This window comes from Apodemus sylvaticus, chromosome 5 (assembly GCF_947179515.1).
Source record: "Apodemus sylvaticus chromosome 5, mApoSyl1.1, whole genome shotgun sequence".
NCBI classification, from domain to species: Eukaryota; Metazoa; Chordata; class Mammalia; order Rodentia; family Muridae; genus Apodemus; species Apodemus sylvaticus.
The window spans coordinates 126,824,301-126,968,479 of NC_067476.1; the positions used below are offsets into that span (position 1 = coordinate 126,824,301).

A 144,179-nucleotide genomic window follows, 5' to 3' on the forward strand; every position below is an offset into this window, starting at 1 on the left:
TTACTTGTTTGTTGTTATGATCAAATATCCTGACAAAAAGCAATCTGAGAAAGGACGTTTACTTCAGGTTACAGTCCCAGAAGGGAGACAGTGTATCATGGCAGGGGATGCATGACAGCAGGAGGGAGAGGCTCTCCTGGCAGTCAGGAAGGAGACTAATCACATTCCATCACCACACAGGAAGCAGAGAGAGAATTGGAAGTGAGACTATGATATGAATGTCAAAGTTCACCTTCACTTATTGTACTTCCTCCAGTGAGGCCCCGCCCCCTAAAGGGTCCACAATCTCCCCAAAAAACACACTAGCTGGAGATCAAGAGTTCACATGTATGACCCTGTGGGGGTAATTTTATATTCCAACCATAAGTTCCTACCCCTGGTCCCATAGTCTTGAGGCCATCTCATAATACAAAATACATTTAGTCCAATTTCAAAAGTCCTATAGTCTTTAAAAGTCACAACACTGTTCAAATGCCCAAAGTCTTTCTGAGACTCAAGGTAAACCCTTACTGTAAACTGTAAAACCAAAAGATAAATTATAAACTTCTGATCTATAAAATATACATACATACCCAATCCGAAAAGGAGGAATGGTGACACAGTGGGGAACTATTGAGCAAAAACTAGACTGAAGCCAGCAAGATAAATACCAAAACCTGTAGCTCTGGGTCTGGCACCCGGAGCCTCAGTTTCAAAGAGCTTAGGCAGCTCCACCCTTTAACTTTGCTGCCTGGCGTCTCTCTGTCTTTTAGGCTTGTACCACTCCCTGTTTGCAGCCCTCCATGGCAGGTTATCTACAACATCTTTGCATCTCCATCACAACCGAGGCTTCAACTTCACAGCTTTTCAGAATAGCCTCTCAGGACCTCACAGGGACTCCAAGCCTCCAAGTTTAACACACATTGCCTAGCCTCAGTAGCTCCCTGAAACCACAGAGAAAGAGTCATGCCTCCACTCAGACAGTGAAGAGCATTGCCAGGTTCCGCTACCAGCCTGCGGTGAACCCTATTTCTTTGAACCACAGTTGTAGTGCTTACATCTGCTCACTGACACTGGTAACAAATTTTTCCCTAGGTATTTGCTTTCTAGAACCAGGAAACCTCTGAGTCTTTCTCCTTTCATAAGGAGGATCTTGCCTTCAGGGACACTTTCCTGATATTTCGGTGTAGAGCAGGAGGCTTTGTAATGGCAGGAAACCCTTTAACAGAAGTCTCTGTTTCAGCATTTGCCTTGGCTGAACCTTAAGCTTCCTCATGATCCTTTCCTCCCCATTGTGCATACTTAATCAGGAAGAACTATTCCACAGAATGTTATTCTGTCTTAAAGTTTCCTCCACTGAAGACATTGGACTATTACTTTTTAATTCAGCCTCAGGCAAGTTCTCAGGACACAGGCAGAATGCAGTCAGATTCTTTGATGAAATGTCATGTGAATGGCCTCTATCCCAGTCGCTAATAAAATCCTTAAACGTCATGAGCTAGGTCTCTACTGTTCATTGCACTCTCAGCCCTTCTGTTTTCTAAGCCCCTACAAGAATGGCCCATTAATTTTTGTCCACAGCACTTAATAGCTTTCTAGCCTGAAGCTCCAAAGTCTTCTAGTCTCCTCCAAAAGACAGTGTTAACAGGCTTATTACAAACTCACTTCTCTGAAGCCAATTTTCGCATTAGTTAATTTTCTATTGCTGAAATAAAATACTCTCACAAAGAGCCAGTTGGGTATGGGGGCGTTGTTTTGGCTCACATTTCCAGAGGAAATCCAGTCGATCTCTGTGAAGGCATGGAGGAGCGTGAAGGCAGCTTGGAAGTCAGGAAACAGACTGGTCATATCTCTCCTCACACAGGAGGCAGAGATAAGTAACAGGAAATGGATCCATTATAGAAAGCCTCAAAGCACACCTTTCAGTGACATACTTCCTCCAGTGACACTCTGCCTCCTTAAGGGTTCCATAACGCTTTCAAGCAGTACCACCAGCTGAGAACCAAGTGTGCAAATATGAGCCTAGAGGGCACATTTTTATAGTCACAATAATGATATTTCTAATGATGATGATAAGAATGCATTAGCATGTTTACTGCTAGCTAAGCACGTCCATGAATTGTTTTTTAATCTATGAAAGATCTCTCCAAGGTAAATCTTAGCCCCATTTCAAAGATGACAAAGTCAAAACTCAGAGATATTGTGTTATTTGATGAAATCCACATCAGTGTTACTGTGTCTGGCACTTGAATAGAACTGGATCTGCTGGTCTCAATGCCTGTGTTCATCCCAACTCTGTAGATCACTTTTATTCCTCAGATCTTTCTCAGAGGAGTAGAAAGAGAAGGCATCATGCCCATGAGTGACAGGTGACTAGACACACTCCTACATCATTGTTCAGTAGTAACTCTCAGCCCATAAATTATACATGTGACCAGGGGAGAAAAAAGAGAAAATTTCCTTTTAGAATACATGCATCCTAACTCAAGAGGTTTTTTATGATTTGGTTTTCGTTGGTTGGTTGGTTGGTTGGTTGGTTGGTTTGGTTGGTTGGTTGGTTGGTTTGGTTGGTTAGTTTGGTTGGTTGGTTGGTTGGTTGGTTTGGGGGTTAGGTTTTGGGGGGAGGTAGGGGGCTTGGATGGTTGGCTTTTATTTGTTTGGGGGGGGTAGGCTTAGTTTTGCTTTTTTGTCTTTCACTACAAAGCCTTAGGATGGCCCTATGTAGGATGGCTGGCACAGCCCCAATAATAGTAGCACAGCCTTAGTATGTATAATGCAAAGATGCCAGCAGAAGGTACTTAATGATAATTCTACCTTATAAGTCTAGCATCCCAGGATAGTTATAAAAAGCATTTACTACTAGCCTAAGCATACCACATCCATGAGCTTCTTTGAGACCTGCCCTTTTCTCATCTCCAGTTGCTCAAGAAGGAAATAAGCACAGAGAGGTCAAGCAACCTGCCTAAAGTCATACTGCTCATTATTGTGGTAGTTGGGAGTCAAACTCTGCTCTTTGGCTCCAAATACCTTCATTTATAACCGTGGCCCTGTGTAGTTGCAGGGCCATTGCTCCATATAAGCACAAGTAAGCTAAGATTCTATAGCACAGCAGAGCTGGTTAAGAACTTTTCAGTTGCCCCTTGTGTTCTACAGTGATTTCTGAGGTCAAAATCAAATTTTCTGATAAATAAATAAACCATAACTTTACCCTAGCAATGACTCCTGAGCACAGAATAGGCTTCGGCTCAAGAGCAAAACACAGAACTCCCGCCGAGGGAATTGATGCCTCTGGCTTTCCAGAAAGGCACGTTCTGGAGAGACAAGCATCGGCTCCCAGCTGGCAACACCTCACTAGAAACCGCCAGCTTTCTCCTAATGGCTTTTCTTGCCTAGTCGTGCACCTCCTATTTCCGTGCTGGAGTGTGCTCTCCTAATCCGTGGTTCTCCGTGCCCTGTTAAATAATCATCGCTTTTCCTCCCCGGGGCCAGCTTCATTTCAGAGGAGATGCGTTAGAAATGTCAGGATTTCTACAAATCTCTTTTACATCGCTGCAGCGATGAGCCATCCATCTCCCAGTCACTAAGCCCCTTACCGCTGACATTTATCCGGAAACATTATCCGTGGGCCCAGAGCTCTAATTGGCTTCACTCCTCTGCAGTACGACTGGGGGCAGCTGTCTCTCCACGAAGGAAGTGATGCAGCCCTCCTTCGCACAAAAAGGCAAAGCCAGGCAAGGCAGAGAGTTCAGGATAAGCACTGCCGCCCTCCACAAAGCCCCCCCACCCCGATTCCCACGAACCTCCTGCACCATTCCAGCAGGGAACATCTATTCCTGGGCAGCTTTGAAAAACACAGTAGCAGGCATTAATTAACCTTCCACTCTTGTGTTATGTTTCCACAGGAATTGACTATCTCCACCCAGACTTGGCCTACAACTATGTAAGTACAAGTTGATTTTAAGGTGTGAGGAATGTGGGCTTTTAACCAACTCTGCCACATCCAATTACTGAGTGCTCTAATACACGCAATATGCGGCATGCGTGCAAAGATCAAGTATGCCCAAATGCAGGAACCATCTCTCTCTCCCTTCCTCCCTCCCTCTTTCTATCCCCCACCTCACACACAAACACACACACACACACACACACACTCACATACACACGTGTGTGTGCTACTCAGATGTTCATGTGCACACAGAATAACAACCACATACTCACACTTGGTGCACACTTGGGTGCTTGTACATACTGACTCAGCCCATCTTGTTAGAGCCACTCTTCAGATACGGGAGCTGTCACGCGCCAAATGGGTGGCTGGTTGAGAAGAAGGATGGCAAGCTGAGGTTTGGAGGAACAGACTACCAAGAAAATAGACAGAGAGAGAGGCAGAGCGAGCATTGGTGTGGGCATTGAAAGTTGCCCCAGCCGAGTTACGCTTTCCCGTAAGCTTGAACTTTTAAGTTAAAAGACATGACCTTAGTGACTGAGGACGTCCGTGTAAAACAAAGGCTTAAGTAAAATGGACAGTTAATAAGCAATGCTGTTCACAAGTCAGTTCTCTGGACGCTTTGCTAGATGTGTCTGTCTCTACTGCATAAAAGTCAAGGGGCTGCCTTGTGTTTTGTGCACTGGGTACCAGGAAACAGGAAAATAAACCTTTTGTTGTTTGTTGCACAGGACTTGGCAGTCTAGAAGTATAAAAGTAGAGCTAAACATCTTCTCTAACACTATATATATATGTGTATATATATATGTATATATATATATGTGTATATATATGTGTGTGTATGTATTTTTATATATATGTATGTGTTGCATATAAAATATATTATTAGATAATTATGTTATTATATACTATAACTATATTAGATATTAATATATTACCTAATACTAATATATGTATACATAATACATTATATATTGTGTTATTATATACGTGTATGTTGTATCATATTATACATTAAATATATTAGTATTAGAGAAGAAATAATAGGAAAAAATATATAAAATGCATCATGGATCATCCAGTCACTGTGGCCACCAAGGGAAATGACAGAAAAATAAACCAAAGTTTTATTGCAGGTGATAATGACTCATAGCTGTGGAGAAGACATTCATGGGCTGCCTGCACATGACAGTCTACACCACTGACTCTGTGGGTCATGTCTAGGGAACCCTTCAGCTTGTCCCTGAAGCCACCCGCCCCACTGCCAGCTCACATGTCTGTAGCTGTTCATTTACTTTCTTGAAATGGCCTGAACTCCTCACCTTGGACAACTCTTCTCTGCATCTTTTTCTGTGTCCTCCAGCAACACAGAGCCCTGAGATGTCACTGACAGGGAGACTGTGCTCTGGTATCCCAGGGCCTTCCCTCTTAGAAGTATGTTTCCATCAGGGATGCTATCCTGCAGCTTAGGAGAACTGTCTACACTTACTGAGGCACTGGTACTTCCCATAATTTTCTTCAGCCCCAGGGCCCAGGACATCAGAAGCAGCCATATACGGGTTTCGCTGCCTTGTCTCCTGGAGGACCTCAAAATGGGTGTATCCTTCTTGTCTGAAAGACTAATGACACCTACCCTCCTTACTGTGCACAGATTTTAGCTCCTCAAAAGCCTAAACCAAAAAGCAATTCTCAACCTTTAGGTCACAACCCCTTCAGCAAAAACCTCTATCTCCAAAAATATTTATATTGTAATTCATAACAGTAGCAAGATTGCAGTTATAAAGTAGCAACAAAAAGATTTTATAGTTGGGGAGCACACCACAACATGAGGAACTGTATTAAAAGGCCATAGTGTTAGGAAGGTTGGGAGCCCTCTGGCAAACCCACAGCTGAATCTGGAAAGTGTTAGCTGTGCTCAGACCAGCGATATTAGAAGCACCTGGAGACTCCAAGGCCTGTGAAAGCTAAGCTTTTCCCCGTTTATTCCTTTTCCAAAGATGTGAATAAAGGCATGACTTATTTAGAAAGGCATAAAACAGATTCCAAACCAGCCATAACACCATGAACCTGACTGTCTGGGGCTTTGGCTCTATATGTCTTTATTTCATCAAATCTGCATTCTGACTGCATATTATATTCCCACATCTTCATATGTTACGAACATTTTTACATTTTTATGTGTCTTCATTATTATGAGGGCTATGTGGAATCGCTTCACACTGCAATTTAAGCACCACAACTTATTGTTGGACAACTGGGAGCCTGTTTCCAGTGGTTACACTCATGTAAGAGGGAGCATGACAGGCAGTGACATGCTTCATAGAGGGGCCGGACAAACCCATTACTCAGCTCCTTTCCAGAGAAGACTTTTTCCAAAGAATTCTGGGAAAAAAGAAGATGTAAGAGGCACATCTTTCCAATTACTTTCATGTGTACTGTGGAATGAAATATTCTACATCTCCCATAATTTCTCTCAAGTAAATAGCCACCAATGGGTTGGTAGCAGCAACGGTAGATTTTCAGTTGACCTCACAGGTGAACTGTCTCATGACTGAGGCTAGTAAGTACATAGGAATGCTAAGTTCTCCATACCTGAAACACAGACCTGGGTTATGGCCACTGGGAGGGGATTCTGAAAGAGAAGGTACGGACTAACTTTAATCTAGATCAGTGGTTCTCAACCTTCCTAATGCTGGGACCCTTTAATACAGTTTCTCTAAACATAAAATACAGTGACCCAAGAACATAAAATTATTTTAATTGCTATTTCATAACTGTAATTTTGCTCTTGTGATGAATTGTAATGTAAGTATTGTCCAGTGGTCTTAGACAACTCCTGTGAAAGAGTCATTCGACCCCCCAAAAGGGTTGAGAACCACTGATCTAGATAATATCTAATAAATGAGTAAAAATGTAAATTATGTTTAAAGATTTACATGTTGATAATTTCATCTAGATCAAGGTTCAAACAAACACTCATTAATGGACCTGGAACCTTCCCAAGACTGAGTATACACCTCTGTTTGTCTATGAAACTCCTGGCTCTTTGGCGTGTTGAAAAAAAAGCTAAACATCCAACTATCTCACTCATAATCCCTCAACATAGAACCCTAAAAGACCAGTTCTCCCAAATCATGGTGTCTTTTGGTCTACATAGACCTGAGACAGAACCTAACAATACAATTTGTCTTCTTTATTTTTGACTAAAAATGTTTACACAATCATTAGGCATAAGCAGAGTCAACCTGCTGAGGAGAGCAGTGAAGTCAGTGGATGAGGATAGGCTCAAGCACTGAGTGAGAAAAAAATTAACCAACCTCATCTTCACATTACTAAGTAATGTAATGGCTTAGATGTGATGAGCTCACTCCAGTGCTCTTCTAGGAAAAGATACTTTGGGGAGGTACTTATTCAGGTTTTCCCAGAAACAAATCCCTGAGACAATAGTTTCAGTAGAACTACTTCCTTTCTGCATTGTGCCAGAAAGCAGAAATGGAGGAGAGAATGTAGCCATGATAGGTACATTCTCAAACATGTGACCACTTCAGGCAATTGGAAATTAACCCCAATAGGACAATCTGACAGATAAATAAAAGCACCAGAGTACCAGAGCCATCTCACCTGGCATGGGACACCTGGGGACTCTGGGTATTCAACCCAACTTCAACAGTAGCAGTCCTTGGTTTAGGGCTGATCCCAGAGGATCCTTATACTGCCTCTTGAGCCTGGAGGACAGCCGCCATCCATGTTTAAACAGTAGATGCTCGCCAGGAACATGCAGGTGTCAGCCAAAGAGATGCTACCAGTAGCATCTGGTAGCACCTGCTACCAGTGTCTGCCATGGAAATCTCTTGTACTGGCTGGTTTTGTGTCAACTTAACACAAGCTGGAGTTATCACAAAGAAATGAGCTTCAGGTGAGGAAATGCCTCCAGGAGATCCAGTTGTAAGGCATTTTCTCAATTAGTGATCAAGGTGGGAGGGTCCCTTGTGGTAGTCTTTCCTGGGCTGGTAGTCTTCAGTTCTGTAAGAAAGCAAGCTGAGTAAGCCAGTGGACCAAGTCAGTAAGAAGCATCCCTCTATGGCCTCTGCATCAGCTCCTGCTTCCTGATCTGCTTGAGTTCCAGTCTTGACTTCCTTTAGTGATGAACAGCAATGTGGAAATGTAAGCTGAATTAACCCTTTCCTCCCCAACTTGCTTCTTGGTCATGATGTTTTGTCCAGGAATAGAGACCCTAAGACAAATTGGTACCAGAAGTGGGGTATTCCTGTGACAACCTGATCATGTTTTGGGGAGAACTATGGAAGGACTTTGGACTAGAAGATACATTACATGTTAATAGCTCTGTGAGATGTTGTATAGGAACTTGGAAGATAATGTTGAGAGCAGTGCAGAATATGGAGGCCTGACTTATAAAATTTCGGAGGAAAGATTAAAGACTCTTATCAGGGCCATTGCTATTTTGATTGTGACAGTTCTGTGGTTTTGGTTATCTGGGGCTGGAGAATCAGCTGTGATTAACAAGAAATCAGAACTACTAAAGTGAAAACTCTGCATTACTGGGACTATTGATGCTAGTTTGTTGGAGCCAAGACATTATTGGTGATTAAGACGAGACCAGCATCATTTAGGTGAAATCTTCTGAGAAGTGTTTTCTGAGAGCACAGACGCTGTGTTCCAGAGATAGCCAAGGCTGTACCTTGTGCTGTGGCTGGGCTTGGTAATGTGTAAGAGTCACCCAAGTGGTACTGGTTTTGAAGGCATGAAGGGGGTCCTGAAGAGCAGCTGAGGCTCAGCACTGTGAGAGATCATGGAAGGCCATTGGTGAAGGTGCGGTCTCAGTTGTAATTGGTGACCCAGGACTTGAAGGGGTCATGCAAAGAAGTTGAGACTTGGCACCATGAAGAGAGCCTACAAGAGGCTATTGGTGAAGCCTAGTTACAGAGGAAGACAGCAGTGTTTTGGAGATGCCAGTACCTTGAATGACTACCAAGAACAGCAGCAGCAGTGGAGTACAGGCATCTGGAACCTAGAAGACAGATGTGTACTACAAAGGGCAGAGCCGGAAAAGTGATGCAAGCCTTTGGAGGAGATCATGGTGTCCAGACATTGGACAGTTGGTGTTTGATTTCGCTTTTGATTGTGACTGTGGCCTGATATTTTTCCCTCTTGAAGGAAGAAAGTATTTTAGTGGAGCCCACAGTTAAAAGACTTTTAATTGTAAAAAAAGACTTTGAATTTTAAAAGAGATTGGATATTTTAAAGGGATTGAAATTTTAAGAATTTGGAAAGACTGTGGGACTTTTATAGTTATTTAGATCTTGGGAGTGAATAAGTAAGGGTTGAGGCTTAATAGTGATGTGTTTGTGTGTCAAGTTGACAAGGGGTCAATTGTACTGGCTGATTTTGTGTCAACACAAGCTGGACTTACCACAGAGAAAGGAGCTTCAGGTGAGGAAATGCCTCCATGAGATCCAGATGTAAAGCATTTTCTCATTTAGTGATGGGGGGGGGGGGAGCACACTGTGGGTGGTGCCATATCTGGGCTGGTAGTCTTCAGTTCTGTAAGAAAGCAAGCTGAGCAAGCCAGGGGAGCAAGTCAGTAAGAAACATCTCTCAGTGGCCTCTGCATCAGCTCCTGCTTCCTGACCTGCTTGAGTTCGAGTCTTGACTTCCTTTAGTGATGAACAGCAATATGGAAATGTAAGCTGAATAAAACCTTTCCTCTCCAACTTGCTTCTTAGTCATGATGTTTTGTCCAGGAATAGAAACCCTGACTAAGACATCTCTTAAAGGTCAAAATAAATTAAAATTGTCTATATTGTGGGAACTAACTTCTCATCTTCTTTATTAATTTAATTTCAATAAGAAGTGAAAATTCTACCCAAAGAAAAGTATGTTATATTATACCCAAAGGAAAGTTGTTTATTATAAAGGAATGGCTTTGTTATTCTGTGCAGCCAAAGAGAGAAAAAAAAAGAAAGTGTGCTGGGTAGTTCAAGGCTCTTTCCACTAAACTAAGAATCAAAATACTTTGAAAATTGCAAATCAATATATAAATGTAAGTCTTTAGTGTTAATTTAATTCAACAAATCAACACTGAGCCTGTTGAGTGGAGAGCAAAGGACAATAGCAGCCACTTCTATGATTATTCTATTGTTCAAAGGTTGGATTGAATCTCGGGGTCTAACCCATTTGTAAGAGCTTATTATTCCAAATAATTAAAACTTTCCTTTTTCCATTCCAATTGCAATAACCATGAAATGAGTACTGTTCAAGAGAGTATTTTGGACCAAGTTAGAGCCTCATTTCTTCGTTTTTTCTGTGCTGCAACAATCTGAACCATTTCCCTAACTCAGAACAGTTGCCTTGTGTTAAGTCACATGCAAGACTGGGGAAAGAGATGCCAGAAAGGTGCAGGTACAGGGTGAATAAAGGTGCAGGCTGGGGGTGTCTCACAGCATGACTTAGGAGCACGCACACAGATGGGGAAGTGACTCTGTTCCGTGGCTCTTAGCCCATGACAATTCCAGACTTGGGTCTATAGCACTGGCCCAGGGCTGAGGCTGTACTCAGTCTGCAGCAGGAGGACTACTCCTTTAGGAATGTGTGGCTTGTTGAAGAGGTGACGGTTTTCAGAGCTTGGGAGCAGGTAGGGCAGAATCTCATCTTTGCATCATAGGTCGGCCTTCCTGAAGTCACAAGTCACACAAGGCTGGTGGGCCTGTAAAACTCAAAGAGGATTTGAATTCTCTAGCTGTGTTGGAGTTTCTCAGGCACTGGTATTAAGACAAAGATTTGAGGCTCTCTATCTGTGAATTCCAGCTGAGTATATCCAAAGACTTTTTTACTTTATTATTGCCCTACTCAACAAATTGTCAGATAACAAGTACAGCATTCCTATTGTTTTAATTTACTGTATGTCTTGCAGAAATGGGCTCAGGTTTGCCCCATCTGCGGTATAGCCCAGGATGGCTTCCCTTTCTCCTTACCTACACTTAGTTTGAATGATAATTCTAAGAGTCTTTGAGATTATTTCTGGTCTTCTCTACTCTTCCCTCTTAACTTTCCTAGCCTCACAACCTTGTACTTGGCCTGGAACAGCTGACCTCTTCGTCAGATACCTCTGAGCTCACTGGGAATCGGACTGAGCAGTTGCACTTGCTTCCTGAGTCCATTAGCTTAACCTGACTTGTGCAGAGCTATCGTCTTGGCTCTTTTGAGAGGAAAATGAAATTTTACTGAGCAACTAGCCTGTGTCTGTCCTAACACGCATATCATGCCCCTTTCACTAACAAAGAAGTAAACACACATAGTGTGCCCCTTTCACTAACAAAGAAGTAAAAATTCAAAGTCTAAGGTTATTAAAGAGTAGTGTCTCTTTAGACACTCCTCCAAGACTCTGGTCGCCAGCCTGGTCATTTATGTTGGCATTCACTCGTCCTTCCAACAATGTGATTTACCTAAAATGTATGACTACATCTCCATTAGATCAAGAACCTGTGCATGCATTATGTGTATGTTTATATCTCTCTTAATATTTAGCATTGTGGTTCTCAGGCATTTTATAAACACACACATGGGGTTGAATATTTACTATTGTAAATGAAACCAAAAGCTAAGTCAAACAATGCCCCTCTATTAATGACAATTATAAACTCTCTAATGCCCAGTCCCCAACCATCTCACAGGCAGATGTTGGATTCCGTGCATAGTACCAACATCAGAAACAGGGAACCCTAACTGAGGTCCCACAGACACAGGCTTGAAGAAAAGATTGTTATTTAGGTAAGGTGATCTGCACTCAGGCAGCCTCAAGCCACTTCTTGTCAATAACACCCCTCCCTTGGCCAGAAGGGGTGGAAATATTATTAGATGATAATACAATTTAGTTCCCAGGTTTGAGGATGATAGATTAGGCTTTGTTCCAGTTCAAGCGTCCAACTATTATGGATTCTGCAGTGCTGTTATTCAGATGACAGAAGTGCTTTAAAGAGAAAACAAGGCTACCCTTGAGGACCTGCACTTCTACCCTCTTCGGATGGGGCCTGACAGATCGATGTCTCTGAGAAGGAAGCTGTGGATAGCTCTGAAGTTCTGCCCCGGGCTGAGCTGAAAGGCAGCAGCCCTGGGCTTGGCAGCAGTGTGCACACCAGGTGGCACAGGGCTACCATGATGAAAGAGAGATGGCTGGAGACAGGCACTGTCCTCAGCCCTGGGTGACTCATATGTCATGCAGTATTGATCACATACATTGCTCCAGGTTTTTAGGCTTATTAATATTTAAATGAATGCATTAATAATGCATGTGAAATTGAGGCTTAAATACTTTTTGTATCTTATTGAAAGGGAAGTGAGCTATTCTCAGCACTGTGTGAGTGTGTGTGTGTGTGTGTGTGTGTGTGTGTGTGTGTGTGTGTGACCAGTTCACAGGAGACTTCATCACCAGAAAGCCAGAATGAATAAATAGAACTGTCTAAATGATCCCTTGGATAGACCCTGGGACAAATGACTATAATCTTATCCAATTGGTGGATTAGAGAAAATGGTCCATTTTTAAAAGGACATACTTGGTATGAAAGTGGAGAAAATAAGCCTCGTTTGATTAAATGGATCTCCTTCCTTGGTCTCCATGTTTACAGCAAAATTACAACTAAAAGCAGAGGAAAGAATCTGGTTAATGAACTTTTACAAATTTCTTACTGGACTAGACTCTACTCTACTAAACCTAGTCGATTTTCGAGATATCTGCACCATTCTCTAAGGTACTGCTCTAAGGGCCAAGATTGTAAAAATATAGGGGTAAAATATCCCTGCCTGCCCCTGGTGGTTTCCATGTAGTTATAGAATTACACTGCAGTGTGTTCAATATTCTCTTGGAAGACAAACTATTATACATTTGAGAGCCCAGCAAAATCTACAAGACACACAGAGCAAAGAGTAGAGTAACAGACAAACTTCAAGAGTAGCAATTTGCACACTAAGGATATGCTTGCTTTCTTGAGAGAGCATTTGGCAACTTACCTAGAAATCCTGTCAGTGGATTCCTGGCATGTCAGTGATTCAACGTTCATCAGGAGATCTGCTCATATCCAGAAGTCTACACTGAAAGTGACCCACAAAAATCACTTCCTTGCTCCAAAATTCCCTAAAAGTGCTTGACATAATTTCATTTCATACACTAAGTTTAAGTCACTTACAAACTTCAGTCACTTACTGTTCTTTCACTCATGAAAGACTCACCCAGAGGTCTCATTCCCTAGGGAGATCATTAACTGAAACTATCTGTGTGTGTGTGTGTGTGTGTGTGTGTGTGTGTGTGTGTGTGTGTGTGCACATGTATGTGTTGGTATATCTGTGTTTTCTATAAATAAATATTAAATTATAGAAGAATGGATGGATGGATGGATGGATGGATAGATGGATGGGTGGATGGACGAAAATGGATGAACCATCAGAACCACAGTTTCCATTGCAATCCAATGCCTATTCTTCCCTTTAAAAAAAATCTCAGTCATTTTCCCTTGAAGACAAGTGTCTGGGTTATTCATAATTCTAGAATAATCCCCTTGCTTTCTCTCCTGGTAAAACACTAATTCCCCTTGAATCTGGGGAGGAGCTATAAATGAGACCTGGTGTCATTCCCTTAATTAGCTTGAATTTCAAAATCAATTAAAATGCCTTATCAGTTGAATTTTTGATAATCAAAGAGAAGATGTTCCCATGTGGGCCAGAACTTAACAGGTGTACACTTTGAAAGAAGATTTGAAGGTCAGACAACAAATAAGCCAAAAGAATTTTAAGTATCATGATTCACCTGTTGACCTTGAAGAGTCACCTGCCATCACACAAAGATTGTCTACAATGTTCTTTATACTCTATGGTTATTATTTTGCCAACAGGGCACTTGAGGGATAAAGAGTGGGCTGTCTAGGAACTGAAAGCATGAATCTTACAACCTTGAACCACTAAATTCTGTCAACAGTCAGCAAACTTGAAGAGTGCCTTCAAGTTTTAGATCAGATCTCCACCTCTGCTTGTTTTCGGGTATGGAAAAATAGTCCAGGTTACCCACGTCTAGAAACCTTGACACAATAATTTATATTATTTAGCAAATTTGTAGTAGTTTTCTATATAGGAATAGAAAAGTCATGCAAGTCTCCATGGATGCTATGTGCTATATCCAAACACAGCATTTCATGACAGCCTTCCCAATCCTCCATCTCCAAAATTACTCCTGCCCTCTCTTATGTGGTGCTCCCTGACTTTGAAGCATTTATATATAGATATTCCAGTTAAAACTCTGTTCATTGGTCATTTATTCTGCACACTTTGACCTCATTAACCACCACCGTCTACAGAAAGGAGCTCCACTACCCCAGATAGAAAGCCTATTAGTCTATGGGTATGAACATACATATCATACATTTTTAGAAGTCAGCTTGATATGTTCAGTTGGGAATGATGGTATTAGGTTCTTCTCTTGGGTTAATGTTCTACCAAGAACATACTTTTGATCTAGGTGCCAGTCTCAGGTTGTTGTCCCCTCCAAAAGAACAGGTCTCAACTATAATAACAGAGCGGTTTGTTATCTCCAGAATAGTCGTGCCACTATTGTCCCATGGGCACATCTTGCTTGGTGGATCTGTATCATGGCATATATAGTCTAAAGATGTGTGAGATCACTGAAGTTTCTTTCCCAGCAGCCTATATGGTACCTTCCACACCATGCATGGTAGTCAGCTGGAAGCAAATTTCCAGCTCAGTAGCACATTGATTTCTCAGTGTCCTATAACCTGAGAGCTGCCCTTGGCTATAAGCTCTTACCATCTAGTTCTGGTAGGCAACCAAGAGTAATGCCAATAGCCTGTATTCTTCCATAGGCCTCTGGGACATCTCTGTACTGACTTAACTGTTTTTCTTTTTTTTTAATTGGATATTTTATTTGTTTACATTTCAAATGTTGTCCCCATTCCTGATTTCCCTTCCTCAAACCCCCTATCCCATCCCATTCCCCCTGCTTCTATGAGAGTGCTCCCACTCCCACCTCACAGTCCTGGCATTCCCCTACACTGGGGCATTGAGCCTTCACAGGACCAAGGACCTCTCCTCCCAATGATGCCAAATAAAGCCACCCTCTGCTGCACATGCAGCTGGAGCCATGGGTCCCTCCATGTATACTCTTTGGTTGGTGGTGTAGTCCCTGGAAGCTCTGGGCCGTCTGGTTGTTTGATAGTGTTGTTCTTCCTATGGGGTTGTAAACCCCTTCAGCTCCTTCAGTTCTTTCTCTAACTCCTCCGTTGGAGTCCCTGTGCTCAGTGCAATGGTTGGCTGTGAGCATCTGCCTCTGTATATGTCAGGCTCTGGCAGAGCCTCTCAGGAGATAACTGTATCAGGCTTCTGACAGCAAGCACTTCTTGGCATCCACAATAGTGTCTGGGTTTGCTGTCTGTATATGGGATGGATCCCCAGGTGGGGCAGTCTCTGAATAGCTTTTCCTTCAGTCTCTGCTCCACACTTTGTCCCCACGTTTCCCTTAGACAGGAGCAATTCTGGGTTAAAAATTTGGAGATGGGTGGGTGGCCCCACAGGTTCTCCCTCCCCTTTGTTAGACATTTCAGCTAATGTCATCCCTATTGGGTCCTGGGAGACTCTTGATTTCCTGGTACCTGGGACTTTCTGGTGGCTAGCCCCAGTTCCACATCCTCCATTGCTACACACCTCTGTTCAGTTTCCTGACCGTCTTATATCATCCCCAACTCCTCCCACACCTAATTCTACCTCCCTTTCCTCTCCCCCTTCTCTCTTCCTCCCAAGTCCCTCCTACCCTCTATCTAAAATCATATCACTTTTCAGTTTTTACATGTTTTAATGTGTTTGCATACTTTTAAGGTTTTCTATTTACTTATCTTTGCCTTTAACAATTCCATACATACATAGTGATCTGTGTTCATGTCTATGATCATTTGGAGAGAGGGTGGGCACCATGTGTCAGTCTCCATACCCTCAAAGCTCTGCCCATGACTTGAAACTTAGCAGTTATACATTGCCATTTAGTTTTCTACATGACTCAACAGAGTCCAGAGGCTTGACTACGGAGAAGGAGTGTATCTCAAGCAAGGAAATAAAGGAAGGCACAGAACAAGATGGTTGTGCTGTCCACAGAATAACAGTCTTAAGAATGTCCATGTCTGATCCCTACAATAGGAGACAGAGGTCCTGTGGCGGTAAGGAAGGGTACTTTGCCAGTGGACTTAAAATCAACTCAAAACAGGGAGATTCTCCAACGGTTAGTTTGTTCTTGGTGATATGACCAAAATACAGGAGAACCACAATTAATGGGAAAGTGTTTAGTTTGCTTCACAGACTCAGTGAGTGCAGTACACGATCACTTGGTCCCAAGCGCTTGAACAGAGTGTCATGGCAGTGTGGACATTAAGTTGAGAATAACTCATTTCATGGATGAGCAAGAAACAGAGAGTAAAACAGGAACAGGAAGTAGCTGGAATCCCCAGGATCCCACTTCCTCCAGCCAGATCTCATCACCCAGTTTCAAAATCTCCCACAATGCCATTATCCAAGAGGCAGGCATTCAACTCTTGAGCCTATGATGAGTGCTACGTCTACCATTAAGCCAGCTGTGCCAAATGCATAGATGCTTTAAATCAAGAAAGGAAAGTAGACACCAGATTAAAAAGAGGTATGAAGATTAATGAAGGTCAGAAGTGATTTAGAAAATGAGGACTCAACCCATTTTTCTGACCCTGAAGGTAGAAAGTGGGATTGTGGGGAGCATAGGTCAAGAAGTAGGTAATGGTAGAGTGAGGGGCATTACTGCCTTGTCACTACCCCAGCAGTTCATGGGAATACTAGTAAGCCAGTTAGTTCTGAAGCCAACAGTGACCTGCCTGACCCCGCGCCCCAATCTATTTCTCACGGAAATCTGGTAGATTACATCCTTGGGAGGCACAGGCAGCCAGATCGCATGGACACTGAGATGATCTGTGAGACCAAAATCCACACCATGGGCCTCCTTGGGCCTCATTCTGTAGATAGGAGAGTCTGTGTCCTCCCCATTTCTCCAGCAGGAGTGTTCTCAAAGCTGAAACTGCTCCTGACCTAGGTGTGAGTTTAAGGATATTTGGGGAAATTGGTAGAGAAATGTTTTACTTTTTTTTTTTTCTAAGCACATTCAGACATGTTTCCATTAGAGATAGGATGTCTTTTTTTTTTTTTTAAGATTTTATTTATTTTATGCATGTGAGTACACTGTCGCTATCTTCAGACACACCAGAAGAGGGCATCGGATCTCATTACAGATGGTTGTGAGCCATCATGTGGTTGCTGGGAATTGAACTCAGGACCTCTGGAAGAGCAGCCAGGGCTCTTTAACCCCTGAGCCATCTCTCCAGCCCCAGAATGTTTTGCCTTAAAAGGCTGAGTTCCAGGGCTGACCTTGAACTTGGGTCCTCCTGGGCACCAGTGTTCTAAGGATACACCAGTAATTCACAGCTAGCAAAATCATCTCCTTTCAAGGCCCTCAAGTTATATGATTAAAACAAATGTCCTGCAAATGTGTGGACAGACAGGGCTCTCTGAGCTGAAGCCAAGGTTGTAAGCAGTAGAAGATTTCTGAGAGGTCCTAGCCCAGATTCTCACTCTACAGAGAGAGAGACTGAGGCCTGGGTGGTCAGTGAACTATCAGAGGTCAGGGCAAAAGTTAGAGCAAAGCTAATCCTGGAACTCAGCTCTCCAGTGTGTCTCAGGAGCTGCAGGTATCACTCTCACAACTGAAGAATGAATTTGGATATTCTGAAGTGCCTTTGAGCCATTTTCTGTGCCTTCCCTGTTGCCTTGGATTGTTTTTTTACTCCAATTCCAATTCCAGCATTTACTCTTTTTTTTTTTTTTTTTTTTTTTTTTTGGAAAATTGCCACAGAGATGTTAAAGCCTCCATTACCCTCCAGGTATAGAGATCTCTCTCGTAGGCTTGGGATTTCCCATCCCCTCTTGGCTGCTACTGAGTTGTGAGTCCCCACGCGAGGCTGAACAATGTGTACATCTTCTAGCGCCCCCTTCAGGACTTTGCCTGAATTTACATCCAGACTTGGCTTGCTTCCCTGCCCAGACTTCTTAATCAATCCTCTCCCGGGCAGCTCCTGAAGAACAGGAGGATGCTGACTTATAGTTGAACAGTCTGGAGATTTGGGCTAAGCAAAATTTTCCATCCTATGTGGCCAAGCCAAAAAAAATCTCTGACGCAAAAATAAGATTAGCTTCTCCCACATGGTAACCTTGCTAGTTCCCAACCTACAGGAAATTATTTTTCACAGAGAAAGAACCCTTAATTACCAACCAATAATTAAAACCTGAAGCCAAGTACAGGAAGCCAGGGCTGATCTCTCAGCAGTGTTCTTTAATACAGTCCTGGGTATCGCGGTGAGGACTTGGCTTTCTGTGTACCCTGTACACACCCTGTCCACAATACAGAATCTGCTGGGTAGAATAATAAGATGTATTTCAGTGTGTGGGAGATGTTTTTATTAAACTATGGAGAGAGAGTTTTATAGCATTTGCATTTTATAGACCTAACATTGCCAAGTTTTTAAGTAAGAGGTTTGGTGTACAACTAAGATATTCAGAATGTTTGAGGACTCCCATTGAATTGCTGCTAGGGAGAAAAAGGAAATCACTGTTTAATGGTCCTCAGTTTTCCCATGTCTCAAACAGTGATGATTGTCTTTCCCAAGAAGACTATAACTATCTTCATAGTCATAGGAGAGAATAATTATATATATTGCAGATATGAACATCAGGGTTTGGTTGATCTATCAAAAAGTACACACCAGTTGAAGTATGGTGGCTCGCACCTGTAATCTCAGCATGAAGGGGATTGGTATAAGTTCAAGGCCAGCCTGAAACATAAAGTAAAATCATACCTCAAAAAAAAATGGGAAACCAGTGGAAGAATCTCACAAATCCAGATTATGGGGCCAAAACCAGGTTGAAAATGCCATGAAAGTTAGGCCATCCTTGACCTCATATGGGGAGGAGAGAGATGTAATTCTAAGGGCAGGGGAGCCATCAGGAGGCATTGAAGCGGGGACATGGCATTTTTGCTTTCAGGCAGAAAAGCAGAGAATGACTCCGCAGAGTGTTAAAGGTATCAAGCTGTTCTGGTCTAGGTGCTGGGTCTACCTTTCATCTCCTTGTCCTCGTCCTCGTCCACCTCCTCCTCCTCATCCTCATCCTCATCCTCCTTTTCCTCCTTCTCCTCTTTCACCATACCTCCTCCTCTTCTTCTTTCTTCTTCCTCTTCCTATCTCTCTCTCCCTCCCTCCTCTGTTCCCTCCATCCTTCCCTCCCTTCTTTAGAGGTTCAGTGCAGAGCCCACAGTCACTGCATAAGTGTCTGCAATAGTGGCCAGATGATCCTGAACCACGTGACCCAGAAAGTCCCTTGCTGAGATCCTTACAAAGAACAAATGTCCTCTGTAGATAACAACGTGGTTCAGGATCACTCACAAGCAGGCATGATTATCCAGTACTCCATGACAGTTTGGTTGGAGAGTTCTTTACCTCACAACCCCATCTCCTTTCATGTGGAGAGTTGATTATGAGTTAACAGAATTTGAGGTCCGTGTTGTGTTTGCATCTCTGCTGTCTCCCTTCCTTTGCCTTCTGAAATTTTTGCCCCTAGTGCTTGATCCCTTTTGTTTCTGTTGATTCACCCTGACCAGTAAGGATGCAGTGTGGTTATTTACAGTGTCCCTGGCCCTGTATGCTATATGAATTATTACATCTACACTGTATCTTATACCAAATACATACATGGTTTGTACAGTCAAACGCTCTGCCCACTGAGCTGTACCTCTGGCCTGGGCACTTTCTCATCACCTGTCACAAACAGAAAACTGAAGATCAGAGTGACTAGAGGCATACACAGCCAGGGAACAGAAAGAGGTGAAGCTCACCATCTATCACCATGTCACTCAACCATCCTCAGTCATCCTCTGCAAATGCCACTGCCAAAAACAGTGACAACCCTCCCAAATACTGACTCTCTCCCTCCTCCCTTCCCCCAGCCTGCCATCCCACTCTCTCCTCTGCATAGACACTACTCTGGTCCTATCATAAATATCCTGGACCAGGCCAACGTCACTCACATCCACAAAGCATCTTGCTTCCACTCTTTGAACATATTCTCCCTCAAACAAGCAGAAACTAAAGAGAGACTTGTCACTTCCCTGCTTGGACCTACTTGAGAGTCCCCTGTCCTTAGAATTCTATCCTTCTCCTTCTTTGTAAGACAAAAGATGGCCTGCCTTCCGTGGGCCTTTTCAACCATTTTTCTGCCCCAACATCTGAGACATGTTCAACTCTTCCTCTGGTCCCCCAGCCCCACCCCCACTGTCAGGGCCATTTCAGTTTAAGGACTGTCCCCTGTCTGGTCACTTCCTGGTTCTTCATAGTCTATAGCTGTGTGTATGCTTTTTGGGAGGGGGTTGGAGGGTGACGTGGAGTGCCTGCCCACTGGAGTGCCAGCCATCTTGGCTGTCAAGTTTACTTTGCTCTCCTGCACATAGCAGGTGGCCAGGGCCGTACAAGCAATTAATCATCACCTATCACATGGCAGGGGTATGAATCTTTTAGTCAAAACCTCTTTGTTAGCCTGTACCCTGTTGTTTCTGTTGACCATGTGAGGTGATATGAATGATAATGGCCCCCGTAGGTTCATAGATTTCTATACTTGGTCCTCAGCTAGTAGAACTGTTTGGGAAGCCCTGGGGGGTGTGGCCTTGTTGGAGGAGGTGTGTCACTGGAGACAGGTTTTGATCTTTAGTAGCCTCCTGCCTGAATGCTCACTATGTGGGCACTCAGCAGCTGCAGCCACTGCCGCCTGCTCCCCCCTCCCACATCACATGTTCTTATCCCTGTGCACCTGTAAGTAAGCCCCAGAAGAAACCCTTCCTTCTATGAGTCGCCTTAGTCAGGCGCCTCATCTCAGCAATAGAAGAGTCACTAAGACTCTCCGGGCTTTCTCCCCACAACTCCTCCCTTTGTTGTGGTGAGGATGGGAATGATTTATTTATACCTGAATCGCCACCAGCATTTCACTATAAAAGAAAAGCTGTCAAAGACTCAGTGAAACAGTATTTGGCAAAACCAGAACGGGGAACTGGGAAGGGGTGGGAGGGAGGACAGGGGAAGAGAAGGGGGCTTACGGGACTTTCGGGGAGTGGGGGGGGGCTAGAAAAGGGGAAATCATTTGAAATGTAAATAAATTATATCAAATAAAAAAAAAAAAATACAAAAAAAAAAAAAAAAAAAAAAAAAAAAAAAGAAAAGCTGTCTGTCCCACCCAGATTCATGTGATCCAGAAATGGGTGTGTTTTCATGTTTCCTGGCTGGGGCAGAACTGTTGTATTTCTTCAGAGCCTGCAGCTGAGGAAACGTAGGTCCCTCTGTGCAAGACTGCCCTGTCCAGTCCCAAAGAAAACAAGTGAGAGGATCCAGGGAAGGGCGTGGGAGCGGCTTTCGCACTGCTTTTAACTCTTTGTGTGCAGCTAGCTGCAGTTTGATTTCCAGGGCACATCTTCTCAAGCTGAAAAATAACCAGGGTTTCTTCTGTAGTAGGGATCAGTTTTCAAAAGATTTTGAAAACTAATAAGAAAAAGTATATGAAAATGTTTGAAAAATAAAAATAATATATGTATTTATATATTATATAATAATGTTTATATAATTATACAGATTATATATTATATTAATATAATATAATATATTATATAATAATGTATATATTATATATTAATTTATATATGATATAATATAGTTAATTATATCATATATAATTATATTATATATTAATTTATAATTAATATATATGGATTTGTTCTTAGCTAATAGGCTTTGTTTGATCATTATTCCAATAGAAAGGAATTCCCAAATATGGAAACTCACAGGACTCAGCAGAAATAGGTTATTGTAGTGTCCTCACTATTAACATGGAACTCCACGCACCATATTTACAAATCTTTCCACAGGAAAACAAACCTGCCTTGGAAAGAATGTTTATAATTACAATCATGGATGTTATCGGTTCCTCAGAGGGAGAGCTTAAAATATCAATTTAAATGCAAATGAGTGTTATCACTCCAAATTAGACTCACCCCATTATGTTGAAATTAATATAAAAATAATATTGAATGCCAAATTGCAAGTAATTAATATTGACATAGTGAAAAATACACAGTTTCCTTTTGGCATTGGAGGGCTGGGGGGAGGCTTGTCTGCATGTGCCACGGCATGTCACATCCGTGTCCTCCGTGCAGGGCAGCGTAGTCTGCTGATTAACTTGAAAGGAAGACAAATGGCACTGAGACATGGCAGAGTCCAACAAGCAGTCCTTTGGGTCTAAAGAAAAAAGCACTGAAACCTGTATTTAACTGGCAAAATAGCGCTTAAAATTTTATTTCCTATTTGCACAAGTATAAAGTAATAACACTAAACAGAAAAGAACCTTTTTTGTACTCGCTGATTTAAAAAAAAAAAAGTAAAATTGTACTAGGAACAGCCATCCTCTTGTATTAGGAACAGCCACACTCGTTGACTTCCTTTGATTTTTAGAGCTGAGCATCACACACTAAGCCAAGTGCTCTGCCACTGAGCCCTAGGCATACGGGCTTTTTTACTTATTGGTGGTGGCCGCACTCACGCTATAAAGGCAAATTATGACACAGGCCATGGGGCCAGCAAAGCCTGAGACTTCGGCTGTGTGAACTTTTAAGGGAAAGTCTGCTGAAGCCTGTTGATTTGACCAATCACGATCAAGACAAAGACACAGCTTTGTTGAAAATACAAATCCAAAGAGTAAAGCGTGAGTCCAGTCCTGGCTGGAGCATTTTCCAGCTGGGTGGCATCTGGTGGGACACCACACATCTCCAGGACAGAACTCTCAGTTGTAAGCTGGGAGGATTGGACTCTTGTTGTAACCCGGAAACCATAGAAAACTCTCCTCCTTTCCAATAAAATCCTTGATTAAGAAGGAAAAGCTGTGTTGCTTTTGTGAGGAAATGATCATCTAGTACTTTAGATCTGTGTAGATACAATAATATGCTCTTGAGAGTGGCAAACACTTCTTAGTACTCGCCAAAGTAGCTAAGTGACTTCAAAAAAGGGGGTTGGTTTTTTTTTCTTTTTTCTTTTGCTGTTTTTTGGTTTTCATTTTTGGGTGGTTTGGGGGGGGGTGTTTTATTGTTGTTTTATTTAGTTTTGCTTATTTTTTGGATTGTTTGTTTGTTTGTTCAAAACAAGGTTTCTCTGTGTAGCCCTGGCTGTCCTGAAACTAGCTCTGAAGACTAAGCTGGCCTCGAACTCACAGTGATCACTTGCCTCTACCTCCCAAATTCTGGGATTAAAGGCGTGAGCTACCACTGCCCAATTGGATTCAGAAAGGTTTGTGTTTAGAGGCCACCATCATTTCAAGTCCCCAGAGCCAGCAGAGTCACTCCAGGACTTTGTCCCGGGAAGCATGGTGGAGGGCTAAAGGACTGAACAGGGAAGGCGGCCCGCACAGGCTAACACGGGAGCCTCGCTGTGGGCAGCCGCAGCCCACCTCTACCCTACATTCCGAGGGCGTAACTTAGAATGGATGAGACACAGCTGTGTGTGTTTATACGCCCACACCCTCTGCCATCTGTCTGACAAGTGACAGGATAGAAGAGGAATAAGGACCAGCTCTCTGAGCTGCTACAATCAGAGGCAGCTGGGGCTTCAGAGGCCCAGAGAGGTCCAGTTTCATGTGAGTCAGAGTGCACTCACATGCTAAAAACAAGAAGTTATAAAGGGATGTCCAACAGCGCCTGCCACACTGGCAAAATCAACACACTCAATTATCTGCGGACTCTCTCAGAAACTACATGGTTATTTTTTTTAAGATTTATTTATTTATTATTTTATGTGTATGAGTACACTGTAGCTGTACAGTTGGTTGTGAGCCATCATGTGGTTGCTGGGAGTTGAATTCAGGACCTCTGCTTGCTCCGGCCCTGCTCTCTCCAGCCCAAAGATTTATTTATTGTTATATGTAAATACACTGTAGCTGTCTTTAGACACACCAGAAGAGGGCATCAGATCCCATTATGGATGGTTGTGAGCCACCATGTGGTTGCTGGGATTTGAACTCAGGACCTTTGGAAGAGCAGTCAGTGCTCTTACCTGATGGCCCATCTCACCAGCCCACATGGTCATTTTTTATATAGGATACGTATTGCCACAGTAATCACTTACTGTACATATCATAAAAGAAAGACAATCCTAAAAGATGAGGTAACATAAATATTTAGAAGGTTAAAATGCATACCTGTGTCATAAGAACCAAGAACCAAGTCGAAGAATCAACCAAAAGGTTGGTGGACTGGGAACACAGGTGCCAAGGCAGCATTACAGTGGGACAACAGAGAACTCTAAGTGGGATGGGATCCTGAGAGGGCACAGCATGGATGAATGCTGAGTGAGATCAGTCACAAAAGGCACACCTCCCACTTCCATGAAATGTCTGGAGTAGCCAGATGCAGGAGTAGCCTCCAGGAGGTGTATAATAGGCTCACAGACTCAGGTTGGCCAGACCAAATGTTCTGGAGATTGTTTACATAGTAATGTATTTTACATTTTTTTCTTTTTTATTATTCAATATATTTTTTATTTACATTTCAAATGATTTCCCCTTTTCTGGTCCCCCACTCCCCAAAAGTCACATAAGCCCCCTCCCTCCCCCTGTTCTCCCACCCACCCCTTCCCACTTCCCTGTTCTGGTTTTGCCTTATACTGCTATACTGAGTCTTTCCAGAACCAGGGGCCACTCCTCCTTTCTTCTTGTACCTCATTTGGATTATGTGGATTATGTTTTGGGTATTACAATTTTCCAGGTTAATATCCACTTATTAGTGAGTGCATACCATGATTGATCTTTTGAGACTGGGTTACCTCACTTAGTATGATGTTCTCCAGCTCCATCTATTTGTCTAAGAATTTCATGAATTCATTGTTTCTAATGGCTGAATAGTACTCCATTGTGTATATATACCACATTTTTTGCATCCATTCTTCTGTTGAGGGATACCTGGGTTCTTTCCAGCTTCTGGCTATTATAAATAGGGCTGCTATGAACATAGTGGAGCATATATCCTTATTACATGCTGGGGAATCCTCTGGGTATATGCCCAGGAGTGGTATAGCAGGATCCTCAGGAAGTGAGGTGCCCAGTTTTCTGAGGAAAGATTTGATTTTTCAGACTGATTTCCAGAGTGGTTGTACCAATTTGCAACCCCACCAGCAGTGGAGGAGTGTTCCTCTTTCTCCACATCCTCGTCAACACCTGCTGTCTCCTAAGGTTTTTTTTTCTTTTTTAATTTGTGTGGATGGGTGTTTCTCCTGCTTGTGTGTCAGTACATCGAGTGAACGGCAGTGCCTTTGGAGTCCAGAAGAGGGCATCAGATCCCTGGGATGAGTTACAAGCAGCTGTAAACTTCCATGTGGGTGCAGGGAATCCAACCCAGTTCTTCTGCAAGCACGGCCACTGCTCTCCCCCACTGAACCATCTCTCCAGACCCACACTGAAATATTTAAAAACTACTGAATCCGCGCTAAAAACAGTTGAGAAAGTACAGTATACATCACATTTTTACAATGGTTTAAATAAAGTACCTAAAACTTTTAACCAAACTCAAAAGAAGTTCTAATATGTATCCCTCAGACCTTGCACTAACAGAGTGCTTGTGTGGCCCTGTTCTCAATGTAGCCAGGAAAGAGAAAGTTTCTTTGCCAGAGAACTATTAGGATTCATACATAGAAAATTATAAACCTCTTCCTCTTAAAAAAAAAATTACCAGGCAGTAGTGATACACACCCAACTCTTAGGAGGACAGCCTGGTCAACAGAGTGAGTTTTAGGAAAGCCAAGGCTACACAGTGAAACCCTGTCTTTAAAAGGTTAATAAAATAAAATCTCTAGGAACACTCAGCACTTGAGATGAGATACTAAAAATAGGCACAGTATCTCTAAGACAAGACAATAAAGATGCTGTCCAATAGTGCAGGTCTCATTAGGGTTCCTGGCCATCTGAGCACTAGGTCCTGAAGGGGTCTCCTCACTGGGGAACAGACTCAGGGTGAAAAGCACATGAGATGCCTCCCTCAATATCAGTAGGACCTGGGCTGGTCCAGAGAGAGCTTTGAGTAGCATTTATGATCTTAATCAGAAAGAATGCAGTGCTGATCTGGAAACTAACTGGATGCTAGAATCCTCCACACATCATAGAGTGTCAGGAATTACAAAGATCTTGGTTAGAGTATATTTAGCAACAGTGACATTGATGTTGTATCCCAAGCAGGGATCTATATGTACCTGGGGGCTCATTATAGTCTAGGTGACAGCAGGCACCTAGCAAAATCTCTTTTGATGGTGATCATCAGCCAAGTCACTCAGAGTATCTTTAGTGGCTAATGAGAAATTGTACCAGAGTTGAGGTTTTTCTAAACATGAAATCAAACGTGGATTTTGTAACCCAACGTGCATCTACTTATTTAATAATTTTCACTTAGCGTGCAATGCTACCTTAACAGGTCATTCGAAAGTGAACTGTATGTTACCTTCATAGCTGGCAGCATCACTTGCCATACGAATAGGGTGGTGGATGTATGCTCGGGTTTGGGGCTATGATGGTTTTAATAAGAATGCCCCGATAGGTTCATTTTTTTGACTGTTTGGTTCCATTGGTGGAACTGCGTGGGAGGGGTTGGTGGTTTTGTCAGGGGAGATGTGTCTCTGGGGGTGGGATCTGAGGTTTTGAAAACCCTTGCCATTCCCTCTCTCCATGGTTGTTGTCTCAGTGTGTAATCTCTGCCTCTGCCCCAGCACCATTTTTCTGCCTAATGCCAGCTTCCCACCATGATGGTCACAGACTCTAACTTTCTGGACCATGAGTCCCCAGATTGAATGCTTTCTTGTTTAAGTTTGCCTTGGTCATGGTGTTTTGTTGTGGAAATAAAAATCTAAGTACCCAAGGACTTCTTAGACTTTGCTACTCCAGGGACCACAAGCAGAAAAAGACTTGTCTTCTGGACTGGACTTGTAGGGGGCAATGTATCTTCTGTGTCTAAGATTTAAGGAGAGATGGAGGCTAGAATGGGTAAGGGGGTACTCAGCGCAAGCTTGCCTGCTAATGAAAGTGTCCCATGATCTTTCCTCTGAGACCAAATGCCTGTAGGCATGCATAGGGGTGGGTATTTAAAATAGCCAAACCTGTTTGCTACCTCAAACCTCTATGGTGCAAATACCCATGCTGCAGTGACCCCAAAAGGGTTTAGCAGCTTCCTATCAACTCTTACACACACACACACACACACACACACACACACACACACACATACACACACACTTTTCACTTAGCCAGTAAAACACACAACTCCTGCCAGTAAGAGAAATGGAGAGTAAGGAGAGACCAAGGTCTGACCATTGTTTCTGGGTTCTTAGGAAAGCATCCTTGTTGCCTTTTTCTCTGTATTTGCCTTTTAACATAGACTTTAATGCATGTTTGTTGTGATTCATACTCACAGAAGAACTAGAGACAAAGACTTGCAATTCCACTCTTCTCTACCTCTTCTTCCTCCATATCCCACTCACTTTCCAATTTGGTTGCTGAGAAGTTCTGTGTGAATCCTTATAGATTTTTCTCCTTCGAAAACCAGAGTCTTACAGTAAGTACATCATATCATCATGCCAAGTTCCTCTTCTATTTAACAACATATCCTTGCCTGCAGTGCAGATACACTATAATTTGTCTAACCAACGTATAATGACTGATGTCTTGGTTTTCCTCTAAATCTTTACTGTTAGAAATGACAGGGTGACTTGCATGCCTGATTGGAGGATCTTTGCATGCTTGTAGGATTATCCCATTAGAATAAATTCCTGGAAGGGAAATGGCTGCATCAAAGAGCATATGCAATTTTAATTATGCAGTTATGCAGTTTTATTGTGCAATCTTTATTTTAATTCCCTCCTCAAAATATATCCTAGTCGTCTCAAGAGAGTCCTTTCCCATTTTGACCTCAAAGAGAAGAGAAATAAAGTCAGGAGAAGCAATGGGAATGAGAACCTGCCCAGCGTCCTTGAGAGAACAGTGGCGCTAAGACCAGTGTGGCCTTAATTTCTGGCTGCCAATTTGAATTTTCCATAATGAGAAATAAAACATGATTTTTTAAGCCTCTTAAACAGTAACATTGATGAAAGCTGAGAGGATATGACTTGAACACATGCGAGTTAATAGATTTAAGGATGGAAACGGTTTTGTGTCAATTGTTGTAATTAGCCAGGGATGAAGATGAATTGATGGGACCCTCCTTTGCCAGACAAGCCTCAACTTTAATTCTGGCTAATGAGCTCCTGGGGAGGGACAGAGACAAGAGCTGAGCTGGGAGAACCACACAGCTCTGAACATCAGGACTGCATGCCATGCCGCCTCTCAGAGCCACAGGCTCCGCCCTGCAGAGCACCCAGCTCAGCTCACACACCTGATCCTCCAGGAAATAAGACATTTTCTCTCTGAGTTTGCCTACAGTTCCAAGGCTTTATTTCCCTTAAGAAGAGTTAAGTTCTTTCTTAACCTCAGAGAGCCCGACCATGAAACAAAGGGAGGTGTCTGTTCCCATGATGAAACAAATGCGTTGAAAACCACCTGACAGCTTTTTTCGCCCTTTCCACCATCAGCAATCAGACCAATTTCTTTAGAAGTGGTTCTAAGAGAGAGTCTCTAAACTTATAAATGGGCATTTTACTTAAATTGTATAAAATTAGTCTGGTAGCTAATCACTTTTTATTTTATTTACAAAGAACAAAATTTGTTTTGGGTGAACCACTCTGTGACTGTTGGCAAGATATAATGATGTAAATACCACTGCAATCAGAAAGCTGATTGCCCCTTTCTAGCCCCACCCCCAATGCCCTGATGCTCCTCTTCCAGTGAACCCCTTCCCCACCCTGGCAACCACCTGTGGTCCCTGGCAACCACAGAGTAGCACACTGTGTAGTGCTCTGTCTTTTCTAGACTGTCCGAAGGACCAGTGACCTTTCGTCACAACTGTTATTATTCTGTGTGGTTGCGTATATCAGTCACTTCATCTTTGTTGTTGTTGTTGTTGTTGTTGTTGTTGCTGTTGCTGTTGTTGTTGATGTTTGACTTTCCAGTGTGTGCTATGCTATGATCTGCTTCTCCAGTCTCCATTCTGGGACATTTGAATAATATCCAGCTTGCACAGTTAGAAATAAAAGCTCTTTGATTTTATAGGAAACTAAGATTGCTTATGATAACCCAACTGCTACTCAATCATCAGAGAATCTCACTATCCTTTGGGTGCAAGAGGTCCAAAAGAGCTTGATTTTCTAGTGACCAAAAATCTTATTTCTGAGAAAAGCCCATCTCCAGGTGCAGTCTGGCGCACCCATCCAGCTGTGTCTCCAGCATCAGACGAGAAACTGCAGCTTTGTCCTCCAAGACTTTGAGCCAATGAGGTCTTGCATTTGCACTGTTCCCCTCTGTCCTTATCAGTCTAAGCCAAGATAATTCACTTCTTTTACTGTTCCCTATTTACTCTCTTAAAAGTCATAAATCTCTCTAAGCAAATTATCCTTGAGCTTTACTTTTATTGTTTACTATTTTATTAGAGAAATAAGCTTAAATGAAACTATCCCTATTCTTCTGTTTTTGAAATGTATACAGCTAAGCTGAGGGGTGATGGTTCTTGACTTTAATCCCCGTACTCGGGAGTCAGAGGCAGGCAGATCTCTGTGAGTTTGAGGCCAACCTGGTTTACAGAGTGAGCTCCAGGGAAACCCTGTCTTAAAAGACCAAACAAGAAAAAGAAAAGAAAATATATACAGTTTATGCATTTGAACATTAAACATGTATTTTGAATATAAGACTGACTATATTCCCAAATTCTATGACTTAAATGTGGGTTTGGTGGGGAAAGCTAATATGAGCTCATTCTTCCAAAGCCCTGTATTAGGATGTGGGCCCTGAAGGGGAGGCAGGCCCTTAGGTCTGGAAATGAGTTTCATCAGGAGAGCTGGCAGCGCCATGAGAATGATTGAAGCCTTCAGAGACAAACAGACCTCAGCTCCTAAGAACAAAGCAGATTTCTAACTCTTGCAAGTTTTCATGAGGCTGAGCAAGCTTCATACTACACGGTCTAGCCTGAGCTATGGGTCAAGTTGCATGGAGGCAAGCACTAAGTAGGACCACAGGTTTACCTAGCAGTTGTAAGGCAGGCCACAGCACAGCAGATTTTTTTTTTATTCGATATAATTTATTTGCATTTCAAATGATTTCCCCTTTTCTAGTCCCCGACTCCCCCGAAAGTCCCGTAAGTCCCCTTCTCTTCTCCTGTCCTCCCACCCACCCCTTCCCACTTCCCCGTTCTGGTTTTGCCGAATACTGTTTCACTGAGTCTTTCCAGAACCAGGGGCCACTCCTCCTTTCTTCTTGTACCTCATTTGATGTGTGGATTATGTTTTGGGTATTCCAGTTTTCTAGGTTAATAACCACTTATTAGTGAGTGCACAGCAGATTTTATTATCAACTCCACCCCAGCGAAAGAGCTGCAGGGGGTGGGTTGGGCCTCGTTACAGAGAGGGGGCGGGGCTAGAGGGTCTATAATAGCAGAAAGCTAAAAAGTAATAATTATTATAAACTTTAAAAAGTTTAAATTATGATAATCATACAATCCCTAGCATACTCGAATTCATGATGATGTCTCTTCAAAAAGAAAAACGGTTTTAAGTTTCTACTTGCTTCCAACGGTCGTTAAGCACCACTGCATTAAATCTAGCACATATTCAGTTGGGGCTAACGGTCCGCTGTTTACAACACACCTATAATCTGTAATGTGTACCAATTTCAGTATTTGTCTGCAATCAATCAGATGTCTTCTATCCCTATATTCCACTTATTTTTCTAAAGTAGTAATATCAAAATATAATTAAAATATGCAAACAGTACTGCTTATGGTTGCTATAGCAGCAGGTGATATAAGCATAAGAGTGTATAACGCTAACATTTGTGCGAGAAGACTGGAGCAGAGTCTGGTGGCTCAGCTGAGCAATGCCAGCCCCCAGGAGGAGAGGCAGGATTGTGTAGTTAGAGGCCAGCCTGGGATACCTAGCTAATACTAGACCACCCTGAGCTACACAACAGGACACTGTGTCCAAAATTAGAAATAAACTAAAGGAGGTTTGGAGACATCATCATTTTAATATGTTTTTATTGAAGTAATTATATCACTTTCCCTCCATTTCTACCATTCCTTTCTCCTACCCGTCCTAGTTACCCTTATTCAACGCTCACCCCCATATTCCCACTCTCAAGTTGATAGCTTTTTTCTCTGATTATTATGATATACATGTATAAATGTATGTATTATGTATTTGCACAAAGAGCTATAAATATAACCTACTGAAACAATATCTATCTGCATGCATGCATGTGCATGTATGCATGTTTATGTATGTGTGTGTGTGTGTGTGTGTGTGTTGTGTGTGTGTGTGTGTTGTGTGTGTGTGGTTTTTCAAGACTGCCCACTCTATTGAACAACCAAATTGGACAACCAATTCATCCTACGAAAGGCTGATTCTCCTCCCTGTGGTCTTTAATCGCCTGTAGTTCTTTGCCTCTGGGTGGCCCAGCATGAAATTCTCCCCCTTCCACATTAACACATCTACTGATATTGCTGTTATCTCAGCCTCATTTATGCAGCTCTTTCTCGAAGAGAGTGTTTCACAGGAGATTTCCTGATGTGCTGGTTCTTGCGATCTTTCTGCCCCTGTTCTGCAATGTTCCCTGAGCCAGAGATGTAGGAGGTGTGATGTAAACGCATCTAGTGGAGTGTGCCCCTGTAATCTGCTGGTCTCTGTGTTCTGTCCAGTTGTGTTTTCCTGGCATGGGTCTCCTCTTGTCTGTAAAGAATCTTCTCTAACAAGGGTTGGTAGCCACATTTATCTGTGGCTATAAGGCTGAGATTTAGAATACAGTAAGGAATTATGCTGGTCTAGCAGAATGGCTTTGCCACTTTGATATCAGTTTTTAATTGAGTAAAAGCACAAGTAATGAAAAATTAAATGTCAGTTATTTGGTGATTTGAAATCTCTGGGGTCATGCTTATATTGTTCTAATTCTAAAAGCAAATTCCTATATTTTAATAATTTTGTTAAGCCATGGAAGAACATAAGCAAGTTCTGCCTGATAGCTCTCAAAATGTTGCCTATATTAAAATCAACAAAACAGATGATTCTGGAACCTCCTGTATAGTCAATGGTTTTCAAGGCAAAGCCCCAGTCCACACCCATGGACTCACTCAGTGTCTGGAATATTGAATGAGCACTACAGACCAACACAGCACCTGACTGTCTGGGCGGGGAGGGGTCCCTTCTAAACAGAAGATAGTCAGCTCTAGAATTGTTTGGCCTACATAGTTGCTCCTGCCACAGACCCTATCTTTACAGCCCCTCTGATGTCTCTATGTCTGTCTCTTCACTTGGCTTCAGAAGAATAGCAGCCACTGGAAGTAGGATTCATCCTATCCAGAAAAGAGACTAAGTCTGGGGTCATTTTAATTAGTGGTGGGAAGACCCTGGGCTTCTATATCAAAATTATAGTCTCAACCTACCTGTGGAGGAAACTCAGGCCCCTACAGGCAAATTCTATAAATAGCAGCCAAAACACTCACTTCCTTTTTATCTTTATCCTGAAAGAAAGAAGGGAAGGAAGAAAGAGAGAAAGAGAGAGAGACAGAGAGAGAGAGAGAGAGAGAGAGAGAGAGAGAGAGAGAGAGAGAGGGAAGGAGGGAGGAAGGAAGGAAGAAGGAAGGAAGGAAGGAAGGAAGGAAGGAAGGAAGGAAGGAAGGAAGGAAGGAAGGAAGGAAGGAAGGAAGGAAGGAAGTTATATAGTAATACAGCCATAGCCATTTATGTATCATGGGTGATTCTTTTCCCACAATAAAGGCAGATGTGAGACAGGCCCTCAATTGCCCTACGGCCCTTAAAAACAAGGTAACCTTTAAGCTAGAGGGAAACTGAAAGTAAACAGACTCTGAACAACCTTGGTGAAATTAAGAAGCAAGTACTTGTGCTTGATGAAGACAACTCTAGAAATGAAGAACAATCTGGGGAATGGAATCCAGCACTGAGAAGAAATGCACAATAGAACTGAGAAAACACACACACATACACATGCACACAGTGACACACAAGACACATGCATTCACACACAGATATGCACACACAGAGACACGTACACAGAGACACACTCACATACACATACACACAGAACCACACACACTCAGACCCACATACATGCACATACACATAGAGCCACACACATGCACATAAACACACATGGAAGAGCATACACAAAGACATACACAAGAATACATACACACACACACACACATACACACACAGAGGAGCTTGGAACAGACAAAAGGTTGCAGGGCACAAGAACAGGATGTTCTGTGATGCAGAATGAAATTATTGGAGGACAGAGTGAGTCATTGGCCTTTGTAGTTTGAACAAGGTCTTGGGTTCTAGACAGCCTAAGAAGATGCTTGTATGAACTTACATGAGAGCTGCTGAGGACCTGGAGGTCAGACACTCTTTCCTCCTGGTTCTGAAAAATGCTGAGAACACTGGTGGTTGCAGGGATGTCAGGAAATGGCAGAAGTCAGGGGCCTGCCATCTGTGAAGAGCCTAGACCTGAACTCTTGCCTCCCAGGAGATTCTGTATAATTCACCTGCTAGAACCCAGAGCATGGGGGGGAGGGTGGGGGGGTGATGTGATTAATGTGGATCTGATACTCCATCTTGTAGCAACTTAATAAAGTATGTGCACAGCCTCCAAACGAAGCTGTAATCACTTTTCCATAGTTTATGAATTATGAAGTTGGATTCCCATCAGCAAATGCTGTCAAAGTTTTTGGCATTAAAACCAATTAAAATGATGAATCGCTGTGAAAGGGAACGGGAGCACATTTAATCTTTCTCCAGAACAGTTGGGGATCACTGCTCTCTTTTTTTGGCCACATTTCACATTAGCAGGGAACATAAAGTCGGTCTCATTCAAAGGTCTCACTCAGCTCCTCATCAAAGGGAGCAGACTCCCTAAGCTTTTCCCTAGGCTGTAAACACCGCCATGTTTACCGGCTGCCTTGACTCATCCCCCAAGGTCATGGCCTTCTATTCTCATGTTCTCTTAGCAAGGCTGTCCTTCCAAAAGAATCATGAAAGCCGAGATTAACTGTGCAAAAAGACAAAGACAGACAGAGAAGTCTGTGGGCACATCTTTGATTTATTATGGATATGAGCGTGGGTGGAGTCAAAGCCCCAAGCCCCCCCACTGTCTGCCCTCATCCTGGGGTCAGGTACACATTTCAGGTCCTGATGTTCCTGCTCTGCACTCTGAGCTAGCTAGTGGGGCTGAGCGTGGTCTTGTGGGCTCAAGCACTTTTTTCTCTCCCCTTTATCATCCAAATGCCCTGCAAATGCCATTCAGTATGTCAGAGAGTGAGTGTGTGTGAATCAGAAGGAGTCAGTTCTAGCATTCCCCAGCTACTTCCAGCTGAAAAACCTTGAGCTGAGCCTCTGTTTTCTGACCTGTGAAATTGACCTGACAATGTTCAAGTCTCAAACTTGTTCAAAGTGAGGCTCAGGTGAGATGGATTTGGGCAGAAGTATACACACGGATACTCACATATGAAACATACGTGTGTGCATCTCACAGCAGCAGATCCCTGGCTGATATATTTATATCCACATAGCTGTGCTTTTGACAGGTGAATAAAAACAGAAATGTGTTTAAGATGAAATTCCTAAAAAATGATACTTGCTCAGGGCACCCCCTTGGAAGAGGTGATTCAGCTATTGGTGAACTCATCTTTGCTATTTTTAGGGCCAAAAAAGGGTTGGGGAGAGGCAAGTGACACTTACATTGTATAATCATTGGGATATGGAAGGCATAAACTAGTCACCCCATCTCTCCTGGGGCATCCAGATTTAAAAGCAGTGTCCTTGACCTCACCTGCCACTCAAAGCAAACAGAATTCCTACCAACGGGCCAGGCTGGCGACATCTACGGCGTGGAAGAAAACCCAATTAGAAAGACGGGAGCACAAATTGACTCATACCGTGCCGCCTTGACAAGACAAATTGAGGCCGTGGCTGCACCATCACCTTGCAGTTCGTCTCCCTGAGCTGAGTCTTGCTGTCTTGGTGTTAATTTACGTGGTTGCTGACGTCAGGCTTTGTGGAACTGTGAGAACCAGCCAGGCACTGACTCCCGAGCCAGCTCCTTGCTGCCACCGCACCTTGCAGCCTGCCAATTCCTGAGCTGCGGGGACAGGGACGTTCTGCTCAGTCCCTGGCTTCTCTCCTTCTATCCCAAAGCTGCAGGGCATCTCCGAAGCCATCTCAAGAAGTTACCAAGGCCAAACATGTCCTTTCAGAATCCCGTGTCTCTTCTTTTCCGTCAACCTCAGATTAGCCAGGGCTTCTGTAAGACCTCTTCCTAAGCGAAGAACTCAGAAGCCAGGCTAGCTTGACACACTGCAGTGAGCCACTTTGCTTTCTGTTTTCAAAATAAATTTAATTTCTGGTGTTAGAGAATCCATTCACAGCACAAGCACTGCCTACAAGTAGTTCACACCGTAGCTCGCTTAAAGACCAGCTGGTCATCCTGGATGACGTGGATTTCAGCAACAAAGGCTGCTGGGAAATAAAGCAGGCACAAGGCTGGGCGAATGGACTATTCTAGAACTGTCACCCAGGCGAATAGATCGTGGCTCAGATCCAGTTGTGAACTCAGAATTGCTTTGGGCGCCACGGGACACATTTTCATGCTGTCTGAGCAGAGTCACGACATCCTATGGGTACTCATGTGTACTTCATCTGACGAGACCCAAATTACAGCTCTGCACCAATTTCAGATTGTCTATGTCTTTTGTTAAAGTCCTGAAAACATGTCACAGAAAAGAGGCAGGATGCGTGGGAAGCATGCACTGAGATATAAAGATTATTTTTCAATGTTTGATTTACTTCATGGTCTCACTATATACCGCAGGCTGGACTTGAACTTACAAGTCTCTGCCTCAGCCTCCTGAGTACTAAAGTTACAGGAATGCATCACCACAGACCAACAAATTTTAAAAGCACAATTTTAACTCCTATTGCTACTATCAGCTACTATTGCAACTTGACCTTTTCCCTATAATTAGATATGATTTAAAGTATTAACAGAAACTTTATTTTAAGCATGAAGGGGCAAAAATAATTTAGAACTTAGTGTTCAAAATGTGTTTGCTAGCAGAACACCCTTCACAGTGAACTTTTACCATCATCACCATTACCATCAACAACATTATCATCTTCACCATCATCATCTCACAGAACCAATCCCCACAAAAGCCCTCTCTGCCATACACCGCAAACCCAAAACCATTGCATTGGAAAAAAAAAAAAAAAGATCTTCACTCAGAGTTTAAGAAGGGAAACAGCCTGTGGTGGGAAACATAGTGGACAGTGGAGTGGCTGATTACATTGTAACCATAGCTACAAGAGCCGAGAAAGATGACCAAGTGACACTCAACTTGCTTTCTTTTTCTTCAGCCTCTGGCCCCAGCCCACGGATGATGCCGCACACAATCAGAGCTGATCTCACCTCCTCCATTAAACCTCTCTAGAAATACCTTCAAAGACACGCTTGGAGTTGGTCTCCTAGGTGATTCCAAATACAGTCAAATTGATAAGATTAAGCATTGCAGAGGCTTTTCTACAGAAAGGCGAGGGGCGAACACCACAGAGAGCTGCCCCCAGGCAGATGCTCTTTTATTGGGTTGTGGGAGTGGTGCAGGGCTCACTAGTCATGGGGATGGTATTTCACAAGACATCTTCCCTTCTCCGTGGGCCTTCTAGCAAAAGGAGAGAGGCAATGGCTGGTTTCTCCTTGAGGAAATCACGGCATCTTGCTACACCTAGCAGGTGTTGTCTCTGTGCTGAGTAGGAATATAAAGGAAATGAGGACAAGATACCAGGTTCTTCCGTACACTGTTGACAGGAGGAAGGAGGCAGGGTTCAGCTTTTATGGACTAGGAATAATAGGCTCTTTCATCGCGCTGAAGGGTCCCGTTCAGTATTTGCATTTCCTTTATTTTATTATTTATAAGTTTATGTGCACCACATGAGTATAGTGACTTCAGGGGTCAGGCGAGGGTGTGTCAGATGCCACAGAAGCAGAGCTGCAGATGGCAATGAGCCGCCTGTCACAGAAGAGCAGGAAGCCCTCCTAACCACTGTGCATCTTTCCATACCCCAGTATTTATGTTTCTAAAAGTCCTCCAGGTGCTTCTCTTGACATTTTGTTGATGAGCTGAGCTTTTAATGACTGAGCTATCCATCCCTCAAACCCCGGGTGGTTTTTCTCATGCAACCTGAGCTAGGAATCACTGCCAACCAAAAACTAACCACTCAATTAAAAATGCTACAACGAGAGCTTTACACCCTGAGGGTTAGTACAATAAACAGCAGAGCTAAGGGCTGGTTACTGGTTAATTGTGACTTGCACAATGTCTGAAGAGTATCAGGTACTTCATGAACATCTGTCACATAAGCCATTGACTCTATGAATGTGTGCATGGGTGGGGAATCCTGAAGACCAACAGCCTACAGAACGAAAAAGATCGAAGTCATTGTGCCGTAATGCCAAGAGGCTCTGTTGAGAGTTCAGGGCATAATATCTTTTCCATTTCTTTCAAAATGTCTCACGTAGATAGGTAATTTCAGAGCCACATTTAAAGCTGACTCAGCAGATAACTGGGGAAGCCAGAGCTATGCATTTCTTCACTACCTTCTTCCAACATTTCCCAGCCATCTGTCAGCCATAGCTGCAATTTTTGTGACATTAAATAGGTGTAATTTAAAGGGAAACTACAAATCACTATTTCAAATAGAAAAGCAACCCCGACACAGTGGTGCTGTCTGTAAACGCCGTCAGAGCAACTGAAACCACTGCTTACCTCTGTTAGATATGAAGGATTACCAAGTCTGGGGAAGTGTTAACCAAGGAAGCACTTAGCAGAGACTTTGTCACATAATAAGGATGAAGGAGTGTTTAGGCTACAGTCCTTCCCAGAATGCCAGATGATTTAAGGTGGGAGAGGGCCCACAGCTAATCATCAGCATTAGTCAGCTCCTGTTACTGTAACTGATACCTAACACAATCAACTTAAAGAGAGGCACATGGTTCTAGAGGTTTCCGACAGTTCCTTTGGAGCCCGTGTGGCAGAGGCGCATCTAAATTGTTCACCTCATGAACTGGAGGTGGAAGAGAAGGAGGGAGCAGGGTCTTACAGTGCTCCTCCTGAATGCACCTGGGACTTTCGGGAGGCACTAAAGTTAAAGATTCCAACAGCTTTCTGAATGCAGCATGAGCTGCTGACCAAGCTGCCATCACATTCACACTAGTGCACATTCTCGAAATACTACAATGGTGATTTACAAAGTTCCATCCCCAGCCAGTGAGTTTCAAACTCTGCTTAAGGACCCAGGAGCTATTGCTGAAGAGCTTCCAGGAATGAAAAAAGGAGGGTAGGGAGTGCAAGATTTCAGCTTCTGAGAAATTCAGTCACCAGTGTTATTTATTTGTCTTATCTAGAGTTCAGCCTTAGGGGTTTTTTTTCTGGTTTAATTATGTGTATGTATATGTATATTTGTGTGAGACTTTGTGCAGATGAGTGTGGTCGCCCACGGAGGCCAGAAGAGGTTATCAGTAGCTCTGGAGCCAGAGTCCCAGTTGGTTGTGAGCTGACCAACGTGACTGTTAGGGATCGACCTCCAGTCCCCTTTGAGAGTGTACTTGCTCTTAAACTCTGAGCCATCTCTCCATTCCAAAATTTAATTTAAAAAAATCCTACTTCTATACAGAATGGTATAACCAACAAAAACAAAGAAACTAGTTTAGAAAGCAAAAGAGCTTCTGTGTTGGGAGCCTGCTTGTCATGTTAGGCCCAAAAGGTATTCTGTCAACCTCAAATGAAAGGATTCACTAAGTAAAACCTTAAAACCATGCTGCTAAAGAACAATGAATTGGCCTAACAAAGGGAAAGGCATGTGTCCTGGCATGCCTTTGTAAAGCACCCCTTGATGCAAGGGAAGCTAACGTATCAGCTCAATTTATACACTTAGATCTGAACAGAATGCCAATTGGATTTAAAGAGGGTGATCTGTCGCTGCTCTGCAGAGTAAAGACACTTGCCTGGCTTTTGTTTTTTCGTTTGGTGGAGATGCAGTCTTCTCTTTTAAGCAGTGCCCTAGAAAGTAGTGCTTATGATTTCAAGGTGAAGAAATCAAGATTGCGGTGGAAGAAGAAGAGGCCCGGGAGCTAGACTTCTCCCTCCTGATCCTCGCTCTCTCCCTCAGCCTCTGTGTGACCTCTGGTTCCCAGTCAGCTTCCCCGTGCCTCGGTGTGTGTGTGCTCACAGCATACGAGTGATGTTGAGTGTTGTGTAAGTAAGAGCAGCATGAAGAGAAACCACTGTGCACAGAACATCTGAAATCGTAGCAGAGCACTGTGTCTTACCTGCTATTGTTAGGGCAATCAGAATTGACACTGGGGAGTTATGCAAGAAAAGCCATGCCTTCCAATCCAGATGCCAGGCCTCTCTGCAGAGGCAGAACACTACAGCCTTTGCCTTTGTGCTTCCTTGCATTCTACACATTCTAGATATTTTATGAATGTATTATAAAGTATATGCCTCTCATCCACATAATGAAAGTTCATTATACATTCTACTGTGCACACTACCATCTTTACTTAACAATATTTCCTGGGAAGGAGCTTATTGCAAGACTTGTACAGCATGCTTTGCCAGAGGGACAGAGTTTTACATCTTAGTGAACTATACTCTATTTAGGTCATCCCCAATAATGATTATTTGGGATACTTATAGTCTTTTAATATTACACTTATAAATGTCTTCAATAATCTAAATGTATAATGTGCAATTGAATATGTCATTCACATAGGCGTACATGTAGATATACAAGTGTACTTTTAGATAACAGTCTTAGGGATGGGATCCTTAGGACAAATAGTTCATTTTTTATTTTGACAGTTAATGCCAATTTTCTTTTCAAAGAACTTGCACCAAGTCATACAACCAACATCGCTTAAGACCTCTAAGGTCTTATTTTAAATACTTAAAACACACAGAGTAGCCAAGTTTCTTTGTTTATTTCTTTGTGATGCTATAACAAAATAGCTCAGACTGAGTCATTTAGAAGCAACAGAGGCTATTTCATAGTTCCAAAAGCTGCAAGGCTGCAATCATGGGGCCAGCACACCCAGTGTCTGCAGGGACCTGGTCTGCAATATTACTGCTTCCTTATACCATTCTCCTGTGGTGAGGTAAAAACAAGAGCACTAATCCCACTTGCAAGGGCATCACCCTTATGACCCCGGTCACTTAAAATAAAAAAAAAAAAAAAACACTCTTACCAACACATTGGAAATTTTATTTCAATATATGATTGCTTAAGAAACATCAAAAGAGGCTAATGAATGGATCATAGTTGTCAAATATTAAAAATTACATGATTGACAACCTCATAGAAACTGTTCATCCCACCATGATTTTCACTCCACATAGAGAAGAGGAAAGATTTCAAATGAAGCTCTGACTGTAAATAATGTTCAGGATGCGGGCGAAAAGTAGACTTCATTAAGTTTTACAGCCAAACTCAATATAGGCATATTGGGAAGGATAGTCTCAGTTCAAGGTGGAGACTACTGAACACACCATAGTTTACTTTTCCCCACCCGAGCCCTACAGCCTGTCTTGGAATGGACTTTGGAAGATGACTTCCTATGAGTTGCAGCTCCAGAGGTCATCCCCAGGGACACATGCTCGTGTGGCAGAACTAAGAGAGCTCAGGTGGTAGAGAGTGCTGCCAAGCAAGCATGAAACCTGAGTTCGATCCCCAGAACCCGTGTAAAAGAAAGCCAGTTCAGTGAAATACGATTGAATCCCAGTGCTCAGGAGGTGGACACAAGTTGAACTCTGGGGATTATTGGTCAGCCAATTTAGCCTACTCATGAGTTCTGGTGAGTTCAGGCCAGTGAGGGGGTTGGGGGGGGAGATCCTGCCCCCACACACACATACATACATACACACACACACATACACACACACACACACACACAAATGTGGGGGGGGGACTCAGCTTCAGTCTATCCCAATATATGTATCACTGGCTATCTGAGCTCCACAAAATTGTGGAAGGAGCCACAGACAGTAGTCATCATAAAGGGGACGCCAAGGATACCTTGGCTATTTGTTTGAACAACTGCCTACCCTTCTTTCAACATGTATGCCACAGACTTCAGAGAAATACCTAAGGAAAAACTGTCCTAATCATTTATAGTAATTAAGGCACTGTTAGTTTAGGACACTGTGAGCTAGCCTTTAGAAATTATTATCATTCCCATCATTATCTCCTCTTCAATTTAGTGCCTGACCCTTCTCCCAGTCCTGATGAGAAGGGTGGTATTCCGTTCCACAGGCAGGACCTGCTCAGCTTTGGAAAGTGCCAGAAGTCCAGCCACAATGATGCATGCTGGTACACATATGTCCTCACTATTAGACTACATCATTATATCTAGATAAATCTTAGTGTCTGGAGTCTGTGTCAGTACCTAGAGAAGTCACTAGAATTTCCAAGACATAATGAGAAGAGATGTCAAATCTACCATGGGAGAACCCTGTGGGAAAGAGAGTGTAAATGACCTTGGAAACCTCGAGCACATGAGAGAAAATTACAAACAAACCCCTGACAGAGCATCACCCCCCCTTTTTTTTAATTTTTGGAGTGGCAGAGAAATGTTAAATTTCATTAAGTTTTACAACCAGGCTTAATATAGACATAAATCCCTTTAATGCTGGTTTCAGTCAAAAGTGAGCTGAACATTATCGTTAAACTAGCGCATGTGGGAGAATTATTTGAGGAAAATCAAAATAGACACAGTTGGGAATGTTCAGCCGTGACCATATTCGATGCGAGTAGGCGCAGTAGCGAAATTCTTTAGGCACTAATGGACTGGGCTATTTTGCTGCTCAGTTTCCATATAGATGAGTTTTGCACTGGGGCAATATGGTTGTGGTTTAAAGTCTATCTGGGGAAGCTCATTTCTCTTTCATTAGCCCATGAACACAGTGCAATTTGAGCTAATACTGTTGTACAGCTCCTAGCTGGGTTATTTGGTTAAATGCCTTGGGGGTGGGGAGTAGCAATCCAGAAAAAAGGGACAAAAGTGATGTTTCTTATTCTCAATTCCTGTAGCTTGGGGTTGCCTTGACAATTAACCACATGCCACCCTATATCCAAGTCACACACACACACACACACACACACACACACCTATTGAGACATTGCTTAAGTCTCATATTATATTTCACTGGAGACATCTTATCAGCCTGCCTGACTTCTCTGAGGTCCAGGCACATCTAACTACAACAACGTAGGCCTATTTCTTATCGTGATGGATAGATACTCCAGCGCATACTTGATGCATTTGTGTGGGACCAAAGCAACCACTCTTTGCCAGTTGGTGAACTGCAAAACAGCAAACAATTTGAAAAGTTAGTCTTCTGGGCAGGTGGGTGAGAAAGTGGCAGGGCCTCTTCCTAAAGTGCCACTGAGCCCATCTGCAGCTCCAGTCTCTCCCTGGGCAAGGCTGTCCTGCTCAACTGTATAGCAGAGCTCTAGTTTCAGAAACCAATCTCTCAGTTTTGTGGTTAAGCCTTAGTTCCTTGGTACTCAAAAACTAATCTGTGCCGTCGTATCAGTGGGGGCCCAGATTACATATGCCAACTAATACTCCGGCCTAGAATGGCCAAACTGCTATTGTGTTACCACTTCTTTGGTAGACTTGGAGGAAATTGCAGAGATAAATAGGGGTAAATATTATATTTCATTATATATATATGTGTGTGTGTGACACTCTCAGAAAAAAAGTATTTCTTTTAAAAAATATATATAACTGAGACCTGTATACAAGCGCTATGTGTACCCTGCACCCCTCTCTCCTGAGCAGTGGCTTCTGTGTGCCTTCTGCCTGGGATAGTGACCTGAAAACAAGCAAGTTATTTGTTTCTGAAAAGAAAAAAGAGGTAGAGGTGGTGCCCCGCCCCCAAATGCCTGCAGCCAATAGAGTGCAGGCCGCAGGTTGTGATCTCATCAACCTGCCTGTCAACACTTCTAGCAGATAAGAGGCTTGAGAGGAGTAAGTCACAAACACCTCACAATGAAATCGGACCAGTTTGTATCAGATGCCTTTCAGCAGCTTCACCAGTACCTAGAGAGCACAGCTCCCCTAACGAAAGGGGTTACCCAGGAAGATGCTATCCATCCGTGTAAGGCTTTAGAATGTGGGCTATCGGAGCCTGGGACACAAATGGCGTGGAACATGGGTCAAGGTCGCACAAATTCTTTCCACGAGAGGTCTTGCAAGCTGTAAGCCACTCCTTAATTCTTCTGTTTATTGTGAATAAATTATTTGAAATGAAGGGGGGAAGTTAGCTATTGCACTATAACTATATAAACAAAAAATTAACCCTGTAGGCCACATTGATGGCAAAAGAGGAGGCGGAGGAGGAGGAGAAGGAGGAGGAGGAGGAAGAGGAGGAGGAGGAGGAGGAGGAGGAGGAGGAGGAGGAGGAGGAGGAGGAGGAGGAGGAAGAGGAGGAGGAGGAGGAGGAGGAGGAGAGGAGGAATTGCTTAAAATTATGAAGTGAAACACTTCAGATAGGAAAGATTTGCAGCTGTGGTCCTAACTGGTAATTAACCTTTGGCAACAGTTTTGGTTTTAAATTTGCCAAGTTCTTTCCCATCAGGATAGCAGTTTCCTCTAGAAATCTCACGCAGTATCCCCAGGTTTCACAGTCTTGAAGGGTCAGTCCTTTAGCATCATGGCAGGAAGCACGGCAGCGTGCAGGCAGACACGGTGCTGGAGGAGCCAAGGCTCCTACATCTTGATCCACGGGTAGCAAAAGGAGACTGTGTCTCTGGGCCTGACTTGAGCTTAAGAAACCACAAAGCCCGCCTCCACAGTGTCACATTTCCTCCAACAAGATCACACCTACTTCCACAAGGCACACTTCCTAATAGTGGCACTCCCTATGGCCAAGCATTCAAACACATGAAGCATTCCTATTCAAACCACCACTGGTGGAAACACTTTAAATGCCTGCATATTTCCAGAGGATTTTATGTGTGTGTAGTTGTCTGTTACTATCAGTGAAGAAAGGGCTTTAGCAGAAGCTAACTTTAAAGGAAAGGGCCTTTGAATACTATCCAGTGGCAAGGGCCTGTGCTGCTCTGACTCCTCCTGGAACACAGGAGCATCTGGTAGCAAGAACCTTGCCAACAGTGCTGGGAGAAGAAGGCAGGCTCTGCTGTGCCCACAAAGCAGGCAGAAGCAGACTGACTGGAGCCAAGCCTCAAGACAGCGTCAGTCCAGACACCGAGAAGTTAAAGGCCTAAAGAATTGAGGTAATTAAGATGATGAAACCCAAATAAATGGCCATCACATTTTTAAATGGATAGATAAAAACTGATTCGTTACACTGTGCAAAATGTTTTCATACTAAAGATGTAACAAAGTCCATTCTTCTGCAGGGTGAGGGGAGGCAGTAAGAGAACAGGCTGCAATCCATCTGCCCTTCTGTTTTATCCCTTTCTAGGCCAGTCCCCATCGAGATCCAAAACCAGACCTCTCCGGCTCCAACACTTCTCCCTTCTCCATCAGGATATTATCTAAAGACTAAAGGGACTTACAAAGTCTGACCAGAAGGCTCTCTGGGCTCTGAGCCATTCAAGTCTAGTTTTGAGGATAAGATGGCAGTGTCAAATACACCTTCAACCTTAAGGGCTTCAGAAAAGTCACTATAACACGAAATCAGTGAACAGAGTTGCTCCCTGAGCTCAAGTCCCCTTGCTCCTCCCAGCCTTCACAGAGAAACACTGGCCCTATCATCGAAAGTGAGCCTTTGGTCAGCCTGCACCATACAAGCATAGCTCTAATTATAGGAAATGAAAGAGGCTGTGGAAATCAGTACCTCCCTTGTTCTGTCATAACTAGGTACATGTATTCTCCCTCTGCACAGCGACTGTATGAGGGCAAACGCTGACTAGAACCTTAATGATTGAACTTTATAGCTAAGAGCAAAGGAAGTCTCACTTCCTGTGTATTCAAATATTCAGAAACTCTGTCTTTGGTTGTTGAATTACTGAAAACCTGAGATGTATTTGTGCCCCCACCCCAACCCTGTTCCCTGAAATGTACTTTAAGAAGAGGAAAAAAGGAGTTATGTTCAGAAGTTTCTCGCAGAAATAACTTGTAGGGAAGCCCTGAGGTGATCTTGGATTCAGCCCAACCTTTCCTGCCTGTTTGATGGCACAAGGACAATTCAAGTTCCTAATGGCCACTGAATCACCACAAACCTGAATCACAGAAGATTAAGTTATATTTGCCAAGCAGCTTGTATTTTCTAAGGCAAGAAAATATAACAATGTATTTCATAAAGAAGTCACAAGACTGTAAACAAGTATCTAGCTAGACCTGTAACAGCCAGAGCATTCAATTGACTACAGTCTCCCGACCTCCCAATATTTTCTATGGCTGCCATAAAGAAAGTTCAATATAATTCAAGGCCAGTTTAACTTCTTGTACACAAATAATTTTACAGCAGGCACATTGTGGTTCAAGCGATCAATGGTTCCATTTGCCTATAAAAGCATAAACAGAAGCCTTGAAAATATTGCTTTGTGTCCTTTCTTGCTATAAACCATTAGATTTTTGGGGCCAGAAAATATACAGTCCAAGCAGAACAATGATTTGCTTTCTTTAATGTTCAGTGTAGCCTCTTACTCCAGGAACTAAGGATTAGTCATCAAATTCATTATAAAAATCAACAAAATTACCAGTTTTTTTAAACCACCATCTGTTTTGATGGGGGAGGGGGCAAATCTGACCCCATACAATGCAGGGTCTTTCTTCTTTTTCTAGAAGTGTCCACAGGGTTCAAGGCTTTTTAGTTTCAAGTTTTTTTCAAAATCTCTCAGGCCTTCCTTCTAATCCATACCTATTTTAGGACAGCATCCTCTCCAGTGCCAGGAATGAGGCCAATAGACCTCAACCCTAAGCCTAACTGGAACCTGTGTGCCAGTAAGTAACCTAGAGTAGACAGCTTACCAAATCAGTCATTGAGGTAGAAAGCACAGGAGTGATCACTGAGCTTACAGAAAATGGGGTTTGGTCCCCAGCATCCAAATCAGGCTCCCAAATGCCTATAATTCTAGGTCTAGAAGAACTGATGCCCCCTGGCCTCAGTGGGCACCTGCACACATGCTGTGTGCATCAACTCACTCAAGCATACACGGGGTGAGGGAGGAGAAGGTAGGAATCATGGTTCTAGCTCATGCCATGGTCCCCACAGTCTTCCTCCACACTGTCCTTGCTGTGGACCTCACTTGTCAGTTCATGACGCTCTCGCTCAAACCCTGAGTCCGCAGTGTCCTGACCATGAGAACTTCCCAGCTAGCTCATCATCACCAATCTCAGCCTCCCACTGAAGGTTCTTTCTCTGAGATGGGTGGGTCAGTGAGGTTCAGGACAGGACTACCACAGAATTATAAGAAGAGGTGCCGCACAGAAACTTTTCTGATCTGTAATTCATGCCCCTGTTGTAGAATGAGCCAAGACCTAGGTCAAGTTGTCTTTCTAGCCTGCACCCATCCTCCGAGCTCATGAGAAAGAAGCAGCCCTTGGGGCTCCCTCCAAGGACCTCACGAGTGCTACTTATGCTGAATGGTGTGGCCATAAAAGCTCACTCTAGACCATAAAATCTTGATCACTTCTATGTAGAAACCAACAAGACTTAGCAAATGTGTTTCAAAGTCTATTGCTTAAGTCTCAATCTCAACTCTGGAGCCCAAAAGAAAAGAATATATATATAAAATACAGTCCTAGTCCACCTAAGAGTGCTCAATCTCTGAAAACTTCAGAGACGGTTAAGAACAACAACATACTTTAGGAAGATAAATAATTTTTTCAAAATAACTTTCTTTTTAAAAAAAAAAAAAGACGCTGAAATACAAATATCTCAAAGACACTCAAAAAGGGAAAATGTCAAATCTGAGAAAGCAGGTGGCCCTAGAGACAAAGTATCAATCAGACACAGATAGAAGCTTTATAGGTGAATGCAGCTCCCGTGGGATCTGAGCCTGATTTTGACTGCACATGGGGCACAGCCCCTCCCTGGGGACTTACGCATCCCTGCTGCCAGTGCTGACAGAGACCTTTCTCTGAAGACCTGGTGTTGGGTGACATGTTAGTCCCTTTTCTCATTACTGGAATAGAAGCAGCATAAGGAAGAAAGGGGTTGTTTGGGGTTGCAGTCTGAAGGAACAGTCCATTGTGGTGATGAAGTATGCTGGTGATGTGGTGATGAAGGTATGATGAAGGTATGGTGGCTCGTTGTAACAGTGGGTTCCTGGGACATCTTGTCACACTACAACCTCAGTCAAGAGGCAGAGGGGCATGAAGGATACTAACCAGTTCACTTTCTCCTTTTTTCTTTTTTATCTAGTCCAGAACCCTTAGCCAAGGCTGGGATAGATCACCCATCCTTAACTAAATCTCTCTGGAAATGCCCCAGTAAAGACAGCTACCTACATGTTTCCTAGGCAACTCTAAATCCATTCAAGTTGACAATGGAGATCAACCATCACAGATAATGGCCTAGATTCTGGGGGAGGGGAGGGATAGATATTCAAAAGGCTCAAAGGGCCAAGTTTGAGGATACTCAAACTAGTATTTATTTAAATAAATTATTACAATTTGAGTATCCCTCAGCTAAAATGCATGAGAGCACAGTATTTGAGATTGAGATTCTTTTACTTAAGAGTAGTTACATACATATGAGATATTTGGGGGACAGGACCCAAGTCTTCGCATGAAAATCACGTATGTTTTATACATACCTTGAGAGTTTATCATGAGATAATTTGATATAATATTCTCAGCATATCTATACTTTAACCATGAGGTCAGAGGTGGAACTTACTTCTACTTTTGACATTTCCCCCAGTTCACAAATAGTTTCCTGTGTTGGAATTGCACATTTCACAATTGAAGATCCTGGGTGCTCAGCCTGTACTACAGTTCTGACCACTGCAAACAGTGGTGGCTAGCAGCTCTTCGTCACCCAAGAAGTCAAACAAAAATCACTGGAATTAGTCAATATCCTGGCCATAGCATGACAACACTGAAATATTGGCTTTTCAAATTATAGTGTGTCACATACCAAAGTATTTTTACCTCATAAAGAAGCACATAAAAGTTCTTAAAGTGTCTCAGGACTGTGAAATCAAGGAAACACTGAAGATGGAAGGAAGATTTCTTTCCTAACACAGTGTGAATCAAGAAGCCTTCTGGAGGTTTCCTTACAAAACCCAAAAGAGATGAAACAATAGAGAAAAGAATTTCTACAGACCAGCCTTCCTGGGAAGGCAGACAAGGCAATGGGAAGGACTGGATTGTTCACTCAGTAACAGTAGGCATCTCACAACAGAGGCCAAGAGGAAAAACAAACTAAAGAGGGACCGAAGGACAGTATAAAATCGCTTAGATATGACCGAATAGAGTCTGGATCAGTTGATGTGGCAAATGTCTCGCAATGGAAAAGGAAGTTACAGGAAGACAGATATTAATACTCCTAACTCTCAAAGGGCGCAAGAGCACACGATTATGAAAATGTACAATTACATGTCTAGCTGTTCAATGTTTGGTTGATGTTTGTTCCTTCAACTAGGCTCTAAGAAGCATATGGGTGTGGATGCCAGCCCTGAGTTGTCATCCTTAGCTAAGTTTCTGACATACATTGAACTTTGCATGGTCTTTATAAAGACAATAAATGAGATCAGCTGTGCTCAGTGTGGGGGACAAAAATGAAAAGTTAACACATTGAGAGGAATGGAGACGAGGCTTACCTGAGCCAGCTGTGAAGTAGCCTTATGGAAGGGAGCCACTGGCAGAAAGCAGGACTCAAACACTAACAGCCGCCTCACTCGTGACATGAGAAAGAAAGCATTCTGGTCACCAGTGAACAAAAGTATCAAAGACGCTTAGCCCAAGCCCTGGAGTCTAGGTGGGGCTTCCTAACACACAAGGGTTGCCCCAACTTAAAATGAAGCTAGACCAGGAAAACACAGGGCTCCCATTTGCCAAGTCTTTGAAGGCTTGAAATAGGGGATCACAAGCTCACTCACAATTTTGCAAATGCCTGTCATTTCAAGATGCAATGTATGCAAATACATAATTATATATTATAGATAAAAAGATATTTAAAACAGAATAACGCAGAGCAACAGCATCCCCTCCAGGGAGGAGCTCTAAGAGGGTGTGTTCAGAGCATCAGCCCGCCTTCCGTGTTTGCAGCTTTACTGACCTGAGATACCTTGTGTCTTTCAGAACTCTGATGCAAGTTATGACTTCAGCAGCAATGACCCCTATCCATACCCTCGATACACAGATGACTGGTTCAACAGGTAAACTGAGTCTTGAGAACATCTTGCTCTTAGCCTCTGGAGTTTATTTTACTCTGTTTTAGGGCTTGGGTGTCACCAGCAAAGTCATATACCAACACTGTGCACTGTAATGTATGGACTTCTTCACAGTGGCTTTGCTTCTAAATCTTTGGATTTTTAGTATTGCAATGCCCCTCAAGAATTATCTTTTGATTATCTTGTTCTCTTGAAATAGAAATTATTTTCCAATCCAACCTATTACAGATAAGGGGGGGAAACAGAAACAACATTTTTATTAAGTTACCATACAGTGATCTAAGAGTCCACTTATTCTACTACAGCATCCAGAGAAACTTCTTTTGTTGTTTTGAGACAGGGTCTCTCTGTGTAACTTTGGCTATCATGGAGCTCACTATGTAGACCAGGCTAGCCTCAAACTCATTCTACCTGCCTCTGCCTCCATAGTGCTAAGATTAAAGGCATGCACCACCACACCCAGCTCAAGTCTCGTAATTACCAGTGGGTCTGTGTTGACATATCTTTAAAACTATTTCTTCTGTAACATAACAGCCTTGGTAGTCCTTTCCACAGGCATGTGACTGACAGAGCCTTGAACCTCAGACCAACATGGTCCATCTGGAGGCAACATCCTTCTCCATCCTATTTTGCTACTAACCACATAGATGTGGCTTTTTTTTTCTTTAGGTAAATATCTTGCTTACATGGTTAGCTGTACATGAGTAATCAGAATTTTATGGTTTTTGATTATACTGTATTTCAAACCTGGTGCATAGGGAAAGTTTGCTCAGTAGGAACTAAATCACAGTTAAAGGTGAACTGCAGAGTAGGGTGACCAACAATGGCCGTGGTCTCTATGTCTTTCAGAATCTAGAGAAAAGGATTTAAAGTATTCCCATCAAAATGAAATGGTTAAATGTTTGTGACGACAGTGATATTAAACCCAATCAAATTGTGATATACTGAAATGTCACATGGTAATAGTAATGTGTACATTTTGTGTATTGGTAAAAAAAAAACCTAATTTAAATTTTGAAATAAATTAAGTCATAAATAAAACAGCTGCTTCCATATTACCCCTGCCCTTGGGTGAAGATCATAAAAGCATATGAATTACAGTTCACAGCACAGAAGCACACCAGGCACAGAGCACTCTCTCCATCGCTTTTGCTTCTAACCTATAGACAAAGCAAAAGGTATCTCCTTCAGTTATTGATAGGAATAGGTTAAGAAAGGCTGAATGGCTTCCCTGGTCAAACAAACCAGGTTCAGTCAAGAATAGACCATGCTTTACAGTTCTCTCTCTCTCTCTCTCTCTCTCTCTCTCTCTCTCTCCTATTGCTTTTACTTTTGCTTTGGCTTTGGTTTGAAGTAGGATCATAATTTGCAAGCCAGGTTGACCTCAAACTTACTATGTAACCCAGGCTGGCCTTGAACTTTCAACAATTCTCTTGCCTCAGTCTCCTGAGCTGGGATTCCAGATGTGCACCACCATCCTAAGCGCAAATGTGTACTCTTTTTATAAGTATCATTTTTTATATAATTTTACTCAAGAAGTGTGATACCCATAGTGAGCAGGGGAGGTTCTAAGTGAAGCAGGCAGTTTAAGCTACCTTCCTACCAAGCCAGGGGATATGGGTGTGGAGGCTCAACAACTTCAGAGAATGCCAAGAGTGAAGAACAGAAATAAACTGAAATATAATAGCCTTAAGGGGCAGTTGCTCATGCACATGCAGTAGCATAATTGACTCTCTACTAGGCACTTGCAGCCAGAATTTGACCAGGCAGTTCTCAGAAGAGGGTCTTTGTCAGGTGGGAATACATCTAGGAAGATCTGAGAACTCTGGCCATGAAGTCTTTCTCATTGCCATGACTTAGAACCCTGCCTACTAGGATCTGACCAGATAACTTATATTTAGACACAAGGATGTGAAGTTACCTAACAAATGCCCCTAAGCAAGAATTCAGAAATACCTAGCAGGGACTCTAGAAGGCTGTGCTGAGCTGGATCTGGCCTCAGTATTGACTGATTTTTGGCCCTCTCATGAGTGTAATAAAGAATACATGTTCCTGACTATGTGCTGTCTCTCTATAGCTAATAGGTATTATGTGTTGGTAAACTGACCCAAGCAGATAGGGAGGGTTTTCCTGAATATCCTTGGTCACCTCCAAGCAAAATCATCTTCTTATATTTTTAATTTATTCTTCTTCCATATATTATATCCCAACTGCAATCCCCTCCTCCTAGTCTCTCCCCTCGACCTTCTCTTTCCCCTCCCCTCAAAAAAGAGCAGACCTCCCAGAGATATCAACCAAATACAACATAACAAACTACAATAAGAACAGGCACATGGTCTCACATCAAAGCTGAATGGGGCAACTCAGGAGGGGAAGAAGGGTCACAAAGGCAGGCATCCTTTGGGGGTCTTAGACAGCCCCTGCTCCCACTGAGGAATCCCACAAGAACATCAAGCTATGCAGCCATAACATATATGTAGAGCCCCTAGGTCAGACCCATACAGGCTCCCTGATCTGTGTGAGCCCCCTTGAGTCAGTTGATTCTGTAGGCTGTGCTATTTTGGTGTCGCTGAGCCCTCTGCTCAACCCTTATTACTCTGCAGGTCCCCCTGAGCTATGCCTCATATTTGGCTGTGGGCTCTACACCTGCTCCCATCAGTTGCTAGATGAAATATTTCTGGTCTCTCTGGTGATGATTATGCCAGGCTCCAGCCCCAGTACATCCTACAGGCAGGACAAACTGTAGGTCAAAGGTTTTGTGGCTGGGTTTGTGTCCCAATCCCTCCACTTGAGGTCTTGCCTGGTTACAGAGGTTCAGGCTGTCCCCTGTTCCTAGAAGTCTTTGCTAGTGCCCCCCTTGTAGGTTCCATGGAGTTTCCATTGCGATGGGTTTCTACCTTGCCCCCGAAATGCATCACCAATTCTAGTCATCTCTTCTGGCATTTTCTCCCTCCATTTCCCCATCCCTCCTGTTCCCATCCTAATCCAACCCCAGTCCACCTGGGAAATCTATTTCTCTTTCCCAAGGAGTCCTCCTTTAAGCCCTCCTTGTTACTTAGCTTCTCTGGGTTTGTGGATTATAGCAAGATCATCTTTTACTTTACAAGCTAAATCTTCTCATGTGACATATGTAGAAATCTTCCTCCAAGGAGGAAAAAAATCCCTCTTACAAAAATGCCTTATCTCTTAAATATTTTCATTTGCAAGCTTGTTCTTGAAAGTTCCATTTTAAACACTCTAACAGCCTCTAATTAGATCTAATTAGTGTTTAATGTAATGAAAAATCTATCACTGTCAGGAGTAAGAATTCCCAAGTGACAAGTTTACCAGAGATATAGTCCTAGTGAATCAGGCAAGCATACTGCTTGTGTCCCAGGAAACCAATGACTCGGGACACAATGTCCATCCACTCTAAGCAATAAATACCTTTCCCCCAATTATCAAGTTATTCCCAAATGCTTTCATCCACTGCAAAGATCTGGTGATGCCAGGCTATACTTGCAGCCTCACAGACAACAGAGATTGTAACTAATAGCATGAGGTAGTACGATAAGCGTACCACACTGGGAGAATCTGGACCCAGAAAGCTGGCACCTGCTTGGCATGAAATAGTCTTTCTTCCATGTGTAGGATGTGTCCCTAAAAGTTACCTGCACAATGAAAGGACATGGACTGAGTGTTGATGGAATGATGGTCATGAATTAATTATCGTCAAAGCTGAGAGCTGAAAATGTGAAAGCTTGCTCTATTTTTGTATACCATTTCTATTCTAATGTGCATCCGATTTTTGTCTAACTAAGAGAAAACTATTTAAAAGTAGAAAGTTTTCTTTGGGCTCTCGGGGTTCGGGGATTTCAGTCCGTGATCATCTTGGCTCTATCCTTGGGCACTAAGATAGGCAGACTGTCATAGTGATGGAAGTATGGTTTAACAAAAGCAGCTCACCTTATGGCTGACAGGAAGCAGAGAGACAAGAAAAAGCCAGGGCAAATCTAGCCCTACAGTGTCAATTCTACTCCTCCAGCTAGATACACACACCCCAACCTCCTGTTTCTCTCACCTCCCACAAAAATATTCCAGCTGGCAACCAAGCCTTCAACACATAAGTCTATGGGGGGTGGGGGCATCTCCTGACCCAGCCATAACATTAAAATGAGAAATAAGCTTGAAATGCGGGGGTCATAGAAACAGGCAATGAATAGACGTGGAGGTTAAGTTCGATATTCATGAAAGTACTAGTTTCGCTAGCTTCTGAGGACCTTCTTTAGGCTAGCTTCTGAGGACCTTGCCACACTGTATGAGGAGGAAGACGCACACACCTGAATCGTCATAACACTGGCTGGATCCAAGGCTTACATTGCACACACACTTCTCTCACATTGATCAATATCACTATCTATAAGGCACAGTCATCTTCATACCTTGCATGCATTAATCTAGTCATCCCAACACTCTTCATTACCAGCCTGATCCCTAAGCACATAGCCTGTGCCACTAGGACAAGGTCACACAGTTACTAAGTGGTAGGGGCAAATAGGCAGAGTTAGAAGAAGAAAGAAGATGAAAGAGAGGCATTTGAGAAGTGCCCTGGACATATGGTTCAGACATCAGAGATAGTGCAAGGGAACAGCATCCTAAAAAGAGTTTATGGAGAAGAGACTATGTGGCTAAGAGAAAGAAGAGGACAGACTTTATGGCTGGGTGAGAAACTGACCCAGGGTCACAGACAAGTTGTCCCTATCCCATCACACCTAGAGAATGCTGTCACCCAGAGACACAGGAGCCTTGAGTTCAGCACCTGCCCTAGACCAGTACAGGATCCACTATTGTACTACCTCCTGCCAACTACACCACCACAGGGACGTGGCACTGCCTCCTCAGATGGCTTTTTCTGGACATGGGCATCAAATGTGATGCCGTACACCCATGCAGACTCGACGGTCTCTTAAGCAATGTTCATATCAGCATGCACTAAGTCTCAAAGTTGCCAACTGCTGAACCAGAAGGAGTGTGCTGCTATTGATTCTAGCCATGCTGCCTGTTGTAGAGGCTAGTTAGAACCCAGGGGCAATTCCAGCACAGGCATCGGCAGTGGCAGTGGCCATCTATCTCAAGATCCTATTACTGTGGAGGGAAGAAAAAAGCACCCTCAAGCAAGTGACTGAAATGTATTCCTTGGATGGGAAACCAAATTCAATAGCACCATGCTCCCCCTGGGTTTTCCCTAGCATTTTAAAGAATCCTATCATGACCCCTGTTCTTACTGATTAACCTGTTGTTCTTCAAGTATGCATTTCCAATAGAATATATTTACAACACCAGGCCAAGGGCTGTTCATGAAAACAAGCTTCATACCTATACAGCACTGCTTTCAATATGTCCTGTCCTATGCTTGACTGCATTTTGTAATGTGTTCATCCCATTGGAGACCACCCAATAACTATAAGCAATATTAGAGCTCCAGAGATATTTCTGAAACACAGTTGAAAATTTCACAAAGTATAATTTTCTCCTAGCTTGCAATCAGAGAATGACATTTTGGCCCAACAAAATGATAATCCAAATTACAGGAAAGGAAGGAAATATTACATATTTAACAGGCACCAATGATGTGCGCAGCAGATGTAATTGATTTTCTGGGAGGCCTCGGGATCTAACATCAGTTCTTTTCCTGGCTGGCATTCAGTCAACACTGATTAGCTGGATGATGGATGGGCAGCCTACCTTTTTGGGCACACTGTTGAGTAGCCTTGATGGCTGTCTGTTTTTAGAGCTGCCTGCTGTCCAGTAGGTTTGCAGCACACACGTTTGGTCCGTATTCTCGCACATCACTCAGCTTTAAGAGAATATCTAGTCACATGCCATGGATCTGAACTCCATTACTGTGTTGTTGTCCATAAAACCCCTCTTGCATAGCATGTCTTTGACAGGTACTTGCCACGGAAATGTCATCCCTGCCACTGGTGATATTTATGGGGCAGGGAGGATGCTGTGCATTCTATCTATTAAGCTCTAAAGAGGAAGAAATTTTGAACTAGACACAATCCCTGGCCATAAAAAGTTTGCTATAAATTCAGAAAGAGAGAAGATATTTATCACTCCCAAATAGTCAAAGCCAAGGGAGGGGGAAGGCAGACACAGGCTGAGAACCACTCTTGTCTGTGGGAGCTAATTTGATTGATAATATAATTAAACCTTCAAATATGAAAGATTTTCAGTGGGTTATGGTTTTTTCCTTATTGAATGCCATATTTTGTTTTAAAGAACCCTATGCAACAGGTCATGGGAGAACATGTGAGGGAAATGTCGAACTCTGGCTTGCTCCTGTCACATTGGTGTAAACTCATACTTTACCCTGGTGATGCTTGATGGCTTAGGAAGATATAAACATCTTCCTCTTATGTCTTTATGAACTCGTTTGAAGTCGCCTCCTGGATAATAACATTCAAAGCATTTTCAAAGGCATTGATCAAACTTCTGTGTTCATGTGAGCACTGAGATGACCTCCTAGGTGAAAATTATCTCAGAGTTTGTTCTATATTCAACCCAGAGCTTAGTAACACCCAGCAGAGAATCATGTTCTTAGTCATTTATGTGATTTATATCAGATTCCCTGGTATAGAATAAATTCATGCTCTTACCTTTAAGGTTTGCCTTGGGCAATGGTGATGTGTAGCAGAGCCTGTAGGCGCTCCCTCAGTGGAGGCACATGTTATTGCCAATTTCAGTAAAGGTATTTCTCCAGACGTGAAGGGAAAAACTCCTCCACTGCATCCAAAGTAGGAGAATGCCTAACAAAGCTGCAAATGGAGAACCCCACTACTTGTGTACCCAGCTACTCGCTGTCTCATATGAATGTCTAAGGAGAAAAGGAGAGCATGCACACAACACAAGCTTAAACTCTCCACATTTGTGTTACTGAAGGAAAGAGGAGCTCAACACAAAGTTGCCTCACGCATGAGAGATGTGATTAACTACAAAAATGAAGTCTTAGCAAACGTAGCCTTAGAAAGATGAAGCAGTTCCCTCACTTCCACAAAGTAAAACAGGCCCCGGGCTTCACCAAAGCATCTTTGCAGGCTCCTACTAACCACCAGCTTATCCAGCGTACTTGTATTGGACATTCTCTGCATTTAAGCTATTATATGGCCCAATGCTGAGATTTCCATCACCAAAGGCATGGATGAAAAGCTTGCAGATGGTGGCCAGGAAGCTCTAGCTGTGCAGAGCCAGAATGAAGAGAGAATAGAGGACAACAGAGCTGCACAGAAACTTCCCAGGCTGCTCACTGCCTTGCGACTGAGTCTGACCTCTCTCCATATTCTGTGAATTCAGAACCTCGAACCCCATCACAGAGCCCAGATATGATGCTCACAACCAGAGATCAATGAAACCAAATCATAAAACTAACAACTAGGAAATAGGTCCCATGGTGGGAAAGGAAGTAAAATAGGAACAATCACACCAAAATTCTGCAACCCAAAATCCTAAAGCCTGGGGAGGGAACACAGCCAACGAAGTTCAAAACCAAGATATAAGTACATCATATGTAATTAAATTTGTGGACCAGTCTTGAAAAATTTTGCAGTTTGTTCAGAGTGGTAAATATATAACTATAACATTAATATAAGAAAAAAATAAATGATGGGAGAAGTAGTGCCTCAACTCAAAAAAAGCCCATAAACAGGAGAATAAGAACAATTGTGTTTGAAATAACCAACTTTTGAAATACAATCTCAATAAGTAAAATACTGTCTAATGTGGCTGAAGGTAGACAGATGCTTATTGAATTGAAGATAATAGAGATTTTTTATTGAAAGTGTACAGTAAATATTATTCTTAATGGTGACACTTTGATAATGTTCTCTTCAGTTGGGACAAGATAAAAATGCTACCAACCATGCCTTTTATTCAACACTGTTATATCTCATAGATGATCACATAATTGTAAATCTCAGAAAAATGTGAGAAATTAATTAAACCTAGGAAAAGCACTCCTGAGTTGTAGAGAGACAAACTAAGTTCACAGATAAGAGGGTGGGGCAGTTAGAAAATGTCAGATTGGGCTGGAGAGATGGCTCAGTAGTTAAGAGCAGTAACTGCTCTTCCAAAGGTCCTGAGTTCAATTCCCAGCAACCACATAGTGGCTCACCTGTAATGGGATCTGATGCTCTCTTCTGATGTGTCTGAAGACAGCTAGAGTGTACTCATATAAATAAAATAAATATATACAGTTACCAAATAAATATATACAGTTACCAAACCCAGACACTATTAGGAATGCCAACAAGTGCTAGCTGGCAGGAGCCTGATATATCTGTCTCCTAAGAGGCTCTTCCAGTGCCTAACAAATAAAGAGGGGGATGCGCTCAGCTAAAATCACTGGACTGAGCACAGAGTCCCCAATGGAGGAGCTAGAGAAAGGACCCAAAGAGCTGAAGGGGTTTTCAGTCCCATAAGAGGAACAACAATATGAACCAACCAGTACCTGCAGAGCTCCCAGGAACTAAACCACCAAACAAAGAGTACACATGGAGGGACCCAGGTCTCCAGCTGCTTTTGTAGCAGAGGATGGCCTGGTCAGACATCAATGAGAAGAGAAGCCCTTGGTCCTGTGAAGGCTCATTGCCCCAGTGTAGGGGAATGCCAAGACAGGGAAGCAGGAGTGGGTGGCTTAGTGAACAGGGGGAGGGGCATGGGATGGGGGTTTTTGGAGGGGAAATGAGGAAAGGGGATAATACTTGAAATGTAAATAAAAAATATCTAATGAAAAAAGGAAAGAAAATGTCAGGTTAGTCTATTAATTCAATGCAATCACAATCAATGAAAGTTTTGTAGAATTTTATCGTAAAACCAGATAGACAATCCTAAACTTGATATAGAAAACCATAAGGCTAAGAATAGAAGAACATGAGAAGAGAAGAAGAGAACAAAAAATAAAGAAATGAGATAATGAAAATGAAGCACCAGATTAACAACAAAAGCAAAGCAAGATGGGAAAGTTTTAGAGAGAAAGAGAGAGAGAGAGAGAGAGAGAGACAGAGAGAGAGAGAGAGAGAGAGAGACAGAGAGAGAGAGGAAGGGAGGAAGGAAGGAAGGAAGGAAGGAAGGAAGGAAGGAAGGAAGGAAGGAAGGAAGGAAGGAAGGAAGGAAGGAGAGAGAGAGGAAGGGAGGAAGGAAGGAAGGAAGGAAGGAAGGAAGGAAGGAAGGAAGGAAGGAAGGAAGGAAGGAAAGAAGGAAGGAAGGAGATATCAAGGGGCTGGAGAGATGGCTCAGTGGTTAAGACCATATGAGCTCTTGCAGAAGAACTGGGTTTAGTTCCCAGCACCCAGTTGGTGGCTCATAGCCATCTGTAGCTCCAGTTCCACGGGATTTGACACCATCTTCTGACCTCCATAGGTTTCTGCACATACATAATATATGCATACACATTCAAGCACATACATACTCATAGAAAATAATAAGTTTCTAAAAAATTAAAAACTGAATAAAGAGCACAGAGACACCACAAAGAAACTTCTGACAAGAGATGAATTGCAATAAAAATGAAAGATGATACAGTGGCATTCAGTAAGTGGTAGGTACCACTAAGGTGAGGAAAACTAGACATCCATCCTCTATCCAGAACACAGTCTTAAATTGTCTGAGCTTTTGAGAAAAAGTTGTGGGAAATATGTCTATAATCCTGACATCAGGTCGCATTCTTTTTTTTAATATTTTTATTTTCTATATTCTTTGTTTACATTCCAAATGATTTCCCCTTTCCCGGATCCCCCCTCCCCATATGTCCCATAAACCTTCTTCTCTCCATCCATTCTCCAATCACCTCCCTCCTTTTTTTTCTCTGTCCTTATATTCCCCTCCAATGCTAGATCGATCCTTTCCAGGATCAGGACCTTCTCCATACTTCTTCATGGGAAGTCATTTGTTATGCGATTTGTGCCTTGGGTATTCAGGGCTTCTGGGCTAATTGATATCCACTTATCAGAGATTGCATTCCATGTGTATTCTTTTGTGACTGGGTTAACTCACTTAGGATGATATTTTCCAGATCAAACCATTTGCCTAAAAATTTTGTGAATTCATTGTTTCTAATTGCTGAGTAGTATTCCATTGTATAAATATACCACATTTTCTGTATCCATTCCTCCTTTGAGGGACATCTGGGTTCTTTCCAGCTTCTGGCTATTATAAATAAGGCTGCTATGAACATAATGGAGCATGTGTCTTTATTGCATGCCAGGGAATCCTTTGGGTATATGCCCAGGAGAGGTATAGCAGGGTCCTCCAGAAGTGTCATGTCCAGTTTTCTGAAATCAGACTGATTTCCAAAGTGGTTGTACCACCTTACAGCCCCATCAGCAGTGGAGGAGTGTTCCTCTTTCTCCACATCCTCGCCAATACCTGCTGTCTCCTGAGTTTTTGACCTTAGCCGTTCTGACTGGTGTAAAGTGAAATCTCAGGGTTGTTTTGATTTGCATTTCCCTAATGACTAATGATGTTGAGCACTTCTTAAGGTGCCTCTCGGCCATCTAAATTTCTTCAGGTGAAAATTCTTTGTTTAGATCTGTAGCCCATTTTTAATAGGGTTATTTGGTTCCCTGGAGTAAAAGGCTGGAAGACAATTTTACAAGCAAATGGTCTCAGGAAACAAGCTGGAGTAGCCATTCTAATATCAGATAAAATTGACTTTCAACCCAAAGTCATCAAAAGAGACTCTGAGGGACACTTCTTGCTGGTCAAAGGAAAAATACAACAAGAAGAAATCTCAGTCCTGAACATCTATGCTCCAAATGCAAGGGCACCCTCATTCATAAAAGAAACTTTATTAAAGCTCAAAGCACACATTGCACCTAACACAATAATTGTGGGTGACTTCAACACTGCACTTTCCTCAATGGACCGATCAGGAAAACAGAAACTGAACAGGGACACAATGAAACTAATTGAAGCTTTGGACGAATTAGATTTAACAGATATATATAGAACATTCTATCCTAAAGCAAAAGAATATACCTTTTTCTCAGCACCTCATGGTACCTTCTCCAAAATCGACCATATAATTGGTCACAAGACAGACCTCAACAAATATAAGAAGATCGAACTAATCCCATGCCTCCTATCAGATCACTATGGAGTAAAAGTTGTCTTCAATAGCAATAAAAACAACAGGAAACCCACATACACGTGGAAACTGAACAATATTCTACTCAATGATAACTTGGTCAAGGAAGAAATAAAGAAAGAAATTAAAGACTTTTTTAGAACTTAATGAAAATGAAGACACAACATACCCAAATCTATGGGACACAATGAAAGCAGTGCTAAGAGGAAAATTCATAGCCCTGAGTGCCTCCAAAAAGAAAATGGAAAGAGCATACATTAACAGCTTAATGACACACCTGAAAGCCCTGGAACAAAAAGAAGCTATTTCACCCAGGAGGAGTAGAAGGCAGGAAATCATCAAACTCAGGGCCGCAATCAGGTCGCATTCTTAAACAAGACTCTAAACCAGTGGTTCACAACCTTCCTAATGTTGTAACCCTTCAATACAGTTCCTTGTGTTGTGATCACCCCCAATCATAAAATTGTTCCATTGCTACTTCACAACTGTAATTTTTCTATTGCTATGAATCATAATGTAAATACTTTTTATGCAGGATACCTGATATGTGATCCCTTACCCACAAAGGCATCACGACCCTCGGATAGAAAACCACTGCTTTAAGCCATAAAGGAAAAGATTGGCAAATCTAATGCAATAAATTTAAATTTTTTTAACAAAAGTGATAGTAAATAACATCAAGCCACAAACTAAAAGGCATCTGCAACAAATTTTATAGAGGAGTAAAACTCAATATTCATTTTTTAAAAGCTGTAAGTTTAACAGAAGATGAACATCTCAATAGAAAAAATTATATCAAGGCTATGAACAGCCAATTAACAGAAGACAAGCCCTGAGAGAAATTAAGCATATGAAAATACAACCTTGCTCATGATGACGAAAACAAAACCAAAGAAATCAATGAGATATGGTTTCACACTAACGCCGCAGGCACTATGCTGAGATTTGACATCAAGTGCTGACAAGGCTATTGAATATCAAAAACACTCCTACCGTGCAAAAGACAGCTTATAACTACACCCCATCCATATTCACTCCTATATGAGTAGCTCAGAAAAATTCTCCCACGTGGGCATAAGAAAGCCCATAGAATTTTTCTTTTCAAATTATGTGTAATATTCATGAAATTCATTTTCCTCTCAGCCCCTGCTCCCTAAATGATGACTCTGAGACTAGTTATTTATTAATAAATGCCTAGGCCATATCTTCAGCTTGTTCGATGACTTACTCTTAATTTATTATCCCTTTTGTCTACTCTGGGCTCGGCTACATGGCTGGTTTCTTCTTATCTTCTTTTGTCCCTCTATTTAGAGTTCCTAAGGCGAACCTCACCTTTATTCCACCCTGAGTTCAGCTCCCTGCGGGTTCTCCATCTCCTCAGCATTCCCAGGTGAATCTCCTGGCCTCTGACTACTTCTCACAGCTCTCTCTATCCTGCCGGATATCCAACCTCCTATTTCCTGCCTCAGCTCATCAGCCATGGGTTTTTTTTATTGACAAATGTTGCTTATAAGAGATTATCTCTACCGAAAACCTCTCATTGGTAAATAATTTACAGGATATCATAAGTGGACCACTGGCCAATATCGAAAATAGCCAAATCGTGAATCACCACAGAGGTAAAGAAGTAAGCACATTGGAAAAGCCTTTCGTCATATGTACAAAGACTTAAAACCTCTGAAGATTGGAGAACATTTTAGCTTTGTTAGCTTTATGTGGTGACCACATAAGAGAGGTTCTATTATTCATCAAAACTGTTGTAATGCTTAAAATATTTCATTAATTAAAATCTCCACATGTTCTATGGCCCCGACAAGTTGATAAATAAAATGAAGTAGCCCACTTTCTTCTGCACACTTCTCATAGTTGAGAACAGATTGTAGTGAGGGCAAGAAAAAAGTCAGAAGAAGTTCAGAAGCAGCAACTTGAACTGAACTGTGGTTGTGCCTCTTACCTGAGAAGTGGCTCGATGGTCCTGTTGCCTGTCCACCTTATTACTTAAGCGTCATTGCTCGATACAGGCGTGTACTTATTAACTAGCTAGTTTTCCTCATTCAGTCTACAATAGACGCAGACTTAAAAATACCACTTTGTACATAGTGGGTACATGCAATTTTATCTGTCATTTTAAAATTTATTCATTAACTTAATTTCTAAGAAATGTGAAACATATAACTAGCATCATCTCGTTAGTAACAAGGAAAGTGTAAATTAAACCAAAAGATCTCTAACACCCACACTCACACTAAGCAGTTTTTTTTAAACCTGGCCAAGTTGTGTGGTAGTTTCTTTCTTGTGGCTGTGATAAAACACCCTGACAAAAGCAACTTAATGAAGAGAGGGTTTATGTTGTCTCACAGTTCTAGAAGGATGTAGTTCGTCATGGCAGCAGGTAGGCAAGGCAGGGCGGCAGGAGGCTGGCTGGTCAGGTTACATCTATACTGATAAAGCAGAGTGAACAGGAAGGATCAGTTATAATGCTCCAGGGTCTGATCCCAGTAACTCAGATTCTCCAGAGAGGCTCCATCTCCCAAGGGTTTCCCAGATTTTCCAAACAGTTCCACCAGCTGGAGACCAAGTGTTTATTCTGCATGCCTGGGGGAATGTGTCACACTCAAACCACAACATTCCACCCTGGTCCTCCTGGGCTTATCAATTCAACTGCTTTCTTTTCATCAAAGCAAAGTAAAGTCTAGATTGACAGTAGGGGAGAATACACTTTACTTTCCCATGGGAGGAGCCAACCATCACATTGCCAAGGTAATGGAGCAGGAATGCAGGGGATGATTGAGTCTGACAAAGCAACCCATACTCTGCCACTTGTCCTCGGTGATCTTCATCAGGAAGCCAACCAATGAGCAGGTATGTCCCTTTGTTCTCGAGACAGTAAATTGGCCAACTGAAAATAGAAAGATTTTGTTGAAGTACAGGGAAGTGAAGACATCTGTTTCATGATCACACTATGTCAAAAAAGAAAAAATAGATAACTTTGTGGGTTTTCACAGTATTGGAATTTACTAACAAATTCCCATGCTCATTGCTTTCTTTGGCAGCCATTTTCACATTTTCCTGATTTCCTTTGATAACTGTTCATTTGAGCAAACAGATTATTTTATTCTAGCCTTAATTAATAATATTGACTCTCAGGTTACATACTACACATCACACTGTAGGTAGATAGACAGATGGACAGATAGATGACAGATAAATAAATGATAAAAAATAAAGAGAAGTGATAGATAGATAATGATAGATAGATAGACAGATGATAGATAGATAATGATAGATAGATGATAGATAATGATAGATAGATAAAAATAGATAGATAGATAGATAGATAGATAATGATAGATAGATTAGATAGATAGATAATGATAGATTAGATAGATAATGATAGATAGATTAGATAGATAGATAATGATAGATAGATTAGATAGATAATGATAGATAGATTAGATAGATAATGATTGATAGATAGATTAGATAGATAGATAGATAGATAGATTAGATAGATAATGATAGATAGATAGATTAGATAGATAGATAGATAGATAGATAGATAGATAGATAGATAGATAGATAGATTAGATAGATAGGTTAGATAGATAATGATTGATTGATAGATAGATAGATAGATAGATAGATAGATAGATAGATAGATTAGATAGATAGATAGATAGATAGATAGATAGATAGATAGATAGATAGATAGATAGATAGATCCAGAATCAAAGAATAAAAGTAGACTTAAAGGAACTCAAGGAGGTCTAACTGGAGACAGAGGTAGGAGGCTGATAGGTGCAGAGTCTCTGTGAGGAGTAGCAACGCTGTTAAGAAGTTACAACAGATGCAACACAGTGTTGAACCCCAGGGTTTAGTCAAGCTGTAAAGTAAGGTATAGGATCAAGAGGGCCATGCAGGAAAGGTACAGGACAGAATCCAGAAAAACAGTGGGCAAGCAGGTAGCAGTTCAACTGGGCTACATCAACAGTGAAGTCTGAGCCAAGATGACGCTGCTCCTAAGACAGTTGAGAACTCTCTAGCTGCTGGTCCCTTGATGCACACACCAGGTGATAATAGGTAGGCAGGTTGTGTTGCCACCACAGTATTAGGTGTCCTCCTCTTGATGGGGTTCAGGAAGGGTGCTGTTTGCTTCCTAAGTCAATACCATTCAAAAACTTCATGGACAGGATTTTCTGATTATGGTTTTGTTCTTATGGTCCCAAACTACTTTTATAGGGCAGCCCCCTTTCTGCTTTTAGGGATAAGTTATTTATCAATCTGCCTCATGAATGCTCTCAGACAGATGTGTGATTACATATCCTCCAAGGTGCCAAGTCACCCTGTACTCAAAATGGAGTCACAAATATTGTCATATGAAGCCACCCAGGGAAAAGCAGGGCCCTAAGACACTGTTTTGTGCAGTATCAAGTCACTTAGAGCCAGGAAGCCAGATCTCAAATTTTTGCCTGAGTGAAGGCTTATGGGAACCTCCATATGTTGTTTCCCATTGTCAGTGCTGCCTAAGGTTGCAACAATCTGCCTCTTCATACAGCACTGGGGAGAGCCCATGACATACACGCCTCACTTAAAGAATTCAAGGGACCAAAACATCTGTGCAAACCAGCTCACGGGCATTTCTTTAACAAGTCCCGTGAGTCAGAAATGGTCGTTTCCCTTTAGGAAGAGTCATGGCATTGTCCTCACCCCTGGCCTATCACTGACATGAATGACACCTGGTCATTTTTTCATGCATGGTGCACTTTTGAGCCATTGCTGCTCCTTCCAGGACTCAGCTTTGGCACCTATGGCCCAAACAACCTTAATCAGACTCCAATAAAGTTGTGTGTGTGTGTGTGAGTGTGTGTGTGTGTGTGTGTGTGTGTGTGTGTGTCTGTATGCACGCGCTGTGGAAACTGAGAAAGCTGAAGTCAGAGGAATAGGAAGAATATTAGTTGCTGGAATTTGGGGAGGATGAGGAAGAGGAGGAACAGAAGCAGGCTGAGTGAATAGTACTAAAATATACTTCATCGGAAAAGTCCTAGTGGTCTACAGCATAGACAGGAAACTACAGTCCACTATGATGTGTTATATATTTTGTAAAGAACTGGAAGAGAAGACTTCAAAGTTTCCCAACACAAAGAAATAAGTGTCCAAGGAGAGAGAGAAGTACTCATGCTCTGGTTTGGTTATTACACATTGTGTATCACCATATTCTTGTATCAAATTACTACAGCACAGCTCATAAATATGTGTGATGTTATATATTAATTCAAATAAATACGTAAAGTGTTAGAAACATAATTTGTGTACATGTATATTACTGTATGTATGAGTTGTATGGTATTTATCTGATATAAGTATATGCTTGAATATATAATACTTGGAAATATATGTGTATATTACATGTAATATCATAAGTTTGGGATGGAGAGATGGCTCAGAATTTAAGAGTATTAGCTGCTCTTCCAAAGGAACTAGGTTCAGTTCTCAGCACCCACATGGCTGAGAACCATGGCAGCTTATTACTATCCCTAGCTCCGGTTCCAGGGAATCCAATGCCCTCTTCTGGCCTCTGTGTCACCAAGAATGCATATAGTCCCTAAACACAGACACAAGCAAACCCCTCATACACATAAAATAAAACAAATAAAATTAAAAAATAAATATTATAAGTATATAGCTATACCTATATTGAAATATGTATATATGGAGTATATGTGAACCAATGTATATATGTTTCAAGATGCAACATGCATATACCTGAGCTTCCATGGGTTTGGAGGGCGGGTATTTCTTTTGGCTTTGGTAGCTATAAAAGTAGTATCCTGATAAACTTCCCTGAGTTAAACCGTATCTGTATGCCATCCTACAAGTCTCAACTGTGCTTTACTGAACCCACAATGTGGAGATAAAACCTTTGCTCAACACTTGAGGTTTTTCATAACTCTCTATTTTTTGCAAAAAGGATCACCACTGCAGAGACTGCAGGCCTCATGTGTTTACAATGCACAGACTTCATTCTGGTTCTAAAGGGAATTTTAAGCACATGAAGAGAGTAACCTTTGTAGAGGCAGGATTTGCTTTTACTCACTTGGAGAAAGAAAATATGTGTGTATATAATATATATATACATATATATATATACATATATGTGTGTGTGTGTGTGGTGAATATATAGATCTACCTAAATATGCTCACAAATATTATATATACATATACCATAAATATTTTATAATTTATATCATAAGTGAAGTCTTTTGATAAATACATTATGTAAATTATACATGATGTATAATTTCACAGATCTAAAAGTATATGAGGGATTTTATCTTTGAGTATATTTTGATTGATTTTTTTGACAATTCCACACATGTATATGATATATTCTGATTACTCTCTCCCCACACCTTCTCTAATCTCTCTCTGATCTCTATCAACTCCCCCTTTATCAGTAGTCCCTTTACCAAATTCATGGCTTTTGATTTTGTTTGGTGACCATGAGCCATCTGTATGACCATTATATTAGAACTACCCAATGACACTTAGTAAAACCACCAGTGGGTGCACAGATAAAAGCAATGATGACTCCCCTTCCAGATCTACCCATGACAAATAGTTCAAAATGGTAGAGCCCCACTTCAATCTGTGTCAAGCTATTGATAAGCCCTGTGCAGGCATCCCTAGCTGCTCTGTGAGTCCATAATTTCAAGGGCTATGCCTTGTCCTGAAGGTGGCATTTTATAGCCCTCGTTCCCATCTTTCAGCTCTTATCTCATTTCTATCCCACTTCTGCCATCTGCCCTATGCTTAGAGGGGATAGTATAAATGTCTTGTTTGGAGACCCTCATTTACTCTCATCACCTTGCCCAGTCATGAGTCTCCACATTAAACACCATTCACTGAAAAGGAGTTTCTCCGATTAAGGCCAGGAATAGTTGTCTACGGCTAGAAGCAATGTTTAGAGAGCAGTTTGATACTAACTACACCGCAGTATTCGTTTCTGCATTCCAATCTTCAGGGCCTATGGTTCCTCCAGGATGGGTTTTGGGCCAGGCTTCTAGTACCAGCATAACCTTCCTGGCAAAAGGACCTCAAATCCAATCAGAGATCAATCGGTTACACCCATGACAGTAATGCCATTAGTGTACAAGTGAGCACATTGTGCATGGTGGGTTGGTCTCACAGATCACAAGAATCACAGGTAGGTAAAACCATTGATGCCTTTCTCCTCCAGTGTCTTGCATGGTACCTTTCAGGACTGTGAGCGCCAGCATGGAGAAAGTATCTGGCTCAGCTTTATTTCTTTATATCGAGTAGTCATAGTGCATAGAATCTTCAGCAGTAAGGTCTTACCATCTAATTCTGAGCAACTAAGAGAAATGTCAAGAGCCTATCCTGTGGGGGGAGTGACCTTTGAAATCTCCATTACCATCAACTCCTCAGGAGTTCTCTGACTCTTGCCATAGAAGATTTTGTTTAGCAGCCGACAGTTTTCCCAGCCATGAGAGGTGCCTTTCTTTAAACTTTTTTTATTATGAATCACATTTTCTAAATTTAGTTACAAGACAGTAATAGTTTATACCTTTTTCATATCCCCTTCATTTTAGTTGCTCTCCCCATCCTCGGGCCTTTTATGTCCTCTAAGCCTTTAAGTCTTACCCCTCTCTACCTTTTTCTCACCTAATTTCAACTAACTGCTCCCTCCAGGCAGCCCCTCTCCGGAGCCTCTTTCTAATGCCCTGGTTTCTAAGAGCACTCCAAGTTAAACGCACAATTAGGAGCTAGGGTCTACATGCAGTGTCTGGTTTTTCTGTGTCTGAGTTAACTCAATCAACACAATTGTTCCTAGTTTCATCCATCTACCTGAAATTTTCATAATGTTATTTTTCTTCACAGCTTAATAAAATCCCATACTATATACAATATTTTTATCTTCATTTATTAGTTGACAGACACAAGGGCTTATTTCATTTCCTGGCTATTATGAATTCTGCAGCAGCAAACATGAACAACTGAGCATCTCTGTAGCAATATGTACAGTCCATTGGGTATATGGCCAGGGGCTGACTTGCTCAGTCATGTGATAATTCTGTTTACAATTTGTTGAGGACTCTCCACACTGTTTTTCTGCAGTGGCCATACCAGCTTGTACTACCACTAAAAGTCAATAAGATTATCCTTTCCCGATAGCCTCACCAGCATTTGTTATGAATTGATTTCCTGGTGATTGTTATTCCAACAGGGATGACATGGAATCTAGAAGTTGTTTTAAACTGACTTTCCCTGATTGCTAATGATATTAAATTCTTTTTTCATTATTTGAGAATCTTGTACATGTATCCAGTATACAAAATCCCTCTACTCCAATTTCTCCCCAACTACCTTGCCACTATTCAGTTCCAATTCCATGAGTAGTAGTAGTAATAGTAGTAGTAGTAGTAGTAGTAGTAGTAGTGGTAGTAGTAGTGGTAGTGGTAGTAGTAGTAGTAGTAAGTAGTAAGAAGTAGTAGTAGTAGTAGTGGTAGTAGTAAGTAGTAGTAGTAGTAGTAGTTGTTGTTGTTGTTGTTGTTGTTAACAACACACTGAGTCCACTCAGGACTGCAAGTATGTGCATGGATGTAGGCCATCTCCTAGAGCATGTGACTGCTTTCTTGAAGAAAATGGACTTTCTCTCTTCCATCAGTCATCAATTGCCAATAGCTCCTCCACTAGGGTTGGAACTTCATGGCCACCTCCCCCCGCACTCCATACTGAGATGGTTCTCTTGCTTGATCTGTCACAATCACTTTGAGTTCATATGTGTATCTCCCCTGCCATGTCTAGGAAGCACTGCTTCCTTACGTCATCCACCATCTCCAGTCCTTACTAACTTTCCACACCCTCTTTCACATGGATCACTGAGCCTTGAGGGGAGGGCTATGATATATACATCTCATTTAGCGATAATCACTTCTGCACCTGGGCCAGTTGTGGATCCAATGCAAATTGCCCTCTACAGTTTCTCTGATGAGATCTGAGTGATACATTGATCGATGAATATACCAATAGGTCATTAGGAATTATTTTATTGCTGTGTCCACTTACCAGAATAATAGTGTCTCAGTGATCTTTCTATTAGTGTAATAAGACCAAGGCAATCTACAGAAGAAAGATTTTATTGGGGGCTTATAGTTCAAAGGGTGATTCCATGACTATCATGGCTGAGAGTGTGAAAACAAACAGGTAGGCATGGTGCCAGGACAGTAGATAGAGGCAGAGAGGCAGAGAGAGACAGAGACAGAGAGATGCAGAGACAGAGACAGAAAGACACACAGAGAGAGAACTGGGAATAGTTGGGCTTTTGAAACCTCAAAGCCCAGTGAGGTAGGATACAGTACGATACAGCTTCCAATAAGTCCACACTTCCTAATCCTTCCCAAGCAGTCCAGTCAACCCGGAACCAAGTGTTCATGAGCCATTCTCATTCAAAATACCACAAATAGTAGGCTTCCTGGCTACTATTTTCCCATGGCCTATCTAGCCACCGGTTCTCAGCCTCATTGACAATGTCAACTATGGGCTTCATCTCATGGAGCAGGACTCAAATCCATTAAAAGAAATAGTTGGTTACCCCATGAACATTCGTGCCATTATTACAACAGTGGGCATATCTTGCCAGGCAAGTCATGATTATAGTTTTCAGGGTTCACAGCTGGGTGAATCTGATTATTTCTTTTCTCCTCTGGTGGCATGTGTAGCACCTTCCTGTACTATGAAGCCAGACAGTATGAACAAAACTTTCAGCTGAGTATTTCTTTATGTTCTATTATTCCAGTAGATAGACAATAGTGTTTTTAAAGGATGGAAGTGGAAAAATGGAACAGGAAGGATTAAAAGGAATAGGGAAATGGAAGGCAAGGTAGGGAATACATGAAGTGATAGCTAACACTAGAGGCCTTTTGAAAAATTTACATGGAAACACACTACTGTAAAAGCTTTCTAACATATATATATACATATGTGTGTGTGTGCATAAAAAGTTTAAATGGAGTTTACTTTATAGTAGAGGTATAATACCCCAAATAGATACCAAATAAACCCCAGTACCAGGAATGGACTACCTCATTTTGAGTTGTTAGCCAATGGGATTGCATACCCACTCCCAAATAATTAGAGGCTCTTGCCAATCTTATTTGTTACCATTCAGAACTTAACAGTAAGACTATTTCTTCAGACTTTCAAAGTTTTCAATATATTCAATATTGTCACCTTCTTGGTTAACTCAGAATTTGTTTTGTTGTTGTTCTTGTTCTTGCTTCTCTTGCTGCCCTGGCTATTATTGGGCTATTAAGACTATTATTGGGCTATTAAGACTATTATTGGGCTATTAGGACTATTTTCCTATTTTCTGCATTGGTATGTTTATCTTTGATACTAAAAAAGCTATTGGATTCTGTATGTTAATTTTGTATCCTGCCACTTTGCTGGATTTCTAATTATTGGTTCAGAATTTTCTGGTAACATCTTTAGGGTCTTTATGTCTAGAGTCATACCACCTGGAAACAGGGGTCCTTTAGCTTCTTTTCTACAATACTGGCAAAATGTGATTTCTTATTTCTGTGTCAAAGTGGAAACCTAGTTCAATGAAGGTGAGTGACCATCACTCCATCATTGGTGGGCAATGTCTTGCTCCTGAATGCTGAGACACCTGGGAAGTAACTACACACCCATAGATCCTAATGCTTCCAAAAACCCAAGCTGGCCAGCCACAGGTCAGCCCACACCTATTCTATAGTGTTTTTCATTTTTTAAGAAAACCTGTGTTTTCCACTGGAAGATTTTCCAAATTTTAAAGTAAAACCAGTGGTTGAAGTTGAAAAGTGTTCTCAGAAACATCTTTATAATAGAAACTACCCAGGGTCAAGAAGGTTACTGGAGAAAGGGGAAGATAGAAGAGAATTTGGGAGCTGACAGATAGATAACTGGATGGGTCATTGGGGGGTGGGGCTCAAATACAGTTTAATCTTTAAAGACTAAGTTGCCTCCAGCAGGCAAGATTGAAGAAATCCCCTAAAAACACTTTTGACTGTGTGTCTGACTTGTCTCTATTTTCCCCACAGCCATGGAACTAGGTGTGCAGGAGAAGTTTCCGCCGCAGCCAGCAACAATATCTGTGGAGTCGGCGTAGCATACAACTCCAAAGTGGCAGGTGAGCCAGCCCTGCCGGAGACAGGCACCTGCTGGGCAGCCTGCCCTGGGAGCTGCCACTGTCTAGTCTCGAGTCTGCAGGGCTCAGCACATTTATCCCATTGGTCAGGAGGTCTGTGACCCACCCACGAGTGTAGCAAGCACGGGAAAGACACTTCATTTTAACCTGCACACAACATTCTTTAAGCATCAGACGCCCCCAAAATAGACAGATCACAAGCACCGAGCTCAAATGTGAATGGATTTTCCTAAGTGTATCATCCATGTGGCCAACAAAACCCAACCAGACCCCAAAGACCTCGTCCTCATGACCCTGTGTCCAGGCATTACCCATAGCTACCCAAGAGAAACCACAATCTTGTTTTCTAACAGCAAAAAATGATTATCTTAGGTTTTCAGCTTTATATTAATGCAAAGTTGCTACATTAAAGTATTATGTCAAGGTCAATAACATTTTTATAGAGAGAACATATTTGTGTTTACAGGAGTGAAGGATTATTTGTACCGATGTTGGGTGGCCTTGAAACTGGTTTGTATGGTCCAACTCATTTTTAAGAAGGTCTGATCCACATGCAACCTCTTATAAAACCCAGCTGGATCCAGTACTTCACGCTTCCCTCCTTACAAGGATTTTTAAGAATGGGAACAGAAAGTCGATGGAGAGTTAGAGAGAAACAGACAGATAATTTCTTTCCTGGCAATTTAATTGAACCATAAACCTACTTTGTACTGATACTTACGTTTCTAGAGACCTAAATAAAGCAAATGGATCCTTAACAAACCCACCCTTAGCTCTTTCCAGACTGCTTACAGATACATCTGCCTGAACTGAGTACAGAATTTCACACACACACACAGACACACACACACACACACACACACACACACACACACACACTAGATAGATAGATAGATAGATAGATAGATAGATAGATAGATAGATAGATAGATGCAGATATAGATAAAGATCTGGGGGCTGGAGACTTGCTTTGTTGATAAAATACCTGCCTTTTAAGTACAAATACCTAAGCTTGATTCTCAGAACCCACATAAAAATGCCAAGCATTATGAACCACAGCATTAGCCATCATGGCATGGTAATCCTAACGGTACAGTAGAGGCATGTATAACCTGGTAACCAGTAACTCTCTACTTGGACTTAAGGCCTGCTCCACAAGAGGGAACTGTGCCTGGTACAGGAAACCTAATCAACTATCCGAAGCTAGTGAAGTCATGAGTCTCAAAGGAGAACCTACAACCTCCACTTCACCAAACCATCACAATTCCCAGCTACATTCTAATATTTATCCTTATACACACAGATAAGTGTGGTCCCCATCCCTTACTGAGAAACTTCTCTTTGCAACAGATAGAGACCATAATAGAAAACCTCAACCAACCAAAATGTTGGGCTGTGGATCCCAATCCCAATGAATACATAGACAAAACAACTTGGGCACCTAAGGCTCAGGAAACATTGTGGAAGAGAAGGTAGAAAGATTGTAAGAGCCAGAGGATCAGGGAGTTTCCTGTGAGACTGTCTTTTAGTAATGTCAGAAGCCACACCCATAAAATATCATCAACATAACTTCCTAAACATGAGCTGAACAAGGAAAACAATAGACAAGCTAAAGTGGACAGGGGAAAGACCACAAGAACTCAACCCTACACAAAGAACTACAGGCAACTAGGGAATGCTTAGAGTTTGAGAAATTGTCTTCAAAGACACCAATTTGCTGTTCGATACCAAATGATCATAAAGTAACATATATACAAGTAACATTATATGGACTGAGTGGGTTATATTTAGGACTATATGTATAGAGATATACATATGTGCACATAGCAACAATTAAGAAAAAAGAGGCCATGCATTTGAAAGGGAGCAAAGAGGGGTCTTTGAGAGGTTTTGGATGGAGGAAAGGGAAGAGAGAAATGGTACACTCATTTCATTTCATACAAAAGAAAAATGTTCCTGGTATTAGAGACAGGGGAACAGAAGGATCCCAGGCATGTCCTGGGCACTTATTCTAGCCTAATCAGTCAGCTCCAAGCCAGTGACACAGTCCCCAAGGAAATGAAGAGTGTTCCTAAAGATAATACCCAACGTTGTCCACAATCTCCACAAGTACATTCATGCTTGGACACAAGCAGGCATGTGCACACACACTCAGAAAGAGAGACAAACACATATACACATATGGGAGCAGAGAGAGAGAGGTGCACACACACGGTTCTGAAAAAATTAAGAAATTTGAATGCACATCAGGGCACTTCCTTCTCCTTTACCTGCTTTCCTACTTTTCTCTTTCCCCTGAAGGTTTCCCCTAGAAACATTTCAGTTTTTTCCATGAAAATTGTCAATTTTAATGTGTTTATCTGAAATATTTTTATATAAATCTTTAATTTTATCATAAAGTATTTTATGTCCCTTTAAAAAATAAAATAAAATAATAAGAAAGAGTCTCTAAGCAATTTATAAAAAAAATAAATAAATAAAATTTTAAAAGAAGTAAAACAATTAACAAAGGTCATTTAAAAAAAGACCCTCTCCTTATTTCATCATGGGAGTCATTTGTTATGCTAATTGTGCCTTGGGTATTCAGAGCTTCAGGGCTAATTAATATCCACTTAATAGAGATTGCATTCCATATGTATTCTTTTGTGATTGGGTTGCCTCACTTAGGATGATATTTTCTAGATCCAACCATTTGCCTAAAAATCTTGTGAATTCATTGTCGAAGTAAGGAGAGGATCCTGATCCTGGAAAGGATTGATCTAGCATTATAGGGGAGTACTAGGACAGAGAAAAAGGACAGAGGTGATTGGAGAATGCGTGGAGAGAAGAAGGTTTATGGGACATATGGGGAGGGGGAAACTGGGAAAAGGGAAATCATTTGGATTGTAAACAAAGAATATAGAACATAAAAATATATAATTAAAAAAATAAATATATATAATGTAAAAAATTTAAAGTGAAAGAAAGAAAGAAAGAAAGAAAGAAAGAAAGAAAGAAAGAAAGAAAGAAAGAAAGAAAGAAAGAAAGAAAGAAAGAATCTCAATTCCCTAACCCCCGGTCCCTGCATTCCCTAAAGCAAAACCAAAAGCAAGTAGGTACAATCCTATATAGCCTCTTCTAGCCTGTAAGCAGCAGGTTGGACGTACCTGTCTGGTCCAATCCTATGCTGTGCCCCATTCAAGTATCAGAAGACAGTGAGGGCTTCTGCTTGAGAAAATACCAAAGTTGATCAAGAATTGCAAGCAAAAACAGTTGCAGCATCCCCAGTCATACAAAATTGAAAAATGAAAAGCTTTTATTCATTAGGGATGATGATCCTGAAAGGCTACCGTGTGTGTGTGTGTGTGTGTGTGTGTGTGTGTGTGTGTGTGTGTGTGTGTCACTAAAAAGAAACCAAACTCTTCCAAACAATTTCCCTTAAGCAATTGTCTATGCTATGGAGGTATGGTGGGCTAAGGCGCCACCTGGTGATCAGCTGGGATAATTGTTGGTCTGTGACAGTCTGGAGGTGTTTGGTAATGTTAGGGAGGTACTAGTGGGAATACTTAGTGGGTCTCGAAAAGAAGAGAGAAAAGGGCTTGTCATGGTTTAGTGGCACGAACCTATAATACCAGAACACAGGAGACTAAATCAGAAGCATCTTGAGTAAGAAACCAACCTGAGTGTTTATGAAAATAGAAAACAAATCTTCAGGCTAGAGAGATGGCTCAGCAGTTAAGAGCACTGACTGTTCTTCTGAAGGTCCTGAGTTCAAATCCCAGCAACCACATAGTGGCTCACAACCATCTGTAATGAGATCTGACTCCCTCTTCTGGTGTGTCTGAAGATAGCTGCAGTGTACTTACATATAACAATAAATAAATCTTTTTAAAAAAGAAAAGAAAATGAATCTTCTAAAGGGGAAGAGACAGAAAGAAGAGACCTTTTCATGTGTTTCCTGCCTATCCAGTTCTTCAGCTCACAGACTTTGCTCGTGTTTCCTGTCAGTGTTCAAGCATTCTTGGTATGTCTTAGATAACTGGCCATGAGTTTGTTTCAGTCAGTACAAACTTTGACACAAGGCTACCAGTCAATCTAGAATCTACTTTTGTAGATGCAGTGCTAAGTCGACTAGCCATTCTGTTTTTCTCCAAATGGGAAATTGGCATTCCCAACACCATCTTTGCAAAAACCCCCACGGGACAGTCATGTGCATATTGTGTGTTGTATATTAAGTTCCTATATATACATGAGTCAATCTCTAGATAAATTCAGTTTAGGTAAAAACCGCCTAAACTACTCATTAGAAAGTATGGCTGGGAGTGGCTGCTATAGCTGAGGACATATCTTCTCCACTTACGACACTCAGGCTCAATCAGTTCCTGGAAATACCGCACAGACACATCCAAAATGATGCTTCGATAATTCCCTACATGTTCCCTCATCAGTCAAGTCGACTCCTGAAGTCATCCGTGTCATGCATGGCCATTTGATTCTCCCCGAGCAACCAGTCTCCACAAATGCAGTGTCTGTCTACTTGATATCACCTTAGCACTGCAGCATCTAGATCAGCCTGTGGCTCACAGTCTATGTGCAAATCCTATTTGCTGGACAAGAGGGAAGAATGGAAAGGGAGGAAGACAGAGGCAAGGAGTCAATGGATAAACCACTAGGATATTAATTACCACTGAATGACAGAATGGGCACAGCAGTAGAACTGAGAGATTGCGGACCTAAGGTCCCAGAGCCAGTGGAATGTCCACCCAGGAGGTAAAAAACATGTCCTCCTACCAGAACCATCAACCTCTGTTGCTTTGCCCCGCTTTGGATCAGTCCCCAGCAATCAGGAGAATTCTCCAGACATTCTCAGTACATTGCGTCTCAAATAGGCTGCAGAGATGGCTGGGGACTGCCCAGGTGCAGCAGAGATGTCAGTCTAGTGAACTCTTTGCACAGTGCCCTGGGACCCTTCATGCTGAATAGAGTACAAGACCATCGGCCCACCTCCTCTGTTAAAAATAGTGACTTTTCCCAGGCTCTCATTTCAGAGTCTCTAAATACTGGGACCTGAAATGGCTCTAAAAGTCCAAATATCTGCAGATACTTGCATAATGACAGTTACAAAAATTAACAATAACAATCGATATGTTGCCTTTCTGCCAGGCACAATGCAAAACTCCACTCATTTCATGTTCTCTGCAATTCTATCACATGATTATATCTCTAATATGACATATGTTATACATCATAACCTCCTTCTGCATGCACAATTTAAACACAGGAACCACAGGAAATTGTGAGGTTATTTTGCACCTGGTGTCCCCAATTGGGAAACTCCCATTCTGCTGAAGTCACTGAATCAGGGTGGAATTCCGAGCCTCTATGACCAGAAAGCAGCTCCTTCCTCTTCATTTGTCCCACCCAGGGCCATGTGAGACCCTTAAAAATCTCCTTAAATGGACCCCACTTTCCTACCCTCCTTGACGGTCACAACTTGTGGACCCTGGGGGAGGGGGACAAAGCAGGAACTCCTGGGTTCTGGCATCTGTTTTTAAGGACACAGTCGTTTCTGTCTCTTCTCCGTTCAGCCAGGGAAGGAGGCAGGAAGGAGTCCAGTGAGACTGACTCCTTAAGAGTAATTGTCTAACATGGAGACTGGTGTCCAGGATTATTGGTATAGTCTGGAATTTTTTAAATCATTTCAAGAAGCATCTGAAATTTTAATTATTGATAGTCCCTCCTTAGTCACTTCTTTAATATGAATTTCAGAACAAAAGACCAATTTTATTTATTTTGGGAAAAGTCTCTTTCTTCAGTGGGTAATTATGTAAGGAGATAGCCCTATTTTTCTTCCTTTTAAATGTTCACTTTTAGACTGCATTTCACCTGTTCAGCAAGAAGACTGGACTTGAAAGATGGTTCAGCCAATGAACATGCAGCCATGTGTGTCTGGTTCCCTGAGTTCAGTTCCTGAAACCTAAAAGGGAAGGAGGGGACTGACCCTGCAAGTTGTCCTCTGACCTCCCCATGCATGCCATGGCATGTGTGCACACATGCATACATCATGCATGCACACATACATACATACATAAATGTCTTAGTTTGGGCTTTACTGCTTTGAACAGACACCACGACCAAGGATGACATTTCACTGGGGCTGGCTTATAGATTCAGAAGTTCAGTCCATTATCATCAAGGTGGGAGCAGGGCAGCATACAGGCAGGCACGGTGCAGGAGGAGCTGAGAGTTCTACATCTTGTTCCAAAGGCAAACAGGAGAAGACTGACTTTTAGGCAGCTAGGATGAGGGTCTTAAAGCCCACAACCATGATAACACATTTCCTCCAGCAAGGTCACATCTACTCCAACAAGGTCATGCCCCCTAATAGTGTCACTCCCGGGGCCAACCATATTCAACCCACCACAATACATGATACACACATGCATACATCATACACACTGTGTATGTATATTATACACACACAAACATAATATGCACACATGCATACATCGTATACACATGTGCATACATATATTCTAAAAAAGAGAGATTGAGGAAAAAATTAAAATTTAAAATCATAAGTACATAAATGGACAAAAATAACAAACTTTCCCAATAACATTATTTATCGGTCTAGGCTGCTGAAAGATCAAGGCAGCACCCAGCCTTTGGGGTGATACTGCCTCAGGCCTTCAGTCCACTTATATAGTTCATGGCTGTTGTGCAGGAGGTGACCCACAGTGACTAGCAGGTGAGACACCTATCTTCCTCATACCAAGAAAGGGGTGGAGAGGCAAGACAATGCGATATTATTTCCACTCTATGCAGAGTAAAGCAAGGCAGCAGACCGGAAAGTCAGCGACTTGTACATGGGCTCGACAGTTAGTCCCATGATACCTTGGGCTTCCCAGAGTAACAAGGGTAGCAGGCCCAGGTGGATTTGCCCTCAGGTGCCTTCCTTTTCAAACCATAGCAGATGAAATCGCACAGGAGGGGCTGGAGATATAGCTCAGTGGTTAAGAGCACTGACTGTTCTTCCAGAGGTCCTGAGTTCAAATCCCAGCAACCACGTGGTGACTCACAACCATCCATAATGAGATCTGATGCCCTCTTCTGGTGTCTGAAGACAGCTACAGTGTACTTACACATATAATAATAAATAAATCTTAAAAAAAAAAAGAATAGAAAAGAAATCACACAGGAGATGAAATCACCTTTAACAAATGTTTTCACCATAAAAGAATAAACACTTGAGGAGACAGACATGCTTCCTCTCATGGTTGTCCATATCGATTTTGGATTTTAGTGTTAATTAAAAACAGAAGGAAATTTTTTAAATTGATTTTGTAAAGACTATGAAAAGTGTACTGTTGATCATATAACATGGAATTTCTTTCATGTAGTCATTCTTATTAACTGCTAATCTATATAACACATTCACGAGTTTATGTACTTTATATCTCGGTCTTTTAAGCAAATCAATTAAAATCACCAAAAGCATCATGAATGCTGACTATTCAGACCCTAAAATCTGGCTGAGCATGAACTTGCTTCTTAGCCTCCGGGGCTAATATTCATGGGCGCAGAAGGTACCAATTATCTGTGCCCAGATGATATATTACAGCATGCACTGGTGTCATATGATAGCACAGGTCTGGTGACAGGAATGGAGCTAAAAGGGGGGAGGGAGTTCTGTTGAAATCCCCTGGGCTCTTGCAGCCCCAGAGTGCCAAGCTGTATCTTCTAAATGTGTGGAGCAGGAAAAGACAGAATACTATGACCATCAATGAGATGTACAGACCTGGGGGTGGGGGTGAGTTGGGTGGAAATGCCAGCGATGTAGCCTGTAGCTGTCCCCACCTATCAAGTCATGCCAGTAGAACATGTTACAGATGTGAAAACACTGACCCCAGCTCCTTCGACACCTCTCTCTGTCCCCCACTCCCCTCCCATTGCTTAGGGGGCATCCGAGAGCATAGGAAAGATAGAGACCCTCTCTAAAAGACTTCAGGTCACCCAGAGTCTGTGTCTTGGTCACTAATAGTGCTGTCATTTGCAAAATTAATACTGTAACTTATTCAATTAATTCATGCCTCAGTCCTCCTGAAATTAACATGATTAAAAGAAATGCCACAAACCTGGTTCCAAGAATATGAATGGGTCCAGCTCTCAGTCTGTGGCCACACCTACCTCCCTCGATGCTAAAAAAAAATCCAGATAAGTACACATCAGTTCTGTGCATTCAGCACAAAGGGAGCTCGTGACAGGGTGAAGTAAGAAGCACTAAGGAACCAGAGTTGTAAAGAGGAAGAAGGCTCAAGGGTCAGCCGCCCGCCCACACTGACTCTGGCAAACCTCGGACTGCCATCAGCCAGCCAGTGGGTGGGACAATCAAGGCCTCCTGTGACCAGGGTTAAGTTTTCCTCACCTTCCTTCTTGAGGCTAACTGCGCAAGCCTGGATAAGTAGTGCCAGACAAATTAAAAACCATATTCTCCTTAAAACAAGAGAATTTTGGCCTCTCTGACTATTCACCACCCACAAAGCAAACACAATTTCCCTTGAAAATTTTTTCTGTTCATTTTATTCTGTAGCCCAGTGGTCTCTATGTTAAATTGTAGCAGGCCTGCTAGGAATTGAACCTAAGATCATACATACATACATACATACATACATACATACATACATATATACAGACATACATTCAAAAATACACACATGTACGTATATTTCTGTGTGTGTATATGTGTATGTATGCATACATGCATGTATATATGTATGTATGCATGCGTGCATGTGTATATGTATGTATGTATGTATGTATGGATGGATGGATGGATGGATGGATGGATGTTTGTATGTATGGATGTATGTATTACATATCGGGCAAGCTCTCTACCACTGAGCTATATCAGCATTTTTTAATGTTTGTTTGGAACAAGATCTAAGTAAGTAGACCATTCTGGTTCAACTACAGTCTTCCTACTTCAACCTCTCAAGTTCCTTCTCTTGGAGGTGTGCCTCTCAGGCCTAAGTGTTTAGAACTAAGCAAATTTAAAAGCATATGAACTTTCTCCTTAAAAGAAGAAAATTACAGGAGCGCACCACTGTGCCCTGCTACATTTCTTAAGTAAAGAAATTAGATATAGGTCCATAGTCAAATGTAGTCTTAAGCTTTCTTGAAACACCACTTCTAAAAAGTTCATATCGAGTCTTAATCTAAATGAACTTCCTCCAAAAGAAAAGATATCAATTTATATGAATTCATAATTGAGTGTTAGTTGGCATAAATGGGTGACTTGACTTCAGGGTTAAGGCAGAGGTGAGGGATTAGTGCCTATCTATCTATGGCCTTTATTACTTGTTCTTTTGAACTTGTTATTTCTGTTGGAGAGGAAAGAGACAGATCAGATACAGACATTCATTCCATTTTTTTATTAAACTAATAAAATTTATTTTAAAATATATAACTCCGTATTGATGTTTTTAGGTCATCAAAATAATTTATAATAATTAATGCCTCTTAAATATTCATGATATCTTCTGAAGCTAAAAGTAATATGCATTCAACTAGTTTTTAAAATCTTTTTGGAACATTAAACATGATAGAAGTAGAGAAAAATCTTTTATGAAGTACTCTATGAAAGGAAATTGTGACAAGTTCCTGATTAGACAGAAACCATTCCATCTCCAAGGGAGAATACACAGCATAACAGTGGCTTCACAGAATGAATTGGGTAGGTTCCTTCTGTTTCTATTTTGTGGAATAGTTTGAGGAGTATTGGTATTAGGTCCTCTTTGAAGGTCTGACAGAACTTTGCATTAAACCCATCTGGTCCGGGGGCATTATTTGGTTAGGAGACTTTTAATGAATGCTTCTTTTTCTTTAGGGGTTATGGGACTGTTTAGGTGGTTTATCTGATCCTGATTTGACTTTGGTATTTGGTATATGTCTAGAAAATTGTCCATTTTATCCAGATTTTCCAGTTTTGTTGAGTATAGTTTTTTGTAGTGGGATTTGATGGGTTTTATTTTTTCAATTTCCTCGATTTCTGTTGTTATTTCTCCCTTTTCATTTCTGATTTTGTTAATTTGGATACTGTCTCTGTGCCCTATGGTTAGTCTGGCTAAGGGTTGATCTATCTTCTTGATTTTCTCCTTCTGGTTTTGTTGATTCTTTGTATCATTCTTTTTGTTTCTACTAAATTGATTTCAGCCCTGAGTTTGATTATTCCCTCAGTCTACTCCTCTGTGTATTTGCTTCTTTTTGTTCCAGGGTTTCGGTGTGCTAGTAGTACATGCTCTCTCCAGTTTCTTTTTGGAGGCACTCAGAGCTATGAGTTTTCCTCTTAGCACTGCTTTCATTGTGTCCCATAAGTTGGGGTATGTTGTGCCTTCATTTTCATTAATTTCTAAAGTCTTTAATTTCTTTCTTTATTTCTTCCTTGACCAAGTTATCATTGAGTGGAGCATTGTTCAGCTTCCATGTGTATGTGGGCTTTCTGTTGTTTTTGTTCCTATTGAAGACCAGCCTTAGTCTGTGGGGATCTGATAGGATGCATGGGATTATCTCAATCTTCTTGTATCTGTTGAAGCCTGTTTTGTGAATGATTATATAGTCAATTATGGAGAAGGTACCATGAGGTGCTGAGAAGAAGGTATATTCTTTTGTTTTAGGATGAAATGTTCTATAGCAAATCCACTTGGCCCGTAACTTCTGTTAGTTTCAATGTGTCTCTGTTTAGTTTGTGTTTCCATGATCTGTCCATTGATGAGAGTAGGGTGTTGAAGTCTCCCACTATTATTGTGTGAGGTGCATTGTGTGCTTTGAGCTTTAGTAAAGTTTCTTTTATGAATGTGGGTGCCCATACCTTTGGAGCATAGATGTTCAGAATTGAGAGTTCTTCCTGGTAGATTTTTCCTTTGATGAGTATGAAGTGCCCTTTCTTATCCTTTTTAATAGCTTGTGGTTGAAAGTTGATTTTATTCAATATTAGAATGGTTACTCCATCTTGTTTCTTGGGACCATTTGCTTGGAAAATTGTTTTCCAGCCCTTTACTCTGAGGTAGTGTCTGTCGTTGACACTGAGGTACATTTACAGTCTGTTATTCTGTCTTTTTATTTGGGAATTGAGTCAATTGATGTTAAGAGATATTAAGGAATAGTGATTGTTGCTTCATGTTATTTTTGATGTTATTTTTATGTTTCTGTGGCTATCTTGTTTTGGGTTTGTTGAAAGAAGAAAACTTTCTCCCTTTTTCTAGGGTGTGGTTCCCCTCCTTATGTTGGTGCTTTCTATCTATTCTCCTTTGTAGGGCTGGATTTGTAGAAAGATATTGTGTAAATTTGGTTTTGTCATGAATATCTTGGTTTCTCCATCTATGGTAACTGAGAGTTTTGCTGGGTATAGTAGCCTGGGCTGGCCTTTGTGTTCCCTGAGGGTCTATATGACATCTGCCTAAGATCTTCTAGCTTTCATAGTCTCTGGTGAGAAGTTGGGTGTAATTCTGATAGGTCTGCCTTTATACGTTACTTGACCTTTTTCCCTTACTGCTTTTTTAATATTCTTTAATATTACTGCTACCTTTTAATATTCTTTCTTTGTTTAGTGCATTTGGTGTTTTGACTATTATGTGACAGGAGGAATTTCTTTCTAGTCTAATCTATTTGGTGTTCTGTAGGTTTCTTGTATGTTCATGGGCATCTCTTTCTTTAGGGAAGTTTTCTTCTATAATTTTGTTGAAGATATTTACTAACCCTTTAAGTTAGGAATCTTCACTCTCTTCTATACCTATTATCCTTAAGTTTGGTCTTCTCATTGTGTCCTGGATTTCCTGTATGTTTTGGGTTAGGAGCTTTTTGCTTTTTGCATTTTCTTTGACTGTTATGTCAATGTTTTCTACGGTATCTTCTGCACCTGAGATTCTCTCTTCTATCCCTTAAATTCTGTTGATGATGCTTACATCTACGACTCCTGATCTCTTTCCTATGTTTTCTATCTCCAGGGTTGTCTCCCTTTGTGATTTCTTTATTGTTTCTATTTCCATTTTTAGCTCCTGGATTATTTTGTTCATTTCTGTTTGATTGTGTTTTCCTATAACTCTTTAAGGGATTTTTGTGTTTCCTCTTTAAGGGCTTCTAGCTGTTTACCTGTGTTCTCCTGTACTTCTTTAAGGTAGTTATTTATGTCCTTCTTAAAGTCCTCTATAATCATCATGAGATATGATTTTAAATCAGAGCCTTGCTTTTTTGAGGTTCTGGTAGTATCTGTGGCTCATTGTGGTAGGAGAAATGCGTTCTGATGATGCTGGGTTCTGAACTTGGTTTCTGTTGCTTATTTTCTTGCCCTTGCCTCTCACCATCTGGTTATCTCTAGTGTTAGCTGGTCTTACTGTCTCTAACTGTGGTTTGCCCCTCCTTTGAGCCTGTGTGTCAGTACTCCTAGGAGACCAGTTCTCTCCAGGAAGAGTTGGGGTATGGAGAGCTGTGGCACAGGTTCAGTTCCAGGGTACAGATGGAAACCGGAAGGATTCTGTCTCCCACTGTTCCTTGGTTCCTGTATCCTAATGGCTCTGGGCAGGTCTCTCTTGGGCCAGGAATTTGAGCAGAAGTGGTGGTCTTACCTGTGTTCACAGGCATGTCCACACTTCTGGGAGACCAGCTCTCTCAGGACAGTATTTGTGTGTGTATCGCTGTAGAACAGGATCATCTCTGGGCACTGTGGCACAGGATCGGCTCCTGGTGCAAACAGAAACTGGAAGGATCCTGTCCCAGACTGCTCCTCAGTTCCTGTGTCCTGAGGCTCAGACACTCATTCTTAAGAATTCAATCTGGAGATAAATATCCAGCATCATGCTGAACCCAGGGACAGAAGTAAACACAGTAATAGCACCCCAGGCACCAAAACACCTTGCTGTCTGATTAGACATAAAGCACTGCTCCCCCTGCAATTGCCTAAAGGGATTCTGGGAGAAACTTTGATCCAAGCATGGGGATGGGAGTGAACTTCACATCATTGAGGTTTCAAGAGAGAATGCCTAGCCTCTTGAGATGAGAATAGGCCTTGAGCAGCATACACAGACTGATCAAGGCCTCTCCCACAGCCCCCATAAACACCCCCCCAGCACATATATAGCAGAGGACTTCCTGGTCTGGCCTCAGTGGGAGAAGATGCACCTAATCCTGCAGAGACTTGAGGCCCCAGGGAAGTGGGATGCCTGTGGGGGAGCACCCTCTCAAAGGCAAGGGGGAGGAGGAATGGGATGAGGAACAATAGAGGTGGGACCTGGAATGGGGGCAACAGCTGGAATGTAAATAAATAAAATAATTTAAAAAAAAAAAGAATAGGCAAAAAAAAAAAAAAAAAGAATAGGCCTTGAGAAAGAAAACAATATCTTATCAATTCCTCAAGCCCTGGAAGACCCGAGTGACATTTATTTAAATTAATTTGCATTGTGTTAGAGAACTATGATTGAGAAATAATGTCCTTGAATAATAATGTCCTTTGTCTGCAAGTCTTTTCCTATGGCTTCATAGGACCTAAGAATAGAGTGTTGGGATCCAGATTTTAGCTAGACATGACCTAGACATTTCACTTCATAATCCTTGTATTCACTCAATTTTTGTTGCTATAACAAAATACTTGAGGCTAAGTTATGTATAAAGAGGTTTATTTGTCTCATAGCTTTGAAAGGCCAGGATCAGAGGACTCCATTGGACCTATCAGAAATACATGCAAGAGTGATTATCTGGTGACAGAAAGCCAGAGAATAGGGAAGTTCAGTTTTGCTTTTTTTGTAACAACTCACTCTCACGGAACCCACCCAGGGTCTGAGGTAAACCACCTTAATCCCTTCCAAGAGCAATGCTCCAATTACCTCAGTTCTCATATAGCTACTGAGTACCCAGGACACAGCACAAATCTTTAGGAGACACACTTAAACCACAGAAGTCCCCATATTCAGAGTTACTTCAGCTTCCCAACACTCTAAGCCTCAGCTGGCACAACCCACATGACAAAGCCTTGTAGAGAACAGTCTGGACCAATCAGCAACATCTGGAGGAGTCAGCTGACTGGAGAGTTAACTTTGAAGAGGTCTTGTAGTCAGCCAGAGGTTGCTATGAGCAACTTAGCAGAAACAGAGGCCTCTTTGTTCTTTCCCCTTGTGACCCTGTGTGCAACTCTGATCTACCCAGTTCAGTCCTAAACATCAGGCTCTATTCCCTCCTGGCAAGATGTCACTCCCAAAAGGGATCAGAGAATAACAGACTTACAGACATACCCTAAGCGTAAGGAAGGGACTGTACCAAGCACCTCATTACTGACCATTTATAATAGCATATTCCATCTTTGTCCTTCCTATGTTCCTTCTCAGCTATGACAAACTGACAGTGCCTTTTTCTTTTTTATTTCATCTCGTGTAACATTCCTGTCCCCTGCCCTCTGCGCCCTGGAGCCTCTTGCTAAGTGTCAGATGCTCCCCCTCTTTCCACACAGCTGTATTCATCCTAGAAACCTTGCTCCTCCCTCTCTCATCGACAGTGATCAATTGTGCACTGCTGGAGGCTGGGTTCCCACTTAGGGATATCCTTGCACACCATGTCTCTCCCCATTAAGAACTCAAGTAGGGCCAGAGAGATGGCTCAGTGGTTAAGAGCACTGACTGCTCTTTTAGAGGTCCTGAGCTCAATTCCCAGCAACCACATGGTGGCTCACAACCATCTGTAATGAGATCTGACGCCCTCTTCTGGTGTGTCTGAAGACAGGGATGACATATATGTAATACATAAAATAAATAAATAAATATTTTTTAAAAAAGAACTCAAGTAATTTTTGTTTAGGGAATGAATGTGTCTCGGGGAAAGACATGAGTGAGGTCTAAAAAGGAATGGGAAGGGCGGTCTGAGCACCATTTTTGACCTTTAGATTCCATGGTGTTTTGAGGACACTGAAGGTCCCCAGCTCCTCCCAGAACCCAAGCTTTTCCCTAACCCCATGTCTTCTGAGAGCTGGAATGCTAACATCTTGTTTCTTGCCCAATCTGTGCCCAGGTATCCGGATGCTAGACCAGCCCTTTATGACAGACATCATCGAAGCCTCCTCCATCAGTCACATGCCTCAGCTGATCGACATCTACAGTGCCAGCTGGGGCCCCACAGACAACGGGAAGACGGTTGATGGACCCCGAGAGCTCACTCTCCAGGCCATGGCTGACGGTGTGAACAAGGTAAAGACTTTCCTGCCGCCACAAGGCCCGGTCCACCTCCATGACGTAGGATAAAGGAGGGTAAAGCAAGCGGTAGTGACATAGAGTGGGTAGAGTGGCAGGGTCAGGTAGTCGTGGGCCGACGTCTACTGCCATAACACCTTGAAAGCGCCCGATCTTATTCGATCTCAGAAGCTAAGCAGGGTCGGGCATGGTTAGTATTTGGATGGGAGACTGCCTGGGAATACTGGGTGCTGTGGGTCTTAAAGAAAAAGTGGGTCTACATCCCTATAGACCTATATGTTAGTTTAGATCCTGTGAAAGATACACCCAGGGTTGGGTTTAGTGGTGAAAGAGATGCATGGTAAAGAATTCCTAGATATTATATTACAGGGCGGGGTCACCTAGGCTGGACATGAGCCAGGCTCAGGGATCAGAGCCCTCCCTGGCCAAGACCCCATTCCAATTCCTAGTATCCAAGAAGCCCTCAGCAAGTAAATTCACCCAGCCTAGCCTGCTTTGTTGCCTTTAAAATAGTCATATGTGGAATCTTTCAAGGAAATGCCCACAGCCCAAAAGGCCCACAGTCCCATGCACAGCTAACCCTTTCAACTACCCAAGACTTCATGGTACAAACACAGCCTCTGTAGATGCCGGTCCTAGGGATCAGGAATTCAGAAAGGGGACATTGGGGTGACCTTACTTTTCTCCTCCGGGGACCTGAAGTGCCAAAGTACTTCTGATTTGAGCATTGATTTCCAAACTGTTTTCACAAGCTGCACTGAATTGCTGGATTTAAAGCAGTGGTCCGTGGCAAGCATCGGGGATGGGGTAGAGAGAGATGCCGTGTCTCAGCCCGGCCTGCCTGCTGCAGCCCATGCTTCTTTGGAGCTGAGGGACACTGTTGTTAACTCTGGGAGCCATGACTTGTAACCCTAAGATACTAAGACCCTAAAATAACACTTTAAACACACATGCTAAACAGAAAGGTGAGTGGTAACCACTTACTTCCAGGAAATGACAGGGTCATATGAGTGCTTGGTGACCAAGCTGTATGCCCTCCTTATCTCTAGACTGCAGGAGCAGACATCCAGGTAGCTCCACTGAAGGAACGTCTTTTGAGGAGGAAGGAATGACCAGGGCAGTAGGGTGATTCGGGCAGGTCTCAGATAGCTGAAGGGGAGCTGGGCTGCCTGGGTTCCAGTTGGCTCTAAGACGTGTGGAAACCCACACAGAGCTCTGAAGCACAAATCCTAAGCTACCCTCACCCCATCTGTTCTCCCTCCTCTCTCTCTCCCTCTCCCCCTCTCCCTTTCCCCCCTCCACCTCCCTTTCTCCCTCTTTCTCTCCCTCTCCCAATCTCCCCCTCTCCCCATGTCCCCCTCTCCCCCTCTCTCCCTCTCTCCCTCCCTCCCTCTCCCTCTCTCTCTCTCTCTCTCTCTCTCTCTCTCTCTCTCTCTCTCTCTCTTCAGCCCTTTCTTCTCTTTCTTGAGGCATGGACTCAGGCAGCACAAAGATCCCCTTCCCAGCCTTGCTCATGACAACCCGCAGCCTCTGTTCTACATGTGCCCACTGCTGCCAGGGAAATGTTGGGCCCAATTAGGAGACATGTCCTCCCCAAGCCTGGGCTTCACAATTAATATGGCTCTGTGTGAAAGACTCGGAATATGAAGGGATCAAGGACAGTGACGTGTCTAAAACCTTCTTTTTCTCTTCTTCAGGATAATAATTTATAATGGTGAATATTCAGTAGTCGCCACCCTCAAACAGAGAAATACTGTTGAATTCTGTCAAAGACCTGAACATAAATATAAGACCATATATCCCCCTCTATTATAGGGTTTAATAGGTCCACTGCAATGACCTCTTTGAGGTATCAACACTAGGTGTCTCAGAATATACCCTAATTTGAAATTCACGTCATTGCAGATATAACTAGTGACCATGAGGGCATGGTCCAATGAGTCAGGCCCCTAAGCCAGTATGATAAAAATAAAAACCCCACAGTGAGTAAAGGGAAGTGCTTGCCCACAGATATGCTCAAAGGGAGAATGTTGCACAAAACTGAAGATAGGATCCGTATGGAAGAAAACAAATGCCAAGGTCCAGGTCCCAGGGAGTCACCAGAGACTGGGGAGGGTGTGGAAGAACCCTCCTCCAAGCTGTGGAGAGGAAGCAATTCAGGCGGCATCTAGACTCTATGGAATCTAGGCAATGAATATCTGTTGTTTAAAGCACCATTTGTGGTACTTTGTTATGGTACTCCTAGAAAATTAATGCACTCTTCCAATCTTGGAACAGGCCATCAGAAAGGGCATTTGGCCAGACTCTGCAACAATGTGTAAAGACCTGGTCACTTTTCCAGTTCACCTGATGTCCCCTGCTCTCTCTTTTATAGCCAAGAAGGCTGATCACTGGTCTAATGACAGGGTTGGTTTTTTTCTTCTCTTTTGCAAACTCAGAAGACTGTCTTCCTTTAGTCTTTATCATAATTAAAGAGCAAGCATTCAAAACCGTATCGAAAACCACAGCCAATCAAAATCCAGAACTATTGAAGTCTAGCCCCAAGGGAAACAAATACAAACACTGCCACATCTAAGGTTCAGGGATCATTATGGAAGCTGGGGCAGAGAGATTCTAAGAGCCAGAGGACCAGAGAGTTTACTCTGAGAGTCTGTCTCCTAGCAACTTCAGAAGCTACACCCATAGTCTCACCAATATGGCTGCCTAAACAGGAGCTGAACAAGAATGACACCAATAGGTTTGCCAAAGTAGATTGTTGTAATTCTATCTTAATAACAAAAATGCTCGCCGGGCAGTGGTGGCGCACGTCTTTAATCCCAGCACTTGGGAGGCAGAGGCAGGTGGATTTCTGAGTTCGAGGCCAGCCTGGTCTTCAGAGTGAGTTCCAGGACAGCCAAGGCTACATAGAGAAACCCTGTCTCAAAAAAACAAAAAAAAAAAAAAAATGCTCCAGTGTGCCTGGTGACATCACACTGATAGCTTAAGATCAGGCATGGAAGCTGGCATACAGAGCTTCTATGTCCCCTTCGGAGAGAGACTTGTTCGCCAACATAGCCTTGGTTTTCCTTTTGTCACAAAAGTCGATTACTCCATATTGTCCCTATGTGTAGAAGACATCCTTGCCCTAGTAAGGCTTAAAGTTCCCTTTGGAAGAGGGAAATGCTGGGATAAAATCGCCTGAGACCCCTGAATTGTGTGTTTCTACAAAATGACAACTTTTCCAACCTGAGTCACCACTTATCCTGTCCACACAGAACAGCTGTGCTAAGTAAGCCGTGACCTCTCTCTTTAAGAGTTGTCTCCCTTACATTCAATACAAGGTTCAAGAAACACACAGTCCTGGAAGTGCACAGCTACCTGTCATCCGCCATCCATCAGTTCCTACACTTGAGTATGGCCTGTTGGGAAACTAACAAAATGATGTCCTGGTACAAGATTGTGGCAATCTGCCATTGCACTTGAGCCTATCTGAAATCGTATGGAGGGCCCTGACATTAGATGGCACAGGGCAAAGGCTTACCAATGGAACCTGGTGGCAAGAAGTGGCATTGCTGCCCCGTTTCAAGTAGTCAAGGTGCATTTTGACCCATCAGCAGCTTGCTTTCTTAACATGTGATTCACCTCATGATTGACAAAAAGCATGCATCCAACCCAGGGCCAGACAACAGTGGACATGGTGTGTTTCGGCACCTGAAGCTGGAAAACTCAGGCAAGTCTGTAACAAATGCCCTCTATCCACGTTTGCAATGCAGATCCACCTGAAACTGGGTATCCCCCAGGTGGCTCCTGTCATTTACCATGCCATCTCAGAGCTGGATCCTTCCCTTTGCTCCATCTGTAACCTCCCTGACTGCAACTGAAAGTCCTTTTCAAGTGTGGTGGTTCTGCATAACATGCCTCAATTGCTGTAAAGTAAGCAAAGAATCTTCATGGCTTACCTTCAGACAGCAGCATGCAAATGTTTTGGAGAGTGCACTGAGGGGTGGGGAATTATGTTTTCTCATTTGGCTTTTCCCCAGGCTTTGTTTCAAGATAACACTTTTTAGACAGTTTGGGGGTGTGTTGTTAGTGACAGCATAGCACACAAGAACAAAGGATTCCTCCTCATCAGGTATTTGACTGACTGTATAGAAAAATCCACCTAGGAAAGTCTGACTCTAAGTATCAAAGAGAGGCAGTTCTTACATTTGTCTTTGAATATTAACATCCTGCATAGGGGTTTTGTTTAATGACTGTGATAATCATAAGAATCAGGGGGAAAACGAAGAGTGGGTAAGAGTCTCTACCTTTAACAATGCCTATACTGGGTGGCACAGTGTTTACCATTCCCAAGTGCCTCCCATCTGCTTCACACACAAAACTCATTTATCTGGATCTTTAGAAATGTCAGTTGTCTGCTTCCAAATTCTCTTCAGTAGATGCTTGAAGAGGCATCCAAGAATGGGCAAGATGGAAGGATGACTTGTCTCGGTGGTCAAGTGCTTTTCTGCCAATTATGAGGCTCTGGATTAGATCCCTAGAATCAAAAAGAATGAACTCTTTCCCCTTGGCTTATTGTCTCTTTAACTTGGTAGCAAGAATATTAGGTTTATAGTTAAAGCGCTTTTCACAGTATAGCTGGGACATTGATAACAGACATCCTGAATGATTACTCTCTACATGTGCTGGTAGTTTCATGTCACCTTGACGTGAGCCAGAGACATTTGGAAAGACAAAACCACAATCAATCAAAATCCCCACCAGAATGGCCTGTAGGCAGGCCTATGATGCAAATTCTTAATTAATGATTGATATGGGAAGATCCAGCTCATTGTAGGTGCTAGACAAAAGCAGGCTGAGCAGGCCATGGAAAGCAAGATGATAGATAAGGCAGCCTTTCCCCAGAGCCTCCAGATTCCTGCCTTGAGTTCCTGCCCTGACTTCTCTGGAGGATGGACTACAAACTGTAAGCTGAAACAAACTCTTTCCTTCCCTAGTTGCTCTTAGTCGTGGTGTTTTATCACAGCCATAGAACCTAACTGGGACACAGTGTTAGTCTGGGATCTCCCAAAAGCAAACCCTGAGACAAGGCTTGAGTTTCAGATCTAAGCTGAACTTGAGTTCAACTCAAGTTCAGGTGTAACCTCAAACATTCCATATACACCAACTTTCCCCGAAATAACTTTGAGGCTTCCTACATATGTACAAGTGCCTAGGAAAATGCCTTAGGTTGTTCCCTGACTAGCTTATAACTTAAATCATGTTATTTTCTTCTATATTCTGCCATGTGACTAGTTAGATAGTCCTCAGTTACATACAACCTCTTCCTTTGTCTGTGGGGAAGACTTCCTCCTCCCCTGCCCATGTCCCACCTTCTAACCCTGCCTCAGTTCTTATTGGCAGCTGAATCTTCCACACAGTGCACAAGAGATTATCTCTACACTCAGGATTCAAGTTAATGATATTTGGGAGGCAAAGGGAGCACCAGGAGCAAGGAGGGATGTGTAACAAGAATCAGAATTAAAATCATGGCTTATCAGGAGCAATTAAAGTCATGGATTATCAGAAATCCACATAGAACGCACAGTAAAGTTATATGCTCTGTGCAAAGGAGCTAAGATAAAAACCATTGAAATTTACTCCCAAGGGCTTGACTGTGACCAGTCAAGCCCAATGGCAGGTCCTTGGAGAAGCCTTCAGCCTCTTGGGAAGAAGCCCTAAGACAAAGAGATGCCTGCTCTGGCATTTGGAAATCCCTGTGCACAAGAGGTTCTGAGGTCCAGGGGACCTGGGATAGCATCTGCTGTTACAGTCAATGGAGCTCAGCTAAAGCAAAATCTAATCAGAAACCTGCAGACAAAACTCGGCCTCTAAAACGGTTCCGATGGAAGGATGCAGTCCTTGCGGGGGTGGAGGGGGATGGATGAAGCGACAGCCAAGCCATCTGAGAGCACAGCATCTCATCTTCCACCATCTTCCGTTCCTCTGACAACCAAAAGTATTCAGATAACAGGAGAGAAGCTCAACAGGGACAGGACTGTGAGGCTCTTCCCCTCGTAAAGGGAACAGAGCCATCCAGGACAGCCTGGAACATTCTGACTGGCTCTGATGACTATATCTCAACCCGTTATTAATCACTTGTAAGGATACTAGAAAGAGTAAATAAGTGGTTTAGGAATAGTTAAAGACAAGCTGCAGGAATACTCTGCAGTGCTGATGAGACTGAGTGAGGACAGGGCATGCGCAAACTTCTGGTTTCTGCACTAGAATACATGAAGATGAGCCCCTTGCAAGAGACTGGTTCTCGAATGTCATCAACCAGGAGGGAGGGGTATGGGGCTGGCTGGGAGAAAATGATTAATCGGGTGCAGGCCAGGCAAAGCCCTGATGCTGCTGGTTGAAATTTAATCAGAGTGTGGGTCAGATACAGTGGCACCAGTGGCAGGGCCCCGGCAGGCGATGGATGCCTCCTGCCACCGAGCACTCAGGGACACCAGTCCTGATTTATCCTCTGAAGCCCAGTGAAGCCTCACATTTGGGCGAGGGCTGCTTGGCGTGAAGCCTGCAACTGGGCCTCTGAAATGGTTCACAAACCATTGCAAGTCTTACCCGCACTTCTGGGACAAAAAAAGAAATATGGAAAGGCAGAGGCTGAAGGATCAAGGCGCTCACGGTCATTTTCAGCTACATAAGGAGTTCAGAGCTCTCTGAGCTCCTGCGTCAGAAAGAGAAGGCCTGCCTGGCATGTGCAAGACCCGGGATGTTATCCCCAGCTCCACAAAAATAATAATTTATATTGGCAGTTATGATTTATAGATGATAATAAATTATCATTATACAAAGCAAAAATATGCGGATGAAGAAGAGTCTTCAAACATACATTTCCTCTCATCAAAAACTTCTTCTTTTAATGACTTTGCCAAACAGAGCTAAAAAGACAGACAGACAGACAGATACATCCATACATACATACATACATACATGGATTATTTATACATAGATTTTTAGAGAATTATGTTTATTTTAAACATTAAGCAGGTTTTTTAATTAGAAATAATCCTCTATGTATGTCTAAAAAAGGAGAATAAATTGTAAAATGTCTATTTAATAAAGCTAATAAAATATGACATTGACTAGTATTAATCATATGAGTAGATGTTAATTATATAATAGTAAAAAGCACATTTTTAAGCAGGACAAATAAAATGAATCTGTTTCATTATCCCAGGTTCGTTTCTAAAGCTATTCTAATACTTTGCCTCTCTCTATAAAACTGTCAGGAACCCACAAAATCGCACTAAGAATCACTTACTCTCAGGTTATAAAGAATTCCTATTTTCCTCTCCATAGTCGGTATATTTCAATTATTCTATATTGCATGTAATTTTCACAATAAAAAGTTAAATAACTTTTTAAAGCATATTAATGTACTAAGATGTCGAAGTGGAAACCCGATGTGGAACCAGCACTTGGGAGGCTGGGGCAGGAGGATTTCTGTGAGTCCAAGGTCACAAAGCCAGGGTGGACTATAAAGCTTTGCTTCCATTTGGTGGCAGCCCCTCTGCAACCCAGTACCCTCCCATTCATGTATCTGTGATCAACTGGAAGGTAAGCCAGAGACTGACTGATCTAAGGAAGATCTTCCAGGAGTCTGGGAGCTGTTCACTATCAGCTGGGGCAGTGAGTTTGCCTGGGCTCTGTGACTATCGTCATCAGGCTAAGTCAGATTCATTGCCAAGGTGTACCCAAGCTCTGAGACATACAGAGATGTACAAGGTTTCTTAAATCTTGGGCTTAGGATCTTTGCCCACTGGATGTCTCTCACATTCTAATGAGCAGATCAAAACATAAAGCCAATCAGGACCTGAGGGATAGAAAATAGACCCTCTCTCCTCTTGGGCAAAACCACAATATCACAAAGGGCATCAATGCCTGGAATTATGCAAGTAGAGGTCACAGTAACATCCCCTACACCAAAGTGATTCTTTGTGTCAAGGTCGCTTAGCTGGCTGGCAGCCTGCTCAGGCACTGGTAAGGAGGGTTACCCAGGTATTCTGTCCTAATCTGAACCCAGGTATATGTCCCTCCACACCTCCTGCAGAAACCATCTGTTTCTTCTCTGCTGTGGTTTCTGAGAACAGTTGATTGTCTTGATGGAGTCTTTCAGTTGCATTGATTTACCAAGAATCTGAAGACAATTCCCAGTTGGGAGTCAAACTATTACTTGTGGACTTATTGACATACTCGGTCACAGGTTAATTAATTCCCAGTCCCGTTAGAAGAAATTCAGAATGCCACTTCTCCTTGCCAAGAGACAGACAAACCTTGGAGGTGATCCAGCCCCTCGTTTTCTAACATCTCACCTTAAACCACTGAATTAGAACCACAGACCCCTGGCGGCCTCACAAAGGCAGGCTCCCTCTGTCTGTCTGCCTCTCCCCCCACCCCCGCTCTCACTCTATCTTTCCCTCCCCTCCCTCTCTCTCTTCCACCCCTCCCTTTAGAGGATCATCCAGCCACCCACCTGCCCCTCACTCCCCACCCACCCCTAGCCACACTCCCTCAAGGATAGCAGAGGGAAAGGCAAGAAGCTAATGGCCCAGTCCTGTCTGAGGCAGACGAGAGACAGGAAAGATAAAAACACCCAGAGCAAGGATGGAACAGGAGCAACGCTGTCTCCAGTCACCCATAACACAGCTTGTCTCTGCAGCTAGTGGCCGAGTTAATGGCCGAATGGGAGTAACTACCATGCTGTCCTCTTGAGTTCAGAGGTCATTGTCTACCTGTTATTTCCCCACATTAGGTTTTATTCCTAAAGCTGGTCCCTTGTGCAGGTCAAATGGCCGGAAGCATTTCCAATAGGATTCTGTTAACATCCAGCTGGATTTAAAAAAAAGCAAGCTCTGTACACATAATACATAGGATTTTTATATTATTTTGGTTAAGCATATTCTCTGTACTGATATCTACATATACATTTTACATAGTTCAATATAAGCATACTTATGAAAAATCACTATAAATACACTTAAATGTTCACTGAACACCTACATGTAAGATTAAGAAGAAAATCACAATGGTTGCTTCTGGAGGGTTAACTTTTCTTTTCCATATACTTTGATACTTTTGATAATGAGCATGCACTACCTTCAACGTTTTTTTTTAAAGAGTTCTTTGATTAATTTTAGGACTTTTTTAAAACTCATTTTATTGGTAAATTTTAAAGTGTTGCTTCCAGTTTTTGCTAACCTCCTATTCTCAACTAAAATTATGAATTCTGGTGACTTTATATCATTCTGCACAATAATATCATTCCTGCTAGCTCCCATCAGAGGAAGTATTTCTGGCCAGGTAAAATGAAGTCGGTTATCTGAGCTGCATTAGCTCAAACATTGACTCTGCCTAAGCCAGGACCTTACCTGGGCAGGCAACCCTCCCTGGCCCCCAAGCCAGAACCCTGCAGCACCTGGCTCCTCAGTGCTGGGCTTAGCACCATATCTTCCTTCCTCTACCAGGGCCGTGGAGGCAAAGGCAGCATCTACGTGTGGGCCTCCGGGGACGGTGGCAGCTATGATGACTGCAATTGCGACGGCTATGCTTCAAGCATGTGGACCATCTCCATCAACTCAGCCATCAATGATGGCAGGACCGCCTTGTATGATGAGAGTTGTTCCTCCACCTTAGCGTCCACCTTCAGCAATGGGAGGAAGAGGAATCCTGAGGCCGGCGTGGTGAGTTCAAGCTACTTCCTGAGCAGTTTCCTTGTGGCCAGGAGCCCCTCTGTCACAGGCTTGTCCTCCAACTCCATCCCTTTCTCTTCGTAAATTATCACAGTTTCTCAGGAGAACATCTGTTTTCTCCGTGTCCAATTGTGCTTTACCAAGGTGGAGACCAGATCGTGTGATGAGCCTTTTCTAGTTCATTTCCCATAGATTCCCTTGTTTTGGCATACAGGTGATGGTGAACTCTGGTTTATCAATAAGTTTCCTTGGCATGTCACTTAGGAGAATAACAACAATTGTAAGGGCTGAGGCATCATGGCACAAGTCCCAAGAAAACACCCCAGTAAGAAGAAACACCACCAAGCTATGAATGAGGCTACAAAGGGTAGAACTCTTGTCTTAAAATATACTCAAGCCTGAGTTGGATCCCCAGTATAGAAAATAATAATAATAGTAGCCATGGGAAACTTATCCAGGTCCTAAAGGTGAGCAGCAGCACAATTGTGTATTTTCTCGGGGCAGGGGCAGGGGGAGTGTGATTTTATCGTATTATACAATGGATCTATGATTTTAAAACACAAATTAAGAGTCACAGGGTACACTCTTTTATATTCTCTCTCTCTCTTTCTCTCTCTCTCTTTCCCTTTACCTCCCTCTCCCTCTTCCCCTCTCTTCCCCCCTCCCTCCATCTCCATCCTTCTCTCTCTCTCTCTCTCTCTCTCTCTCTCTCACACACACACACACACACACACACATCACCCCAGCAGAAACCATCTTCCTCCAGAGCAGCTGATGTAATAGTAAATTACTGCCCCCCCCACCCCCAGCTGCAGAGCACAGGAAGACTTTAAGGATCCCTCCTTAAAGTGCTACCTCGCTTACATTCCAGTCTTTCCTCAGTCTTCTATGCCAGACATTTCACATACGATTAAAAGTCATGGATAAGCTACACCTTGGCTGGCCTCCCACTGCCGTAGAGACTCCTCTACAGGAGAGGACAGGAGCTTGCAACAGTCATTATTACCATTAGGGTTTCAACACCACGTTCTCCTCTAGTCTCTCAGCCTTGGCCAGTGAGCTTCATAGATGATGGAAAAGAAAGAAACCTTCCGCCTAGAAGAGTCACACCCCCTAACAACTACTAATCCCTCTGTGGTCCTCCTAAGATTCATGAAGAGGATGTGCCGGCTCCTATACTTCAGTGCCTCTGACTCATCCAGAGCCACACAGGAGGGAACCGTGGAGGGCAGCTCCATCCTGTCCTCTTTGTGGGACCTCCCTCCAGCTTCTGGAGGCCTGGCCCTTACCCAAAGGCCCCAAGTATCTCGGACCCTTGTACTTGCCTGGAGAAAGCCCTTTTTTCAATATTGCAATTTTCCTAATAGACACCTTTAAACTTTCCTAATCCTTTATTCCTCAAAATAATTAGCTCTCTTAGCTGGGCGGCAGTGATGCACACTTTTAATTCTAACACTTGAGAGGCAGAGGTGGGTGGATCACTGAGTTTGAGGCTAGCCTTAATTCCAAGACAGTCAAAGCTACACAGAGAAACACTGTCTCAAAAAAAAGTTAAATTTAAATAGATAGATAGATAGATAGATAGATGATAGATAGATAGATAGATAGATAGATAGATAGATAGATAGATAGATACTCTCTAGAGCAGTATTTTCTACCTTCCTAATGTTATCTCTTTAATACAGTTCCTTGTAATGTGGTAACCCCCCCCTCAACCATAAACTTATTTTTGGCGCTACTTCATAACTGTAATTTTGCTAGTGTTATGAATCATAATATAAATATGTGAATACAGGATATCTGATATGCAACCCCCGAAGGGGCAACAAGCCACAGGTACCACAAGTCACATATGGCTGCTACAGAGGAAGAATTTCCATGGCTTACACATGATCTCAATGAAAACTCTTGCTCTCACAAATACTGAAAATGAAATTGTTCTTACTTAAAAGTTTTTTAACACCCAGGTATCCACGTCTTCCCCTTAATATCACTTGGAGGCGACCAGAACACACCAGGGTCTCTTGCCATGACTCAGAATCTCTTTGTAAATTTTAGATAGAGAGGAATATTTGTTTTGAATGACCTATGTATCCTATGTAGGCTTCAGATGTGTGGTCAACTTTGAAGGTACCACTTTTCGTTCCGGAAGAGAAAACTGTTAACACAAGTCATGATGTCTCCTGATGGACTCGTGATGATCAGGGTTCTACCCTGATCCTGGCTTCTCTGAAGTGCAAACTGTGGGGTTTGTTCATTCATCGTTCAATATCCTCTCTTCCAGGCTACCACAGACTTATATGGCAACTGTACTCTGAGACATTCCGGGACGTCTGCGGCTGCTCCTGAGGCAGCTGGCGTGTTTGCGTTGGCTTTAGAAGCTAAGTATGTGTCACCTTGCGGCTGGAAGCCCAGCTCTGAAGGGATAGGTAGTGTGTGTCTCTCCATCCACATGCCACTTGTCCACAGAGACAGGCATGGGTGTGAGCACCTAGAAAGACAAGGCTAATGAATTCAACTAGACATTCTTAAAAGGCTCACGGTCCTTAAATCACACTAAGTTTTATGCATACATCGTAAAACGATATGCCTGAAAGGGCAGAAGGCTCCAACAGTACAAATCAACAACTTATTTACACACCGAAATACAGGACAAACACTTTTCTTCCTTTGTGAAACCCTCCTTTATATTCTGTGAGTTACACAGGTATTTTACGCCAGCACTCAGTCAGCTAAATGAAGGAACAGTTACCAAGGTTGTTCCTATACAATGATTCCACTTCTCTGCACCAAGATCAAGCAGGTGGAGCTGTGAGGAACCGCCCAGGAAATCAGCTTTACTGGGAACCCTTCAAGGTGGCAGACAAGAGATCATTTCCTGTGTTCTAACAGCCCATGGAGAGGCTGTGTGTGACTCCTCCTGTAGCTCAGATGTAAGCTTCAGTGCAAAATACCTGTAGGGATCCGGCTTACCTTCTCTGAGAAATCAGAGGCTGGACTTACTTTCAAGGAGTATGCCTTGCCCTCCAGAAATTATACTGCTATACATCCAGATTATATGGGGAGTTCAGAGAATGGTTCACCCAGCAACTTGTGAGAAGTTGGATTCAGGCTTCTCAGGTAGGAGAGTTAAGCTCCCATCCTTGTCAGAAGTTGCTAGGTAACCACAGTTTCTAGCATCAGTATCCAGGCAGGCATGCTTGTCTCTCTCCACATGTTCAATACACTCTCCGATCTTCAAAAGAAGCAAAAGGTAAGGAGGCACCGTCGTGTAGGCTGGAAGTCCCAGCCCTCAGGAGGCTGCAGCAAGGGAATATGAAATTTGAAGCCAGCCTGGGCTACATAGAGAGATCCTGTCTGAAAATAAACAAAAATAAACAAGCAAACAGATAAAAAAAAAAAAACAGACAAAAGAGGCAGACATTCATTGTTCCCTCTCTGTCTAAACATTGATTTTTCCAGCAAAAATCAGGTGTAAATTTTAGGACAGCATGAACAGAACATTGTTCAGAACTTGACTATAAAGGACTGATACCTCTGCCCTTCTAAGCCCTAAAGTCAAACCTTCCTCAAACATGACAGGCATTATCAGAAGCTGAGATCAATCATGACAGGATCTCAGCAGATCCTAGGATCTAAGCTGGCTTTGCTCAGTCGGCCAAGCACAAATAAGTGTCTCCTGCAGCCTTTCAACTTCACTAGACAAGGCTTAGCACAGCTCCTTGGGATTTGGGCAAGCAAAGTGTCAATCCTCAGACTTTACACGCACAATGGGCAACCTCAGTCAGTTGGAGGGAGGAGAGAGGAGCCCACTGAAATGCTAAACAGATTCTCAGACCTGTACCAATCAGCATTCTTTCTGCCCACACACTCAGTATTAAACTGTCCAAGAAACCCCACCCAGAGCTTCTATTTCTTTCTCATTGGCTGGAAATGTTCACAAGAGCACCTCACGCTTCAAAGGAATACAGTGTCACTAAGCACATAGCCGCTCTGAATAAAACTGAGCTTCTCTTTGTTTTTCTTTTCTTAATTTTGTTTTTAAATTTCAGGTTATAATTGTAACATCTCTCCCTTCCCTTTCCTTCTTCCAAATCCTCTCATCTACCCCTTCCAACTCTCCAAATCTATGGCCTCTTTTTTCATTATTCTTGTGTATTAGATAGATAGATAGATAGATAGATAGATAGATAGATAGATAGATAGATACATACATACATACATACATACATACATACATACATACATACACACATGATAAAAATAGATGATAGATAATAGATAGGCATATAGATTATAGATATATAAAGCACATATGTATTCCTAAATATAACCAGTCCATATAATCTTTCTTGTATGTATGATTTCAGAGCTGACCATTTGGTAAGGACAACCAAATGATGTTCTCTTCCCTGGCATCTCTCCTGTTCTCAGCTTCCCTCAGTTGACTATAATTCTTTGTGTAGAGTTGAGGACTCATGGGCATTTTCTTGTTCTTCTTCAGCTCATGTTTGATATTGGTAAGACTTTGTAGGTGTAGCTTCTGCATCATTAGAAGACACAATCTCAAAGTAAAAGCCCTGATTCCCTGGCTCTTACAGTCTTTCCATCCCCTCTTCTGCAACATCCCCTGGGCCTTAGGGGCAGGAATGATTTATAGATGTATCCACTGGTACTGAGCTCCACAGTTTTGACTTTTGATTGATTGTGGTTTTTCTGTAGTGGTCTCCATCTGTTGCAAAGAGAAATAAAGAAAAGGAAAAAGACAACTACTGAGAGTGTCCAGTGTCCATGTGGGCAATAGCCTGTCCTGATTATTGTTCTCTTACCTGCAAAATATTCAAAATCAGGCTATCCACTAGGTTCAAATGACTTCCTAAATATCACTGTCAATACTTTAACTGTTTTTGTATCTTGCTTCAGTTACTAATAACAAACTTCCTTGAGTGAAAACACTGCATGAGACAATTTACATGTATGACCTGCATAATCTACATTTACTCCTCAACAAACCTTCAAGACATCTTTCACATAGCAAAGATATGACTCTAGGACTCAGATGTTGAAATAATTTATCCAGATTCACACAATGGTGTTTACTCCCATGTGTGCTTGGGTCTAAAGCTGGAGTTTTTCTCAGCCTGACTGCTACTGGACCTTTAAAAGGCAATTCCTAGAATCAGTAGCAATCCCATGAAATTCAAACCTATCTGCTCTGGAATATATTTTAACCATCCCTTGATGATTAAAAGATGTTGCCAAGATCCAGAACACCATCTTAAGCCCATGCTCTTGACTATTGGTGTATGGAGGAGACATCTGAGAGGTCATCTTACTCCTTACCCTCAGGCTCACAGCTTCCCACGTGCTTATCCAGAAGATCTGGAAATCTATATCTGACACTAGTGTCCCCAGTGGACATGATTTGAGGCACTTGAGGACCACAGTGAAGCTGCCTGTCTGGGACAGCTCGGGGCCTTCACTGTGGCTCCCGCAGCAGCCTGAGCGCCTGTGTCATGACAACTCTCACCGCTTCAACATTGGGTTGTCCACTTGTCCCCTAAGCTGTAAACTGTGAAGACAAGGATTTCCCTATGACAAAGCTAAAATTAATCCAGTGCCTAGGTGTGATAGATACTCAATAGACATGCATGGAATAAATCATGTGTCCAAACTTTTATCCAAACTGTTGCACAGAACAGTGAAGAACAGGCCATGTTAGATATTCAATAGCCTCCAACACAACAGCCTTTAGTACAGTGGATATTTTACAATTTCACTCTGCCATTATTTGCTAGCTGTTGCCTGTGAGTCTTGAGCTGATATTTCAGGGTTAAAACTTAGGGCAAGTTCTCAAAATATCTATTTGGTAGAACAATAGATTCTATCAATCCTGAAACTTTTCAAAGGGTCAGTTATGAGGAACCCAATTTTACTTTACAGATATACATAGCCCAGACAGTGCTACATGCAGAGTTAAGAGTCTATACTGCTCTCATTTATCTCAGAAGTAAGTTCTCTGTTCTGTTTTACATACTCCCAACCAGCCCACCCAGGAGGAAAACTTCAGCAGAGCAGATGATGTGAACCGCCCCAGTCACTGGGGATACAACACCTTTGAATGGTGGACATGAAAACTCCTCGACCTGCTGGCCAGACCTTGGGTCCCTCAGATTCTTATTTGTCAGCACTTCTTGCATTTGTAAACTCAGAATCCCATTCTAGGAGAAACTTAGAGCACTGAGTCACAATCAGCTTCTGGATGGGCCAGATGTGCTCGTAATCTTCCCAAAAGCATTGACCTATCTTAAACCTTCCCTCTTGAAGGTACTGGTCAGTGTTTGGGGACCATGTAGCTTACCAGAGCTCTTTGGCTTAGGTTCAGAGTTTCAGAATGTATTGAATGTGTAGAAATTTTGCCAAATAAATTATATCATTCCTGTCCTTTCAATTACTTGGCTCCTTAAAAGAATCATTGTCCTTTTGATTGGTTGGCTTCTGAAGATAACAGAAGTTCACAGGGTTGCCTTTTTCCCTCTATTACCCTCAGCAAAAAATTAATTCTGCATTACCACCCTACACACCAACGCCAACTGTTTCATGGAAATGCTAATATCATTTTAAATCTATGCACTGTCTTTCTTTTCTAACCCAATCCAGTTTATCAATTAATTATTAAGTTTTGAGGATATTATTATCCTGATGTATCCCAAGCAACTTTCAAACATTAGTCATCCTCCCACTGCCCCTCAGGTGCTAAGATTGCCTGGATCTCAATCTTGTCTAGTAGAATACTGTGGGGATGTTAAGTCTCCAGTAGCTACTTCTCACTCCCAGAGGCTATGATTTAATTTTTCTGTGATGAGGACTGAGTGGAGGGACTTCAAATGACCCTGTGTAGATTACCTGTGCAATAAATTAATTTCCTAGTTCACAAATAAGTCACAAAATGCACTTTCAAAACCTGACACTAAGCAATAATGGACATTTGTTTCCAAAGACCATAGTGAACATTATCAAGGGACTGTCCTGTGTGTTGGCATAGAAATATATTAAAGGTATTGTCCTTGCCTTAAACTGGCAGCCTTTTTAATGCACCAGGCAGCGAGCACTTGGATTAAGAAATCATACACTGCAAGCACCAGGAAGTGCACCCTATATTTCCCTTCAGTCATGACACCCAAAACTAACTTTAATCAATATCATAAATTAGTTGTTAGCCGGGCAGTGGTGGTGCATGCCTGTAATCCCAGCACTCTGGGAGGCAGAGGCAGGTGGATTTCTGAGTTCAAGGCCAGCCTGGTCTACAGAGTGAGTTCCAGGACAGTCAGGGCTATACAGAGAAACCTTGTCTCGAAAAAAACCAAATCCAAATAAATAAATAAATAAGTTGTTTCTGCTTTTATACCATCAACAAACGGAATCATATAGTTTGTCCTCTCTATACTAGTTTATTTTCCCTTGCTCTAATGAAATACCTGATGCTGGGTACTTAATAAAGAAAAATGGTTTGTTAGATCACAGATTTGGAACTGAAAGCCCAAGACCAAGTGCCCCCTCAGTTTAGCCTCTTCTGGAGGCCATTCTGATAGGTGATGGTCATGGCAGAAGCATGTGATCAAGGAAAGAATCACATGATTAAACAGGAAGCCAGAGAATAGGGAAGAGCTGTATCTGGTCCTTCTTCAGCCAGAGCACCATAAGAGTCCTATTAATGCTTCCAGAGGTCAGGGCCCACAATGACCCACTCCACTCCACTCCACTCCACTCCACTCACAAAATCGCATAAAGCTTCCACCCTCTTCCAGAAATGACCCACTGAGGACCAAACTTCCAACACAGTCCCTTAGGGATACACTCAACCCTATCTCAACCACAGCATTCTCTTCTCTCTCTGGATTCAGTATTATATTGATAAGATTTGTCCATAGAAGGCTGGAGAGGCAGAGTACTTGCCAAGCATATGCAAGTTCCTGAGTTCAATCACCTAAACCAGATGTGACAGCACATGCCTATAATCCCAGTACTCAGGAGGTAGAGGTAGGAGAATCAAGAATTCAAGGTCATCTTCAACTGTACTGACAGTTTGAAGCCAGTCAGAATTACATAAGACCCTGTCTCCAAAAACAGGACATGTCTATATATCATTAGAAATAATAATACATTCATTTTCATTTTGGTATAGTATTCCACATTCCACAAGTTGTACCTCAAAAATATATTTTACTATAATGAGCATCTACAAGAACCACAGTTTAGAGCTATGAATAGTCTATTGTACTTAGCTGCTGGATATGTGTACATTCTGCAGGATACAAATCTAAGAATGGAATTACCAAGCTATGTCATGCACATTGACAACCTTAGTAGATACAGCCTATTGGTTTTCAATGATTTATACACATATCATCAAAGTCTGAGTTCCAACTGCTCCACCTCTTTGTCCATACTTGATATTACCAAGTATATTTGCCTTCCTTGAGTTGTAAGTTCACAGATGTTCCAAAACCTTCTCAGGAGACATATCTTGAGCATTTCTTACATTAGCTATGTGTGTCTTCCTCCCTCACTCTTGTCTTTGCTCTGCTCTCTCTGCCTCCCATAACCAGCGTGGATCTGACCTGGCGAGACATGCAACATCTGACTGTGCTCACCTCCAAGCGGAACCAGCTTCACGATGAGGTTCATCAGTGGCGACGGAATGGGGTTGGCCTGGAATTTAATCACCTCTTTGGTTATGGAGTCCTCGATGCAGGTGCCATGGTGAAAATGGCTAAGGACTGGAAAACTGTTCCAGAGAGATTCCACTGTGTAGGAGGCTCTGTGCAGAACCCTGAGTAAGTAGGGGCAGAATTTCTTCTGCCACATGTGGAAGGTACCCATTGATGACAATCCCAGAGTTCCTCTCCAGGACAGAAAAAACCCTGGATTTCATTTGGGACAATCAGCTTCTAGACAAAGCTATAGAGATGCACAGCTGTGCATGAAGCATGACCCAGAACACAGCTGTGCAACTCAGCACCTGTGCTATAGCTGTCTCCATAGTTTATAGCATTATTTTTAGGTGAACAAATCAATCAATCCAGCAAGCATGCAGATCAGTAATAAAACATAACTAATGTCCCAGAGGCACCCCATAATCTCTTTCATCCTTGTCTCTCCAAGAGCAATCACTATTCTAACTCCATAGAGTGTTTTGCTATTCTACACTTAATATAAATGGAACCTATATTGTGTTCTCTTTTATATCTATATTCTTAAGTGGAAAATTGTATTTGTGAGATTTGACAACATTCAGTGTATGCTTGTAGTTTACATTGACTGTCGAAAAGTGGTCCAGTGCGAGCCTACCACTACTGTTCATTCTATTCTTGGGCCAAGAGAATGACTTGATTTTATTCCTCATGAGATAGGCTGTGATTTAGAGGCATCAGAGTGAGTGTCCTACACAGAAGTCATTGACTGGGTTAAATATAGCTACTCTCCATCCCACTTCCCCTGTATGACAAAAGAATTGCTCAGTAAAGAGACCTCTTCACTTAATTTCTTTCTATCCTTACTGGTCCATTAATAAGATGAAGCTAATAATTTCTATGTTCTGTAACATACCATGAAAAACACAGAATACAAGTATTTGTTTGTGGGGAAATCACAGTGTATTATAGGCTGACTTCAGCTCGCAATCCTCCTGCCTCAGCCTCCAAAGTGCTGGGATTGCGGGTGTGTTCCATAGCAGAATCCTATTTGAGCTTTGATAAATATATGCAACTGGGGAGCTATCACCCATAGGAAGATGGTCTATCCCACCCACCTGGAAACGTTCTTCATGTTCCCTTCCAATCCGAACACACACACCTGCCTACGGCCTTTCTTCATACTCCTCTCACTGTGGACTCGTTACACCGGTTCTGGTGGTTAGGTAGAATGTGATCACAGGTGCTCCTGTTTCCTATTTATTCCACTCAACATTGAAGTTGTGAGATGCGCCCCATTGCTGCATGCACTAGTCTCTCTCCACTCCCACTGATGACTTTGCCATTGTGAGGATTCACCCCTGTGGTGTATTCCACTTAAATCTGCCCTGCTGTCCCTTTCAAGCACCTCCCACTCCTGACTTTTCTGAAGATCATCTGGACTTACAGAGACCTAATCAGACTAAGATGGCGCCCGTTCCTCTTTCCCTTTGGACTCAGATGCTCTGCAGCTGAATTTTCAGTTGTCTGATCCTGAATTCAAATCTATACTTTGCTAATTTAGACACCCCCCCCAGAAACTTTGGCCTTTATGACCCTCTATTTTTGCCAATTTCTGGTCTTTGTAATCTGAACCCTTTGGCAGTATGCAATCTACAAGCCCATCCCAATGTAATGTTTTTTAACTTATTGGAGAAAACGTAAAGGGGGGCAAAGAAAGTCAATTTTATTGAAAACATTACAGTGTTTTTAAAAGTCAGTTTGTGATAAAAGTAACGCATGCTCTTTCTATAAAGAAGTTAAACAAAAAGTTCTAATGTACATCTAATTTATTGTGTGAATCTAACTTACACAATAAACTCAGAGCAGTGATGGGGAAGAAAGTACTTCTGTGAAGCCAGGCAGAGCGCCACACCCCTGAGATCTCACACTGGGGATACTGAGGCAGGAGACTTACAAAGCCTAGGTCATACAGCAAGACCCTGTCTTTTCAAAAGGCCACTGCAAAGTGTATGGAGTATAAGATGTGAAAAGCTCTGGTTCTCACAACAAAGTATGAGAACGTGCTGAGACAACTCTGTATCAGGTGGTGCATTCATGAACCAAACGAAAGCAAAGTTTCCCTTATACTTCAGTGACAGTTAAGATGCAGGGGAGTTTTCCCCCATGTGAATGAATATCCTTGCATTCTTTGGTCCCCAGAAGGACATCTTCTATTCCTTATGTGACAATGAAACCAACACCTCTTTCCTTACCAAACTTCTGAGAGGTGTTAGTGACACTGTAGAAAGCTGGCACATGGCGGGCACATAGTGAACATCGCTTTGCCTCTTCCTTTTATCCATGATTTCAAACACTCCTAGTTCACACTTTAGGGAAAAAAAGATGATAATCTCTTAAAACTCGGGAAGAAGTAACTGTCAGGTTCCTGTGTGGATTCCAATCTGTGTGCCTTATGTTTAAAGCTTTCTCAAGTGAAAAGACTTGGATGTTCATCCTTCAGTGAATAGCATATTCTTATGAGGAAAACCCACTGGTGAGTAGGCGTCCTCCCGCAGTCAAGCATCCTTCCACTGATGAGCATTTGCCCTGGATGAGCATCCCCCAGGGATGAGCGTTCTCCTTAGATGGGCAGTCATTGGTGAGCATCTTCCCTGGATGAGGACTGAGCACCCTCCCATAGGTGGATATCTTCCCATGGGTAAACATCCTCACCATCTGAAAAGTACATCCTGAAGAGCCCCCACACTTCCCCCAAGACATTCCACATCTCATAAAAAGCATCACTTCTGTCAGCACTGAAAAGCAAGGCAAAGATTCAGACCAGGTCCCATGGTCATATAAAAACACAAGCCTCAAACAATGTTATAGATCCTGCATCAGTCATTAAAGAAATTAACTGCATTAAAGACAGCCTCAGAGGCATCAAATACATCAGCGTTTATTAAGAAAAGAAAGGTCAGAATTTCTCCTTGGGTTGATTTAATCTAGAGCAAGCCCAAATTTGAATTCTCCATTTCTCTCCCTGTGTCTTTTATTCTACATGTCGCTTATAATTAGTGGACTGTCTGTCTGTGTCTGTGTCTGTGTCTGTGTCTGTATCTGTTTCTGTGTGTGTCTATGTCTGTGTCTGCATCTGTCACTGTATCTATGTCTGGCTGTGGCTATGGTTGCCGTTGTGTCTGGCTGTGTCTGTGTCAGTATCTGTGTCTCTGTGTCTGTGACTGTGACTATGTGTCTGACTGTGGCTATAACTCCATCTAGCTGTGGCTGTGGCTGTGCCTGTAGCTGTGGTTGGCTGTGGCTGTATTGGCTGTGTCTGTGCCAGTATCTGTGTTTCTGTCTGTGTCTGTGTCTATGTCTGTCTCTGTCTCTGTAGCTGTGGCTGTAGCTATGGCTCTGTCTGGGTGTATCTGTATCTGTATCTGTATCTATATCTATATCATCTATCTATGTCTATGTCTCACTGTAGCTGTATCTGGCTGTCTCTGCCTCTGCCTCTGCCTCTGCCTCTGCCTCTGACTCTGCCTCTGACTCTGCCTCTGCCTCTGGCTGTTCCTATTGCTATGTGTGTACCTACATTTGCCTAATGTTTAATTGTCCCTAGCAAAAGACTTTGGTCTGTATTTATTAATCAGCAACACATGAGAAAGGAATGAGGGGTATTTTATAGAAATCTTTAACAGTTTTAAAGGGTATTAAGTTATTTGCTTCAGCTGATCCCAAAGCATTCAATACTGCAAGTATACCTCTATTAAGTAGTATCTTACGCCGCTTCCAACATTTATTGCAGCTAGTTGTTGTATAAGGTTGTTTTTTACATGTATGTTGTTTTCAACAAATAATTATCTCAACACGCATGCACTGCTCTATGGCCCAGAGCATGGAAAATCATGTAATTTAATATTAAAGCTATACATTAGCATTAAGTTGGAAAAGCAGATTACATGGGAAATCCAAGGTTAGTAAGATTGGTTGTTAAGCTGTCTTCTAAAAGACAAGTTAAACAAAGGCTAAGTGCACCACAGAGTATCAGGTTAAACGTAAGGAACCTCAGGTTGTAATCTTAATTTGGCCATAAGGTCCAGTAAAACGTTCCAGTCTCTTAGAATGTAAGATATCTTTTCATAAAATTGTAACTACAGATGCATATATATGCATTATATATATATATGCTAAAAATCACTATTCTAAAGAGTTCCTGAAAGCTCTTACATACATCGTATTCAGTCATTACTAGCCTAGGAGGTGTGTTCTATCGCCATTACTTTTTACAGATGAGGAAGCCGAGATGCAGAAAGCATAAGAAATATGCCCAAGGTCAAGGGACCAAACCAAAGAAAGGGCAAGACCCAGGCTCTTTTCACTCTATGATTCTGGCCTTACTTCACTGACCAAGTGACCTCCTGTGCTCTCCTGTCCTATACCAGGCTGTGTAGCAGTCCTGTTGAATGCTCAGTAGCATTGTCGTGGGTAAGGACAGGAGGCTGGCAAAGACTGAAGTCACACTAATGGTCATCTAGCTACTGAGTGGCCAAGATCGGATTTGAGTGAAAGCTATATAGAGCCATATGTGTCTCAGTGAGTCTGCACTGAAGGAGGTAAAACCTGGGGAATTTTCTAATAAGAGTCTCCTGAAGACTTTGAAAACCTGCCTATAGAGAGGTCCCAAAAATCCATAACTGTCATTGCACTATGGGGTATCTATCAGTGTCCTTTGGAAGTAACAGAGAACATTGAAACACACAGTCGGCCTGGGGCACTTAGGGCTCCGCCCTGTTGAGCATGACTAATGGTACCTGAAGTAGGTTATAGTGGCCTTGACTGCTGCCATCTCTTGGTAGAGTTTAGAAGAATCTCTTGAGAATTTTGGAGGCTGCAAAGATTTATGGGTGGTGCAATGTTTTATATCTACACCATCCAAAAGAGAAGTGGATGTCTATGGAGCACTGGAGATGGTCGAAGTACAACTGAGTAACTGTTCCCATTCAATCCGATTCCAAACTAACGTCAGCACTAAGGTTCCTACGGCAGCTCCTCCTCCGCAGAAGACTTGCTGAGCGCGGCAAACAGAACGGGGAAATAGCAATTTGAGAGCAACAGCTCCGTGCAGAGTGTCAAGAATGTGAGGCTAGTATAGTGTTAAAAACTGCATGGTATTGGTACATTGACAGGCAGGCAGATCAATGGAACAGGATTGAAGATCCAGAAATGAACCCACACACCTATGGTCACTTGATCCTCGACAAAGGGGCTGAAAACATCCAATGGAAAGAAGATAGCCTTTTCAGCAAATGGTGCTGGTTCAACTGGAGGGCAGCATGCAGAAGAATGTGAATTGATTCATCCTTGTCTCCTTGTACTAAGCTCAACTCCAAATGGATCAAGGACCTCCACATAAAGCCAGACACTCTGAAGCTAATAGAAAAGAAACTGGGGAAGACCCTTGAGGACATCAGTACAGGGGGAAAGTTCCTGAACAGAATACCAATAGCGTATGCTCTAAGATCAAGAATTGACAAATGGGACTGCATAAAATTACAAAGTTTCTGTAAAGCAAAGGACACCATCAAAAGGACAAATCGGCAACCAACAAATTGGGAAAAGATCTTCACCAATCCTACATCAGATAGAGGGCTAATATCCAATATATACAAAGAACTCAAGAAGTTAGACCCCAGAAAACCAAATAACCCTATTAAAAAATGGGGTACAGAGTTAAACAAAGAATTCTCACCTAAAGAACTTAGGATGGCGGAGAAGCATCTTAAAAAATGCTCAACTTCATTAGTCATCAGGGAAATGCAAATCAAAAGATTTCACCTTACACCAGTCAGAATGGCTAAGATTAAAAACTCAGGAGACAGCAGGTATTGGCAAGGATGTGGACAAAGAGTAACACTCCTCCACTGCTGGTGGGGTTGCAAACTGCTACAACCACTCTGGAAATCAGTCTGGCGGTTCCTCAGAAAACTGGGCATGTCACTTCCGAAAGATCCTGCTATACCACTCCTGGGCATATACCCAGAGGATTCCCCAGCATGTAATAAGGATATATGTTCCACTATGTTCATAGCAGCCCTATTTATAATAGCCAGAATCTGGAAAGAACCCAAGTATCCCTCAACAGAAGAGTGGATGCAAAGAATGTGGTATATCTACACAATGGAGTACTATTCAGCCATTAGAAACAATGAATTCATGAAATTCTTAGGCAAATGGATGGAGCTGGAGAACATCATACTAAGTGAGGTAACCCAGTCTCAAAAGATCAGTCATGGTATGTACTCACTAATAAGTGGATATTAGCCTGGAAAACTGGAATACCCAAAACATAATCCGCACATCAAATGAGGTACAAGAAGAATGGAGGAGTGGCCCCTTGTTCTGGAAAGACTCAGTGAAGCAGTATTCGGCAAAACCAGAACAGGGAAGTGGGAAGGGGTCGGTGGGAGAACAGGGGGAGGAAAGGGGGCTTATGTGACTTTCAGGGAGTAGGGACCAGAAAAGGGGAAATCATTTGAAATGTAAATAAAAAATATATAGAGAATAAAAAATTAGAAAAAAAGGAAAAAAAAAAAAAGAATGTGAGGCTAGGGGCGTGCCTGGCCAGTGCACATCACAGTCTTGGGCCTCCCTTGTTCTTAGCTTCCTGGAAGAGCTGTGGCTCATTTCTCACACACGGACAGCCATAGCAGCAGCATCGGAGCTCAGAGGCTGGACAGGCGAGCTTGGTGGACAACATAGCGCTGACCCCGAAGACCCGAAATCACTTCCAAGGAACTCTGAGAGAGGGATGAATAGCCTCCAATCCGCCACTTTCCACATCATTCTGACTGCACAGAAACAGCGGGTAAGGTGGAGAGGGCTCTAAGAGCCAATGATTGTCAGGTATATGGGTTTCCACAGCATTTATCTTTCCAGCAAAGGAGTCAATTTGAAAAGCAATTTTCTAAAGAACTTTATCAAGAGAGTCAGTGAAGGATGCTCAAGGAAGATCAAAGGGAAGAGAAAACCGGCTGTGACCAGCTGTGCCAGCCATGTGCAAAGAACTGAGTGAACTCTGCTGCCCAGAGGGGAAGCACTGAACCCAGGCCACTGGCTCCCCCAACCTTCTGTGAACCCCAAGGGAGCTGTTGCTGCAGTGCCACTAGCTGAGTGTGTGCTCCAACTGAGTTCCAGGGGCATTTGGGGGAAAAGAAATGTGCTAAAAGCTGATCTGAGCATCAGAGGTCTGGAGGAGTGCAAGAAGAATGCGCTTCGCCCTGTAAAGCCCTGTAACAGCGCTGCTAGCACCAGTGACTTCCTGGGTGGGTCACTGGGTACCTGACCCTACCGTATATACAGAAAAGGAACCCTAAATGGACACCCCACTAGGAATTCCCACAAATGCAACACTGCAGGCATTTTATACACTTGAGAACAAACAGCTGTTGTCTGTGACTAATGAAATAATCACAACAAAGTTGAGGATCCATTGCACAAGGGCGCTCCGTGGAGTGCACTGGGAAGAACACCTGCTCCTAGGCAGGAGTCAACTGACTGCCTGCTTAAAGCAAGATACAGCAGGATAAAGATGGGAGCCAACTATCTTTGGGGTTTTGTTTTTGTTTTTGTTTTGTTTTGTTTTGTTTTGTTTTGTATAGGACTAGAGCTTTTGTGCATGTCCTCTTGTAAGGTCAACTGTTCTGAAGTATCCTACTGAATGTCTGCATTGAAGGTGGTCCAGAACACAGTGTAAGAATGAGTACTCTGTGATATCTACTCCATAGAAACTTCCTATTTTAACTTCTAACATAACTCTTCCTAAGCCCAGATCTTGTTTTTTCATTTAGAATTAACTTTTTCTCCTATTTTCTTTATATAAAAACAAGATAGCACCACTAGAGCAAAATTCACACACACACACACACACACACAAGTGAGAAGAAATAAGTAAACAAGAAACCCCTTGAAAGTACATTTTTCCTCCAGAGTGCGGGGGAAGTTGGCTCCAAGATGACAGATGCTCGGGACAAGAATGAATATTCCTGTTCGTTCTATAAAACAGTATCCGACATGCCTATAACCTGTGACATGTCCTCCTACATGCCCCAGCCCACCTCTAGACATTTGTATATAGGAATGTGTGCTAATTTAGAAATTCCTTATACTGTGCTGTTTAGGGAAAAATGATGACAGGTAATCTTACGTGTGTTCAGTGCAAAAGGCGATCTTCCCTGTGAGTTTCCCCATCTGCCGTCGGTGGACCCCATGAATTAGCAAGCATGGATTAGGAGCTGTATCATCCTAATTCTCCGGGGGCCATGGTACTTGCAAAATTTCTGCCTGTGAGAAGAGAGTGGTGCCCTTTCTTTTTCATAGTACTGAAGTTGAACCCAGGGCAGCTGTAAATGGCCTGGACAAGCGCTCTACCACGAAGCCACACCCACAGCAAGGAGTTGTCTTTCTGCCAAGCTTACCTCTGGGATTCACACCAGTTTTTTAATTTCCTAGAACCTAACATTCCAAAGCAATCCAATTAAGCATGTCCTCTTTTGGGGACCCTGGCTCCTGCGCAGTAAACAGTTTGCATGAGTGTCACAGGAGTTGGAGGAGCAGAAATTTCCCTCCCCCTGGCCCCAGACCAGCCATACTCCGAAACATGTCTATCTGATCCCTGTACGCATTTCAACCACCACAGTTTCTAGGAAATTTTGTAATTCCGAACAAAAATCTACGTTTGTTCCCACCCCAATCTGTTTTGAGGCTATCCAAAATGTGTAATAACCTTCCAATGTTTTTATCCACATCCCTCCATCTCTCCCTAAACCCATTCTCAGGAGTGCACAATGCCCCAGCTCCCGTAAGACCCTGGGCAGGAACTAGCTGTCCTGTGTTTCGGCTGCACCTGTCACCTTGCTGACACTTCTCCCTTTGCCTCTGTCTCTAATGCCAGCCCGAAGTGGGGCGGAGCAGGGTTTAGGAGACACAGACAGGACAACTACAATCCTCTTGCACACGAAATCTCAAGGCAGTGCCAGCATAGTTCTCTCTACAAGGACTTCCCAAGGGCTTTTGCTTGTCTGATTTCATCTTTCGAGATAACGACTAACTTACCACTTGCTCCCGTTGATCTTGAACTCGAAGCAATGTTCCTGCTTCTGCCCACCCTTCCCTCAAGTCCCGATGTCACAGGAACAGAAGGAACTAGAACGATTGAAGTGACAAGATGGAATGGACCAGTGCTCTCTACAGCCAGGAGCCACACAACTCTCTTCTACACTGAGTGGCAACAGTGGTGCTGTTGCGGGGATGGGAAGTTGCCTGGAGTGGAGCCTGAGAACCAATCTGAATACACACGCTTTACAGATGGGAAGCTTGTCAGAAAGCCCCTGTTGGGAATGAGTGGGTCAGCGTAAGCGGGAAGGACCTGGGAAGGATGTGCTATCACCTGGGACCTGAGCCACTCACACTCTAGACCATCAATGGCACTGAACAGATGCCCCCTTTGACCTGTAGCACAGGTCAGCATCCAGCCAGGCATCTTCAGCCCCACCCCCACCCCCACTGCCACCCCCTCACCCCCACCTCTCACCCCCGAGGAAAGAACTCCAGGCAAAGGAGCAGCAACTAATGCTCACACAGTTGGAGAAGGGATGGGCTCTGGACCAGGCCCTGTCACCACCTACTGCATCACTCCAGCTCCGCGTGCCTGTATCTTAGGTTTGGCCCGATGCATATGTCTCTTCTTCTGTCATCAACGGTCTCCTCAGCCCTCGAGCGGCCCTCTCACTTGAAGGACTTGTTAAGTCAGAGACCCCAGTGTGTGTTGTGCTGTGGATGCACAGGGAGCGAGGCTGACTCCCCTGCCTCTAATCCTTAGACAATCAAAAAATGCATCCTGCTTTCTCAAAATTTTTACAAAATTTTACCAAAATTTTTACAGACTCATTTGAAAAGAGAATGTCCTTGAGTGATTCCAATCCTAAGTACCCTTGATTTAACTGGAGCAGAAAAACAACTTCCCTGTGCCCAGAGGCTGTCTTCTGTGGGGATTAAGATAATAGACTGTTTTATTAGTGGTGGTGTTTTGTTTTGTTTTGTTGTTTTGCTTTGCTATGCTTTGTGACAAGGCCTTTATATGCAGCTCAGCATCTACTTGAATTTGTTATATAGCCCAAGCTAGCCTAAAACTCATGATCCTCCTGCTAGCTTCCTGTGTGTTGGGATTATAGGTGTGCACCTCTATGCCCAACCAATAATGACTTGCGTTCAGCAGATTATGAGTTCCATGGCATGGAAGACAGTTATTAGAGTAATCCTCTTGGTTGTTGGCTTGTGAGTTTCCTGACTGAACTTTTCAAGTGAGCCAAGACTACAGGGATAGGATAGACTGTTCGGACTATGTCGGCATCTTCCTGACCTCGCTCTTTGCAAACCCCAGACCCCTTGAGTACCATCTTCTGAAGCCCTTATAGACCTGCTCCTGTCCTCACAGAAACCAATGTGGTATGTGGCAAACTGTCCTCAAACCTTAAGGTGTTAGCCATTCTAGAGACCTCCAAAGGGTGGCCAGAAAGCCTGCATTGCTAAATCTACCAGAGAGAAACTGGCAATCATAAACACAAAAGCCCAGGACTCCTCCCACATAGCATTGTCCTTATCAGGTTCAAACTCAACCAAAGCAGTTTCCACTTGGGCTTTCTGTCTGAAAGTAACTATCATATCAATGAATAAAAAATTAATTAAATTAAAATTATAAAGTAAACTTTCTGCTCGCCACTCATGTTCGCTGTATTTTAAGCGTTCCATTGCCGTGGGCGACAAGTGCCTACGGTACCAGCGTGCCAGGTACAGAACACCTCCACCACAGTGGGAGGTTCCATAGGCCAGTGCCAACCCAGCCATTTATAAATATGCTCTGTATACATGCATGTCTATAACCTGTCTTCCAAGGCCATCTTCATGACTGTTCGCCAACAAATTCTGAAGAGCCTAGAACTAAAACTTCACTTCCCCTTGTCTCCCGCTCTCTACCAGCAGTGGCTGCTCCGTGGGCCATCAAGCGCTGGTGCCACCTCGCTCCACGGAAATACCTATTTCCTACACTACTTCTATAGCTACTGTGATAAAATGCCCTGCCCAAAGCAACTCATTTGGCTCATACTTCAAGGTTTTAGTCCATCCTGGAAGGGAAGATACAATAGCAGCAACTTAAGGCAACTGGTCAAATCCCATCGGTGGTCGGGGAGCAGAGAATGGTAAACGCCAGTGTTCAGCTTGTAATGATACAGTGCAGAGTCCCCATCCAGAAAATGGCCCCACCTACAGCAATTAGCCCAATCAATATACCCCTCACAGTCATGGTCAGAGGCTAACCTGAGCCTAAATGATCCCTCCCAGATGAGCCTAGAGGCTTATCTCCTGGGAGATTCTAGATCCTGTCAAGCTAGCAGTTGGTATTAACCATCATAGTTTTCTTTCTTTCTCCCCCCTCCCCCAGACGGGGTTTCTCTGTGTAGCTCCGGCTGACCTGGAACTCACTTTGTAGACCAGGCTGGCCTCGGAACTCAGAAATCCACCTGCCTCTGCCTCCCAAGTGCTGGGATTAAAGGCGTGCACCACCCCCACCCAGCACCATCATAGTTTTCAAGTTGCTCAAGAGAGTGTGCCTTAATTAATCAAGCATGGTGTGTGCTTCCAGAAACCCTCTCGGGCTTGTGATCTTGGTTCCGAGGATAGTACAGAATCAGGCGTGGCACCAAGCTGGTTGTGTGTGGCAAGCATCTTTTTATAGATGTATTCTATAAGATATGTTTTAAAATAGCTATCTTTTCATAAAAACAAGTAAGTGTGTACTGTTTGGAGTTCTAAAGGTAAAGTCATATAGAATGACCAGGAGTCATGACCGGGGATGAGCCCTGACATGTTCTATGGGCCAGGCACTGTGGTTGGTGCTTTTACACAGTCATTAACCTCACAGGTCCACCTACAACAGATACACGTCAAATACTTCAATAATTTTTCCGATCTCTCAGGACCTATAAGTGTGCATTCTAATCCCAGTAAGTGTGTTTCCAGACTCTGAGTCCTCCCATCATGCCATGCTGTCCTCACGTAGTCTCCCGGGAGAAGGTGTACTATAATCATAGACGGCATATAGAATGCCTGGGCTGGCCCCCCAGGTCCCCAACTCTGGCCAAATACACTCCCAATGTCAGGCAATCTTTCATTTGAATGAATTAAACCAACTTCAGCATTGTTAGTGGTAGAACAGTTGAGCATTCCCAAGCTAAGAATCAAACATGCTCCAAGGTCCAAAATGATATATATGATAAGTGGAAAATCTCACACTGCATCTCATGTGACAGATTCTGGTGAAAACATCCCTGTATAAATAAAAATATTATTTATGATTACCTTCAGAATGGCATGTAAGGATATGAAACATATATGAGTTCTCTGTTTTGACTTGGCTTCCATCTCCAAAATATCGCATTATGCATAAGCACATATTCCAGCATTCCAAGTCTAAAGCACTTCTAGTCCCAGGCATTTGCAATAAGGAGGATTCTGTCTGTGGGAACCATTAAATCAGCAGTAGCTCCCATCCAAGGGACTTAGCACTTTAAAAGAAAGGTACCATGGAAACTTCTGCAAATATAAGAGAGGAGCCCATGGGCCTCCGCCACTAGCTGAGTTCCTAGCAATCGAAAGCTGCTGGGAGGTGGGGGATGTCATTTTTCTTCAGGGCATGGCCACTGGTATGTTACCCATGCCTTGGTGGACGGCCCCGGATCCATGAATGTACAGGCAGCACTAGTTGGACTTAGTAAGTTGTTTTTTAAGGAAAAAATACATGAAAGTGAAAGGGGGACTATGTTGAGAGCACCAGGAAAGTGGGATGGGAAATTGGGGAATGGATATAACAAGAGGCACATAATTTATGACATTATCAAAGAATAAATTGAAAATGTTCCTTCTAAAAATGAAAAATACACTATTATGAGACCTTTTCTCCATCTGAGTTGCTCCTCAAGTTATCCCTAAGACATGACCTTGCCAATGTGGGACAATGAGTCATGTCACCGAAAAGAGGGATGCTAGAGAACTCTTACGGACCACATCCTGTCGGTCACTGATGCAGGATTCTCCTGAGAAATTAAATCCCTGACACCTTTAATTGCCCTGCACAGACTGAGCAGATTCCCATGATGTTGGCAGGAGAAGAAGCTGGAAGAGAGTAGAAGTAGTCAGGCTATGTGGGAGCTGTAGTTGCAGGTGACACAGAGGGAGTCTGGGGTGGGGGAAGGGTACCAACGGTGGCTACATCCCCTTTACAAGGAATGTTCACTCTTAGATTCACTCAGTTGATGTGAAAGTCAAAACCCAGGTCAGTCTCAATAATTAATCCCAAAACGTTTTCTCTTCCTGCTACAAAATAGTGTCTTGAAACCTCTTCTCATGGCCTACCAAATACTCTCTTACCAAATTTCCTCCTCTCTCTCTCTCCTCAGGAAAATACCACCCACCGGCAAGTTGGTACTGACCCTCGAAACAAATGCATGTGAGGGGAAAGAAAACTTTGTCCGCTATCTTGAGCATGTCCAAGCTGTCATCACAGTCAACGCAACCAGGAGAGGAGACCTGAACATCAACATGACCTCCCCAATGGGCACCAAGTCTATTTTGCTGAGCCGGCGTCCCAGAGACGACGACTCCAAGGTGGGCTTTGACAAATGGCCTTTCATGACCACCCACACCTGGGGGGAGGACGCCCGAGGGACCTGGACCCTGGAGCTGGGGTTTGTGGGCAGTGCGCCACAGAAGGGCTTGCTGAAGGAGTGGACCCTGATGCTACATGGCACACAGAGTGCCCCCTACATCGACCAGGTGGTAAGGGATTACCAGTCTAAGCTGGCCATGTCCAAGAAGCAAGAGCTGGAGGAAGAGCTGGACGAGGCCGTGGAGAGAAGTCTGCAAAGTATCCTAAGAAAGAACTAGGGCCACGCTTCCGCCTTCACCTCCCCTTCCTCCCTGTCACTGCCTCTCCTTGTTCCACAGTTCTGGCAGCCACCAGCCACCCACAATTCCTGTTACCCCCACTCAAGCAATCCCGGCCTGGTCTGAAGCTTTGCTCGCTGTCAATGATTATTTTCACTACAATGGAAGCAACTGTTTTTATTCTGTAGCCCAAATATAGCGTTCCTACCAACATCTATGTCCTATGTGTGACTCGACCTTTATTTCTGTCATGTAAATGGGTGATTATACTGCACATGAAACCAGGACAGCTCTGCCCTCCATTTTTTTTCATATATGAGAAGAGAAGAGAATGCATCTAAAAAGTCACACATGGGGACTCAAGAATATTTTGTGGTCTCAGCTGAGATGCTGATAGAAAGTGAACAACACAGCTCTAGCATGGGGGTTGGAAGGTGGCTTGAATGAAGCAAGACTAGTCAGGAATGTAAGCTGAGGTGCGTGATGAGAAAGATACTGGCCCCAGGGAACCCTGAAGCCCAAATACTGGACAGGGTGGGGAGGTTTAAAAGGCATGAGCTTTGAAAATTTACTCCCAATACCCAAATCATGTCCCCTCTGCTCTGCCAGGGTGACATAAAATGAAAGTATGTGGCTCTTCTGACACCAGCTCTGCATTGGGACTGAACCCACTGGAGGAGACAAAATGCCTCTTACATTGAGTTCATCCACACACCGAAGTTTTCAGGGACTCTACACAGCCATCCAAGAGAGAAACTACAAGGTTGGTTCGCAGCTGTCTGGCAAAGAGCAGATGACCGGTTTTAGAAATAGGAGCATCCTTTTCCCTGAGTAGTTTTAGAGTTCCCTGTTATGACACAACCAGGAGGCAAGAGGTTTTTTTGTTTTGTTTTGCTGTTTGTTTTTATTTGTTTTTGACAGCTTTACCCACACCCACCAAGGCTTTGGTTTCCCAAAACTATCACTGGAGTGCACTATCTCCTTCTCTCAAGTTGTGATTTCACTGATGTTTTGAGGAAACGGGTCACTGTTCAAGAAGAGACCAGTGGGTGAAAGGGGGGCACATCAGAAGACCTCTGGTTGCGAGGAGCTTGTAGCATTGAGAGGGGCATATGCCACTTCATTCCCCATAACTCGAAGACAGAAGGAAGCAAGATACAACCTCTTTAAGGAAAGAACATGTTTCCACCTTAGCAACCATGGGAATATCTAGCAAGCACCCCAAAGGTGACAACTGTCAACTTTAAAAGACACTGTTTCATTCCCAGTTATTACTAAAGAAACCCACTGTCACTTGGGGTGCCTGCCCAAGAATTAGCTTCCCACTCAATCTCAGCGTTCAGTCCTCTTACCCCCATGCCAGGCTCTCGCCCTCCCTTCCCTGAAGCAAGCACAAAGCCTGGAGTTCCTCGGCTGAAGCCAGCAGCTCAGAAGCACTAGGGTTCCACTCCTGGGGGTGCGATTTTAAGAAAGCATTCTGGAAAGCTTGTTTCATTCCTGTTCTCCCCCGTTTTACCATGGATTTTGTCTTCTCTGACACCTTGTAACTTTCCCTGTATCATGCTTTTGAGTGTACTAATATTTATGATTTCTAAAAGAAATTTATTACTTGTTGCAAAGGTCTTTTTAAACCACCTTAGATTTAAAGAAAAAATGGTAATCATTAAAAATTCATTTCACATCAATGGTCTGGAAATAAAACCAAAGGACATTCTGTGTGCACGCATACATAAATGCACATGGAAATATATATACATATGTAGACTATATACATGTGTATATGTGTGTGTATATATACTTGTATAAATGTACATACACACATATACCTAAATATGTGTGTATTCTGTATGTATTGAAGACACAGACACCATATACATCTCTAAAAGAGTATTCAGAAAATATCAAAATGATTCCGGCTGAGTAGAAGGTCGGTAGAGATTCAGGTGAAATGTCTGTTCATCTCTTTCCATTATGACAGCTCTGTAATTTTGAAGCTCTCTGTATAAACACTAAATGTCTTATATCAGCAGCAGAAATATAAAATAGTTGTCCATATTTTCACATTTGTGGTAATAATTTATGAAATTAGAGAGTAACTTATCTGCTTCTTAATAGAAATGGCAAGTTTTGATATGAGTATATAGTATATAAAGATATATAGTGCTAAATATAAATATTTGGTTTCTGTTTCATTGTTGGCATCAGTATTAACACCAACTGTTTAGCTAGTGATGTTTTTTATGATGCCCCTGAGTCTGATGCAAGAGCCAGTCCTTTATTTTAAAACCTGAAAGCAAGTGGATAACAATCAGGTTAACATTGTTACTCCCTGTGACAAAAATTTTTAAGTAAATTTAAAAATATATGTTGTAAATTAGGAGGCTCAACAATAAAACATACCTTCCAGAAAATATGTAGGATGTGCTGTATCTTGTACAAAAACACTTCCTCCCAGTGTTAGAGCCAAAATAGACCTCAAAAGCCTCCTTTAGTAAATATTCATGACAGATGTGCAATTAGCAGATAAGTCACGTGCAAATTATGATCAACAGTAGCATTTCTGAGACTTCAGTTACCATCGTTGGTAGTGGGCTGTAAATTCAGTGTAGGTAGTCAAGACCAGAACTCTTAACAAGGGAGAATCGGTCTGTCATGTGTATTAAGTATTGTACCTGCTCCCAGGGTGTGTGTGTGTGTGTGTGTGTGTGTACAGGCATGCATCTGTCTTTCTTCCCACCTGAGCACGTATACTGGCACATGGTGTATGTCTTGTTGTGAGCCATGATCAAAAACTGTTTAGACCAGTTATGATGGCACCTGCCTTTAACCCCAATATTTGCAAGGCAGAGACAGGCAGATCTCAGTGAGATTGAGACCAGCCTGGTCTCCATAGTTAGTTCAAGACAGCCAGGGCTTATATAGAGACCCTGTTTCAAAAAAAAAAAAAAAGATGCCTTTAGAAAGATGATGCTAGAACACACTGAGCTAAATTATACTATAATAACAGAATCAGCATCTCAGTAGCTTAATGCAAAGGTTTATTTGTCATTCCCACGAGTTCAAATGCCAGTTTGGGTAACTCTCCAAAGCTGCAGCTCTCCGAGCACTGAACAGGAATCTATTTCAGTTTCGTGCTTAGTGGTCTGAACATAGGTTGCTGAAATCACCAAGCATCTTCTCATCCTCCTCCCTGTTCAGGGGATGTGCACACTCTGCTCTCAGCACCAACCAGTTCTTGTTAATGATCCTACATGAGCACCGGACAGCTAAGAGATGTAAGGCATTGAATGGGATACTCAGTGGCATTAGACCCCCTATCATGGTGCCTGATATTCCTGTAAAATGAGTTTTTAATTCTGCTTGACACAGTAACCTCTCCTCGTGGGTGGTACTGTGCATTATTGCAAACTAATTGTACCTCACTCCGATGTGATCCTATGCTATTCTAAACATTGTTTTAAACTAACTCATAAACCATTTGTAACGTTCTCTGATCCTATTTTTTTTTTTTTGAGACAAAGTTTCTCTGTGTAGCCCTGGCTGTCCTGGAACTCACTCTGTAGACCAGGCTGGCCTCAAACTCAGAAATCCGCCTGCCTCTGCCACCCAAGTGCTGGGATTAAAGGCATGGGCACTGATACTATTTTTATTACACTCAATTATTAAAACTTCAAAGGGGGCCTATGACTAAAAACACATGTGGACATATATAAAGCCCAAAGTTTGGTCTTGTGACATGGAAACATTAGTAAATTTGTTCAGGCATTGATACACTAAAGAGTAAGGGGTGTGTGTGTGTGTGTGTGTGTGTGTGTAGTGTAGTGTTTTCTCTTTGTTCACTTTTTGATTTGTTTTATTTTATGCACATTCTGTCTGCCTGTTGGAACTGGAGTTACAGATGGCTGTAAGCTGCCTTATGGATGCAGGGAGTCGAACCTGGTTCCTCTGCAAGAGCAGCAAGTGCTCTTAACAACTGTGCCATCTCCCCAGTCCCATGTTTTAAAATTCTTATAGAGTTATTACTCTGTGCCTTCATCACACATGTCATCATAAATTAATGATGGTTTTCCATACCATGGATGTGTTCATTAATTCATGTGATTGTATGGAAAACACACAGTGTAAAACCATATAACTGTGTACTTTACATATTAAGATAGAAAGAGAAACACTAAATTAGATGTGTTGACTTTGTATCCAGAGTGTTTGTAGATGCAAGAATCTATTGTGTTTAAAATAAATAAATAAAACCACAAAGATTAGAAAGAATGGATATGAGCTTGAAGTAAATGACACCAGTGCATGTTTCATGACCTAGTGCAAATGATTCGCTTGTTTCCAGTAAAGCGGTTCTCTGCCCCTGAAGAGAGTGAGTTGATAGAGAAGGTGGTAGAAAGGACATTCAGCCTATGGGGACTTAAACGCATGGAGAGACATGCTGGCAGAAAGGGGCAGAGAGCGACTAGCACACTGGAAAACCCTAGTGTCTGAAAAATGGGAGACTCTTGAGAACAGAGACCAGTACAATGGGCAGGCCAGGCCTAGATGCACCGAATCCATCAGCTGCCAGGGCCCCACCCCACATCCACCCACGGCCTTCTGGTGTCTCCCTCAACTTCCCAAGAATATTAACTGCATCTTCAGGGATACACACCTAGATCCAGAAGAAAAGCTCTTTCTCCTGCAGATAAGCCAGTAAGTGGGGAGTCTCTGGTCCCCTCTAGTTTCTTATTCAGTTATTAATTCCTTTCCTTTCATTTAAAAAAATACTGCTTAGATTTGATTTCAGATTTCTAAGGAATCAAGAAGCAAAATCTGATCGGGAGGTAAATTCTCCAGTCTTGGCTACTAACTCAGCCCAGAGAGATGAAGGCTTTGTGTTGCTGAACTCCTAATTCTCAGTCTGAGTGGACTGGGGCAGGGGCAGGGGCAGGGTGAGAAGACAGTTAGAAACCCCAACCCACAGAGTTCAGAGGTCAGAGCAGCCCAACAATGAAACTTCCAATCCCCTAAATCTTACGTCACCTGTCACCTATTTATATACCAAGAAATACTTCTGCTGCATGGGCCGTCACATCCCAGCATGGAATGTCTCACGCATTGCCTCGCTATCTCATCTGCTGGCTCGTCTGCAGAAGAAAGAGCATTTCTTCTGGATCTAGGTGTGAGTATTCCTGAAGATGCAATTAATAGTCTCAGTAAGTTGAGGGAGACACCAGAAGAACACTCCATGAACTATTCCCATTTTCCCTTGTGGTCCCATGCCCTTGACCAGTGACTGGTAGGCACAAGTGACAGGTAGGCATTGTGGTCACAGGATGCCCACATGTAAGAAAAGAGGTAAGTGTGACTGCTGAGGGCACCAATACCATGGAGCTGATTGCCCCAGAAACCAACTCAAAAGTCCTTTTATTTATTTCTTTACCTTTTTTTTTATTTGCAAGCATCAGTTTGACCTCACCTCCAAAGTCCTATTGTTTACTTATTTCTTTAGCATCAGTCTGGCTTTTTGTGGCGTTTAGTTGCTACTATCCAAACCTGGCATTTGTACCTAATAATGTTCTTTGTCATTAGTGTACCAAATAGTATGAGTTTTGAGGTCACTTCATTTGCCAGCATGCCCCAACCACGAATCTATGACAGAAAAAATTTTAGGATAAATATGATTGTGATGGTTACTTCAAGATCCTCCCTTATAGGTTTCAAGCCAAGGGGGCAACTATGTGGAATTTCCCAACGTGATGGTGGAGATGCAGGACAGCATCACCTTCCAATGTTCTGAGCTGAGGGACTGGCAGGCCCTACTGGTGCCTTCCTGTCAGAAAGGCAGAATGCTATGGCCATGGAGCAAATCCAGGCACTGCCTGTGTTTGTAAGTGCAGTTGTGTTAGCAGCACATGCCTGCTTGTCTTTGTTCTGTCTGTGCTGGATTACAACAGCAGGGGTGAGTAATGGTAAGACACTATGTGACCCTTATTCATTTAGTGTCTGCATGTGTTCATATTCACGGGTACATGTGTATCTTTGGAGGCCAGAGGTCAATAACAGGTATCTTCCCCAATTGCTCTCCACCTGTTTTGTTTTGGTTTTTGTTTGTTTGGGTTTTTTTTTGAGACATGGTGTCTCACTTGAACCTGGAGCTGGTCAGCAAGTCCCAGGGGTCCTCCTGTGTCTGTCTCCCCAGATCTAGGATTACAGGTATGTCCCACCACATCTGGATTATTTTTGAAGTAGGTGCCAGGGGTAGACCTCATGTTATCACGCTTGTGCAGGAAATACTTCACTGACTGAGCAATCTCCCCAGCCCTTTGGGGAAGAAAGTTGCCAAACCTTCCAATGTAGCTTTCTGGCTCATTAGGAAGACCTTTGTATAGTTTCCATACACACCAAAAGCCAGACACTCTATCTGCTTGCAGTATTCACCAACTGCAGAAACATAGCAGGCCTACTTGAAGCAGGCCAGAGGAGCAAAGTGTCAGTGCCCAAGGGTCGCTGTCAACTAAAGGAGGATGGGAATTGACGGTGTAATATCTCAGCTTCCTCGCCTCCTGTTTGAACAGCTTGAAGATTTTGCAGACAGTCTCTTAAGAGGTCCGCAACAGGATGAAGTCAGTTTGCCCTGGTGGTGGGCAGACCATCGATGTGTCCTGTTCGACACACCCTTTTCTTAGCACATGCCCATCCCTTCAACACTCAGGAGACAGAAACCAGAACAGCACATTTAACAGAGAGAATGCAATAATACAGTAGCAGAAACTGGGCAAAAGAATTGTTAAGGGATTCAAAAGACCAAAGAAAACATTAAGTAGCACGTGCTTAGAGGTATATAAGCTATATGGGAGCCTCAGCCATCCAGTCTCTAAGGGGTACCTGGATCTGTCTTCTCTTTGTTGCCAGGAAACAGAGTATAAGCACATACACAAGGCCTTAAAGATGGTAGTCTATGCCTGAGAAGAGTGAGCTGGAGTCAACTCCCATGGAGACACACACACACACACACATGCGTGTACATAACAAGTGGTCATCTGAATTAAGAATGGGGCCTCAGTTTTCCCTCAGGACACCTGATGTTCCTTCAACATGAATCTTTAACCTTTTAACTTGTAAAAGCAATGCACAAGAACTTGGCCTATTGCTCACTGGTAGAGAGTTTGCCCAGCATCCCTGAGTCCCTGAAATTGGATTCCCACTAGAAACAGAGAGAGCGATGCCTAGAGGCCTTCTGAGGAATCATGGCTTTCAACCTGTTCTCAAACTCTTGAGTGCAGGAGAAGCCCAAGTAGGTCAGGGTGGTATTAAACAACAAATTCAGGTATACATAGGAGAGGCTGGAATTAATGTCCCTTGTGCCCCCAGACCTCTCAGGAGGGCTAAACAGGTTAGTTACAGGTACCTCTAAGGCCAATGAAATTAGGTTGATTTATTCAAGTGCTGAAGCAACTGAAATCCAGACTCAGCTGCAGCTCCACAAGGGAACAGGGTGAGGAAGCCGAATTCATCTGTTCAGGCCACCAGAGTGGAGCACCATAGACCAGGAGCTTCCAGAGAACAGCAACTGCTCCCCGCCCACCCACACCTCTGAAGACGAGGCATCCAGGATGGATTCGGATGGAATGGATGGATGGCAGATCTGAGGGGTCAGCGAAGGTCTGCTTCCCAGTTTATAGACAGCACCTTCCAACTTAACCTCACCTACTGCATTGATAATTTCATCCATGAGGCTTGCTCCTTGACTGCCGGAGTGTGAATCTGGGGCCACTGGGACTTAGACCATCGCAGAAGCAATACCAGGGTGTTGTGGACTGACACAGGAAGCCAACAGCCACGGGTGGCCTTTCTCCCTCCTGCAGCCCTGCACCCTTCCCCACTCCTCTGACAGAGCTTTCCAGAGCACAGCTGGCAAGGCCTGGACAAGGGTGGTTTGGATGATCCCCACCTGATGATCCCAAAGAAAAGAGAGGATTGGGAATAGGAGACAAGAGTTCCTGAGCCAGCACACTGAACTGCCATCATGACCCAGCAAGCCACCAGTGCCCAGACCTTGATTAGCATCCATCTACTTTTTGTGAAAGCCAACAGAATTCAGACTTCTCTGGTTCTCCATTGACTGACTCTCAATAACTCGTCACTAGTTTTAGAACCTTTGGGGTTGCACAACAGAAACCAACTCTGGCTCAGGAAACGAAATGCATCTGGAGTAACTCCCAGAAGTAAAGTCTGGAAAAATTTGGCCAAAAGTCTTCTAGCAAAGGTTTGGAGTCACAGAGAGTCTGTGAGCCTGGATACAGAGAAGGAATCGGGGCGTGACCTCATAAGACCACATCCATTAGAGCAGTTCTCAGCCTTCCTAATGCTGCGACCCTTTAATACAGTGGCTCATGTCATGGTGACCTCCAAACCTAAGATTATTTTTGTTGCCACTTTATAACTGTAATTTTGCTACTGTTATGAATCATAATGTAAATATCTGTGTCTTCTGATAGTCTTAGGTGACCCCTGTGGAAGAGTCATTTGAGCCCCAAAGGGGTCACAACCCACAAGTTGAGAATACTACCTTAAAGGAAGGCTGTAACACAGTCAGTCTTAGGTCATCTGGCCCGATTTCAGTGAGAGAGGTCTTATGAGTCAAGACTGGGCAGCTCACCCAGCCTAAACCAGTGAAGGCAGGAAGGATATCTTGACTGATAGCCAGTGTGGCTGGGAAAGGAAGGGCACAGACAAGGTCAAGCAATATCTTAGGCTGGATTTTCCCAGAAGCCAACCCTAAGAACAGGGGACAAGAGCAAACGGCTTAGGTGAAAAGAAGCATCTATGTCAAGAAGGAAATAGGAAAGGAAGGGGTCAGTGGAGGGCAGCAGACAGCAGACTCACAACAGGAGCAAGAGAGGCTGGTCACAGGGGCCCTAGGGGGGGCCAGTTATCCGCCAAAGTGCCCACCCCTGAGGCCATCTCCACTTTGCACACCATGGTCCCTGCGTTCAGGCTGAGGCAGCCTGCCAGGAAATGGGGCTCATCTGGCCTCTGCCTCCCACCCTGACCTCTTCTCCTTCCATTATACCCCTGAGGCTCTCCTCATTTAAACAGGCCAACTCCATTCCCGCATCAGAGCTTCTGCACTTAAAATTATCTCTGCCTGGAGTGCTCTTCCCTCAGATCTAAGCCCCATTTCATCGTTCAGATCACAGGCCATAGTCCCCATAGGGCCTTCTCTTTACCATTCAATCCCAAGTAGACGCCACCAGTCACCCCAGCTGCAGTCCACCCTACCGACATCCCTCAGAGCACAGCCCCGAAGCCCACCCCCTCGACTTCCTTCGTAGCACCATTTCTGATTTTCCAATGCAGTTCTGTCTGCCTCAGCACTCTCTTCTCTCCCACACCAGAGCAACAGAGTCACATCTGATCCCCTCCCCCCACAGTCTTTACAAAGCCTGTCAGGACAGACTCCCAATCGACTTTTCCTGGCTGATTAAATATAATACAAAAAAAAAAATGGCCTTTCATTCCAAAATGGTACCCCCTGCCTTTTTGTATAAGAATATTCACTGAACACACAGTCTGGACAATAAAAAGGCTTAGTGGGGAAAAGAAAGGCTTCTCGGTGGCTGTTAACGTCTAATATAATAGACACCGGGCCCGTGGTCCTGCATCCCAGGGCCCAGCCAGCGGCTCACCTCGTTCTCTCCTAAGCTTTTAAGTTATAAATATTTCAAACTACAGAGTGGACTGGCTTCTCCATTCATCTTTTCGAAGGAACAACAAAAGCATATTTCTTTCTTGAAACCAAAGCCTCAAATGAATCCGGAACAAGACTGTTTAAGGCTCTACCTCAGGATGAAAGGTGACTCTGTTTAGTCTTCTGTTGTTCCTGACAAAGTAGCACCACAATGGCACTGTGACCCTGTCAGCTTTCTCTCACAGTGTGTGGCTGCCTTGCCAGGTGCTTGTTTTGTCCTTTTTAGGCCAACACAACAATCAACTTAAGCACAATCACTCTGTCTCTTGTGTATTATAGAGCATCCATGTGAAGAAATAACTCTAATTGTTATGTTAGAAACCTAGTTCTAGACTGTTAATAGAATAGCAGACACATGCAGGCAGTCTTGACATTTCTGTGGGCTGAAGGTATAGTTAGTCAGGTACAAGGTCTTGGGTTTGTTGCCTAGCCACACACACACACACATACACACATACACACACACACACACACACACATACACACACATACACACGCACATACACACATACACACACACACACACACACATACACACACACACTTTTTGTAAAGATCCATGATGATCTATTTTCTATTTTATAGAATTTGGCATAGCAAGTGTATGTGCATGTATATGTGGTATGGGGTGGGGTATGTAATGTGTATATATGGTGTGTGTATGTAATGTGTATATATGGTGTGTGTATGAGTGTGTGTGTATGAGAGTGTGTGTGGTGTGTACAAAAAAACTTGAATGCTCAGATGTGACAAGGCTATGCTATTACTTGAAATCGTAAACAAATCTGAAAAATCTCCCCTTACAGTGTCTGGCACGTAATATATAGTCAATGAGCTCCTGTTAGACTACTTCACTAGCTTCTTACATATATGCATGCATATATTCATGTGTGTACATTTGTGTTGGTGTACATGCATGAATTGTGGGGTGTGTAGAAGGTGGGAGACCTCTCCCCTTACTTCTCTTTCATACTCTGGCTACCAAAGCTGCTCAGTGGGATCCAGCTTTGCTGGCCCTGCCTGGAGACGGACTTCCCATCGTCAGCCTCCGCCTCCTGACTCTCTTTCTGCTCCCTGGTTCTTCCTGAAATCATATTACCAAAAAAAAACCTGTTTCCATTCGAGTGTTTGCTTGGCGGGTGGAGCTGCAGTTATGCAAGCCTAAGCCTCCGTTCAGTTACCCAAAGCCAACCCAGGAAGCCAGGCACAGTGGTGCATGCTGAGGAAGCAGGGACAGGGGAGTCCCTGGGACCTGGGGGACAGGCAGACTGTCCTAATTGGTAATCTCCCATCCAGTGAGAAGCCATGTAGACAGCACCTGAACAACACCTACATTACCTACTGGTCTCCACATACGTGCATACACACATGTGGAACTGCACACAGATGAATACTCACACATATGTGTATGCACACACACATGCACACACACACACACACACACACACACACACACTGTCTCTGTCTCTCTCTGTTTCTCTCTCCCTCTCTCCCTCTCTCCCTCTCTCCCTCTCTCCCTCTCTCCCTCTCTCCCTCTCTCCCTCTCTCCCTCTCTCCCTCTCTCCCTCTCTCCCTCTCTCCCTCTCTCCCTCTCTCCCTCTCTCCCTCTCTCCCTCTCTCCCTCTCTCCCTCTCTCCCTCTCTCTCTCTCTCTCTCTCTCTCTCTCTCTCTCTCTCTCTCTCTCTCTCTCTCTCCAGGACCAGCTTTTGAGGGACTCCAAACTTAGAAACACCTTATCAATTCATGTCTAATAAAACCCTCAGTCACACGAGCATACACTTGTGCTCGGACTGGAATGAACGCCCCATTATCATCAACTAGCTGTTTCCTGTGTGAAACCAAGACAGCATCTGAGGTTTTAAGGAATCTATGCAGCATGCTGCGTCCGGTAAGGTGGATCATGCCTATAATCCCCACAGTTATGAGGCTGGGCCAGATAGATCAAAAGCTCAAGGACAGACTGCTACACGGAGAGACCCTGTCTCAAAGGCCAACGCTAACAAGGCCTGCTGAGGACACGTCTCTTCCTGAAAGAGAATGGTGTGCTGAGTCACCAGTGAGAGACCAGCCTTGTCCTCAGCATGGCTGACCCGAAGCCCTATTAATTACACGAGGGAGATGGTGCGAGCAAAGATAAAGCAGTTTAATGAAGGTCATCAGCAATGCCAGACAGGTCAGCTATGATCTAATCCAAACAGGAGCCCAGCTCAAAGCACTGCTCCGACACTGGCCCCAGACACTCTCGTCCTTCAAACCCTGGAGTTCGGCGAGCTCCTCTCTCCCAGTTTCTTGTTGCCCTTTGTCTTCCCAATCACAGTCTCCACAATTACGGAAGTCTCTTCGTAGGTCTGAATACTCTCTGTCGAAATCTTCTCAATGGATTCCACCACCTCTACCTTCTTAAAAGACAATGCCTTCGAAGGGCTCTTTGCCGGCTGGCTACTGCTCTTACCCCCAGTGCCCTCTGGTCCATCCTGATTGGACCCAGACGCTTGGGGATGGGATGTGGATGCTTCCTCAGGACCAGGTATGATCACAGCACAGGGTCTCCTGCCCCTGTCATCTTCCTTCTTGCCATCGTCATCTCTTTCCTCCAGGTCTTTTGGTTCTTTGGCCCGTGTCCCATTCTTGTCTGTAACTTGCTGATGGTCTGAGTGGTCACCTTCCCTGCCCTGGGGAACCCCCTGTCTATTCTCCACAGGAGGCGTGGGCTGCCCAGGAGAGGGCTCCACGTCATGATGCATAGAGTCTTCCACAATGGAAACCACCACCCCACCTCTAGCTGGGATGGAGGAGGAGTAGAACTCGGGATCAACAAAGCTAGAGTCCCCTGTGACGAGTATATGCCGTCCTTTGGTGAAGAGGTCCGCGGGTGGCTCTGGCACGGGTTCCTTGTGGCCACTCACTCTCTCTTTGACTACTCTGCACAGCTTCCCGAAGGCTTTGCTCAACTGGCCCCCGTCTGGCACATCCTCAGGACCCCCTTCTGGTGCTGGACTTACTTCATGTCGTCCCCCTGCTCCAGGCCGAGAGTCACCATCTGCTTTCTGTTCCACCTGCACCGCCTTTGGCTCTTGCAGAGTTTTCAATGGTGCATCTTCCAGCGTTTCGTCCACTTTATCTTGAGCTATAATCTCCTTTCTCTTTGGAAGGCTCCTGGGGAGGGCCTTCTGTCTCGGTTTAGCTGCTGTAATATCCTGCACAGCCCTGGTAAGATCTAATGAAAGACACACAGGAACTTAAGCCAAATGTCAATGAAAGGGAATACTGACATTCACTGAGAAATATACCAACTGTATTGAAGGCGAGCGCCCAGGAATAGGCTGAGTCAGAAACAGTGGGGAAAGAAACACGGATCAGTCACCCATGCTGAGTCCCAGCTCAGCCAGCTGAGAAACTCTGCATGAGTCACAATATCCCTCTGGATTTTCCCAAAGAGAAGGAAAGGTGCCACTCCTCAGCTGACCCTCAGCTAGAATGACACACTGAGACATGAGGCACATGGGCTATTCCCAAGAACTCTTCTCCTGACAAACTTCTTGGCTCAGTTACCTATACAAGGGAACATAGCAAAGAGTGAGGGAAGGTGATCTCCCTCACATAAAAGCAATTTCTGGACTAGGGAGGCAACTCAGTCTGTAAAATGCTTGTTACATATGCATGAGGACTCAAGTTCACTCTCCAGGATTCACAGGAGAAGAAAAAGTACAGGAAAAGAGGTGTAGTGATATGATCCTTGCTAGGAGACAGAGAAATGCAGATACATATTCATTTTTGAATTTAACAGCATTAATTCCTCTTTCAGCCCCATAATGGGAATAACAATCAAGGGATATCACAATTAGGTTGTTGGGACACTGTAGGCAGATGCTGTCTCCAGCCTGAAGCCACCTGAACCTCTCATAGGCCCAGTAGATTTGTTTGAGGCTGTGCGGAGTGAGTTCCCACTGTGTAGCGGGGATCCAGGCACTCTGCTGGGAACAGCATAGGGACAGAACTGAAACTGGAGTTGTTCCGGCTTGGTGTTATGGTACAGAGCCAAGTGTCTCCATGTGTGATTCCAACTGAGGGTTAACTGTGAAGTGGCACCTCTCCCTCCCTTTGAGGAAATCCAGAGGGATATCGGGTGGAGCAGCCAGCTCAGTTTAGTTGCCAAGTTCCAGGCCAATAAGAGACTTTGCCTAAACAGACAGACAGACAGAGATAATAGTGATGCATGCAATTAATCCCAACACTCAGACAGCAGAGGCAAGCAGATCTCCATGGAGTTTGAGGCCAACCTGGTCTTCTTGCAAGTTCCAAGTCAACCAAAGCTACATAGAAAGACCCTGTCACAAAAAATAAACAAAACAAAGCAAAACAAAAAGATTGAGTGTCACCTAAGGAACAATAGACATGCACACCCATGTGTACTTGCACATACACACACGCACACCCTTGTGCACCTATGCACACACATGCAAACCCATGTGCACCTATGCACACACACTCACACCCATGTGCACCTGCCCACACACACATGCACACCCATGTGCACCTGCACACACCCACATGCATACCCATGTGCACTGCACACACACACACACACACATACACACACACATACACACACACATACACACACACACACACTGAAGTTCTAGACAGGTTGGAGGGGAACATGGATGACAAGCAGGAAGAAAATCACTTGTTTTTGCCAGAGGAAGAACATAGAGGAAGCCAGGGTGGGAAGACGGAGGCCAGGCTTGAGGAGTTTTACCTTTCACACTGGATCCCAGGCTGAGGGAGGCCCCATGGCTTGGGGTCATCAGAGAAATAGGAGTCTCGATGAAAACGGAGCTCAACCTGGCAGAGAGAACCAGAAACAACGTGGTCTTTAGCTCATCAAACCGAGTGTGTGAGGGACGAGACCACGCCTTGAACAGTGAGCAAGAATGAAAACTGGAGACAGACAGACAGCTTGCTCTAGACAGAAGTGGACGTGAACTGCACATCACAATGTGCGAACCACAGACATTTACACCACGGGCAAGGACACACAGACGTCCTCGTTTCTCTGAGCTCAAGCCATACACTATGAAAAGGCCGCGGACACTGCACGCAACTACTCAGAACCTAAAGTGCGGGTCTCCATCAGATCCGAGACTGGGGCCTCTATTTGTTAATTAAAAAGTTAAATTCAGGCTGATATATTTAGGGCAAATAACTATTCTCTATAGAATGTACAATATACAAGATACCTATGTATTGAGGATATCACATATATAATATGCATATATACGATATAACATATAAAATATAATACACATAATATAGGACATAAAATAATATCTAGAATAAATAATACATAAAAATTTCAAATAATATATAGTATGTAAATATAAAACTGTTTAAAGAAATGGGGGAAGATGTAAAATGTTACTGGAGCTAAGTAGAGTGCTCAGGAGTTGCTCAGTCTACACTGCGACATTTTTATCTGTTTTTAGTCTACTTCAAAAATGGTATTAACAAGCCAACCAAGCAAGTGTGCCATTAACTTTGCAGGCTGCCCTTTCCCCAACACAAAAATTGTCACGGCACACACCTTTAATCCCAGCACTTGGGAGGCAGAGTCAGGTGGATTTCTGAGTTCAAGGCCAGCCTGGTCTACAGAGTGAGTTCCAGGACAGCCAGGGCTACACAGAGAAACCCTGTCTCGAAAACACACACACACACACACACACACACACACACAAAACTGTCAAAAGGGAATTAAGTGCAGTTCTCGAGTTCTTTTCATGGGGGTGCTCACAGCAGTCACAGAGACCATGCAGAGTGTGGAGCGCCCCTAGGACACGTGGCTCTTGGCAGAGAGAGAATAGAGAAAAGCCCGCTTTCCCTGGTAGATGTTTGCACCGGGCACACAGCTGAGGCAAAGCATCTGGAGCAGGGGGAGGAGCTCTGGAGCAGGGGGGAGGAGCTCTGGAGCAGAGGAGGGGGAAGAGTTTTGAGCAGGGGAGGGGGAAGAGCTCTGGAGGTGGGGGAGCTCTGGAGCAGGGGAGGGGGAGGAGCTCTGGAGCAGGGGGGAGGAGCTCTGGAGCAGGGGGGAGGAGGAGCTCTGGAGCAGGGGGAGGAGGAGCTCTGCTGCAAAGCCTAGGACAGGGAGGGCATCTAGTGTCAATCAACCTAAATCCAAAGAACGGGAGGATGAGGTTGAAGAGCCACAACTGGTTGCCTGACCCGTTCTCCAAAGCTTATCTATAGATGACTATCAGCATAGCCCAGAGAAAGAGAGAGAGAGAGAGAGAGAGAGAGAGAGAGAGAGAGAGAGAGAGAGAGAGAGAGTTTCCCAGCAGTAAGTGGGGTTATCACAGAGAAGACCCACACTGATCCTCTGAGACAGTAGGCACGGGTGGCAGCAGCAGCAGCTTCAAACACTCCCCAGTGTCACGCAGTGGGAAGGCGCCTGCTAGACCATCAGTTCCCAGGGGGCACAAAGCACACCCCTAACTGCGGCTGTTTCACCCAACTTTAACTATCACGCATACCTTCAATCACCCCCTCCCTCCCATGCTCTCCCCCAAATCTCCTCGGGTGCTCTGTCACACTCCCGCTGCAGTTATCCATCTTCAAGTCAGGGATGTCTGAGTCTCCTTGCCCGCCACATCACCACTCCCTCCACCTGTTCCGGGCACACAGTGAGCACTCGACAAAGGTTTGCAGAGCGAGGATGCGGACAGGCCAGGGAGGCGGGCACACAGATCCGCGAGCACACCTGTTGCCTTCGATCTCAATGATCCGATGATATCGCTCTAGCTCGTTCCTCAGGGTCTGCTGGGCCACGGCCAGCTGCCTGCAGTCATAGGACGACCTCTCCAGAGCCCGCTCCGCCTCTTCTATCTCCTTCCGAAGGTTTTCTATCTGCTCGTTATAAAGCTGTATCTCATCATCGTAACACTCGTGAGCATGCTTAATAGCTTGTTCCAGGGCCGTTGTCTGTGGACAAACACAAACAGTATGAAACTCATCCCTCCTCCCCCAAACAGGTAAAGGCTACTGTGGGGGGGCTGGCAAGATGGCTCTGTGAGTATGAACGCTTGCTGAGCAAGCAAGAGGACCTGAGTTCAAATCCCCAACATCCATGCAAAAGGCCCCATGCTGGCGGGCTGGGGGGTGGGGGGGATGAGACGCAGGCTGAGCCGGGGAGCTGGCCAGCAAACCAGCCTACTTGAAATGCTCAGTCTCAAGGCCAGTGAGAGACCCTGTCTCAAAGAATACGATCAAGAATGATAGAGATACTTGACATCTTGTTCGGGCTTCTCTGTGCATGCCTACGAGCATCACACACACACACACACACACACACACACGATATATAAATTTAAATTAAGTTTTTAAGAATGGGGTTGGAAAACAGGTCATTTTTATTACTTTCAAGAGCTTCTGGGAGTGCGCCCGACCTACATATGAACCCAGTGGCGAGCTTACCAAAGAGTCATCTCAAGAAGGAAAGGATTTCACAAGCATGGGCCTTAAAAACGGTGAAGCGAGGCTACTGCTTCTACTGAGAACCTTACTTCTCCAACTGCTCAGTGCATTGGAGCCGAGGGGTGGGGAGGTGGGGACCCTGACTCCAGGGGTGGAGCTGACAGACTCTTCTCCAGCCAGCTCCCAGGGGATGCTGGTGGTGCTGGTCCCTGGCCCATGCTTGAAGCTATATACAGCTGGATACAGACATCTGTACCCAAGTCCGTGCATGTGGACTTCAAGGTGCTTCCTCCATCCAAGCCCAAGTGTGCACGCTGGGTATCCTAGTGACAACCGTTGCTGTGACAACTGGACTCTTCCCTCAGTGGTAATATTTGGAAACTTAGATTGCAAAGGAACCCTTTTGATGATGTTAGGAGGCATGTGTGCATATATGTGTGTGTGTGGTGTGGAGATATGTGATAAGTGTATATGTGTGTGATATACTAATGTGTGGGTGTGATATGTGTATAGGCATGTGATTTGTGTATGTGGGGAGTATGTACATGTATCTATATGTACATGTAGTGTGCATGATACATATGTATGCATGGCATATGTGTGATTGTGTAGTGTATGTGTGATGTGTATATGTGGGGGTGGAGGGTGTGTGTGTGTTGTATGTGTGTTGTGTGGGGTGGGTGGAGATATGGGGATGTGGTAGAAGGTGAGGTACGTACCCAATGTGCGGGTGTGGGGGTCCAACATGTGCTGAGGCCAGAGCAGAATGTCTTCCTTCTGGAATCATTATCAACCTTCTTACCTTGAAAGATATCTCCCACTGAACCAGAAGCTTACCATTTGGGTGAGCCTGGCCGGCTAGCCAGCTCTTGAGAGCTGCCTGTCTCCGCCCCACAATGCACAGAGCTTGGAACCAGCACTGAACCCAGCTCAGGAGACCCCACCATTATCTTCTCCCCTGGGACTTCAGAAGGGACATCTCAGAAGCAGTGGGGTGGAAGCAGGTTCCAGACTACTAGGAGGACTCACAGTGGGGACCTGACGCTGCCATTCTGAAGCAGTGACCTTTGTGATGTACATGGAGAAGCTGAGAGAGAGAAGTCTTCAGACACAGCAAAGAAACCAAAGAAGGAAGATAAACAGGGATGAAGAAGCCTGTGTCAAGAGAGGGAAGAGGGAGAGAGAGCCAGGGAGCCAGTGCCTCAGATCCTGGTTCCTGGTCCCTGAGGCATACATGCTCTCAAATGTCATAGCTTCCTGTCACAACCACCGCCTTCAGGGTTGGGGAAATCCTTCCCAGCATGGATCATGTCAGCCAAGTCTTGGAAGTCAGCACTGTCAGGAGAAACGGCACTTTCAGAAGGCCCTCAGTCAGATGTGACAAGGCGTTAGGGAAGCCCAAGTGGAGGTCTGGTCCACAAGCTCCTCACATCAACAAAGCCATCCAGGCAGGAACACTAAGGCACTGCTCCGGCAGAGGGTCTCAGCACGGGCCGCGGGCAGCAGGCGGTAGACAAGGCATCTCTGTGACTCTCCTGCTGTCGTCCACTGTCTATGCGGTTACAGAATGTTAACTTGGGGCGGGGGCTGGGCAGAGAAAATACAGAATGTAGTGCTATTTTTTCCCAACCTTGTAGAAATCTAAATTATTACAAACTACAACAGTGTCCTTCCAGGTTAGGCCAGTTGCCACGGGTTTTTCTAGTCCTCCAAAATCGGTCTCCACCCATAATGTCAAATGTCAAGTCACACCCACCACCCACTGTGGTAGCCATGATCGTGCCCAAATGACAGTGGTCACACACACTAACAGGGGGATTGTTTCTCAAGAGCTGCTTCCTAGTGACACTGAGGGAATGTGTGGAGCACACGTCCAGGAGACGGAGACACAAGGCTTGAGAGCTTTCTCATTCACCTTTTGTATGTGAGTGAAATGTCCCTCAGTAAAGGACAGAAGAAAGAGGGAGGTGTGCCAAGAACCTGCGTCCTCTCTGTGTATGGAGACCTGGTCTGTAAGCAAATCCTCATCTTGGTAATGGATCAACTCACCAAATTCACTACAGCCCCGTCAGGGAGGAGCTGCTAGTGTTCCTTTTGCTACGGATGAGGAGATCGAGGCCTACAGAAGAGATGACTTTCCCATCAACACCACAGCAAGATGCAAACCAACCTGGGCAGAAAGCGAGATATTTCCTGAAACTGTGGCCTCCCCATCCTATCCTCCCCCAGAATGGAGGTGAGCAGTGGGCAGTATGTACAGAGAGAGACAGAGACAGAGAGAGACAGAGACAGAGACAGAGAGACAGAGAGAGACAGAGACAGAGTTAAGTGAGTCGTGAGAGATAGAATCCACTCCAGGGCCCTGGTAAACTACATTGCTAGCTATCACAGTCAGAGGCACCAGCTCTCCTCACAGAATGCACAGGGGACTCAACGCGACCACAGGCAGAGAGTTCCTTGAGGGTTTCAGGCCTCTAAACTGTAAGCCAGACAGCAAAGGGTATCTCAAGAACAAAGTTAGAGACTAGGTTTTTATAACATGATTTGACCGATGGCTTTTCTGCTTCGGTGGTGGATAATTTGCTGATTGGCTGTTTCTTTGAAGGCGCGCATGTTTTAAAGCTACGCCCTCAGGGATCCATGCCATGTGTCTCAGGCACCGTCCAGCCTTTGACAAACAGCCCATTTCCCACGGCATTCCTCGGACCCATCCATCTTCCTCACTGTCCAAGGATATGGATCTGTTTATGAAACTAAACTTCTGTCTACACCAGTGTGGCTTTTATAGCTCAAAAACATAAACTACACATCAGAAAAAATAATATTCAAGAAAAGCAATCAGCTTCACTTCCGCCAGCTTGGGTGTGGCTGAGGGAAGCCTCAAGGATGCAGCATCCCCGAACTGCGCTGGGAACCACCAATCGCCACCAGCCCTTCCTCACTGTGCTGGGAACCACCAATCACAGCCAGCCCTTCCTCACTGGGAACCACCAATCGCTGCCAGCCCTTCCTCGCTGGGACCCACCAATCGCTGCCAGCCCTTCCTCACTGGGAACCACCAATCTCCACCAGCCCTCACGAGAGGAACGCTGTCTCTGCTTAGAACATTAGATGGTCTGTCTCTTCCAGTCTTCTCAGACAGCAGCACAGGGCAGCAGGAGCCTATGCAGGAGCCAGACACCTGCCCTTCTGTGCAGTGAACGCCAGTCTCAGTCCTCTTAAGACTAGAATGCTGTTGGGTGTGAGACCTTTATTTAAAAGGAGGAAGAGGCTCTCCCAGTTCATCCCTCGATCACAGTGACAGGGCTAAATGCACCAAGAAGGTCACAATAGTCAGGAACTGTGGGACCCAATATGGTGCCTCCCTCACAGTGCTTCTCCACGTTCCTGATGCTGTGGCCCTTTCATACAGTTCCTCCTAGTGCGGTGACCCCCAACCATAGCATTAGTTCTGTTGCTGCTTCATAGCTGTCATTTTGCTACTGTTATAAAGTCTTAATGTGAATATTTTTGGAGATAAATAGCTGCCGAAGGGTTTGCGAACCACAGGTTGAGAACCGCTACCTAGAAAATGGTGAAGAAGAAACCGGTGAGCATGCCAAGTACCCTTGTTCGTCCTGTGGCAAGACCAAGATGTGGGCTATGGGCATGTGGCACTGTATGAGAACAGTGGCTGGTAGGGCCTGGACCCACCACGCTTCTGCTGGCACAACCAAGTCAACCATCAAAGAACGGAAGGAAAGATCAATGGGAGCATCACTGTTTGATACCTCTGACAATAAATGGGTTAACTTAGATGATTGATGATGATGATGATGATGATGATGATGATATAATCAGCAAGATGGCTTTGTGGGTAAAGGTTCTAGTTACCAAGCCTGACCACCTGAGTTTGAGCCCTAGGACGCATACAATAAAAGGAAAAGAATAGACCTCTGAGAGTTGTCCTCTGAACTCCACATGTGCATGCACACACATGCACACACCATAGAGGAGAGAGAGACAGAGGCAGAGAGAGACAGAGACAGAGAGACAGAGAGAATAAATGTGGTTTTGTTAAGAGATGGTGCCCTAGTCTTCTGGCCGCCATTGGCACCAGGGAGTCAGGCGGCTCCACAGCCTTCTGTGCACGGCCCACCAGGAGAGAGTGATCTCCCAGCAGCACTTTCACTTGTGAGCACAAAGGTGAGATCTCCAACTTCCTCTAGAAGGAACAGCTAGGAGGTCACCAGGGCATAAGATAAATGGAACTGCTGGGATAGGAGTCTACAGTCTGCCGTTTGCACCATGGAACCAGGTGGCTCCACAGCCTTCTGTGAACAGACCCTGCCCGAAGAGAGTTGGTCTCCCAGGAGTGTGGACACAGGCTTACAGGCCCACAGGAGGGACAAGCTCCAGCCAGAGACAGAAAGACCAACTAGCACCAGATATAACCAGATGGCGAAAGGCAAGCACAAGAACCCTACCAACAGAAACCAAGACTACTTGGCAACATCAGAACTCTCCCACACAGCAAGTCCCAGATACCCCAATACACGAGAAAAGCAAGAGTTGGATTTAAAATCGCATTTCATGATGTTGATAGAGGACTCCAAGAAGGACATAAATAACTCTATTAAAGAAATATAGGAGAACATGGGTCAACAGCAGAAGCCCTTAAAGAGGAAACACAAAAATCCCTTAAAGAATTACAGGAAAACACAATCAAGTGAAGGAACTGACCAAACCCATCCAGGATCTAAAAGTGGAAGTAGAAACAATGAGGAAATCACAAAGAGAGACAATTCTGGAGATAGAAAACCTTGGAAAGAAATCAGGAGCCATAGATGTAAGCATCAACAACAGAATATAAGAGGTAGAAGAGAAAATCTCAGGTGCTGAAGATACCATAGAAAACATTGACTCAACAGTCAAAGAATATGCAAAATGCAAAAAGCTTGTAAGCCAAAACATCCAGAAAATCCAGGGCACAATGAGAAGACCAAACCTAAGCATTATAGGTATAGAAGAGAGCAAAGATTTACAACTTAAAGGGCCAGTAAATATCTTCAACAAAATTATGGAAGAAAACTTCCCTAACCTAAAGAAAGAGATGCCCATGAACATACAAGAAGCCTACAGAACTCCAAACAGACTAGACCAGACCAGAAAGTCCTCCCAGCACATAATAATCAAAACACCAAATGCACTCAACAAAGAAAGAATATTAAAAGCAGTAAGGAAAAAAGGGCAAGTAACTTATAAAGGCAGACCTATCAGAATTACACCAGACTTCTCTCACTAGAGACTATGAAAGCTAAAAGATCCTGGGCAGATCTCATACAGACCCTAAGAGAACACAAATGCCAGCCCAGACTGCTATACCCAGCAAAACTCTCAATCACCATAGATGGAGAAACCAAGACATTCCATGATAAAACCAAATTTACACAATATCCTCCCACAAATTTAGTCCTACAAAGGATAATAGATGGAAAAATGCCAACACAAGGAGGGAAACTACACCCTAGAAAAAAAGCAAGAAAGTAATCCTCTTCCAACAATCCCAAAAGAAGATAACCACACAAACATAAAAATAATATCAAAAATAATAGGAAGCAACAATAATTATTCCTTAATATCTCTTAACATCAATGAACTCAATTCCCCAATAAAAAGACAGGCTAACAGAAATATTTTTCATGTAAATCTTCAATTTTATCAGAATATGATTGTAATTCCTCTTTCAATTAATTTAGTAATTTTTTATATGTCCACCATTTTATCTGCATTATTTTTCATGATAATCTTCAATTTTAACATGTTTTTCTATATATTTCTTCTATTTTATCAGAAATATTTTCTATGTAAATCTCTAATTTTATCACAAAATGTTAATTCTACCTTCAATTAATTTAGAAAGATTTTTATGTCTACCATTTTATCTGTATAATTTTCCATGAAATAGTCAATTTTAACGTGTTTTTCTATATATTTCTTGAATTTTATCAGAAATATTTTCCATGCAAATCTTCAATTTTACCTGAATATGTTTATAATTCCACTTTCAATCAACTTAGAATTATTTTATGCCTACCATTTTATCTGAATAATTTTCCATGATAATCTTCAATTTTAACATGTTTTTCTATATATTTCTTCAATTTTATCAGAAATATTTTCTATGTAAATCTTCAACTTTATCAGAAAATATTTATAATTCCACTTTCAATCAACTTAGGAATACTTTTATCCCTACCATCATATCTATATAAAATTTCCCATAATAATCTTCAATTTTAACATGTTTTTCTACATTTCTCTACAATTTTATCAGAAATATTTCCATGGAATATAAGGACAGAGAAAAAGGAGGGAGGTGATTGGAGAATGGATGGAGAGAAGAAGGTTTATGGGACATATGGGGAGGGGGGATCTGGGAAAGGGGAAATCATTTGGAATGTAAACAAAGAATATAGAAAATAAAAATATTTAAAAAAAGAAATACTTCTATGTAAATCTTCAATTCTATCACAAAATGTTTCTACTTCCTTTTTCAATTAATTTAGCAATGTTTTTATGTCTACCATTTTACTCTTTAATTTCCATGAAAATTGTCAATTTTAACATTTTTCTACATATAGATTCTATTTTATCAGAAATATTTTCCATGTAAATCTTCAATTTTATCATAAAATGTTTTTATTTCCTTTTTCAATTAAAAAAATGCAGTAAAAAAAAAAAAGATGTTGCCCTGATCGAGCGCTGACTAAATCCCACCACTAGATGGCGGTAAAGAACCTTGATGAAAAAGAGGTCAGGGCTCATCAGGTTTGCCAATCAATAAAACCGTTTTCAGGTCCCCTCAAGACACTGAATTGCCTGTCATTCCTCCTCCACCTGGAAGAAGTGAATCCTCAGGGGACTTGGGCATCTGTGTTTGGCTTACTTGAAGGAGAGGCCCCCAGCTCCAATCTCAGGCTCTTAAAGTTCTTAATTAACTTTTCTTTAAAAAGTAAGTTATTTAAATTAATCCTAATCACATAAGCCCAAAAAGAGAAAGAATCCAGAGACGTGAAGTTGGAGTCAGAGGGTTAGAGCCAGGGCTTTATGCACAGTACTGGCCTTGGGTCAAGGAATGCATGGCCTCTGTGACTAAAGCCAACAAGGAAACAAGGTCCTCCCCGCTCCAGGCTGGCAGGGTTGACTTGTACCAACACACGAATGACACTGAAAACAAGTTCTCCCATTCGATCCTCCAGCTGGGGCCACCTCCTTTATGTCGTCCTGGGAGACCCAGAACAGAGAGGCCAACCTGCTTGCCCCACTCTCTGGCTTACAGAACAGTGCGAAAATGAGAAAATACACAGAAGCCACTTCCCATACATGGGTTTTTGTGACAACTGTGA

General features: G+C 43.1%; 2 protein-coding genes and 1 pseudogene across 3 annotated transcripts in view; 2 read left to right on the forward strand and 1 right to left on the reverse strand.

The window, feature by feature from the left end:
• The first annotated feature begins 2,760 nt into the window (after positions 1–2,760).
• Positions 2,761–119,772, forward strand: Pcsk2 (proprotein convertase subtilisin/kexin type 2). The gene is made up of 9 exons (XM_052181694.1): positions 2,761–2,773; positions 3,882–3,919; positions 49,556–49,632; positions 71,875–71,963; positions 87,012–87,187; positions 96,685–96,900; positions 99,194–99,294; positions 105,519–105,746; positions 119,102–119,772. The coding sequence occupies exons 1-9, from the start codon at positions 2,761–2,763 to the stop codon at positions 119,586–119,588; spliced, it is 1,425 nt and encodes a 474-aa protein (XP_052037654.1). The 3' UTR covers positions 119,589–119,772.
• LOC127686614 (uncharacterized) lies at positions 87,311–87,429 on the forward strand (annotated as a pseudogene).
• Positions 119,773–131,440: 11,668 nt separating the features above from the next.
• Positions 131,441–144,179, reverse strand: part of Bfsp1 (beaded filament structural protein 1) — a 40,415-nt gene continuing 27,676 nt past the window's right edge. For both annotated transcript variants that reach the window (XM_052183775.1, XM_052183776.1), the window contains exons 6-8: positions 136,079–136,299; positions 134,084–134,169; positions 131,441–132,541 (exon numbers count right to left, since the gene is read on the reverse strand). In XM_052183775.1, coding sequence (XP_052039735.1) covers positions 131,574–132,541; positions 134,084–134,169; positions 136,079–136,299 — 1,275 coding nt within the window. In that variant the 3' untranslated portion in view covers positions 131,441–131,573. The remainder of the gene's footprint in view (positions 132,542–134,083; positions 134,170–136,078; positions 136,300–144,179) is intronic.

Bases quoted from the DNA above. Each gene is read 5' to 3' on its own strand.
- Pcsk2 (XM_052181694.1), top strand. The intron at 3,920-49,555 runs GTAAGTACAAGT...TGTGTCTTTCAG, and splicing joins CAGACTTGGCCTACAACTAT to AACTCTGATGCAAGTTATGA. The intron at 49,633-71,874 runs GTAAACTGAGTC...TTTTCCCCACAG, and splicing joins ACAGATGACTGGTTCAACAG to CCATGGAACTAGGTGTGCAG.